This window comes from Brienomyrus brachyistius, chromosome 4 (assembly GCF_023856365.1).
Source record: "Brienomyrus brachyistius isolate T26 chromosome 4, BBRACH_0.4, whole genome shotgun sequence".
NCBI classification, from domain to species: Eukaryota; Metazoa; Chordata; class Actinopteri; order Osteoglossiformes; family Mormyridae; genus Brienomyrus; species Brienomyrus brachyistius.
This window is the reverse complement of record NC_064536.1, coordinates 28937010-29073426: the sequence shown is the minus strand read 5'-3', so window position 1 is coordinate 29073426 and position 136417 is coordinate 28937010. Positions and strand designations below refer to the sequence as shown.

Genomic DNA, 136417 nt, shown 5'->3' with positions numbered 1-136417 from the left:
GCTGCAGGTTTGCTTTGACTGATGTTTTAGGGAAGGTGGAAGGTGTGGATTTGTTAGTCTGGCTGGTAGAGATGCCTCAGCAAGATGCATCACATCTCTGGTCATAGTCCTCAAAGCTATACCTTTATTGATTTCGCCTAATGCAGTCGGCATCTCGTAACCTTCAGAGTGGACCAGACGCTCCAGGGACCCTAACAGTAGCCCTAGCCTTAGCCCTAACCCTAAACCTAAGCTTAATGTCAAACCTGACACCAACTCTAACCGTAATCCTAAGGGTAAATGGCGATGCATGCTTGATTTTTCCACGTATGCGTTCAGTCACACACAGGGGGATGTGAATTTTGGCATGCCTGGTTTGCCTCAAACGCCTGCAGATGGTGCACGTGTACTCCAGATTTTTTTGTTCACCAGAGTAACACGTGTCTGTGCATATGAAAGATAATTGCCTGGGTGTTTCCAGTAGGTGGCAGCACTGACTTTCAAAGAGCAAAGGGTCAACCAAGAAAGAGTAGAGGAAGTATAGTTGTTGTTGTAGTTATGGTGAGCGGCTGTATGCGGTGCAGAGGGACCTGCATATCTAGTCCTTCATACTGATCAGACATTAAACCATGGCATACAAAAGCAATGCTATTCTGGCATTTTTAAATCGTGGCAATAAAGTTTGCAGAGCTGCAGGACATTCCCAGCTCTTTTTGTCATGAGGATTTCAAAATACCGCAACGTGCCAAATTACCTTAATACCGCCCAAGTCAAAAGCACTTTAAAACTTTTCTTGGTGATCAGGAGATACTTTGCATCCCACTAAAGGGCCATAAGAAACTGCTGTACTCCTGTAACTAGACAATCTATGGCTTGGAATATTCACAGTCAAAGAAGATGTAAGGATGGGCTGCTCGCTAACATTTCACAGGGCCAGGCAGACCTCGCTCAGGAACCACAATTGTCACTTCGTCTCCCTGCCAGGCTTCCACAATGACATAACAAGCCCGGCGAGCATGTGAAGCGCGTCAAGCGGCCCAGACACTCCGAGAGCTTTTTCAGCGCCCTCCAGTTCCCCTCCGGCCATACAGGGGATCAGACCAGATTTTTCCAGAAGGTGCATTTCCTTGAAACCAAGGTGTGAGCAGTAGCTCATGATGCTTCTGACAGCTGCTCTCCAGCACCCCCTGCAGGTAACAGCGGGTAAAACGAAATACCGCAATTCCCTATAGACCCAATCCATGGCTTACATCGAAGGCGTTAAAGATGAGGGTTATATTAGGATGAAAACAATTAACATTTGTTTTCTTGGGCTCTGCCATTCTCTTGTGGTCTTCTGGTGGAATGGGTGCCACCTTAGAGGGGATTCAAAGTGAGGAGTCCATGAAGGAACTTTGACGTCATCACTTAAGTCAGTGCTTGTTTCGGCTACTCCTGTGTTCCTCTCCTATCTGCTCCCGGTTGACCTTTAGCCTGCGGGTCTGGAGCAAACCCAAAGGGGACGCAATCTGCACTTCTGTTACACTCCACTGAGGGTAGACAGGACATAATGAGTGTTTTTTTTTCTCTTTGTCTTTTGTTTATAAAGATAAACAAGCTATTCCAGCCAACAAGGGTATTAAGCACGCAGCATTAGCCTCAATGGTAGTGTGTTTGACGCCGGTCCAAATGTGCGTGGCACCATCTGGCCATTTGCTGGGGCCTCACTGGGAACATGGTACTGAGTGTATATCAGGGTCCTGCAGGTTGTACCTGTTCTCCTGGAGCGGAATTATTCAGTATATTGGCTCAGAACCCAATCAGGACATTGATACAATGAAAAAAACCTTTGAATGACAGCTCGACAGCCAATCAGGGGCTCTAAAACCATTGCCATGGCTACCATAGACAAAGACCACCTGCCTTTTGATATTTCTGGTCCCGGTCCGATTCCCGTATTTTTGTAACGATCAGACTTCTGCCAAACTGGAACACGTAGGACGCAGGCAGCTTTGTGCACCCTTGAGTGCCTTGAAAAGAAGACTTTTCTGCTTTTCTGTCATGTTAGCAAATGCTAAAGAGGCTGTATGCCTTTGATTAACAGCATGAAAAGGAACCTGTGCCCCTTTTCACAAACGTGTTGAATGAATCACATTCACAGTGAAGATGGGCTCCTCTCCCGCCGGGATAAAAAACAAACAAACATGCACCTGTTTACCTGTGTGATCGCTTTGTCTTTCTTTTCAAATACATCTTTCTTTTTTTCCTTCTCCCCCCCCATACCAGCAAATCTCAGCATTACCAAATTCCTGTCACATTTATGATTTATTTCCCTTCCAGGACCTGGCTTGACCCTCCCCAAGACCAGCCAGCCATTTCAGAACCACGGGTGCAATTCAGAGGTTAACCTGCAGATGTCACCGGAGGCCCCGCTGGGGACATAGACCAACCCCCCCACACACAGAGCCAGACCTCCCTCCATGTGTGAAGCGAACAGCTACCGGGGGCTGCCCACAAGAAGTCACACATCACACGGAGGGTTAATGGGTGAACAATTAGAGTGAAACTTCAACCTGGGGGGGGAAACGTGATCATTTCACCATGATTCACATACTTGCATCCTTTTACGCTTCATCACACATCTCCGGTAAAACATTTTAGGTGGATTTTAATGCCGTCTGAGGCATTAGGTCGCGCGGGGGGGGGCGCCGGGGAGTCATCTCAGGGGGCTCAGATGCAGCAGATCCTGTCTCCTGCCTATGCTCTGGTTCCAGTCTTCTGTCCCAAACAGCGGGTTCTGTCCTCCTTACTCTGCCCTGAAGCGAGAGCCTTGGCCTGGATTACAGACTGTGGGATGCAGGAAAAGGGCGGGGAGGACAAGCTTCAGCCCGTCGGCGTGCCTGAGAAGGCAGGGCCGCTCCACCCATTAAGGGACACAGGCGGTGCCTAGGGCGCCATCTGCTGGGGGTGAGGGGGAGGGCCGGGCACATAGCAAGCCGATTAGAAGGGATGGACGTCCTGCAACAGGGACAGGGCATTTAACACCTCACAGAGTGACGGGGTTTTGGGCGTCCCTCCTGCATACCACAGAAAACGGGACAGAGAGCGTCTGTTACAGCTGGTGGCATCAGTCCCAGACTGAAACAAATGAACTCAGACTGCCCGCCCCCATGTAAATTACAGGTCTGGTGCCTCACAGTGTTTGGCAAAGCACACAGCTGTGGGGCGTTATTTCTGACAATTAACAGCAAAATTATGATTATTCCCACCCTGGCAAGGCACTCTTAAGCTTAAGATGTCAGCTTGTTGTGCGGTTCAGAAGCATGTTCGCTGCATAGCAGTAAATGAGCATCACGTAAGGAAGTAATTTGCTTCACCGCATTAAGGGACAATATCAAGAACACACTCACTTCATGATGATAACAATTAACATCAGCACAATAATATTCTTCCCAACTCTACACCCATTATGTCCTATTGCACTGGACCTATGCAGTGAAATGGTACATCGTGTGTTACGGCCTTGGCAGCTTGGTGCCCTCTTGTGGCTGATTTGGGGAACTGCAAAAGCAGTCAGCCCTTGCTCAGGGACCGAAACGAGCAGCAAGGCTAATTGCACAGATCTACCGTCAGATCGATAGCGCAGTGCTGGCTCCCAGGTGTCACCTATTACCCTAGACCGAAAAAGGTGAGATTAGATTATCTTCATCATAATTAAAATATATTTACTATCATGTTAACGAGAGGCATCAAGGCACTTGACATTTAGAGCACTCTTGACATTTAAAGGTTTATCAGTCTGGACCGCTTATGTGCATAACACGCTCCTTTCGACATCCATGGATGTTGCCGTGACGACAGGCAGGCTGTCACCAACTGGCAATGATGTGGAAAGGGACAGAGTTTGCAGTTCTGTGCTCACGGTTCTCTGGTCTGGGAGACACTACAGAACTAATCTGAAATCCTTAGACTGCGATAACGGACCACAAAACGAGCCTCAAATAACTGACATTATTTTAATGCATGTGCCTAAAAAATACTTTTTATCCAACAGCAATAAAATGATTCAGAATTTCTTCCAATAATGTGACCCATGTTTTTCAATAGCAGAAACAGATTAAGACTAAACTAGGACAGGCTTAATCCCGGTTTTAGTCATGTAGTCAAAACAAGAAGTATGATTTCTGAATATGACCTTGACTCCAGGATAGGCTCTGAATCCACACAACCCTAAAGAGGACGAACGGGTATGGAATATGGATGGATGGACGGACCCTGCATGTTGATGTCTGTAAGAGTCATGCTACCAGCAGCAAAGGGATCTTGGACATAGTAATCAGCCCTGATGCTTAATATGCCTCATGCCCATCTGGGGGCGCTGTGGAGGGCAGATCTAGGACTGACAAGGAGGTGATCGTTTTAGCAGAAGGTATGGCTACAGTAAAGTTGGCAGAGGCCTGACAGCGAAGGATAAAAGCCAGTGGGACAAGCTAATGATATTTCAGTCTCTAGCAGGCAAGGGAACAGGAAGTGATGTCGGAGGCCACTTGACCTTGGAGTGGAACGGATTGCCCACTCATGTGAACAAACTGTTATTCTGGCAATATGGCGCAAGCGGAACTAATTATGTGCATCCCATCCCTGATCACTAAAGCAGCCAGCCGTCCAGTACCGTAAGTCATGATTTCACACCCGCAGACGCAGAGGCGTGTTAGCAGAGCAAATCAGGTCAGACGACTCGCCCCAGCATACAACGCAATTTAGCATCTGAGCCTGCAAGCATTATGTCGCTTGTTCACTTCACTTTACGCACTTCCTTCCTGCCCTCACCCAAAAAAAAATGGTGGGCATCTGTGGTGGGGGAGGGGGGGACCTCCATTAGCACCTGCGAGCGGTTACACGCCCCAGGGTACAGCGCAAATTAATCATTGTCAGGTTGCAACTAACAGATCAGCAAATAGTCCCTCTCGCCTGATTGGCTAGAAAGTTCCACCATAACTCCACCCACCCAAGCCCTTTTGTAAGCTGAAACCACCATGTCTAACCAGGTAATACTTCATTGACATCTTCCAGACTTTGAAGACAGGCAGCTTATTTAATATTCTAGCCTTACAGTGAACCCCTCCACCTCAGATCGGACATAAGGTCACATGCTGTAAGTCCAACTGAGCAGATCCTGAGCAGAGACTTAATGTTCTAATCTGAGCTGGCCAACTTCCGCTCAGCATGCTAACCAAAAATAATTCTCGCTTTTTTTTTGGCTTCTGCATCCTTCATTTATCATTTTTTGCAGTCACATAGTTAACACCTGTCATGCTGCGGGGATCCTATGTCAGCATGCAACTCTACAGCCCCCCCATCTGGGGACATCATACCCCTTGATCTGCAGCGTCACGACGCACAAAAGCCGCTTGTCGCCACACGGGCGCCTGTCATGGCCGCTCGACTCCAGGAACAGCGTGTCGTAAATTACCCGTCGTCCATGCGCCGCTGCTAACCCTGTCCGACACGGCATTACCTGACAAATGGAGACTTTTATGATATTATCATACTTTGAGGTGCTTTCATTGAGTTACGGTTGAGGAGGAAACAGATGTTCGTCCGAAGTGAGACAGGTACCACCTGGCGATCATCTTAGATGATCCCCTGCGGGATGGGTGAAGTGTAAATAAAAATTAATTTAACGATCATAAAGCACATTTCCAGCCAGAAGACGCAGAGATTCTGCAGTGTCGCTGGATCCTTTCAACCTTGACAAAGTCGGGGCGAGATCGTTACACATTCTGCATACTGCATACACTCACTCAGAGGTACTCTAAGCACCAAGGTTACAAAAAAGCTAAGAACTATAATTAAACTCTTTTCGTACACTGTTTAAACTAGGATACAAAAACTAAATGAAAATCTCCAATTAAAGGAAAAATTTGCTTCCGAAACTAAATGTAATTAATATGTTTTTAATTACCATTACAAATACCTGGAACATGTTTTACTCATTCTGAGAAGATTAATACATAATGTGCACTGTGCATTCACGCTAGACCCAAACCAGATCAGACATGTTTAACTTTCAGTCTATCCCTAGAAGGACAATTACTAAAGCTTAAATATATTTACATATAAATAAACCGGAATAACTTTTAAATAAAAACTACTAAAAACAAACATTTATAAAACTAATCTGGATTTCAAATAATGTAAAATTCAAAACTAAACACTGAGGAGCAATATCCTTGTGCTGATACTTGGTACAGGGTGCATGGGGAAGGAGAGGTGTGGAAATTCCATACCTGACTGGTAGGAGGCGCTCCATGTATGTTTGTGATGTTTACACTAATGGTCACTGCATCAGGAGGGTTTTACGAAACATTAAAATGTAGTGTATGCTAACAGTTAAACAAAAATCAGCTTCCAATTAAAAATCCTTCTACCAAGAAGTCCAATGTAAGTAATCAACACCTAAATCAATAAATAATCTGTAGATAATAATGGGATTAAATTCGCTTGTGGAGGGTGAGGATTTCAGCATGTGGCAGAACGGCAGGCTGGATTACAGGCACAGGGAGGATCTCCAGATCTTGCTTTCGGCATCGGAATTCCCTGAAGGCAAGATTATATTAATACTCCGTCCTGGACGGGACATGAAGTCCAGGCGTTTCCTTTAAAACCCGCCATTCTGATACATTATAATTTAGTTTGATCCAAGCTGCTAAGACGACCTAGACAGTGAAATCATAGGAAATACTAAGACATTTTCAGAATGTTAGATGTTACACAGATAGTCGTACTATAATGTTTATATAGGCAATGTCCTAGATGAAATGAAGTGCATCAAATTTAAAAAATATTTGTATATATTAAAGATATGTGTGCATATCGAATTACTATCAGACATTCAGATGAGTGCATTATTGCACTGGAGAGAGGATGACATCGAAACACTGACATTTCCCCAGGCTCTTAGCAAGTGCTGGATAAGATCAGTGTGAGATCGGCATTAGTAACATTTATCAGCAAATGCTCACTGTCACCCATTACTGTCCATGAAAGGCTTGGCTGTTCACGAACAGCACAGCTGATAAAGACAAGGGTTTTTTATGGCCGTCATTCTGTATAACGCACTACTGACCAGTAGGGGGCATAGTGGTTAAAGACACTTTCATTATTAGTTGGATGAGTAACTATATAGAAATGACCACAGAGCATTAAGGTTAGCCATTACCATGTACAAGCGAATTATAACAACCTGCAGCAGATTGTCAGTATTGTTCAAGGCCAAACCGCCACAAAATATATTACATATGAAGCCTACAATACCTTTCAAGCAAATGCCTGTTTTTCATGCTGGTGGTTGAAGGGCTCTCATTTGTGAGGGTGAACAGATAACACCTCTACAAAGGCTTGGGGAGCGAACTTCGGAATAACAAATGATGTCGATAGCACGGCTGTTGAAAGCCATCTCAGTAAAACCAGGGAAAGCTTTTCAAAGAGCGGGTAGTGCTTATTAACTTGACGAACTCCAGCAGAGAGAACATATAACCTTACAAACATTTAAAAAGGAAAAAACTTATTTTCTGACGTTTTGTAGTTGAGGAGGATGTCTCTAAATCTGAGTTGGAAAATCCCACCCAAACGCAACACAGCTGTACTAGGTCATTCATGTGATATTCAGAGAATAGGCACAGGTTTTGTGTTATGGTGGTGAAGGCTGACAGGATTTGTCCATGTTGAATACCGCAGGATAAGACTGAGGAGAGCAGCTATTCTCAAGTTGAGCCCCGTTCTCTGACCTTGGAGCCTATATATCTTCAGAGAGACGGAGGAAACCTTCGGGGAGAAGATACAGGACAGAGCAGAATCTCAGGCCGGGACAAACACTGTTGAAGCAGCTACTCAAAGAGCGGGGAGAGATGCATCAACTCAGCACACAACCCCGGGGGCCAGGAACGCGCGACGAGTCGCCACGCAAGAGAAAATAAGGGCTAAATCACTGAGTGGCCAGACCTGGTTAATTACCCATAAAACATGGACAAGCCAATTACTGATTCCTTAGGTAAGGTCACACTTTAATTTAGTGCCGTTTCCTAACTGGCGATGTTCCCTAAATTCATAACTTTACCCTCCCTCAGAGAATCCCCTCTCCACCAGCACCTGGGGCGGGGTGATAGGTAAGGCAGGGTCTTAGCACAGATGCCCCGATTCATCCATCCATCCATTTTCCAAACCGCTTATCCTACTGGGTCGCGGGGGGTCCGGAGCCTATCCCGGAAGCAATGGGCATGAGGCAGGGAACAACCCAGGATGGGGGGGCAGCCCATCGCAGGGCACACTCACACACCATCCACTCACACATGCACCCTACGGGGAATGAAGTAACTCCAATTAGCCTCAGCATGTTTTTGGACTGTGGGGGGAAACCGGAGTACCCGGAGGAAACTGACCCGATTGATTTCCATTCCAATTCAAAAGCTAACAATTTACACCGTTTACATTAACTTACTATACGGCACAACCCTTAGATAAAGCGGTAAACTGCAATCTAGAGATCACCAAATCTACATCGAAAATAGCTTGTTTACCTAATTTACAGAAAAAATAAAAAATGAGGACCCTAAGGAGAATAGAATGCTGCGCAGCTTTAACAGAAATTAGTGGGTGTGGCCTGAAATTGGAAGCCTGTCTTCTTCCTTATCTCCTCCTGCAGGAGATCAGAGGAGAAATGAACATGGTTGCCCTCTAGTGGCCGAGTAGACGTATAACAAGTGGCCTATATCCGTTCATGATTTCATCATCAGTGGCAGTTGGAGAACGCGTACTTATAAATATGCAACAAATGATACATCTTTGTGCAGATGTGAACACCACACTCGCCCCTCATGTGAATGAAAAGAGTTGCTAGCTGTGACTTAAATCTGCAAGAAGTCCAGTGCGACTCCAGGGAGACCAGAACTCTTGTGAAATAAAACGGATACGACCTCCATCATCAAGTTATTTTTGCCCTGAAAGTGACTTCACGCGTGGTCTAAGAAATCCGTCTCCTGCGATATTTCCAGGGCTTGTCGGTGTGTTCCCGATTCTTCCCGTGAAGCGTTTATTCATACAACTAGCAGTCTACAAACACCAGCCTGACCACGAGGGTCGATCTCCCAGTACACGCTTCTTAACCTTGAGCTGCTCCTTAGACCATAGATGAATATTATATTTCAGATCTGATATCAGATGATGTTTTTCAGGAGGGGATATGTTTGCAGATGAGACGGTAAAACTGCATTCGGTTTATTGTAGCGAGAGTTATAAGAGCACAAATAAAGCATGCTAACCTTTTGTAATATTTTGAATTTGCTGTTGACCCTGGGATTGGAGCTGGTGACCTTCTGATCACAGCTGCAGTGTCCTAACCCACCAAGCCACATATGCACCCCCATTCCACTGATGACGATTGTTATTATTCTTGCATCCAGCTTAGGACCACAGGAGGCTGGAGCCTATCCTTGCACACAAAGGCCACCAGGCTGGGGACACCCTGGATAGGATACAGTGACAGTTTTTGTTGGCCAGAAACAGTGTCCAGGGCACAAAATGACTTTTTGAGTAGGACTTCTGAAGCAGCTAACCCCATCTGATGGAATAGCAGTCACACATTCCGCACAACAGGGATTTCGTTTTGGACTGCCACATGGACAGCAGACACACAGGGAGGACATGCAAAATCCGGGGGTGGGATTTGAACCCACAACCTCCACTGGACAAGACATGGTGAAACCAGTGTGCAGAGTGGAAGATAAGTTCCAGTAGGGCTGGGGAGAGATGCATAGTGGGATTGTTTGATAAATGTCTTAGGCCTTTAGGCTAGCAGAATATTTATGTGTGTCTCTTGTGCTGACCCTAAAACCTAGTGGTGAAGCTGCCTGTTTGTGAAGATAATCGAACCTTCCTCTGCTGAACGAATGGGACATTTGATTCGGAAGATAACGGGAAAGCAGTCGGAAATACTGAATGGAGACAAACAGGCGTATGTTCTTCTGTGTGTGTGTGCGCTATATTCACCTATTTCAAGTATCATATGGCCTAATGAATGTGTTATAACGAAACAGATTAAAGGACTAAATATAAGATGAGATGTGGGTAGTTTGATTTTCACAGTATTGTTTAGCACAGGGACACGATGTAAGGGATTAGCAACGGTGGGGGGGCGACTGGTGGTGACTAGTTGACTGGCCATGAGCCTAAAGGAATGCAGAGGTGCATATGATCATCAGCTTTGAAGTCTCTGCAGTAGGACAAAAACCCTTTTCTTAATTGTCTCTCAGACAATTTCTTAACACAGAAGATCGCCTTTTAAGCGGAGTTGCGGAAATGTATAAACCCTGAGCATTTTCGTTTGTTTCAGGGTCACTTCTTTGAAATGGGGAGACCTTTCTTCTCTGCTGTCAGCTCCAGGGTGCCCTGCCTTGATAAAATTAATTTTAGGTTATTTACTTCCACTGCATTATTATTATTATTATTATTATTATTATTATTATTATTATTATTATTATTTGTATGGAGTGTTATTAGGCATATAGTGTCCTGTGCAATGTGTCGTTATTATAGCATTATTGTGGTTATGCATTAAATATTGCCGCAAATCGAGGGCCCTGATTTTCACCGTTATAGCATGGACGACATCAGCACCAATGTCGGAAAGACGGATGGCGCGTTGGACGCATTGCAAATGAGAGGGTTTACGCTTGCATTCTCCTCGCTGAAGGCCAAGACAAATCGATGCAATTTTGACACCGAGGGTGGTGGTTCGATTCATCAGCGTTTTGGAAATGGGAACAATATCCGGCCATCATTTTTGATAACGCCTCTGTACCAAGACAGTGTAAGAATATTACAAGAGAGTTTCTCAGGAAATCTACCTTGAAAATCTTATTGGGGATAATGTCCCTTGTTCAGATGTGACACTTACAGCCATCTTCGGACAATTCTAACGATCTACATATCAGGACTCAGACATTTAGGCAAAAAACCAGCAATGCATCATGGGAGTCAGAAGTGACACCACACTGGTGGCTTCGTGAGTGAATTAAAAATTGGGGCCTTCCTCTGCAATTTGTCTTTATTTAACATTATTTAATCCAAAGATTACTTGATGTATTGCAGGTGGCTGAGTGGGTGGGGGGTGACCTTATATTTGCATTAATTTTTTGGCATGGTTTTGAGCTGCTGGTGCAAGACCAAATGTAACAGATTAAGCAATTAGATCCTGCTATTTATTCATTATGAGACACACACACTCATACACACACATCCCAGAATGCCTTGCATTGTTGTACTTTTTGAATCAACTAAAGCAAAGTTAGGAGTTACTAATAAAATGTTATGAACTGAAATGACTGATACCGGGTAAGTGAGTTTGCAATGATTTTAATACAAAAAGCGCAAGGCTCCACTCTCACTATTCAGCCAATAATTGCACTAATTTTCAGAGTTGAGAAGTCTATAAAAATACTGGAGTGTTTAAAATAAAAGCCATAATGCAGAGAAGTGCAATCAAACAATCCGTGACTTCTGTGGAGTGCAGAAACAGAACAAGGGAAGATTTATGAAGTTGTTTCTTCCTCAGTCGCAAGGAATGAGCTCAACAGATGCAGACCGGGATGGGGGTCAGTAGCTATTTCTAGACATCAGATTGTATGGAAATCCAGCATTTAAGCTAATTTGGCTAATGGTGTTAACTAGCATGCTCTCATGCACGAGCTTTCATGCAAATAACTTCTAAAGAAATTACACAATCTTGATTCTCAAGTATACCATAAATGGGCACCTCCTAGGACTCAAACCTACAACCTCATCTTCATTCTCAAGGATACCACAGATGGGCCTCTTCTAGGACTCACACCTACAACCTCATCTTGATTCTCAAGGATACCATAGATGCGTCCCTTCTGGGACTCAAACCTGCAACATCCATCTTGATTCTCAAGGATAACAAGATGGGACCCTGGGGACTCGAACCCACAACCTCATGGTTAGGAGTTAACTCGTGTGAAGAGGCTGCGTACATTATTCTGCCAGTGCTGATGAAATAAAGAGGCAGGTAGCCATTGCAGTGCTGAAAAAACGTCTTTGAAAATGAGTGCATGATTCACGGTTCCCAACTGTGCAAAATACCATTATGAAAATATCTGTCAAATGTCTTATAAAAGGCAGTATGCAAGACGACTTCAAAGGACCCCCTTTGTAGAAGGGCCCCTGCCTCGTTTAATTTCATGAAATTAAAATCCCTTTAACTGTGATGCCGGCGGACTGCTAATAAGACGATTGAAACGCCCGAGAGATTTCAAGACAGGTTGATGCCTCAGTCACCGTGGTCTGGCTTCTCACATCCCACGTGCTGTCTAGCGAAAGCCGTCTGTGCCGGGTTGGAAGGGGGTCACAAGAAGGTACAATCACCCATCCATCCATCCATCCATCCATCCATCCATCCATCCATCCATCCATCCATCCATCATTCAGTCCTTCTATCTATCCATCTCTTCATCTTTTTGGACAGGATACCAGCACAGTCAATTCCATTTCTATTCTTTCTTTTCTATACTTCCCTTCTGGCATGTTTAATTAAAGCAATTATGGTGTCCTAAGACTAGACTAGTGGAACCATTTTTCCCTTTGCAATAATCCAGACATCCTCTTGGGCTTCGTTTCGATAAAAACAAACCAAAAAAGGAAAAACATCCCCAGCCTATAGCACTGATATTCAACGAGCTTGAATTTCACAGAAATTAACGAGTCCTGCTGAGAAATAACAGGAATTCAAAGCTGCTGTCCATCTCCCTGTGTGTTATAATCCTTCAAAGATCACATATCATGGGCTGTCCAGTCAGACAGCAGATACCCTGACGGGGTTCGCAGTGAAGCCGACGATCAGGCAGCTCTTTGCCAAATCATCTGGCTTTTGTTGGCAGAAGACTTCAAGCCTGGTCTGATAATTGGAGCACAGCTCCTGCTTTCGTACCTTCCCTTAATCCTCTTCGAGTTTGATAACCAGCCCATTTGTAAGCAAACGGGGAAAAAAAAAACCTGATATAACCATCCGGTAAATGTTTAGCCCTCAAAATGGCATGCAAATGCGGATTGGCACTAACTTCTGTGACTCAAAAATTATGTTTAATTGCCTTAAGGGGGGGAGACAGAGTTTTAATGCACTCAGTTAATTCGGCCCGGAGTATGACAGCGTGACATGAGCATGGGCCTTTCGAGCAAATCTGTGCTGACAGCTTAATTTACATGTTCGGCTGGATTTAAATCATATGTTTAGTGGGGAGGGGGGGAGGGGGGGGAGGGGGGGTGGGGGGGTGGGGTGACGAAACGCAAACAAGAGCAGCCAAAGGTGGGGGGAGTTGGAATCAGGATGTTGTGTATTTAGCGTTAATCTGCAGACGTGTGAGTACCGTGGAAATTAAATTCTTAATCACGTTCAGTTTACAATGAAGCAAACCTCTGTCTTACCGCAACTTCATTAGCGGCAGGTTAGCACTCGCATCCCACAAAGGCCCCCAAAAAGGGTGGGTGGGGGCCTCTTATTTACGTGTCTTAAAGTGATACGACTCAAGCAACAGGCATTGGGAGTAGGTCATACCATTATATACGTGGTCGTGACTCTCTCGACACCAGGCATTCTGAGAGACAAGCAATTACAATTAGAATTACAATTTATATATTCACAGTAGCAGATGCTTTATTCCAAAAAGAGGAGGTTACGGGCCTTGCTCAAGGACCCAACCTTGAAACCACTCTGCTGACCCTGGGATTTGAACCAATGACATTCTAATCACTGTGCCTGAATCCACTGAATCACACACCCGCATCACATTAAAAGCTTCACGATGGAAACATATTTGAATCCAACATAGAACAATAGCTAATCAAGTGTACCAGGTGACATTAAAAATGGCCTTGAACCCCTTCCTCCTTGTCTGAGCCCCAATCTGCAGTTGATTCCAGTACCAGGTTACCTTAACAACTTTCAGCTCCCATAGCTCCAGACACTAGCAGGATTCAGAGAGGTAAAGGTCCTGAAGGGGCCTCCAGAAAGTTTCGGTTCAGAAAATGGCAGATTCAGACATTAAACGGTGTGATTCCCATGTGCAGAGCCCAATGGCCAATCACCACAGATCATTTCAAGACATCAAGTCGGCGGGGATCCTCAAACATCAGCACTGACATCCAAGAAGCTAAGTAGGACCAGACATTGTGCTCAAAACTTAGTACAAATTATAAAACGTATAAAACTTTCAGTCTCACCTTATCAGTGTCCACAGCAATAAATATCCTCTAGATCTGATCTGAGATCATGAGGTTCTTAAGATGCCAAAATAATTGGTCAAGCTAAAAAATAAAATACAATAAATTTTAAAAGGATTAATCTGTTACTGAGCATTGCTTTATGGGTGACATGTGACCACAGTGTAATGGTTAGTTCTGAGAAGCCTACAAAGTTTACCGAGCCTGCTTGTTAACGCTACTTACCGCTTTCAAATAAAAAGCACTTCAGCTCAGGAAACAAGATTTTCCCAGTAGTGCGTTTGCAGCCATTATGCGATCATATAAACTCTGCAGATGGAAGGAGACGACAAGGTGCTCTGTGACATAAACCTTTCGCCAGTCAGGAGGAAGGCAGAGCTGAGCATTCCGACAAAATGATACGGTGGGTTTTTCAAGGCCCTCGAGGGGGTGTTATCAAACGTGGGCCATCCTGTCGGCCTTTCTGTTATTTTTAACCATTGTCGGCTCTGTGGAGAATGAAAGCTACACCAATCAGAATGTAGATAAATCTTTAACAAGATCCGATCGGCATCGTCAAGACCCCCGCGGCGCAGAGCTCCTCAGATCCACTCAAGACTTAATGAAGCTTAAACAAGCTTGTGAATCGAATCGATCCGTGACTGACTTTCTCACGTCTTTTAAAGGTGTCTTTTAAAGTCTTTTTTAAAGATTTCTGCAGGCATGATGGCAATGCCATCGATGTCAGGTACACATTTAATGAAATAACTCCCATCAATAATTAAAGTTAACTTTAGTCAAAAGGTAATCTGATCACTCATAAGCAAACTGGCAGAAGTGGTTCTCAAATAAATATTTAGAGACCCACACACAGCCAGCTCCGAATAACATACTTACTGTAACTGCCACCAATAGTAACATAATTATTCTAAATACATGAAATAGTTAAAAAGATAACCACACTAATCCCAAGTGAGCCACCCACACGGCCCCAACCACACAAGTAAACATCTCCAGTTCCGGTCCCTGAAAGTAACCGACCAACCATGGAATGATGCTCTTACGCTTTACGAATAATTGCATAACACATGCCGCAATTTAAGATGAGGTCCTATTTTCTTGGCTGCAGCGACTGAATTTCCGTAAAGTTTGCCGTTCTTTCCACTGTTCAGCAGCGGAATACATGTACTCATTCATTTGTATTCCAATGCAAATTATAGCTGTATTAATACATCCACGCTACAATACAGAGGAACATATATTTCAGAAGACAAGCGCCAAAATATTTCCAAGTGGTGTTTATTTAAGAAAACGGTGATGGATACATGACCTGAAACGCAATACTCCATGTGTAGCCCTAATTTTTTTTTTTAATTATTATTTTTTAACAACGAGTACAACCTTGTACAGCTGTTCGTCAGAACCGCCATGTCCGCTGCTGGATGGTACGTGAATAATTACAAAAAACCTCAAGTGTCTGTCAAGTTCACAAAAAAAGAATAATTCCTCATCTTCTCTTCACCTTTGAATGCATGAATCAGTAAGCAAGTAAACCTTTAAATAGTCAATAAATAAATAAATACATAAATAAATAAATAGTCAAATAAATTAACTGATAAACCTTAAAATATCTTTGGCCTATTTAGGGCCGCTGCGTCTTTGCCAGGTGCCTGTATTTAGCAGAGTTAATTAGCGATGGAACCGCTTGCTGCTAAGTTTCACGCCGTATTTCTGTCAACCCCAAATTCCAGCCTTTTTTACGGGCACTCGGAGTTACCAGCCAAAGGAGAACAAAAAAAAAAGAGTCTTTGTGGGGAAAATAAGGAAAATCGGTCTCTCGAGGCACTTTAAAATGAGTTTAAGGATCCTTGCATTCATTTCCAGCCACGAGCCTTACTGGCGCATTGGCCTACATTTACAGAAAATCGGACGACCGGAAAGCTGGCTCGTCACCCTCTCACTCTTTCTCCTCAGATTTCTCCAAGGCAGCATCTCAAGAGCGAGGAGAGTGATAATATCCCTTAAAGGAGAAGCCAGTATTAAATAAAGAGAAAACAAATCTGCCAAAAGAACGAAACGAAAAAAAACCCAGCAACAACGAAACGATAAAAATGGACGCAAAGGTGCCGATCACTGGTGTTAATGCTTGTTGTCCGTTAGCTCTGACTGGGAGTCCTGCTCTCCAAAAATCCCCGCCAGAGTCTTGAAGCGCGGTCCCCACTCTCGTAGGTAATCATAGTCCTCCTCAGGCTCCCCCGCCAGCGACTCGAGGGAGCTGAGGGACCCGGCGATGGAGCCGTTACCCTCGTAGGCGTATGTTGCCAGCGAGTCGTACGGCGGTGCCAATCCGTCGACATCGCTCTCCCGTAGTCGCCGGTGAATGAAGTCGCACATGTCAGCGCCGTCCTGAGAACCAGGGACTGGTCTCGGGAGGGGGGAGGACTCGGGCCTGACGTCCCGGCGGGAGGGGCCCTCTTTCACTGTCTTGGGGTTCCTCAGGGCACCCATGTCGAAGGCCTGTGTGTCCTCTTCACCGCCGCCCTCGTCGTCGTAGTGGATCACGTTGTCTCGGATATCCTCCTTGGAGGTCATGAGGGTCTCCATCTTCTTCTGCCTCCTCAGACCCACGTAGAGGACGACGATCACTGCGGAGGAGCACAGGATGGATGGGCATGGTCACACGCACGTTTCGGATACACATTCTTTAGCAGCACGACCCACCAACACTCAGACAAGACTTACAGTCACAGATGTTTCAGATCAAACTCTCCCTACGTGGCTGTCCCGATAAAAGTACCAAGCCTGAACTTGGGGAACTTCAATGGAAATATGAGATGTCAAACCGAGGGACCACACAACTCCATTTAAAATCCAAATGTCTTCGTTATGATTCAAATAAAGAACTTTATTGAATGAAATTTTGCAACAGTACACCTCGCTAGCTTTTAAATCACCCTCCACACAGCCGCGACGTTCACGTATGAGTTTGTTTTTGTCCTTGAGCACCATCTAGTGGTAACTGTCATACCATTTTATAAAATTAATATCATAACATGTTCAGCTATCTGTATGGTTGAGCTCAGATATGTGTGCCTCTCACAAATTAACACAGAAACAACATTTGCTATTTTTCAAAGGTCATTAATAATGCAACCATACGTGTCAATAAATGTGACTCTTGACCTAAATCAGCCAATTGTTTTCTAGCTGTGTTCCAACACTTAGCCCCAACAGATACCTGTAATTATAGGAAAGGGTCACCTGGAAAATGCAAGAGAACGATTCCCAGTGTGTGACACCTGCCTGCCCTCCCCCACCCCCTAACTCATCCCTGGACGCATCATCTCTGGATGTGCTTTCGATGGCTTGCTCCAGCAGCTGACGGGATAAAATTGCAAGCTGCTAATTAAACGGGCAAGGAGCACAAGGCAGCTCGCTGGTTCCTGTCATGAGGACGAAAAATAATGGCCTGGGAAATTTAATTCGGGCTTAATTTGACACCATTGCGCGGGCAGTCTCACATGAAGGCGAGCGGTTACATCAAACGGCTTTCTGTTCTCTCCACGATGCTTCATTCCTAAACTCACACTCGTCTATCCTGCAGTCCACTACAAATGGGATGTTCATTAGGGAGACGTTACAGTACCACACTGACTATCTGACCAGTGCCTGGGGGGGGGGGGGGGGGGTGGCTGTCATAAGGATACGCGTATTGCAGCCCATTAAGAAACCAGTCAGGTACGCACAGCTAGCTGTAAACTGTGTAATATTCAAGTGACGTTGCATTCCCACAGAGGGGTAAATATAGGTTTTTTAAGGTGGGGGTGGGGGCATAAGAGGGGCTATAATTCATACAGGGGGGGCGACATTATCATTAGCCAATAATATGTTTTGCAATGAGTGACAGGGGAGGGGACCAATCAACATTCAGCTGGAGCCTCTATATCTGTGGCCCCGCCCTTGTGTACTCCATTGATCCCACAGCTCTTGAATGATGATCAGTCTCTAGTCTCTGGACGCACCGATGCTGTGTTCTAAACCATAAAAATGAGTATGGACACAGCCAAGATGTCACACTGAGGTGTTTTCAGCCAGGACAAAGAGTGTCCTACGTGTATAAAGATCTGAAAGCAGTGGGTCAATGTAATGCAGCAACATGGTTCCTGAGAGTTGGGGCATAATGAAATCTACCCTCCCTCCCATCTGTTCTCCCTCTCTCCTTCCAGAGTTCCAGGGTCCTGGTTTTCAGCGCTGGGGGGGACAGGACTCTGGCTGGATTGGGGGTCGAATACCAGGCCGGTCACGTGACTTACGACCTCATTGCGGGAACCCAATAGGCCATGACACCCTATGAGTACCCGGCCCATTCCCACCAGTGACACCCCCCCCCCCTACCGACTGGCTGGGAAATCAGGTCATAAAGAGAAATTCACGGTACCCCCCCCCCCCACCCATTCCATGCAGATAAAATGGAATGGGGAGAGGGGGGGTCTCACAGCCCTGTCCTTGTTGGCTTGGAAACGGGGCAGAGACTGGGACAAAAGTGTCTTTGTGAGCCGGGGTAGATTGGTCGAGACGGAATGGTTAGCAACTCCTTTTAAGTGTTCACTGTGGTGGGGGTGGGGGCTTTTTTAGGATATTGCCTGGGCCCCCTCTTATCTCGCTTGTTCCATTTGCCTTGAGTATATGCACAATCCTGAGTGTATGAATTACGCCTTGCAGCCATTAGAACCTGCTACTTAAGAGTCCTTGCCGGCAGCCCACATCCCGGAAGCTACCCGTCAGTCGTCTAATCTTGCTGTTTTCATTCCGCATATTAGTCAAATCAGTAAAGTGAATGTTAACAAATTCCTGCTCCCCCTCCTCCCCTTCTCTCTGTTTCTCTCACTCTCCCCCCCCACTTTTTTCGGTTGTCATGGTGCTGGGTTGAGGGGGGACTCTGGATTAGGCTGGAAACTACACATTGCTCATGATTAAAACAAAAAAAAAACTGCATTTCTGCACACATCAAAGCGTCGAGCACTATGGGGGATTAGCCAGCGAAGGGTGACTGCATGAGCTTCTATCTCTTGTGTATATTTACGGCCTGTATATAAGACCTCTGCAAAGAAAACAAAATTATCTTAAAAGGCTGCAAATAGTCTTTAATGATCTATAATGATCTCTAATGACCTCGAAGGGTTTTAGTCAGTAAAGTTGAAACCGACAGCCTGGGGACCTTAAAAAGAGGCCGATGGCGGCCTCGGGCGATTTTGACATGTCCGTAAGACATCAGAAAGGAGAATAGCTAATCTACGCAATTTCAAAAGCAGTCCCCAGGGCTTTAGATCTGAGAGTTCGCACAGGACAGCGAGTCGCGCTGGTAGCAGGACGGCGAACGGAGGCCAGAGCTCACCGAGCAGAATGACGATGCAGAGGAGGATAGCGACGAGTGCGCCCGTGCTCAGCCCCACGGGCAGGAAGACGGCCTCCACGTTGCAGGAGAGCAGCGAGCCTTCGGCGTCGCAGCCGCACACGCGGATGCTGAGAGTGCCGGTGCTGCTCTGCACGGGGTAGCCGTTGTCCTCCATCACCACGGGCAGCTGGTACGACTCCTGGGCGCGACGACGGAAGCCTGCCCTGCGGGTCACGATGCCCGCCGTGTTGTCTGCAGGAAGAGGGGAAGCACCGGGGTGGGGGTATATACAGCACAGTCAGATATGATGCGCATATACCATAAAGTCATTTGTTAGCACTGACATTGATTTAACATGTTTATTTTGCTAATTAGTTTACATTCATTGCTCCATATGGTAAAAACGGCAGCAGCGATATTAACTACCACTGAAAACCATGCATTTCTGTGGGTGCTCTGAAGCTTGGCAGCCCCCTGTTGGCCATTAACGGGCACCGCACTGGGGGGTGTAGTGCCCGTTGGTGGTGAAGGTTGTTAACTGCAATAAAATGATCTTGCTTGCTAATCAGTGCACCTTCGTGGTCATGCGTGTCACATATGTGTTTCTGGTGCATTTAACTCCCATCACAGAGCGATTAATTCACCCTAAAACGACGGTAATGTACATCATTTGCTGGCTGCTTATTTCCTGTTGGGTGCAAGGAAATCATTTATAATCATTTATAATTCATGACATACTGTGTGTATATCAATACCTGAGTCATATATTATATTACATATATATTATATATTACACTAAGTCTAATTGCGCTGTCCTTAGTTTAATCACACCCAAACAGCTGATATGAATCATTTCGGACTGCCTTCAGTGCTAGGCTAACATGGATGCTACAGGCAATTAATGAAGACGACTTAGGGTGGCCAGGACTGACCAAAACAATGGGTGTCCCATTAACAATAAGCCCCATTCTGGTCCTGACGCTGCAAAACATCACCACGTGTCACCATGTCACATGGTACAAAAACCTCACAAGAACAAGACGACTTAAGACAGGTCACGCAGCACCTCTCAGCCGGCTGTACAAACTGGAACCGCCTCTCTGACGACACAACTTTGCCCTTTATTGACTGAATTTTTAGTCACACGCGTGACGTTTACATCCGATCCGTTATCTGCTATTTCTCCCGAAAAGCACATAAAGCACGTTCGACTTGGGCTTAGTTCTGTCTGCAGCTGACGTGACGTGGAGAGAGATCTGCTGGCGGCTGGAGGGCTGCAGCCAAGTCGGACAACTTCTACTCCTGGCAGTGTGAGACCTAACTGCAATGGCAGCACTGCCAGAAGGGTGTAGCTAAATCTATACAAATATCACCTGCATGCGCATTACTTCTTTTACAATAACCAACTCCTGATACAAACTGTTAGCAGTGAATAAAACTATCGTGTATAGTGGCCCTGTGTATAAAGATAGCTGTCAGGCAAAGATTGAATACATTTATTCCAAGGATTCAAAGTTCTTACTGTCATGTACAGAGTACAATGCAATTCTTACTTGAATTCCTTCTTCACAGACTGGACTATTAAACAAATAAAGCAGCGAAACATTACAGTAACTAACAATAAGTAAACCACTTACTTACATCTTAGAGCATTTATTTAATTTCTTTAAACTTTATTTTACTAGGTAAATTAACCGAAAACCAGTTTTTACTACTTTACGTGCTATTTGGGAGAAATGGCAGATAACAGATCGGAAACTTCTGGGATATAAACGTCACACATGTGACTAAAATCTTCAGCCAATAAAGGGCAAAGTTGTGTCGTCATGGAGGCGGTTCCAGTTTGTGCAGCCGGCTGAGAGGTGCTGCATGATCTGTCTTAAGTCGGCTTACTCTCGCGAGGTTTTTGTACCATGTGACATGGTGACGAGAGGTGACGTTTTGCAGCGCCAGCTGAAGTCGGACAAAAAAATCTAACCATGATACATTGCGTCAGGACCAGAATGCATTGCTTTAAGCACTGTAAGCAGCTGCATGAAGTCGAATCCACCCAATGCCTAGCAAATCGAATTATTTTCTGTTACCAGCGAATGTAGCACTATCCAATCCAGCTCTTTCCTGTCACGTGACCAGTAAACGTAGCTCTAGCCAATCCAGCTCTTTCCTGTCATGTGACCAGTGAACGTAGTTCTAGCCAATCCAACTCTTTCCTTTCACGTGACCAGTGAACGTAACTCTAGCCAAATCCAGCTGGACTAGCCCACAGGATGACCACTTCACAGCTCAGTAGGTACAATATCCAGCACAAAATCAGTACCAGTGAAAGCTAGAGGTTTGTACCGTCACTGAGAAAGGTAACCTTAAGCAGACTGTCAGGATTTACCTGTTTGCAGGACCTGTCATGCTCAGCAGGCAGCTGCTGCCCCAAAAGGCAGGATGACTGCTGCTTTCGGCCATCTCACCTCTGCTGAAATTCTCGATATTACCCACTCACACGCTTCACCTGACCTGCACCTCCTACTGCGGGCATCTCAGACAGCCGACTCACTTCCGAAGTCCTGGATGGTGAAATTCTTATTCTTGATGTCCTCAGGGGGGGATCTGAAGGTGAACCTCTGGCCCGCGGGGGACAGGTCCTGGTCCCTGGCATTGATCACCTGGATCACCTGAGAAAAATGACATTTGACTGCAATTATTCTGGTCTTTCTTCCAGTTAAGGTCATTGTACAGCGGCTCCCTTCTCATGCACTGCATTCTGGGAATGTCCACGTTTACTCTGGAAAGACTTTGGCATAAAACTTGGGAGATAATTAAAATGTACAAACAAACACATGATTCATAAAAGGACAGCGTTCCCCGTTGGGAAGACAAACCAGGCTGCCCCCCTGACTGTGGGTTCAAGGCCCCTTGGTAAGGATGCACTTAACCTAAATTACTTCTGTGATAAATTCGGTTCTATAAATGGGTAAAATGGAAGCTGGGGACAGTAACCTCCTTTTACATTAAAAAAAAGAAAATTAATAATGTGCATCAGGATAATTGACCGCATTAATAAATGTCAATGGGCTGTACTTTTGTTAAATAATGTAATATGGCCTCTTCTGGACCTTTTTCAAAAAACTGTATTTATATAAAATAACAAAAAATAAATTCACAGGGATGTAAATGAGGACAGCTGGAAATCAGACAAGGCTTCTCTGTCCAGACAGTGTACATCAGTGAGCTGTAGGACAGCGTTAGGACAGGAATATTAATGGACACAAAATAGTAGTTTTACAAGGTCATTCTCCCATTTACGATGAGGATTATGGGTAAATGCACTCATATTTCAGTATTGTCTGCCACTTTGCATACTTTTAGAGAATATATATTGTTCATTGCTTTGGCACTGAATCTACTGCTCATTTTACTCATCTGACTCAAAGTTTGACTTTGTACACTTGGAACAGCTCACTCAGCCCGACTGCCTCTAACAATTTTCATCAAACCGCACTTATTTCAGGGAATACCCAAGCTTCAGATATTTAATTTCTGGAAAAAAAACTCCCAAATGTCTCAGTTTGGCCTTGAAATTAATTCACTGCCTGAAAACTGTAATTAAAACAAAATGAAAATGTAACTTTTTGCGTTGTTTACTTGGAAAGTTGTAATTGACACATTTTAACATCTAAAAAAAAAAGGATCCAGGAGTTTACTGTTCTGTAAAAACACACTGATTGCAATGAGATCTGATTTAGGACCAGATGACCCCCTGCCAGGTTAGCTAATCAATCCCCGCACAAGTTCATGTGAGTCACACTCATTGCCTGCCACGCCTGTGGAGCCCTGTGATTGGCAGGCCCTTGAAATATGACACCTGTGTTGACAACGCTGAGCGACTTCAAAATGGCACTGCAAAGCTCTCGCCCCGGGGTTCATGCCAACCGGCTAGACTTGCCAGATACTTCATCGCTCTCTCAAAAGCCAAAACTTCAAAGAAGAAGATATCGGGCCATTTTACTGACAAGGGAAGGACACCGACCCCGGGTGCTTTTTTAGACACTGCCGTGTTTCCAGAAGCTTCTGGCACCGGCATAGAGGCTGGCATGTGTGCCTGGCAGGAGTTCATTACGCTGCTTTTCAGGGGAATCCCTTTGCTTGAGTTCCCCAGTAACAGTTACCTGGGCAGATCTCATCGTGGCTCAGCTCTCCAGTTGTCCCTGATGCCCCCTACCACGGGAAATGACATCACAGGAGACAGCCTCGAATCGAAAGAGACAAGCTGCCCCCTCCCTCCAGCAGCCCCTGACTCCCACTGACGCCCCTTGTCTCCTCTTATTTAGCAAACGGGCACGTTTCAGGTACAGGGAATATTAAGCACCTAGTGTTCAGTTCCTATTCCATAAATAGCTTCCCTTAAAGCTGCCTGTGTATTTCTGTCCCCTAATGGACCCCAGATCCCTGCTTTCAGCCTCATCATTCCATCACTGCGCGTCTCCGCTGTTAAATAAATAAATAAATAACAAAGCACTTTGTGATTTGGGATTCACGGCTTGGGATCGAATCTGGCTACCAGACTGAAGCCTTCCCCCATTCTGAGATTATGAGATGTGTATCCTGGGTAGGACACACAAGCCCAAGATGGATGGGAGATATGGTGCTTTGTCTCCTATAATGCATGATGGGCAGTTTACATGTCATCAGTAGGTTGCTGGTTTAAATCCCAGGGTCAGCAGAGTGATTTTCACCATTGGCTTCCTGCGCAAGGCCCTTAACCCCCCAGCTGCTCCAGGAAATGGATGACCTTACTTTCTCAACAATAAACTTTGGTTAAAAGTGTCTGATAAATATACAAATGTTGCTCAGGACTTTCAAATTAACATGAAATGTTCTATCAAAGGTCTGTCTGTTCCACCTAAGAGAGGTGATTACGTTCCACACATCTAGGGCTACCTTGAACCTAAACACAGCAGCTTTATTACACTACAGATTCATTCCAAACGCGCTGTACCGCTTTTGAAAAGAAACGTCTCTTCTGCTGTGATTTCTGGCTCTTTCCGGCTTAGCCAAGCACTCATTCACCATGATTGACCCAGTCGCTCGCAGTTAGAATCTCATCAACTCTCCTCCCACTGGCAGCCTTTGGCCAGAACTAAAGAAAGGCAGAACTTCATGCTCTCCTTCGATGGTAAGAACAAGGAGCGCTCCCCATTTTTATTCAGTTACGAAGCGGAGGCGTGCTTTTTGGGAGCGTAGAACAAAGCACTGTGCAGTATCCTATGTGACTCATGTGATCTACATCCCAGGAACATCTTCACATTGGAGAGTTAAACTCAAAATATTATTGATCTGATTGTAGCTTCTAGTATATCTGAGTGTAGATTCCAGTATATCGAAGAGCAGATTCAAGTATATCTGAGTGTAGCTTCTAGTATCTGAGCATAGATTCCAATATATCTGATTGTAGCTTTTAGTATATCTGAGCATAGATTCCAATATATCTGATTGTAGCTTTTAGTATATCTGAGCATAGATTCCAGTATATCCAAGAGCAGATTCAAGTATATCTGAGTGTAGCTTCTAGTATATCTGAGCATATATTCCAATATATCTGATTGTAGCTTTTAGTATATCTGAGCATAGATTCCAGTTTAAATATCCAAGAGCAGATTCAAGTATATCTGAGTGTAGCTTCTAGTATATCTGAGCATATATTCCAATATATCTGATTGTAGCTTTTAGTGTATCTGAGCATAGATTCCAGTTTAAATATCCAAGAGCAGATTCAAGTATATCTGAGTGTAGCTTCTAGTATATCTGAGCATAGATTCCAATATATCTGATTGCAGCTTTTAGTATATCTGAGCATAGATTCCAATAAATCTGATTGTAGCTTTTAGTATATCTGAGCGTAGATTCCAGTATATCCAAGAGCAGATTCAAGTATATCTGAGTGTAGCTTCTAGTATATCTGAGCATATATTCCAATATATCTGATTGTAGCTTTTAGTATATCTGAGCGTAGATTCCAGTATATCCAAGAGCAGATTCAAGTATATCTGAGGGCTTTTTGGTTTCTCCTCATGCATGATAGAACTTAGTAGATGCTGCCAAAACATCTGCCTTTCTATGTAATAATTGTAATGAATTAGCATTTAAAGAACTAGTATTTCTTTAGAGTGTTTTCCAGATACCGATACCTTAGGACTGAAAGCAAAGAGCCAATGCAAAATTTCTAACAGCCACCCCCAGGGGGAGCTCTTCTACAGCACTCTTTGCATCATTCGGCTTAAAGAGGAGTTTTCTACTGATAGTCACACATGGTGAACTAACCGAAACCTACCGAAACACTATCATCTGGGCAGTAAAAGGGCATATTTGTATTTCAGCAAATGGAAATGTCCATTTTCTGTCCACCAAGATAAGAATAACCTCAATCCCATCAAAAAACTGGTGGCCTTCTCCACCAATCAGAGCAGACGTCCGTCTTGATGCATATCTCGGAACAGCCATTGGCTGACACCACAGCCAGGCGCGGCAGAGAACAAATTGATTGGCCGAGGACCTCTCCAGTGGCACTTGTTTAATATCAATCTCGGCAAACACGTGCTAGCAATATGTCTATATACACAAGGGTTCACAAAACAACCATCGCAGATAATTAAGTACCATGGCAGGTGCTTATCTAATGGCTGAAGTCATCCGGGGGGTGTAATTATCAAGATGTATTCCCATCTGTGGTCAGCGCTAAGCTGCACAATAGATACCATCACTGTGGTGGAATGTAATTATCTTTGTGGCGTAACTGATCTATTGTAGGTGCTGAGTTGTGTAATGAATCATCGAGGCTGTGTGATATATCAAGACACATGCACACAAGCGCATCTTCAGCACGTACGGAAATGTAATTTCCCCTTTTCCACGATGATTCCAGTTGTCTATAGCAACTTTCCATTATCGCTAGATCCCTGATTGCAAAGATGCTCGTCTTGCCTTTCTTCTCTAATTATTTCTAACAAAGGAGGATGAAAAGATAAGTGTCTGTCTGTGTTTGCGAAGCAGTACTGGATAAGGAATTTGAAGGTGGATGGATGAATAGATGTTGTCTTCAGAGGTCCCATGAAACAAACAGACACACACACACACACACACACACACACACACAGACATACACACACATTTCTGCTTTTATCTTTGTAGGGACTCTCCATTCATTTCTATGGACATACCCTAATTCCAACATGACGTCCTTAACCCCAACCCAGCCCTAACCTCAACCATAAATTACCAAATACAATTCAAGAATTTTTGTGTTTTTTTGACTGCAGTCACTATTTTTTATAAAAACCGTTACCAAAAAATGATCCACAGAATGTTAAAGTAATAGGTTTTAAACAGCCCCATAGTGTAATGTATCCACAAACACACACACACACACACACACACACACACACACACACACACACACACGCCGATCTACCTGGCCCGCCTTGGCGTTCTCGCAAACGAAGGTCTCATAGGGAACAGCCAGCTCTGGTGGAAACTCGTTGACATCCAGCACATGGACTGACACAGCGACCTTGCTGCTGAGGATTGGATTGTCTGAATGAATATTAAGAAAAACAAACGAAGAAAAAAGAATGCATCAATACATGTTCAATTTATAATAAAACCGCACACAAACAATAACTATTATTTTAATGGAGGATTTCAAAAATGGGGTAAAACAGACTATCAAGAAATGGTGTAACACTGCCCCCTTTTGTTCACACTCAGAACTGCAGCCCGGAAGAATGACCGCAACCCATCCATGGAAATCCCAGAGGAATTGTACCACATTTCCCGAAGGCGGACCTACGAGAATGGCTATTGTAACTCTTCGAGTACTTCCTGTGTCTTATGGGAGATAAATGCCAGGAAAAAAAAGAGTTTGAGTCAGGTCAAGTGAAACACTTAAATGGTTTAGAACCGGATGCCTTGAAGTTATCATGGGACCATCGAGAAGGGCATGAGCAGAGATGGAGGCCGACATGCTCTACAGCCAAAATAATAAGTACGCTATTTATAGTGACTGAAAGCTTGAATTCCTGTTAAGCCCACTCAGGCTGGTTACCCAGCCATCTGTCTGAATTGGCTATATGCTTAATCATCAATCTAATTCAATCTGAGCACTGGCAGTCTGTGTCCTATAGGGGGCGCCACGCCAATATCCAATTTTAAACATTATGTAACACCAAGTTTTGGTTCATTTGTCCAGCTCTCTGGCCTTGTCACCACCAGCGGGCACAGCACTGAAACGGTTGAAGACAGGGGCGGCTTAAGTATTGCGGTAACTGTACTCACTTCTGATTGGCTAAAACCAGACAGTGATTGACAGCACAGAAGTAAGCCCACCCACTGTCCATCTCATAGGCTCAGATGCCCTGGGGAGTAGAAATGTCCCAGCATTCAGCACCATGAGACTCCCCCCCCCTTAATAACTTTACACTGTATCATACTGTCATTCTTGTGATGCTTCATCGTTTCTGCTTTCTCCATCTTTTATCAGAACTGCCCCCCTCCCCCAGCCAGTGAAAGGAGCGCTCAGTATTCCTCCAGATGTCCGCAGTGGGGGAGTCAGCTATTTGACAGCATGGGGGTTCCTCATGCAATGATAAAGGTGGGAAGGGGTGGCTTTTTCACAATAGCGTAACACTAATATACTGCAGCTCACTCCGAAAGCTGTCAGGGTCTTAAAGGGCGCAGCCGTCCGGGAAGGACAGCGGGCTAAAAAAGTGCCTGATTTAAAAAAGGAAAAAAAAATCCCTGCACGACAGCGAGGGCCTTCTGTTGTACCCTGAAACCAGGTTTTTATATAAAGCCATCTCAAAAAGACAGATGCACAGGAATCTCTCTGGAAAGGACCAGGAAAAGCCAGAAAAGAGTTAATTATCACAGAAATTCATCATATAATCTCAGCGTAATCTAACAGATGACAGAACATACACAGTCAGCACTGAAGGGAACTTCCACGCCTCCTCCAGCAGAGGGCAGCAATATGCTCACAAAAAAAACCCTACCCAAGCATTGAACTCCTGCTGTACATGTCATGATAACTAGCAGCAAGAAAATAAAGAATAAATCACTTCACATTCTGCTCTATGGCTTTAGCACACGTTTTAAATGGCACTGAATATGAACAACTAATGCGCACTTATTTACTCCAACGCAGCTTTTAAAATTTTAGCCTTTGCAGGCTTTCGGTGTCACTCCACATGGGCGGCGTCGAGCGGAGCCGTGCCGAATCTTCTCGGCCACCAGGCCCCCTGGGGGATTCTCCCAGTATATCCTTCAGAAAGGAACTTCATTAACAGCGTGAGACATCCGTCTGTATTAAGCGGGCGGAGTGAAGTTCACCCTTTATGAGTCTGTCGGCAGAAGGTCAGCAGCAGTGGGGATTAATCACGTCGACGTGCCGGGCTGCCGATTGCCAGTAGGGGGCGCGGGAGCTGCACTGAAAGCATTTCCTGTCTGGGTAAGAAGTGTCTGGTTTTCCTAGGGGTGGGAAGCCACCTGCAATCAGACCCCCGCATACACCCAGGGGCAGTGATTAGTACCACTCAAACTACACATTTGCATAAGGTCCCTGGTGGGTCCCCTGTTGACCACAAATAATCTCTACACTAAATAACAAACAGATTTTCTTTTTAAATCAGGAGATGCTGAAGCAGCCTGTACTGCTAACCAGTTAGCCAGCTATGATCTTCTGACTCTACTCACTAGCTATTTATTTAGTTAGTGTCTAGTCAACATCTGGGAGGTCCAGAGGTGGCATTCTGAGAGAAGCTCCAGAAACAACCATCCTGCACGTATCTTGAATCTAGATACCAGAAAGAGACACACCGCAGGAGTTAGTCACCGAGTGCAGAAAAACCACGCAGTGCCAAAATACCTATGCCAATCTCGGATAACCAGGCAAACCTCACATACAGAGGCCTGGTCTGTCATTCGTGGAGGGGGGGGGGACCTTCCCCCACCTCGATGAGAGCACCTGTGTGTTTCAAATGCATTTGCTGCCACTGCGTTATCTGCTACGTTAATTTATCTCCCGTCTGCGTGATTTTGGCCGAGCATGGTGCTGTGGCGGGATTCCGACTTACGCAGACCCAGAGAGGGGCGCGATTATCAGTCATAAACCAGCGCTGTTACTTCAGCATAGGAATCAGCGCGTCTGGGTGTCCTTCCTGAGAGCTCCGTCTCTTCATCGCACCACTTGGAGGAGCTCGTACGGGCTTTATACACTAATCTTACACACACGGCCAAATCCCTCTGCAAACACACACATATCCGTGAATCTGGCGGCAGAAATTCACAGACACAGCAACTGCGTAGCTCCGCCGTAGCCAGGGGCCACTCAAATCAAGCATGTCTGTAGGACCTGTGTGTGTGTGTGTGTGTGTGTGTGTGTGTGTGTGGACAGGTCTAAGCACCTTCGACTGAGAAGGGGTGTCTACGCCAGCTCTATACTACAGTAAATAACAAGGCAGATCTTCTCCAGCACCATCACCTCTCCTCCTTCATCCTTTCGCTTCTTCACCAATTCATTTTCCACATCTACCGACCCCTCCATCATGACGCTCTTTCACCGATCACTCTGTCCTTCCATCCCCTCACTGCTCTACGCACGTTCCTGCCATTTATTTTAGCCGCCAATGCCTTCCAGGAGCTGTCTGTACCCCCTCATACTTACTAACTTTCGTTGCCACCACGGAGATAGTGTGCTGAGCCATAGTCTCCCTGTCCAGCAGGTGGTTGGTGGAGATCGTGCCCTCCACCGGGTCGATGGCGAAGTAGCTGTCCAGGTCATTCTTCCAGTCGATGGAGTACCTGATTAACGGAGAGAGGAAAGGGTTATACTCTGCTTATGACGAGCAACGGGTCTATTCAGGAGATAAATTCAAAGTGTCTTTCAATTTCTTTCAAATAATCAATAAATCAATCGACCTATCAATCCATCCATTCATTCAGCCATCCAGATAGATGTGTCTACCAGTCATTCGTACGGTGTTTGACCACCCAAAGGTGTAGCACCACCCAAAGATACAAAAGCACAAGGGTGCCCTGAACCAGGAACCCTGAGCTCATATGCAGGCTCTCTGGCGCCACCTACTTGTTGTTAAAGGTTTATTACGAACCTTGTAATGATTTTTAGTCAAGGTGCTGATTTAGATAAACAATGTATCAGGTATGTGCCAGATGATCTCATTAGCTATTCCTGTGTCAGACGGAAGCTTAACCCACATGCACCAAATTAAAAAAAAAAAGCACGTAAGTCTGGGAACCACAAAGTTCTGGGTTCGAGTTCCTGGTCAGCCACTGGTGCCAGCCAGCCAGCATAGCTAAGTTCTCTACACTACAATAAACGCTGTGAAAGGCTAAATGAATCGCCATTCAGGCTGTAAACACTTCCTCTTCCCACGTGGGACTTTAAGGGCAGCTTTTAAGCGGAGCTGCTCTCGTCAGCAGAAGGAATCTCACTCAGACCTCTTTAATCCCACATTAACCCCTCCAGCAAACACGTGCCTTTGTTTTCATTCTGAAGCTCCCGGTGCCCTGGAGCCCTTTAGTTGCCACCGCTATGGCTGCCGAGCTTCTCGCTGAACCGCATTTAGCTAAATCATCCGAGGCTTTCAAAGCACCCGCTTCATAGGTGCCCCCTAGAGGCAAAGCCTTTAGCTATTTCAAGCATTCCTATTCCCTGGATACTTATTTTTCATTAGAGAATATCAAACGCATCCTGACTTGTTACAGTTTCTAGACTCATAATTTAATGGACCCCACACCATTTAGCACACATCTCTCCTTTTATGTGATCTTCGGTTAATTTAGAAAAGCCTTTGTTGCACAAATAAGCCAAGCTCCCGATTTGCTTGCTATTTACATAAAATCAGACTTAAAATACAAACAGCTTTCACAATGCAGTAACTTGTAACTGAATTTAATTATGTATTGATTACGTAGCCAAAATTCCCAGGTGTCCCAGAATGCATTTTGGCGGGAAATGTGCACACCCCACCCTCCCACCCCCACCGCGCCTGTGTGCAGAGGGTTACATCATCTCAAACGACTCTGATTCACGAGACTGTGACCCCCAGAGACACCTACTGAGTGCCGGGGCCCCCACGCAATTCCAGACTGCATAGACTATGGCTGTGATATGCTCCCCATTTTACACTTAACATTTTGATCCGTTTAGCCGACACTTTTATCTAGAACAGCATGCATTTCTGAGGAAGCAGGGTCCAATGGTGACATCATTCTTTTGGTCATAGGATTTGAACCTCCCACCTTCTGATTATTGGCACAGCCATAACGTTTTTCCATCTTAAATCTCACAGTTTTTCTCAGAGCTGTTTCATTCTGAGGGAATATGGTAAAACTACCCCAGGACAGTAAAACTTCAGTTGCAGTCATCCTTAATTCCCTCTCTTCCTTTAGCCTGTATGGATCCATGTAAGCTCCAAATTTTTCTACAAAGTTATACAAGAGCATCATATAAATGTATATGATTTTAAGAGAAATTACTATATTCACCCTAAAGACTCAGCCAGAAAATTAAGTGAAACAGATGCATGTATCTAGATGATTATTGCAGCGATTAATCCCAGAGCTAAATTCCTCCCCCCATGGTACAACTACACTCACATCTGGGTATGTGAAGATGCAAACTTTTGTGTAGATTCCGGATCGGTGACCCAACCCAAACTAGTGCTTCCTAAAGGATTACAACAGGTCATGTGACCTTTGCCTGTAAGGTTACGGTTCGCAATTCTCCGGTGTCCGACAATGCGTGGCTTCAGGAATAATTACCCCCAAGTTCACACACCACATGGTGTGATCCAATTTACACACCTCCCGCCTTTAATGTCTAGAGACACTGTTCTGTAGGAAACCCAAATACCAACCAGAACAAGGCTCCATAATCTTCAGCACAAAGCTGGGATGGGGGATTTTCCTTTTGAGGTTTTGGGAAGGTGTGATCCACCTTCCCAAGCCAGACATCTTACCAGCACTCCCTGAGCTACTCCCACAAGGCCACAGGGAAACCGGTGTGCTGGAATTCAAACTGGCATTAATGAGGACGCCACTGGGGCCTAAACCAAGGACCCCAATAAAGCATCTGCTCTTTACAAGTAACAGATTCTGCAGAGCGGGGAAGCAGGCTATGCAAATAGCATGGCGTCATTAGGGAAATAAGATCTGTTACAATGTATGATGAAGTCGGATTCAGACAGGCTAACATTCGATTTTGCCCCTGAATAAGGCCCTCATCGCGTATGCCGATGTCAGAACCGGAATTGTGGCAAATATTGCTTGTGGCTAGAATAAATCTGCTTTTAGAAATATCTTCAAATATCCGAGAACCTGTAGAAAAAGTTCTCAGGCTGAAATATTCTGACATATTAAAACGGGTGCTGGAGCTACTGTGGCACACGGAGTAGCCTCGTCAGGCGATACATGAGACCGGCTCATGACACGACATTTACATAGGTGCATATAAACAGCACGGGAAATGTCAGCATCCGAAGGGGCGGTGGAAGCTATCGAGGTCCCGGAATCCAGGTCCTGTCGTATTTGCCACTGAGTGTCAGAGTAAGCGAAAGGGGTTCATCAAAAATCATCAGGTTGAAAAGTTTAATGCCATTATTTCCATTTGTGTTGCAGGCTCACGCCGAAACTTCTGGCTTGAAGTAGCCTACTTTAAGAAAGAAAAGTCCCATTCTTCTGTATGAAATGAATAAATAAACACGGAGGAGAGGAAATGTCCGTCGTCTGGGGAGCGTGCCTTTGGAAAGAACAGTAATAAGAGAATAAAAATAGAAGCTGTTGGGTGACATTGGTGGTCAGAGTACTTTAAGGCGCAGCGAGCTTCCAAAACGAACCTGGGGAAAAAACAATACCCATTAGAGTGTCCTGAAAAATTTAACAACCAAGAGAAGGGGGGGGGGGGGGGATGTAGCAGACAAAAGCATCTTTAAGGGCCATAAATCTCAGGGTTGCTTTAAGCCATAAAAAATTTACAATAAAACAAATATACTGCAAGAAGCATCAAACTTTTCTCTTTCGTTCATTACTTTTTTTTGTCTGCTCTTATATTTAAGTTTTTTATAGAGCTGAATTCGTGTTGCTTTTTAAAAAATCAGTATATGGGGTTCCTGCTGCTCTCCTTGGGGGGGGGTGTTATTCTGGAGTGCGGGGGGCGGGTGTTGTTGACATATTTATAGATTATTCTTTGTCCCCCTGCTCCATCGCCAAGGCAGGAGATGGTGCGTTTGCAGATGTTTCGGCGGCCCCAGAATCAGCGGGACATCGGGAAGGGCCATGCGCCGATGGCAGGCCTCACGCAGGGACACATCTGCAGTCTAGCGGGTTCTAGGGCTGAAGCCCATCCATCCTCTTGGAAATTATGAATGGCAGAGCACTGAATTAAATACAGATTCGTATGCAAATTCAGGCGGCTGTCAGAATAGCAGACAACATGTCAGTCAAGCATTAGATATTGCAATTAAAAAATAAATAAATAAAAACTTCCGGCATAATTCCGGGGGTTATTTGAGTCGAACATGTGGATATCCCATACCGAGAGCTGGCACAAGCTCTGCTCCTAACCCTGAGAACTTTCTACCTGCAAGGCCCAGCAGTGCTTAAGAGAAAGAAGGGATGGGGGTTAGGGGTCCTGCTCAGGAGCCGAACTGTGAAATCGCTTAGCCTACCCTGGGATTTGAACCGGCAAAATTCTGAATACAAGCAGCGCTCCCGAATTACCAGAATTATCCGAAGCTGGAGCGCCACCTACAGGCCAGAGAGAGCCCGGTGCAGCCGCCCGAGGCTGACGCACTGATTACGGACCTGAGGTGGCATCCAGGGAAGTGTATGTGAAACACTGGTTTCGGGACAGCCCTCTGTGGAGCTACAGACAGTCCTGCAGAAGAGCAGGGCAGTACGTCATGCTGTACATCACGTGATGATCCATACGAGCCTGCCTCTGAGGTTATTTAGATGATAATAATCACGTTTGGGGGAAGAGGAGGAGATAAGAGAGTGTGCCCATCGCATGCCAGATTAGTAATGATGATGATGATGATGATGATGATGATGATGATGATGATACACAATGTGCCCTGTGATGGACTGACATCCCACCCAGGATGTACTCCTCTCTTGTACCCTATACTACATTGGATAGGCTTCAATGATGGATGGATGGATGGATGGATGGAACAATGACAAACCTTGTGAGCACGAGTGTATATGTCAGGATGTAACATCATGTTTCTTCATCCTGCAAGACGTTTCCAAGACAGTGCACACTGACAGACATGGGAGGGGTCTGTAGACCCCCCCCCCATTCGTTACCTCACGGCGCTGCCCCCTATGTCCAGGTCCTGGGCGGTGACAGCCCCGATGATGATGCCCACCGGCGTGTCCTCGTACACGTCCATGCCGTAAGCTGGCTTGCTGAACACCGGCGGCTCGTCCACGTCCAGCACGATGATCTTCACCGTCGCCGTGTCCTTGAAGGGCCCTGCGCTGTGGAAGCGTGGATCCAGATGCGGGTTCGAGGCCTCGACTTTGAAGGTATACGCCTTCTTTGTTTCGTAGTCCAGAGGCTGAAAGAGACGAGAGGTACACGTTTGATCTGCGGAGATGGGATAGCGGACCAAAAAATGTGACTCACGGATAGGGGCAGACAGACATTGGGTGAAGTTTGGTTACTGAGCTCAAGCCAAAGGAGAGCTGATCCGAATCAAATCCAGGTGGTAAAGCCCAGTAAACAATTCACGATGAAACCCCGATCGAGAAATGAGTCTCGTACGAAACTGGCGGGTCACACTCCCTGTTAGTGGCAAATGCTTTTGGTGAATACACGCATGCACCATTGAACGTGAACAGCTTCTACGCTTTTGTTGATGGAGGCCACTAGCTTAAGACGTCGATCAGTTACATCTCAAGTGAGGGGAGAAAAACAATCGGAATCTATAAAGATCTGCCGCAGTACCGACGCCCCACTGCTGAGGGCGTGAATCTGCGATGTTCGGACCCCCAGGAACAATATAAAATCAGCAGATTATTTTTAATTGTTAACTGTTATTAAATTCTCGGAAATGATCCAATTTCATTACAATCATGGAGGGGAAAAAAAATCCTTTTTTATTACAATCACTGCAAGACAAGTAGAAAGGAGACATTCCTACAATTAAATCTTTAATCCCCCCCCCCCCACCCCCCCACCCCCCAAGGGACTGTAATTGCAGGGTAAGAATAATGTGTTTCCTCATGGGTTGCCAGACTGTGCACTTTATTTAAAGCCAACCTAAGGCACTTCTCTGCAAAAGCGCAGAAGCCCATTTTATTTAAATTGAACACCTGTCCCATGGGGACCCTCCAGAAGCTATTTTACGGTTACTCGGCAGAATAAAGACTTTTAATTTTAAAGGTCACTCTGTCAGAATTGATCTCACCGGCTGTCTTTTTTGCAGTTCCCTGATGTGGGTAATGTTCAGCCGCACTCATTTTTGCACAATAAATAAGTGCTGGTCAGTTAATTATCCATCTGATTTGCTGAGCCTTAATCTAGAATTGGCCACGCCTACAGACCCACACACACACACACACACACACACACACACACTGATTTGGTATCTGTATCTTCAGCTTAATCCCTACCCAGCCCTACCATTAACCATTAGTACCCAAACAAATTGCAAGCCTTTCGGAATTTTCAGTTATTTCATTGCAGTTACAGATTTTAATAAAACTGAGTTTCCCCTAGTGGACCGGAAAAAGAACTTCTCCACAAGGTCAAAATAACAGGTTTTTATTAAATTTTGGGAACATCTGGTCCCGACAATGTAAAATATACATGACAACACACACACACGCTCACACACACACGTGTAGGGTATACCTATCCTTATGGGGCCCGCTCATTCACTTCTATGGGAAAAATGCTAACGCTAACTATGACAACCTTAACCCCCACCCTGCCCTAACCATAACCATAAGTAACCAAGCAAAATACAAGAGTTTTTAGTTTTTTTCATAGCAGTCATTGATTTTTATAAAATAGAGTTTTCCCTTATGGGGACCAGGAAACCGGTCCCCATAAGGGAAAAAAAAACGGATATTTATCACATTATGGGGAAATTGGGTCCCCATAAGGATAGGTATACCCGCTCACACACACACATGCACACAGATCATTCCCCTGTTTTAGGAGATATCTCACAGAAACACACACAATGGTCACATTTAAGTATGAGGACACAGACTGAGGCAGGGAGAAAATCACACAAAACACATGCAGTCACACATACCCAGATACACACACACACACACACACACACACACACACACACACACACACACACACACACACGTGCAGGCAGTGTCCCGTACAGCCCGCTAGTCCTGTACTCCAGCCTGTACCCGCTTGGCAGCCCCGGGGGGAGTCCATTAACAACCCCAGAACATCTGTACCCTGAGGCCCAAACTCGTACGCTTCATTACCCTGAGCAGGACACATCCCGGTGCAAGCACGGGGGGGGGGAACCTGGAGCTGGTAGGACAAAGGGAGGCGAGACAGTGACTCTCAGAAACTGTAAAATCGCCTGGGAGCAAATTCGACCCGGCGTTACTGAAGAGAAACACAGAAGACATCAAGCGCCAGGCATAAACACAAAGTTGGCAGGTGCGGAACAAAGGTTGTGTGAAAGAGAGGGATCTACTAACTTCATGCTTACACCGGGTTTGACACAGCTAGGAACATGTGAGCCCCATACCGGGACCTCCCTGTGAACAGGGGTCAAATGAATAAGGAAGAACATTTAAAAAAAGAATGACTCAATTTGCAGTGTGAGGAGAACGTGAAACTCTGGAGGAATTTCTTGTTATGCTGCTGTTGGTCTTATGAAAGCTGTGAAGAAACCCAGGAGAGAATCGTAGGAAGCAGACGGTGTGGTGATTCAGGTGCTGAAAGTCCGCAGAACATCACAGCAGAGGCAGCAGTGGTGTTCAGTACCACATGTGTGGGGCCCCCTATTGGTAACAAACTGTGATTACAATAAATACTAAAACAAACATTACATTTATTTATATAATTACATTGCAATTTCTTTATTTTTTCTTTATTTAGCTACTTGCTTGCTATTTATTTATTTGGTTTTTGAAACATCAGGGGGGTATTTGTGAAACACCAAATTTGCCCCTGTGCCTATGTAACAGAATACAAAGGATGCCCCCTGCTGGAGAGTCATGGCTCTGTTGGAAATGTCTCTGAGAATTAGGTTATACAGACAAACTCGGTTATAAGGTAATCACTACACGTTTGCTTTGTCTGACTTTTCGTTTTCCAGTTGTAAGCAAGCTCTCGCCGCACGTTGTCAGACTATGTCTTGGGGAGAACCAGCTCTTAGTGAACCCGTTTCTCTAGAGTTTCGGGGGGGGGGGGGGGGGGCAAATCCACTTTTGTGTTACCTTGTCACTTTGCCGACGGCGGCAGTGGCGGCAGAGATGACAGAACTGAAAGATGACTGAACGGATCGCTCACTCCGTCTGACACCGAAACACATCCCCCTCCTCCCCACCCATGAGGAACGGGGGATGCTTGACATCTTGTTTTGTCCACTTCCTGGAACATCCGTCCATCGCGATTGTGATAAACTGTTCTGATGCAGCTGAGAGGGGATTACCTCAAAAACAGCAGCCTGTCAGAGCTGCAGATGTATACTTGGTGTGGGGGGGGGGGGGGTATTTTAGACAATTATATAGCAAGAACAGTGGAAGAACACTATAGCCCACAAATTTTTGCAAAGAGAACAACAGAGGATGCCACCTTTTCCAGCACTATTTGTCAGAGGTGGTAGCCCCACAACACGGTACAAGGCCTTGCCACGAAACAGCTCATGACTTCCTATAACTCGCAGACTTCCCAAAGAGTTGGCGAAGGCGCTCCTCAAAGGTCGTGTACTTGAGCTCCTAGGCAGCGGGTTGCAGGAGACTGCTGGCGGAGTGAATTATAGTGTTTGCGAGCTCGGCCGAAAAAAAAACTGGAAAGGAGGCAACTATCATGGACTTGCAGCTCTTCACTGGTCCTGAATATAAATCGCCTGCGGTTGGGTAGAGGTGAGTTCGAGGAGATAAACAGCAACCCCAACAGCTTCCCTGCCGTGCGCTGCCATTGATTGGTCACTAATGCCAAAACAGACCAATGCATCACTGGGGGAGACAAGCGTTAGTTAATCGGGGGCGGCGTACAAGCGGCCAGGCGAATCGGCTGTGGACTGCGATATGGCCCGCATGCAGACACCGAAATCTGCAAAGCAAAACCTGAAGGCGATAATGCCAGAAGAAGGAGTGAGCAAGGTGAATAATGTCTTAGCTTGAGTAATACCTGAATAGATAGCAAGCAAGGTGGCTAACGTATTAGCAGGAGTAATACCTGAAGAGATAGCGAGCAACGTGACTAATGTCTTAGCTTGAGTAATGCCTGAATATATAGCAAGCAAGGTGGCTAATGTATTAGCAAGAGTAATACCTGAAGAGATAGTGAGCAAGTTGGCTAACATATTAGCATGAGTAATACCTGAAGAGATACCAAGCAAGGTGGCTAACGTATTAGCAAGAGTAATACCTGAAGAGATAGCAAGCAACGTGACTAATGTCTTAGCAAGAGTAATGCCTGAATATATAGGAACCTAGATAGCTAATGCATTAGCATGAGTAATACTTGAGGAGATAGAAACCATGGTGACTAATGCATTAGCATGAGAATTACCTGAAGAGATAGTAATCAAGGTGGCTAATATATTAGCATGACCATAGTGATCCCTTCACTTTCACGAGGGATAGGGGGGGACCATCCCTGCAAATCTGAAAATTCGTGAATAATATTTGGACCCCTTATTTAAAATGCAAAAATTATCAGCATTGCAACGTGTACACAGATTATTTATTTATTTGTTTTTACTGAAATTAACTTTTAATATAAAATAAATAAAACAAATATAGAACAACGCCAACAGTGATATACTATATTATTTTAAGAGATCCAAATAACTTTCAGTATTGTTTATATATGTTTGCCGTACACGTTGTCTACATTTTTCTGTGATCTTTTGGCAAGCTCCAAAAATTTTCCAAATTAATTATTCATAGCTCAGTTGTGAATATCTGTAAGCATGAATGTCAAATTTGTAAATCTGGAGAGGCAATTGTAATACCTTATGGGCAAGAGATAAATGTGGCTAAGATGTCCACCCATCCATCTTCTGAAAACGCTTGTCCTCTTCAGGGTTGCAGGGGTCAAGATAACAATACCTTAATACATAGCAACCAATGTGGCTAAATCATTAGCATGAGCTGGGGTAAATCAAATAGAGATTAGGGGAAGGTGATTGGTTGGAAGCAGCCAATTATGGACTTGAGCATTATCAGAATATCCTATTCAGGATGATTTGGGTACAAATCTAAAGGCAGAGGATAAATACACTTTGGTGAATATACAGCTGCGGAAAAAATTAAGAGACCACTCAATATTTTTAAGGAAATCCCTATTTTTAAATCTTCATTTAATCATGGTTCTGCTGGCAGAAGGCTACGCTGAGAAGCAGGTTGCTTTCAGGTTAAAAATTTCTAAGACAGCAGTACACAAGAACAAGGTGAAGCAGGAGACTCTGGGAAAAAAAACAGAAACCAGCCAGGTAAAGGGCAGAAGCAACGTTTTAATGCCAGAGATGACAATCAACTTATTCGACAGTTTCTCATGAATCTGTTCCCATGACATCAAGTCACCGTCAACGGGTAACATTAAGTGCAGGTGTGAGGCACACTGCTAGGACAGTTCATATCAGGCTCCTAGAAGAAGGACAGAAGACCCATAAAGCAAGGAAGAAGCCCTTTATTAATGAGAAACAGAGAACAGCCAGGCTACAGTTTCCAAAAAAAAAAAGGATTATTCTCAGATACAGACCCATAAATTGAGAAATGAGTGAAACAAAAAAGTACGCTATGGTCTCGATTTTTTTTCACAGCTAACTCAGTAAGAAAACTTCTAAAAAGTCCCCTATGCAAAAATCTAAGAAAGGGAACATTTGAATATGGGTCTTGTTTCTGAGATGATGCAATGGCAGTTTTTACTCCTCGACTACTACGCCATCTGCTGGCATTAGCAATTTGGAAAGTTAACAGATGAATAAATTGATTTCTTTAAAATTGCAAAATTAGCTTTATAAAATACGGCATGCACTTCACAGGATCGGCGGGCTGGCAGATCGGGGTATGTGTCCACGTCCGCCTTCCCCTGGCAGCAGCCCCGGATCCGATCGGCCGGAAAAATCCGCGAGCTGAGAGCGGACGCTTTGATGTGTAAATTCACAGCCCATCCCACAAGGGTCCGGGGCTCGCGGTTGGAGTCGGGGCATCGGCGCCACGGGGTGCCTCGGTAAGTAATCGTGTTAGTGGCCTCACCGGAGCGGGGCCCCTTAGCCCACCCCCCCCTCCAGGAAAATCAGACGACTGAAATTACAGATCAGAACCACTGCGATGAGCCACTTGTCCTTTGACGGTGACATCGTAAAAGAGAACGGACGACAATTGTTCAAAGAAGAAAAATAAATAAAATGAAATTATGACTATGGTGTTCTCCATTGAAGTGGTAAATACAAAGTCATTTACAAATGTACTTCACAAATACATGCTGAACACTTCATTTGGTATTTAACTAACACTTATGTTTTAATTGCCTGTAATTAGGGATCGAGTGATTAAGAGGAGAACTGGAATGACGATAAACAAACCCTGCAAATCTATAGGAAGGGGCTTGTTAACTCCACGTTAGAGGAGAGTGTTTCGGCAGCACCTCTTTTGACACTACAGTGCTGCAGTTACTGTTCAATCGGGTGATTAAGACCCAATGAGAGTCTTTTCTATCCAAATAATTACTTCAACCGATGAGGAGGTGAGCCAGACTAAATTCATGGACGGGACGTCAGTCTTCAGGAATGTTCCTTGTGAAACAGCGGAAAACTGCAGAACAGTTTACAGGACAGATATCAATCTGACACGCGAAACACAATCTGAGCTGATAGGTTGTGCAGATAATTCAACTGGATTGAGATAAGGTCAAGCGGAATAGGGGAGTACGTAACCGCGAGTGACAGGGGTCAGCCAATCGGGCGGTCAGGTGTCAGTCATGTGACGCGATCCCAAGAGCCTGTTTGTCACTGTGGACCTTGGAATCGGGAGAAGGGTGCGGGCAGCCCATGTCAGCAGATGACACCGACTGCTGAGCAAGCAAAGGTCTCCCCAGGTACCGTCCCCTCCACCCCCCCCTCATGCTAAATGAATTCAATTTAATGCAGCCAAGGCAGGCTTCAGGCCCAAGGACTACCTGAGGCCACTGCACATCGCTGAACAGCAGGGGGAATGTTCCGGCAAAGGAGGCCGCGACATGGGGACAAGGCAGAGTGTGGGGGTGAGACTGGGGGGGGGGGAGGGGGGGGGGTGGTGGTTCTGGAAAGATCTGCAGACACCCCGGGCCATAAATCATACTCTGCATAGCAAAATTCCATAATAACCCACTACACAAATGAAACACACAGCTAATGCTAAAGCAATGCAAGGAGATTCATACCCTATTAACCCATTATACAAATAATACTCACAGCTAATGCTACAGCAATGCAAGGAGATTCATATCCCATTAACCCATTATACAAATAATACACACAGCTAATGCTACAGCAATGCAAGGAGATTCATATCCCATTAACCCATTATACAAATAATACACACAGCTAATGCTAAAGCAATGCAAGGAGATTCATACCCTATTAACCCATTATACAAATAATACACACAGCTAATGCTACAGCAATGCAAGGAGATTCATACCCTATTAACCCATTATACAAATAATACACACAGCTAATGCTACAGCAATGCAAGGAGATTCATACCCTATTAACCCATTATACAAATAATACACACAGCTAATGCTACAGCAATGCAAGGAGATTCATACCCTATTAACCCATTATACAAATAATACACACAGCTAATACTAAAGCAATGCAAGGAGATTCATACCCTATTAACCCATTATACAAATAATACACACAGCTAATGCTACAGCAATGCAAGGAGATTCATACCCTATTAACCCATTATACAAATAATACACACAGCTAATGCTACAGCAATGCAAGGAGATTCATACCCTATTAACCCATTATACAAATAATACACACAGCTAATGCTACAGCAATGCAAGGAGATTCATACCCTATTAACCCATTATACAAATAATACACAGAGCTAATGCTACAGTAATGCAAGGAGATATTTGCTCAGATATAATTAATAATTCACATTATTTCTCTTAATTCCCATATTACTCATATGGACCAATCCCCCAGGAACCGCTCTTCGCATCTATAAACCACAATGATCATTACTTTATCATTATCACCATGTTCCAGGAACCACGATTACAAAATCATTTGAGGCGGTTCCTCTGAATTCCAGGACACGTGCTGACATTTCAGCATTTGAATGTCAAACTTTATTCGTCCGTCAGGTGTGCACCACTCCTCCTCACCCTGAACTTTATACCACCCGCTTAAAACTGCTTTCACGGGCACTGCAGATGCCGCTTATGGATTCTGATGTCCGTATAGCTGGCAGCTTTGGTTAAAGCACTCACATCAAGCCAGTCAGTCAAGCAGGGCTCTCCCCCGGACTTCAAATCAATGTCTGCTCCAATTAATCGGCATGCTGCTTCCGTGAGGTTCCGCACAGGCCGGCCCGGAGATTCGGGACCCGCGGGGTGTCATGTGACCGTCTGCCTGCGGGTGGGGTGGTGATTAAGGCAGCAGGAGGAGGCTGCGGAGTGTTAATGAGCTCTGCACTCGCTTCGCAGGCTTGCTGGCTTCAGGTTTCATGGGCTTAACTTCATTTCGGCTCACGGAGGGTCCTTGTTAACATCAAACCAGGCGAGTTAGAAGGGCAGGCCATGCCAGAGGGAATAGTCCCAGGTAAACGGTGCCACATTCAGCCAAGCTGGGTCCCGCCTGCCCGGCGTTGGGAGACCCTGGCCATCCCATGTTATGGGGGCTACGTTAACTGAACGCTGAGCCTGCACTGGACACCATCAAGGGAACGTGGAAGGTTCATGATAGGGGGTGAATCGGATAGAAATGAGGGCCGTGATCACGGAAGGTTCCGGAAAGGCCACCATGGGGGACTCTCTGCCCCTCCCACTCTGTTCCTGTATTCTGAATGCACACATGCACACACTCACACTCACAGGTTTGTAATTATATCTTTGTGGAGACTCTCCGTGCATTTTTTTCAGGAAAAATCTAACTCCAACGTGCCGACCTCAACCCCTACCCAGCCCTAACCTTAACCATAAGGGATCTAACAAAATATGAGACTTTGGGCAATTTTAGTTTTTTTGATTGCATTCACATATTTTTGTGAGGACCTGAAAAATGGCCCCCACAATGTCAAAATAACAGGTCCCCACGATGTAATATAAATCGAATCCACACACACAAAACACACATACGGCAGTGGCTAAAATGACCACAGGGCCCATGTTTAAAACAGATTAGAGTTTTACATTGTGATATTATAATTGTGCGTGTGATATGACGTTAGCGTTATTCATGGTGCTACCAGTGTACAGCATGACCAATAGGTGGTGCTGTGCGCCGATTCGCAGTCTGCCCGGGGACTGCAGTGTTTAACGGTCCTTGCCTCGGAACCATTGGGGACTGATAAGTTGGCCAACTTTGTCATGTATTTGGTTACTTATTTAACAGACAGTAATCCGGCTCACTCTCGCTCTCCACACATGGCAGCACTCGTTTACTGTGGGCAGGTCCGGGAAGACCCCTGGGTTCCCGAGGAGGCCCAGAAGCGGAGGCTCTATCTCACCAACACCCCCCCCGTCTTTTATCATGTGGGCCAAGGTACGCTGGCCGTCACAGACATGGGGAACAGTGAACGCCGCTGTCCTCTGGACTTTCTCAAACACCATGTCACAGGGTGGCTACTGCGGGGTGGGCTGGAAAAACAGCAATAGATCCAGCCCCCTTCAAGGTAGGACGCCGCTCACCGCCAGGTGCTCCCCTGTGCTCTTCCTCTTCACACTCAGCGATCACGGCTTAGGTTGGCTCGGAAACGTACAGAGGTCCATTTAGGGCAAACAAAGGAGAGGTATGCACATCAAAGGACTCAATCAGGGGTGAATAGCACCCCCTGCAGACTGGGGCTTTTCAATCAAGCTGCCAGAGTCTGTTTATTGGCAGCTTAAGTGGAAAAAACAAATAAAATCAACCAAACATGGCTAATCTGACAGGAAGACTTGGGCGAAAAGGGACGTGAGACGTGCCACTGTCCCAAATGCGTTACTCTGTCCTGTTTCACACCAAGGCCTCATTCTTTCCTGTTATCAATTATCCCCGCAAAGGGACTGTCTAAAATAACCCCCCCCCCGTATCAGAAAAAAGTAAGGGAAAAAATAGATTATTATTGAAACTATTACTCTGGCTGATCCTCTTATCGCATACCAAATGTAGCAGAGGCCTGGCTAGTGCCATTTCAACCCCCCCAAGTATCAAAGGCACCGCCACCCACTGACTACCTTCCGGACAATGGGCTATATTCCCCTCCAGAGTGTGGAGGGCTGAGTTTACATTGTAACCAGGGCCAGCTTCACGCCCTAATTCCGTTACTCGTGTTATTTACAGTCTAGTGTGTTTGTACTGCGATTTATACTGCAGAGCTTCTGGATTTTTTACAACGGGTGTCAACACAAGCAGAAAGGAACGCTAAATATCGAACAGGAATCTAGGCCGACCCGGAAAGCGCGCTGCTATTTTGGCATATTCCGGAATATTCCGACGCATGCCACTATGTCCGGAAACTCCTTTGCAGAACCTGCGTGAATCTCGTTGCGGGGCATGGTTGAAAAAAGAAAAGGCAGGAGGTACAGAGTGAGGGAGGTTTAGCACCCGTGTCGGCACTGAAGCACATGCGACGGTTCGAAAAGCTCTGATTTATGTGTCTTGCTGTTCCCTTCGGAAAATGCCCCGTCCGAGTCATTCCCAAAGCTTGGCACGTACGTTACAGTGGTTCCAGGCAGATATCCTGCTGTGCTGCAGATCCCTGTATCTTTGGACTGAATTTCCATTATGCGGCTTTTGACTAAGACTGTCTTTTACTAAAATTGCCATGTTTGGTTCTGGCTTGTAGTGTGAGAGAGAGATGCAGAGCTGAGCGTGTGTGTGTATTAGGTCTAAACTGCATTGTGTGGATCAAATATCCCCCACAATGAAATTCAAACCTGATATTTTGATGGGGACCATTCTGAAATACCCCCAAAGATATGACTGCAATCAAAAAAACTATACATGGCAAAACTCTCTTATTTAGTTTGGTTACTTATGGTTAAGGTTTGGGCTGGGTGTGGGTTAAGGTTGTCATGTTTCGGGTTTTTCCCATAGAAATTAATAGAGTCCCCAGAAAGATATAATTACAAAGCTGTGTTTGTGTGTGTCTAAGTGTGATTGGGCAGCTGCGGGGAATAAGCCTGTTATCATGTGACCTAAATCAGCCAATTGCAAGCATGCACAGTAATGTATTAAATTCCCCAGTGTGGGCACTTAATAATTTGTCCATTTTTCTGTAAAGGTGTCCATGTCTACCAGGGGACTCACGGTTCGAGCTCGTACTGTCTTCTGTAGGTGGGAGGTACGTTAAATGATAAAAAAAGAGCTGAAATGACATGCACTGGTTCCTTTGAGGAAAGAATTATCTTTATTTATGGCCGTCTAGCTGGGAAACGTATGGAGCGCAGACTACAGTTCAGCCGAGGGCTGCTTCCAAATTTGCAGTCAGACGGAATCCTGGTGCGGATTAATCTCACGTCAAGCGAGAGGGAAACGCACGTGGGCCTGACGATCGCTTATGGGGGCTCCCCTGCTGGGAGGGAGCGCGTTGCTTTGATGGGATGGGCTTGCTTAGTGTGGGGGGGGTTACAAAGGCCACCTGCCGGTCATGAGTCATTTGGTTGCCACCAGTGCCTCCCAGTGGAGGATATGCAGGCCAAAAAAAAAAAATTTAAGTGGCTGATGTCTGTTACTACTACGTAGTGTGTGTGTTTGGTTACTTGAGGGGGGGAGGGTACCTTTCACAAGCGAGGAGGCAGTGTCACACACTGGGCTCATTACTCACTCTGCCCCTCACCACCAATACTTTACTTGACTATTTCTGCTAACCACCTGAAACTCAGGCTGCATAAGCTCAGAATGCTAATGCTGACCTAGCACATTTAAAATGATTTTAAAGATGACGACGACCAGATTGACACCTCAGAAGGCGAATGAGCTCTCGAGAAGAGACGGAGCGTACCTTCTTCAGGACTATGATGCCCTCCTGGTTGTGCTCGTTAGTAGTGATGTCAAACGTGGCCCCCCCGTCTCCAGGGACGATGGTATAGTCCACCTCCGCGTTCTTCCCGATGTCCAGATCATGTGCCTTGATCCTGCCCACGGCGGACCCCACTGGGGAGGACTCGGGGACCCGTAGGTGGAAAATGCCTTTGGTGAGCGGATGGAGAGTGAGTAAGAGAGAGGAATGATGGCTTTCTGTTTGGGCTCCCCCATGTTTTATGTCAATCTGTTTAATAATACCCAGTCGACTTCTATTCTTATCAGGGAGTCATGTGATAGACTTAAAAAATAACAAGATAATATGCTAATACACACAAGGGGGCGTCGTATAAGGGTCAAACATACAGTATGTGAATTATACTGAAAAAAATCACCTTTCTACAGGTAAGATGGACAGAAACATATGATCTTAGTATGGACTCCTACATGACGTAAGTTATATGTCGGACAGAATTCTGAAAAACTGCGTAAATTAAAAGGTAATTGTGCTTCATTATATAATCACACAAATATATGTATTGCCAAGAAATCATGGGTACAGTGATGGCTCTGAAGCTAGGGATCTGTGTTGGCAATCAGAAGGTTGCTGGTTTGAATCCTGTGAATGCCAGGAGCGATTCTGCTCCATTGGGCCCTTGAGCAAGGCCCTTAACCTGCAAGTGCTTTGTCCAGGGTATGATGTTAATCTACATCCAGCTCTGCCAGCAGGGCCAATTTACAGGGAAAATTTGGAGGTTGGTAGCAGGATTAATACTCCAGCCGCCAGAAAAAAACTCACACTGTTCCATTCCAGTTGGACTAGTGAGGTGCTGAGGTACACCTGCTGTATTCAGGTTCTCATCCCTGAGGTGGTTTGTCGTGCGGCAACGTGCTGAAATCAGCGCATGCTCCTTGCCGCCTCCTCCAACAAACCTCCGGTTGTCTAAATATTGTTGAAGGTTGTCTTCTCTCAAACTGTAATGCATTACAGGCTTCATCTGCGAGTATGATAGAAAAAGGCCACGTGATTTATTTAAATTACTGGATGAGATTAGACCCTAACTGAGGAGAAAATGAGAAAGACTGCTTACTGCTGTTTGCAGGCACAGCAGGACGGACAGTCGTGCAACGGCCAAATTCAATACTAGCTGGTGCTTTTAGCCCCATTTGATAAAGAGTTTTCCTATTACAAATTGTGTTGTGTTTGCAAGCGTATACATGCATAGTCATGCATGTCTGAAGGTTCAACGGGACATACGGCAGCGTGATACAGGCCAGACGGTGGCATGATGCAGGATAGATTGCAGTTGATGCAGGGCAGACAGCTGTGTGATGTAGGACAGATGGTGGTGTGATGCAGCACAGACGGTAGCGTTATACAGGACATAAGGCGACGTGATGCAGGACAGACGGTGGCATGATTCAGGACAGATGGCTGTGTGATGCAGGACAGACAGCAGTTGATGCAGGACAGACAGCAGTGTGATACAGGACAGACGGCGACGTGATGCAGGACAGATGGCTGTGTGATGCAGGACAGACAGCAGTTGATGCAGGACAGACAGCAGTGTGATACAGGACAGACGGTGGCGTGATGCAGGACAGACAGCTGGGTGATGCAGGACTGACAGCAGTTGATGCAGGACAGACGGCAGTGTGATACAGGACAGACGGTGGCGTGATGCAGGACAGACAGCTGGGTGATGCAGGACTGACAGCAGTTGATGCAGGACAGACGGCAGTGTGATACAGGACAGACGGCGGCGTGATGCAGGACAGACAGCTGGGTGATGCAGGACAGACAGCTGGGTGATGCAGGACAGACGGTGGCATGATGCAGGACAGACGGCAGTGTGATAAAGGACAGACGGCGGCATGATGCAGGACAGACAGCAGTTGATGCAGGACATATGGCAGTGTGGTACAGGACAGACAGCAGTTGATGCAGGACAGACGGCGACGTGATACAGGACAGACGGCGGTGTGATACGGAACAAGAAAAGATAAGAACAAGTAGACAATAAATAAGCTAAAAATTGGTGATGTTTTTGGGATGTGAAAATAACCACAAATGTATGAAATACTAATAAAGTGCAGATGTGGAATGTTAACTACATTGTTCATGAACCCCATATTGACAGTGTGTGGCAAATATTTTGCAGTAAACTGTGTTATACAGTATAATAGGAATAATTATGCTGCAAGAAAAAAGATTTTTTTATTCTTTCGGTGACAGTTTATATTGATTTGATGAATGATTTAGTGTCTCTGTTTCCATGTTAATATTTCACCCATTTCTGGTTTAATTAGCACAAACGGTGAAGGCTCTAGCACTCCCTGGTGGCTACAGGAGAAAGAGAGGTTCTTACTTTTGGAGAACCGTGGGGGGTTGTCGTTGACGTCACTGAGCGTGATGTTAACGGTGGTGGTGCCGGCCAGCCCCCCCAGCTGGCCCCCCATGTCCTTGGCCTGGATCAGGACTTGGTAGAGTTCCTTCACCTCCCTGTCCATGTTTGGCAAGGCCGTCCTTATCACACCTATGGTGGAGCGGGGGGGGTGGACAATGCACAAGAAAAACTGAAGATCCACCCCATTAAAAAAAGCCATGCAGCTCAAATTGAAGCTGGACGTATAAATTGTCTCCAGGATGGATGTCGCTTTGGAGAAGATCATTGATCTGAAGGAGCAAGGGAGACAAATGTCCGCAAAAAAATGGAGGGGGTGACAGTCCTTAATGAGAAGATCAGTCTTAATATCGCTCCTATCAATGGAGAGAAACTTTTCTGATCAGGGCCAACACGGCCAGTGTCAGGTCAGTTTTGCCACATTTGGTGATCAGGAGACCTTATGAGCTTCCTGTAGAACCTCCTTACCTGTTTACCACCACTGTAACTATGTATCTTTTTTTTTTGGGGGGGGGGGCATGGGCCCCCTGTTGGCCACAGACAGTCACTACACTAAATATATAAAAAAATAGATTCTCTGTTTAGGAGATGCTAAAGCAGCATGTTCTGCTAACCAGCTAGCCAGCTATCTCTTTCTGTCTATCTTCTGACTCTACTTGATAGCTACTTGTAATGAAGGATCACAGATTTTGTGTTGGCTCAGGTCTCCCTGACCACCCCATACCTCCCACAGTCCTTCAAACCAAGATCTTTTCACCGAAAGCATCTGTAGCGGGAGAGACGCCAGCTCAGCGGGACCTGCAGTGCTTGATGAAGTCGAATAGATTTTCTCTCATGTCTTTTTTTGCTGCTGTCAGTAATGAAAATTGACAGCTGTTCAGTGCTGGGCTTTTTTCTTCCTTGCGGTGATATAAAATTCTACAATTTCCCTCTTGGATCAATAACGTTAATTGAAATTCTAATTTTGAATGGATGGTGATGCTTCATCCCTCCATTCTACTGCCCGTTTAACAGAACATGCAGAGAACATGCCCGTGTGTGACAGGCTATATGTGTGACAGTGCTGCTTTTGCCCCCAGTGGTCACTGTTCCAGAACACTCCCCTCTCTTGGACTTCCCTCCAAAATGATTCCCCTGAAGATTACTCAGAATTCCCATGGCTAGTCTCTCTCAAACGTCATTTAGCATTTCCTGCTTGTAACCTCTCTCCTCTAATCGACTGCAAACCGCAAAGGAAACACGGGACATTTCATATTGGGTCCCTGTCTCTCACACTGCTCCATAACTGTCTCATGCAGCCCGATTGCTATCGGCTGGCTCGGATCAGGGTCCCAAAATCTCACTAACGAACCGTCCACTGATGCTGCAGTGGCCACTAATCTGGTGCCACATTAAGTACCACCCATGTAAATCTCGCCACTGTGCCCCCAGACCCGCACTGTCCTACTAATTCGCGTAATGCGGTCAATAAATGTGTAATTAGGCAGGAAATTAAATAGGCTCTCCCGTCCAGAGGTTTCCGGAAATCGGCCACCGAGGGACGGAGCCCCTTCGGCGTGGTGTGGGGGGGTCTCTCAGCCGTTCATCTGGACATCTTAATCCCTTCCAGGGTGGTACGTAAGTCTCTGGTATTGAGAAGGCCTTCCACATATGATGGTATGTCATTGCACCACTACCACCCAGTTGGGCAAACAGAAGGATGAATGAATGAATAGATGGATGAATTATTTGTTGTAGGATGACTGATGCAGGATTCTGGACCTGGGGAGGACTTCAGTGACCGCCCCCACCAATCAAAACAGAGAACAGGTCTAGAAACACCCACAATGTGAACCTATCACTGAAAAAGAATCTGCATGAATATTCATATCCATAGAAATAACCCAGATCAAAGTATGTAACTTCTTAAGTGTTAATCCAACAGAGGGCTGCAGTGAACCTGGGGCCTGTTCCAGCAAGCACAGGGTACGAGGCAGGCATGCCTGTTAAGCACACTTTGGAGTCAGTTTACAGATGTCAGTTCAGCTAAACGCTTGTAGGGGGCGCCACTGAGCACTCATGCGATATAAGGCAGAACTGAACTGCACTCTCACAAAAGATCCAGCCGGACCTGCTTAGACACGAGAGTCAAAAATGAGCCCATTTTCGCTTGTTTTTGTTTTTTATCTCGTTTGCTGCTTCTTTTAAAGCCAACCACTGTTTTTATTCTGTTCTCTCAGAACCTTCAAACCAAACCACATCAATCGCAGACATTAAATGATGTTTGTGAAGTAAAAAAAATAATAATCCCCCCCCCCCCCCCCCCACCCATCGCTTCTGAGAAAATCTCAGGGGTATTATTGAACCACTGAACTCCAGAAGAGCTCATTTCGAACATGTCAGACGGGCAAGGCTTACATTTTTCTCAGCCCCTGGGTGCTGCCGTACGTAGCCAAGAGGTCTGATACGGATCGTTTGTGGTTCTTATTCACGCCTTGGCCCCTCTCTCTTTAAATAAATCGATGCGATGTTTTATTCTATCACCCTGAATCTGGCCTCGGATTAAACTCGATCTGTTTCCGGGTGGCGCCCGCATCTGTAAATCTACAGTAAACATAAGGTAGTGCAATAAGCCTCCTCGGTAATGGCGTGTGAATTACAGGCAAGTCCCCGGGGAGGTAATTCACCCTGAGTTACGGGCAGGTGCCCATGTTCATACCGGCACTTCCTCCACCTCCAGCCCGCTGCCCTGTTCCCATGCAAGCTGCTCACCGATACATTTTAATAAACTGTTTTATCATAACAGAGATTCATCAAGCATCTTCATGAACCACATGAAGCATGGAGAACTCGAAAGATTAAGGAGAGAAGATAGCAAAGGTGCTAGATCAACTAGAGCATCCGGCAGTGTTCAAATTTGTATACTTACATTATTTGACAACTGTAAATGATCATGTGCAAATGTCATGTGGTCCTCTGAAACCTTACAGGGATAGGGTTAACTGATGTCATGTGACCTTCTGAAACCTTACAGGGATAGGGTTAACTGATGTCATGTGACCTTCTGAAACCTTACAGGGATAGGGTTAACTGATGTCATGTGACCTTCTGAAACCTTACAGGGATAGGGCTTACTGATGTCATGTGACCTTCTGAAACCTTACAGGGATAGGGTTAACTGATGTCATGTGACCATCTGAAAGCTTAAGGGGTTAGGGTTAACTGATGTCATGTGACCTTCTGAAATCTTACAGGGATAGGGTTAACTGATGTCATGTGACCTTCTGAAACCTTAGAGGGATAGGGCTAACTGATGTCATGTGACCTTCTGAAACCTTACAGGGTTAGGGTTAACTGATATCCTGGGATCACAAGGGTGGGCAATCATTTCCAGAAAGGACTGCTATGTATGCAGGACTGATTGGCTGAAGAATCTTCACACCTGGGTTTGAAGAGCTGACATAAAGGTTAAACCAAAAACCTGCATACATTCCGGCCCTTTATGGATAAGATTGGACACCCCTGGTTTAAAAGATGTTAACGCTGCAGGGATGATTGTGTTATGCAAGCTCAAGTTTGGTGGCCTACCTGTTTTGGCATCCACAGAGAAGTAGGGCTGGCCATGCAGGATGCTGTAGACCACCCGGGCACTGTTCCCGTAGGTGGGGTCGTCTGCGTCCGTAGCTGTCACCTGTGTCACGTAGGTACCTGGGGTAAGGGGAGGGGGGCACAACGCAAAGTGTGAATTTAACCGCTGAAAGGGGTAACAGGTGACACAGGAAGTGGAACACTAAAATCTTCCTTGAAGCAATGGATGATCGGTCAATGCATTAATCACTCAGTTCATGCATTCAGAATGTAATAACATTTTTGTACAGCAGGTGGTGCAGTGGTTGTGGAAGCAGTTGATATACCGAAAGGCAGGTTTAACATCGAGCTGTTTTTGATGTAGTAATGGGTAAGTGGGCACTGCTACACGACAGATCAATGGGGCCCCCAGACATGAATCAGAGAGATTTCATATCTCAGATCAATCGGCATGGAGGTGTCTCTTCTGAGCAGGAGAGGAGTGCCACACATGCAGGATGTTCAGCGCAGTGATCCCAGAATGATCTTCCTACTCAGATGGACTCGGATCCTCGGATTCTGATTGGCTGAAACGTGGGTAGGTGGTGGCAGGCACCAATAGTATATGATTAGTAGTCATAGAAAATCCTTGTACAAGACGGATCTGCCAATTAAGCTTACTGGGCACATCTGACAGATGGCGCCTGCTGGAGCTGCAATGTTACAATGACTGCTCTCTGCTTCAATACCTCACCTTTTATTATATTTCTTTTTATTTATCTGACACTTTTACCCAAAATGACATACATTTTTAAGAAATCATGGTCAGACTGTGCCAGAACAATTAGGTGTTAAGGACCTTGAGGAAGGGCATAGTAGTGACATCACCCTGCTGACCCTGGGATTTGAACCGACGACCTTGCGACCACAGGTACTATCCCACGTGGAACTCATGTAACATCTGGGGATAATTACCGTCATTTGAGAGATGCCTCAGAGGTAAGACTGACCTCGGCTGAAAATGTCAGTCCTGAGACAATGGCTGATAAGAGCCACCCCCCCCACCTCAGGTAAAAGCTGACGGGTCAATGCAGTACATCCATCTCCCTTGGTATAAAAGCCACCCTTGCAGTACCAGCAACGCGAACTCCGTCGAATGAACTGAACGCATAAGGACTGTGGAATGATATTTTACCACAGGAAACCGCAGTAACGGCAGAGTGAATATTAACTGAATTTCTGCAGACCCAGAATCACCAAAGATGGATAATTAAGTCAGTTGCATGGAGCGTGATGTAAACGCCACACGCATGCCGGCTAACCTACGCATAACGCTTCCCCAACCTTCTGTGCATTTCCTTAAACATTATTGATCTCAATATACAATCATTTTCAGCAAATTACCCCACAGGTGGTGTAATTTATCTAAGGACTTTTCTCCTATTATTGCCTATTTATCCCCATGCAGCTGCCTGTAGTAGATTGTGACAGGGTGGGGGAAGTATAGAAAAACACACGTGCAAGCGAGGCGTGAAAACGGGCACAAGAAAAGCTAAACACATGCAGCCCCCGCCTCAGACCTTCGGTGAACATGGCAGACATCGCAGGTTACGAACATGGTAACAATCATGACAACCCCTCCCTCCCAGCACCTCCCCTTCGTTCAGGGTCTTGTTTTCTAGACCTCATGAGACTGCTCGGTTGTTCATCATAAGATGACAGGTCCCTCAGAAATTAACAACGGGGAAAGCTGCTGTAAGGCTTTCTCAGGCACTGCCATGGACGCCCGTTGGAGAGGGAGGACCCAGGAAGTGTGCTTTCCTTACAGGCTTCATGTGAGAATGGAAGATCCCTCCCAAGTATGTTGAAGTTGATTAAATTAAAACACACAAGATCAGGAATTGAGTTTATGCTTATGGTACCAATTTGATACTAACCAAAGTCCAGAAATACAGAACCAAACAGCATCCAGGAGTTCAAACCCATATGGTTGTCTTCTGTAAAGCAGTGCATCATGGGAAACTCACACCAAATGAGCGTCGAGTGGTACAAATGCACGGGACATGGGTGGATTTGTGCTTTTGGAAGTAACAGCTGCAGCCAAAGTGATTTATTAAAACTTCACCTTCACTGGAGTTAAATCCTTTTCCTGAAATTATCAGTCAAATTCACCTGGCCCCGTATTAACTGTAGTATAGCCTCACCATGTTTTTCATCAGAATCAATGTATGCCTGTTTCTCTGACCAGCAGCATGGATTGTAATTCAGGATGAAAAGTGGTTGAGGGGGAGGGCAGGCGGACTTCAGCAGAAAAGCTGAATTACCAATAAAGTATCGGAATAATAACTAAAAAAAAAAAAACCTAAAAATACCTGCAAGTAACTATATACCTTTGTACAGCTGAACAATACAGTGTACTGACTATACTGTAGCTGCAACTATTATGTGTTTATGTTTGCTGCCCTGAAGCACTTACTGAGCTGCGAGTTAAATAATTTATTTAAAGACACTAAGGCAGGAGTTCTGGAGATTTTGCCAGAATTAGGATCGTTCCCACCTACATGCTTGCTGTTTAAGTTACGGCAGGGTCCATTGGGGTCTTTATGCACGTTTTCTGTCACACAGAGCACGTGGCTTGCAGGAACTTGCCTTTCCTCTGGGCATTCATTATTTCCTGCGTATCCTGGAAGTGTCTTCGAGGTCAGTGTTTACGGGGATGAGTGCATCTCCCCCTCACGCGCTGAGCGCTAGTCTGTCCCAGAACAGGAGTTTCCAGCGCTGCTGCTCGGAGTATTGAGTTTTGAGGGGTTCGGAAAGTGTGGAGATGAACGTGCAGGGGTAGCTTTTCGGAGGGAGAGCAGGGAAAAGCCTCCCGTTTCCTGAATGAGCTCCTGGTGGACACTGCACCGCACTGTTATAAAATAATGTCAGTCCGCATTAACCGAGTTGTTGTTATATACTCTGTTTTACAAGCAGCCAAAAAAAGCGATAGACAAACATGGACACCCCTCCACAAGAATTTGTCCCGGGGAGGGGGGGGGGGGCTTTTAAATCCACAGCCCCAAAGCTTGTATGACTCATCCTTGACTCGTCTGTGACTCGTCTGTGTCTGCCAAACACAACTCTCAAAGCACACCTTTCCTTTCCTGATGTTATTGTGACCAGCCCTACCACCTCACCTGGAGCACATTATTCTGCTTATTTACAGCTTATAATTAGTTTAATTAGCATTATGTAATGTTAAATGTTTACATTTCATGTCATTTTAGTTGCTTGTTACGTGACTATATTTAAACGTATGGATATCTTGAGAGTGCCTTATGCGTTATTACTGTTACTATTCTTATTGCTGTTTTTTTTTATCTCATTGTTATCATTTCGGTCACGTCCACTTTTCACCGGCCTCAGTATCTTTGAAAAATCACCGGTCAAGAAAACAGCGACGGATGGCTCAGGCCGGCATATGATCGTTGGCCACGAGTGATCCCTCACCTCCCCGCCCGCTCCCTGACCCCTCGCACGCGTAATCGACTCTCCGGCTGAAACGGACGCCTGGATAACCAGAGACAGAGGCCCGGACTTCTGCCGACCGCAGCCCGCCTGACTGATACACAATTCAGCAGGTCGATGCTCCACAGAAACAGCAAAGCGACAGCCAGCCAGTAAGATGCCGTTAGCAATCGGGCTATTACAGGAGGTGGCTTTGACTCCAGGATGCTGCTTTGGGGCTCAGGGCACGGGGAGCAGGGCCTGTGGGTACCTGTGATGGTCAGGAAGGACTGAGACCGCAGCATCCTGACTCAGGGTAATGCTAAGGGCATCAGCAATGGGCTATATCTCATTCATCATAACACTGTAACCAGAATGTATTACAGCACATCCCTGTCTGTTTAGTTTAATTGCCCATTTGTACAGCTTTATTTTTTTAACCTATATATTAAACTATATATCCCAGTCTGTGCCTTATGTCCATGTTTCATGTTTCGGTCGTAAGTGTACCTCTGTCTGTGACACATAGATGACAATAAAAATCTGAGTTATTAATGGTCTTTTCAGGTTATGTAGATTAGTTAAGCCCTGCAATGGGCTGGTCTCCCATCCTGGGTTGTTCCCTGCCTCGTGCCCATTGCTTTCGAGATAGGCTCCGGACCCCCCGCGACCCAGTAGGATAAGCGGTTTGGAAAATGGATGAATGGATGGATGGATAGATTAGTTAAAGGTACTCCATGACTAAGAGCAGGAGAAGTTGAGTGAAGATGGATGGATGGATGGATAAATGAGTGGATGGAGTACAGTGCAATGGTATGCACTGCTCCAGTATGACCTGCCCTGAGATTTACAGCTGCAATCTTTGCCTGTGTGTTTTTAAGAACATGTTTGGGCCGCAGGTAACCTCCAGCAGATGGGATGGGATGTGTAAGTAGCCCCCCAGACACAAATACACTCCTGATTGGAATGGAAAAATGCACAGCTAATCTGATTGGCCGTGACCCGAGAAGGAAGGGGTAGTGCGGAGCTGTTCTAATGAACAGGGTTTCTGTAGTGCCGCATAATGACCACTAGGTGGCATGGTGGTTACGATGCAAAAAGTTTTGCTAAATAGCCATCTGCCTGCGTTAAGGGGCCAGTCATGTACAGAGTAGGTGCTGGATGAGAATGTAAATGATTAAACTAGAAAAAAATTAAACACACCCCAGTGCCAATTTACCATGGTGGGAGTGTGGGCATGTGTGCATTCGGCCACTTTGATGGCGGAAATCGCAGATTCGCCAGCACTCTTTGCAGGGGTCAATAGTACGGGAGCTGGCACATTCGGGGAGGAAAGACCATCGCAGGGGTTATCATCACGATCTGTCGCTCACAGCCGGGGGTGTGGGGGTGGTGCAAGAAAAAAAACAATAAAAAATCCATTGCTTCACACAAGGGGGTGACGTTCTTCCCGAATTGCACAAATCGTGTTTTCCCTGCAGGCAAATGATAGCTTCATCTCCAACGGTGTACACAGGCAACGCTGAGATAAGCGAGAGAGCAATGTCTCTGCCCGTCTTTTTTTACAAGCCACCCGTAACTTTTCAATTCCCTTTGTTTCAATTTTCCACCCCCGGGTCGTTCCGTGCGAGTGGGGAGACATGCACTAAAGTCAGATTACGACCTCGTGAGCAGACGGCCGCGTCTGGGCTGAGAATGGCGATCAAATAAGAGCTCAGAAGACTCCGCTGAAAAGAAATACATTTCTTACCGATATTTCATGTTAGACATTTATGGGAAAGGGAATTCTTCTTCAAAATGCTAACATCAACCTATCATCCATCAGTTATCTTGGTCAGGGTCACGTGGGGGCCTGGAGCCAATCAGAGCCAGCATAGGAGACCAGCCCGGGTTACACAATAGATGGGAAGCCAGTGCAAAGCAGGGTACATATTTGGACACACATGTACATTACTGATTGAACAAAGAAACTCAGTACTAACCATACTGGCTCTGGTTGTGTGACAAGCAGCCTATAGCTTGAGAGGGGAAGACCACAACCAACCAGTAGCTGAGCAGTGCAGCTCTGTTCCAGTTGGACAGGTTTTTTTTCCGCAGTGCCGCATAATGACCAGTAAGTGGCGTGGCGGTTTACGATACCATCGGACATTCAAAATCAGTGTAAATTGCTATGCTAAATAGCCATCTGCCGACAGCTACACAACAAGTAGGTGTCGGATGAGTGAGTAAACGATTAAACAGGAAAAAAACGAATGCATCGCTGTCCCAATTTACCTTTAATGTGTGTACTTAGATCTCAGCCAAACGTATCTCGGAGTGGGGAACCGGTTCAATTTCGATCGGGCTGCCCAACCTCGACTGGAAGGCAGCATCGATATACCGGCTGCAAATTTAATCCATTTTATTCTTCCGTTGCCGAGATGAGATTTGGTTGCTGCAGCGATCTTAAATTTGTGTAATTCCGAATCGATTTCTCACCCTTGCTAAAAGCATGGCGGTGTCATACACGGACCCGGGGCATAAATACGTGAAGGCATGCAACATTTCTGCCATTAATGTCCCTCTGACAGACTCCGTACTGGGTCCAGTTCTCGTCACACCCATCGGACTCTGGATGAAGGATCTGACTGTCCCTCCCCTCATGCGTACCTGCTCATGCCATTCTTCCTGCCATTCCTGATCTCTGAAAATTATTTTATTTTCTTAAGTCACCTCCCCCCAGCTGCATTTACCACCACTCAAACCACACATCTGTTGCGCGCAGTCGCTACACTAAATATTAAATAAACATGTTCCTTATCCAGGAGATGCTGAAGCAGCGTGTTCTGCTAACCAGCTGCCTAGCTACAACCTTCTGCTTGTGTCGGCTAGCTATTTATCTACATTCCCCTTTAGGCCACAATCACTGCACTAAATATTTAATGAACACATTTCCATATGCAAGCCGGCTAACTAGCTACAATCTTATGACTCTACACGCTGGTTGTTTAGTTTTTGATACATCTGAGGGGGTGCTGTTGGTGACAGACAGTCACTATGTTAAACAAATGTTGCCTTCCTTATTTAGGAGATTCAGAAACAGCATGTTCTGCTTACCAGCTATGAAGCTGGTACAACCCCCCATTCTCTCCCCTATAAAGTGGGAAACCCCCAAAAAAAAAACTGCAGGGAGGTTCTATGTGGTTCCGTGTGGTTCTCTGTGGTTCTGGGTTCCGGATACAGAGCCACTAAACACTGAAATTAGAAAGGCTTATGTAAACAGCGCTAGGAACAACGGTTACACATGACATTCGAGTTAATGAGGTAACTCTGAGGCGAGCCGACACCCCCCCTTCCTGGGCCGACAGGAGCGGTTGCTCGCTGATTAAATGCCCCGTTTATGGGACGGGCGTGGCGAGGCCCCGTTAATTGCAGATAATTTAATCACGGAACATCTGTCTGGTTGACATCCGGTTTACAGCCCTGTCAATGTTAACGGGAGAGCGGCACGCCGATCAGCTGCTGCCCGTACACGCAGGCAGGGGGCGCTGTGATTTTATTATGGTGAAATCCAATTAGTGGCTCCACTTTGCATGAAATGCTAAATCATCCGCCAGCTTTTCTCCTTTCTTTTTTCCTGTAAATCGTCTACATAATCAGTGCATGTTCTGCCATGGGCCCTTGTCCAGATGTGTCCAGCTGTAAAAGCGTTTTCATGCATATGTAGATCCAGCCCCCGGGTGCAATTATCCTGCTAATTCTCCCAGGCAGCAGGACCCCTGAGCCAGCGGCACGTCCGGTTCTGTCTGATAATTCCCAGCGCCCTCTTCAGGCTGGCCTTTAGGCTTCGACGAGAAGGGCTCCCGTAAAACTCCTTCCTCCAAATCATTCCTCTCCTGTCCCTTAGCTAACAAAATTTTTAAAGAAGGGGTCCTGTCTGCCTTAATTAAATTTTCCGGGCGAGGATGGTAATCTGCCCGGGGTGGGGGTGGGTACCACCGCCCCCCAAATATACGTGATGATATTCTGGAGAGCTAGCTTGAGATGCTGAATGAGGCGGAGGGGATTTAGAACATTCATTGCAGAGATGGTACACAAGGAGATTCTGACAGTAATTGGGGTGAGGGGGGGGGGGGCTGCACGGTGGGCGCTGAGGACTGGCGGGTGTGCATGACGGACCACGGGGGACGTGCCATCACACACGTGCCATGCAGTTAATGCAGACACCCATCACTGCACGTGTGCCCCCTACCCACTGTATAAGCACAGGCGGGTTTGATACAGTAGAAGCGCCTTATCGGGTTACTTCTGTAACTTACTCTCATATTTGCTCTGTCACAGGTCCCCCTTTAAGGTCTTTCTAAGTCAGTGTCAGTGTCAACAAGATGATCAGATTTCACGTCCCGCACTGTATTTGCCATATACACAAACACACAGTGTCCATCTGTGTAGCGACGTGCTTTTCCACATGCCTCCAGGACTGTGTTTGATGGGGAATAAGTACAAAGGAAAACAAGACAAGATAAAACAAAAATAAGAGAGAAATATACAGGTGTGTACTTAGGTACAGACGTGTGACCAAATGTGCAGTGGAAGCGCAGGGTGGTTCTATGGCTTTGCAGCTGTCTGCTTCTTGTGCATTAACTCTTGCTTAGTTAGATTTAAAGATTATAGATTAAAGATTATAATCATGCACTGACTTGCTACTGTGATTCGTCTGGCTGGCACTGCAAGTGGGGATATAGAAAATTAGCCCTTCAGACCAATCAGATTTAGGAATTCAACGGTGCTGTGGAATAAATAAGATGCAAATTACACTAAAAATAAACTGAATGTAAAACATCCATCCATCCATCCATTTTCCAAACTGTTTACACTACTGGGTCGCGGGGGGTCCGGAGCCTATCCCGGAAGCAATGGGCACGAGTCAACAAGACAACGAAAATAGAGAGTGACAATATTAAGAGTTGTAAAATGGAAATGTGCAATTACAGTGTGGGCTGGTGGAAGGTGTGTACTGTAAAGTGCCTAAAGTTCAATGACGATGATGATGCTGATGATGGTGAAGATGACAATGATGACTAATGATGACAGCCCCATCACAGATGATGAAGGCGGCACTGTCCCCTTACCCACGGGTGACATCTCGGGGACGCTGGCCACATAGGGCCCCTCCTGGAACTTGGGCTCATTGTCGTTGATGTCCTGCACCTTGATGATGAACTCGGACTCGGGTTCGAGTGGCCGACCCGTCTCCACGTCTACGGCCTGGGCGCGGAGCGTGTAGAAGGCCTTCTCCTCGCGGTCGAGGCTGCGCAAGGCGTGAATGTCACCTGTGGTCTGGTCGATGGTGAAGATGGAGCCGGCCCCCTCCCCGGACAGGGTGTACCTCACGCCGCTGTCGCCCTTGTCCAGGTCCGTGTGGAGCTGGGAGGAGGAAGTCAACAAAGCAGATGGTCAGGACAAGTGTCCTTCGAACCCGGTACGGCACCCCAAACCCGCCCAATCTCCTCACTGACCTACCACAGTGGCGTTTCCATGGACACCGAACGATACAAAGGGCAACCTTTTGAGCAATGCTGCTCGGGTTGATATTGGGCAACATTTGATTGGCAGTGGGCAAATTTTCATGATCATCCAGATCCAGATGAATTGCGCTTTGTCTCATCAGGTTGGCAGTTGCCAGGCAACATTGCTGTTCTGCCAATCATCACCTTAAGATATCGAAAAAGACCTTCAGATATCAACAAATAACATGTTCACTTGAGGTGGCTTTTGTGGAGGGAAACATAACAGAATTTGGGAATTAGCAGATATGCAGGACACCATGATAAGGTCTTCTGGGGCTACTGACTCGTGGAAAGGGCAATCCACGCTGAAGGATGAGAAGCAGATGGTAACCCCATGTTTCTCAAGGCATACAGTAGCAGAGCCTTACTGTGCATTAAGGGTGACTCCTAAAGAAGCTCAATAAGAAAAAAATAGGCATCTTGGGGGAGGTTATCATAAAAATGGCCATCTTACAAGAGTCAGAAGCACTCCTCCCCCAGGTCAATAAAATTACAATTACCATCCCCACTCCCCCATTTGAAGTATTACTGTGACCATGGCCACCCAAGCAACAACTTTTACCATCACTCACCCCCCCCCCCACGCACCCATTACACGTGGACTGGTCACCAGCCCCCCCCCCCCACTCTGCACTGACCTGCTTCCATGCTGAGTCTTATCGGGCAGTTTCTCTCTACCTGCATACACTTCTTCTTATTTGTCCCTCGTTGTTTACATATGTCAAGCGTTCTTTCATTCTTTCTATTCATCCGCCTACCCAACTATAACCTGATTCGCAGTTTCGTCACACCCGTGAAACGACATCTAGAAAGGCTCGGCTCTTAAATGGTCCCTCACTGCGAATGTGACCCTCCGCTAGCCCACGAATAAATGGCCGCCCTTGGGGATGAGCGCGAATGTGCTGTGCTGGCACGCCTGCGGGCTGCGCTAAACAGGAAGCTGGCTTTTTCGCTCTGGCGTGTTGAAGGAATCTCTAATTGTAGGATGCCGGAGGTAGACTTTCACATCGTCTAATTTACGTACAAGGTCAGTGCTTACAGTACACAAGAGAGGGATAATTGTTTGGGAGGGGGGATCGAGTTCCTAGGAGCCACTCAAACACACACATGCACACACACACACACACACACAGCATAAGCCTCACCGACATACTTAGCAGATACAATTTCACACCTTGTCCTTTTACTGGCTACTTTTTCAGACTTTATAACCACAAACCCACTGGCGCCTTGCAATCCCGATTATAAAATTGATTTATTATTGATTTGCAGGCATATTTACGGCCCATCAAAAGCAGATCCGCATTGCTTGTCCTGCGGTACCCATTGCAGCGAGACAGAGAGAGCACGCCACATATCATAATCCGCACTTCCTCTATTATACTGTCCATCAGGCTTCTGTGTATCGCATGTGAATGTACTCTGCGCCCTTTCCTCAAATCTCTGCAGAATATTTTAGGTTCCCTTTAACCTCTCTGTCAAACGTGTTATTAATAAAGTGTCACCCTCTCGTGATTATTTGGTTCGACCTTTACCTGTTATCTCATACTTACAAACATTGTGTGTCCCCCCTCCCCACCCCCCTGCTGATAATCAATTAAACATTTCCAGCAATTGCATCGTCAAGAGGTTTAATTGGGTCACAGCTTACACCTGTCCTTACGCCTCTTTATTCCATTCCGTAATTAGTTTGATGCTCAGTGCCTCTGAGACTTTACTGAAAAGAAAGTATTTTTAGTGACGAGAGGAAAAAAACATGGAACAACAAAGGAAGTGAAAGGAAGATTTTTACCTGACTACCTAAAAGGTTTAGTTCACTTAGAATCACATCTAAGACATCCTGAGTAATTCTGAAGTGATCATTTCAACGGTACCCTATAAATCAGATGGTGTTTATACGTCACGTTAATTAAATGCATGCCGAACCTCCTGAATCATTCAGGGAGGGGGCCAGGATGTCCCCTGGATACTCTGATGCAACCCCCTCTCAGCTGACAGAGTGAAATAATAATCCTTAACTGGATTGCAGTAAGATAACAGCAGAAATGGCAGTAAAGTGGCAGGATGCGATTCCCCCATGTTTAAGTGTCAGAAAACCAAGTATAGAGTGATGTCAGTAACGATAATTAGGCGAGAATTCATGCCCCCCGTGGCGTTTGTGCAGTAACAAAAGTGTCTCACTGCGAGATCACTCCCTTTCTCGGTATCCAAGAAGGTGTTGGTGGGGTAGGGTGAGGTGCCGTTAAAAAACAAAAGCTTGAGGTGGGCTTAGAAAGAGTCCCAGGAATCACCAGTTAAGTAAAACATGGCAAACTGACAGTGGGGTCAGTTCTGGGGACTTCCATCAGAGGCACAGCAGCGCCGCCCTACAGGAGATTAACGTGTCACATGAAGTGTCTTGCAATTTCGCTGCAGACCGTTGGTTTTAAAAGCAGGCAAATTATTCTGCGCGTAACCGGACTAAAGAAATAAATAATGGAACAAATCAGTTAATAAGTTCAATAAAACGATAAAGGGAAGGAGCAGATTAGCTTCATCAAAAATTCCATTAGGAAATTGTTAGCAATAGCAATCAGTCATACAGGGCGATTCGGCACTAAAATAGATCCATGCAAGAGCTTTTTATAACCTCCCGGTGCAGAGTGAGTCTTGGGTCTTACGGCCCCATCACGCCCTGCCAACATTAATGCCTATTTCACGAACGGCAGCCTGAAATCTGTGAGGATCCGATATTTCATGTCGTTTTGAGGTTACCGCAGGCAACAGAGGAGGGGCCCTTGATGCGGAAAGGGCCAGAAGAAGGGACAGTGAGTGATGAAAAGGTTTGGCGTGCTAGCTTTGCCAATGGCACTGATTTGCAGGCCGGTCATCAAGGGCGGGAACGTGCTGGGGTAATATTTAAACAGACATTGAGAACCCATGCATCCATCCATCCATCCATTTTCCAAACCGCTTATCCTTCTGGGTCATGGGGGGTCCGGAGCCTATCGCCGAAGCTACGAGCACAAGGCGGGAAACAACCCAGGACGGGGGGCCAGCCCATCGCAGGGCGCACTCACGCACCAGTCACTCACACATGCACTCACATTGAGAACCAAATCCTGGTAAATAAATGATGGTAAGTATGAAGCCTCAGAGTAGAAGCTCACTTAGGTATCAGAGTGGCTTTGTTTGGAATGTGTCCCAGCTCTTGTCACACAGAGAATCATGGAGACAGGCAACTCGCCCACAGAATGGAGTCAGACTCTCTCAAGTTGAGAGAAACATTCAAATTTATGGCATTTCTTTAGTATTTGGAGCGGCCCTGAATTTGAAACAAAGTCACCTCCCTCACCTTCTCTCTCTCTCTCTCTCGCTCTCCCGGGGACCTCTATTTGGTTTGCTTATCGCAGGAAATCAGACGGGTGTTTTGGCGCCCCTCTAAACACCCTTTCTTCACAGTGGATGCAATTATCAACCTTCTCCCACACTTCCAGTGAAAAACATGTGGCAAAACCAAGGGACTTTAATTTCTTTTTTTTCCTAAGCGCCAGGTTTGTAGCTATTAACGAACGATGACAGTAGAACCAAGATGGCGGAAGTGCCACCATCCAGATGGAGAAGCTCATAGCTGGGAGAGCATCCCGGGGCTAGTGGGAAACATGGAAAAAGAGCCAAGATGGTGGGAGGGACACATCAGCCGTAATACCCAGATGGAGAGGCTTGGGTAGGGAGTGTGTTCGTATTGACTGGAGCCAAAGCTGGTGGGAAGAGGTCATCTGCAGTACCCAAAATGAGGCATCCAACCCTCTCACATCCTCTTGGCTTTCGGGATGGGAACTTAGAGTGAGAGGCATAAAATTGTCCGTTATATCGAGAACGCAAGTCAAAACAGTGTGTTTCTGGAATCTGTATCAGACTACTTTCACTGTCACCTTAAATCGAGCTTTAAATCAAAAAGTTTTACTATGAACTTCAAGGATAAATCCCAGGGAGTTTTGATTTCCTCTGTTACCTCTGCCTGTTTTCTCCCCAGTTTAACCCCCCCACTGGGTGACACTGTCCACCCCTTTCATGCTTTGCTATCGATATCTCCTTCATTTTAACCCAAGAAGTTGCAGAATCACCCAGTAAATTTACACCCAGCCAGAAGATTAGGGGCCCTCAGTGTTGCGATCGCATCTGTAACTTTCCAGCAGCCCCCCCCCCCCACCCCCAGCAGCCTTTAATGGGACAGGGAGCGAGGCCATGTGGGGAAAGTGTCATTCCAAAACCAGCATTATCCCCTTCACCACAGTAGGGAACTGCGATTCGATTTGCTTTTCCAGGTCTTCTGTGGGCCGTCGTGAAAGGATTTTACGGTCCCGCCACTCGGGTTTTTGGTACTGTGACTAGCTGATTCACTTGACCACCCACGTAGTTTGGCAGGCAGGTGGGAAAACCTTGTGTGTGTGTGTGTGTGTGAGTGAGTGTGAGTGAGTGTAAGAGAGTGGGTATACTTTACCTTATGGGAACACAATGTCCCCACAACGTGATCAGTGTTTCCCCTAGGTTTACAGCTTTGGAGGGGGGGGCAGACAGACAACGACAGGATTCATGGTGTTTATGTGATTCTTTTAATGGCAGCAGTCAGTATAACAGCTGAACTAAACATCAGAATATTTCTTTTTATGACAATTATCCACAAAGTGTGCCGCTTTTGCCGCAGGTATTGTTGTCTGCTTTTCAGGTGGTTGACGTGCGCTCTCTGTCCGCTGGTTGGAGTCTGCTCACCTGTGTGTGCGCATGTGTCTGTGCACGAGCATGTGTCTGTGCGCACGCATCGGGGCAGAACTCCGCCATGCGCGATACAGAGAGCAGAGGGGAATTGTAAACGGGCGACCGTGTAGAGAGAAAAATGACAAGCTGTTGTGTAAATAAGATAAATATCATAAGGCTATTTAGTTTATTTAATAAATGGACAATGTATAGACCTGTTCTATAGGAAAGGTAACCTTAAATGACTTCTGTTGTGATATGGCGCTAAATAGAAAATAAAATTAAATTAACTTGACCTTCAAAGGGGGGCGGGAGGTGCCATTGGGGGGGGGGGCTAATATAATGATAGGGGCAACACTGGTGATGAATACTCGTTTTAATAATCTGTGACTGCACTGAAAAAAACTAAAAATACAAAACTCTTGTATTTTGCTTGGTTACTTGTGGTTATGGTTAGGGCTGGGTAGGGGTTAAGGTTTTCATAATTAGCGTTAGCATTTTTCTCATAGAAATGAATGAGCGGACCCCGAAAGACATGTTTATCCAACATGTGTGTGAGTGTGTGGTGAACCCCCTACTGACGGGCTGGGAGACACCCCCAAAATCGGCTTCTCCATGTCTCAGACTGGAATATCGATTCCTGTCGGCAATTAAAGTAGGAAGTGTAACGAGGCACCACTGGGAAATGCGGAACTATAATTGGATCAGTGGGACTGTGTAGGGGGGCGCGGGGGGGGATTCGGGCTACATTTGCACGGAGGTTGGACTCGCAGTACGGTTTCTGTCCGTCGGTGGAATTACAGCAACCCCTTAGGAAGCCAGCCAGCTGAGCATCTACACACAATGGGGGAGGGGGGGGGCGCTCTTTACTTTTAGTGTTTCGCCTCGTTTAATGCAAGGGCAGAAAGTGGTGGGGGGGGGGGGGAGAATGGGTCTGTCGAAATGGTGAAAACAAAACAATTTCCTAAGACAAATGGAAAGACTCCATTTCAGGGAGGACGAGAAAATAAGAATTGGGGGAGAGAAAATTGACAAGAAACTATGAGATCCCCTTACTCAGCCTCCTGAGACTAAGCATGCTCCCCCTGCCCCCCCCTCCGGAACTTTCTCAAGAAACTAAAGTTCAGCAGTTCAGGTGTACTGTTACTGTTCATTAGGCCATGCTGTGTTTGTGTTCCTTTCTGCGAAGATCAATCAACAAGGATTTGTTACATTTGCATGTAAAAAAGATCTTTGCCAGTCAGTCAGCTTGACGATTTCATTCCATTTATATGTTTTCTTCCACAGGGACAGGGAGCAAAAGGGCAGAGGTCACTGGCGGACCTTACCTTACGGATACGCAAATGCTGTACAGCAGGGGTGGATATGAGGGTGGGGCCGTAGAGGCATCAGCCTGAGCTGAAAGCTGATTGGCCCCCTCCCCTGTCACTCACCAATTCAGAACATAATGCCAATATAATGATAATGTAGGCCTCTCCATTTGAATTATGGCCCCTATCAGGTCTCCGCCCCACCTTTAAAAATCCAAGAATCGAGTGCATTAGCCAGGCTAATGAAAACTACCGTGACTGTCAGCAGCTCACGCAAACCCCATTCCGTTTTGAATTCTGCCGTCATGCTTGGGATACCCTTACCGAAAAACTGCCCAACGCCGGCTCCATTGCGAAATGTATAAATAAATAAACGACAGGCCAGGCTTTCAGGGAAGTATAATAAACGGGCCGGTTTCATGTAAGCCAGGTCCGCAGTTCCACTGAGGGTGACGGAGTGGCTCGGAGCGCTATTTCCCACAATGCAAAGGAGGCACCAGGGGTGTCTATTCAGCAGGCCCACCTGCAGAGGCCTAGATCTTTCTGGCTCTTTCACACAATGGCCCAAGAATACGGAGTGCGAGCCACCATCGACCTCTCTCTTTGTCTCCTGGGGGGGGAGGGGGTTGCTCTCCCCCGGCGTTTCAGGGTGCAGGAGGGGGGTACTGGGAGGTCTCTTCAGGGTAGAACCTCACTGTGTGTTTCCATTATCTTATAAAAGGGCTTTTTATACTACTGCAAGACAAAGGTTTTCCCTTTGAATCCAGACAGGACACCCGTCCCATGTGATTGATGAGTTGTCTCCCTCTCTCTGTCTCTCTCATCCTCTCTATCTCTCTGTCTCCCTCTTTCTCTCTCCGTCTGCCTCCCTCTTTCTTTCTATCCCTTTCTCTATGACTCTCTCTCTCTCTCTCTCTCTCTCTCTGCCTGTCTCTTTCTCCTTTTTCTCTCTGTGTGTCTCCTTCTCTCTCCCTCTTTTCTCTCTGCCGGTCACCATCTCTTACCATTTTTCTCTGTCTCCCTCTCTCCTTCTTTTTCTTTCTCCCTGCCTGTCTCCCTCTCTCCTTCTTTTTCTCTCTACCTACCTGTCTCCCTCTCTCCCACTTTCTCTCTCCCTGGCTGTCTCCCTCTCTCCTTCTTTTTCTCTCTACCTACCTGTCTCCCTCTCTCCCACTTTCTCTCTCCCTGTCTCCTTCTTTTTCTCTCTCCCTGCCTGTCTCCCTCTCTCCCACTTTCTCTCTCCCTACCTGTCTCCCTCTCTCCTTCTTTTTCTCTCTCCCTGCCTGCCTCCCTCTCTCCCACTTTCTCTCTCCCTGCCTGTCTCCCTCTCTCCCACTTTCTCTCTCCCTACCTGTCTCCCTCTCTCCCACTTTCTCTCTCCCTGCCTGTCTCCCTCTCTCCCACTTTCTCTCTCCCTACCTGTCTCCCTCTCTCCTTATTTTTCTCTCTTCCTGCCTCCCTCTCTCCTTCTTTTTCTCTCTCCCTGCCTGTCTCCCTCTCTCCCACTTTCTCTCTCCCTGCCTGTCTCCCTCTCTCCCACTTTCTCTCTCCCTGCCTGTCTCCCTCTCTCCCACTTTCTCTCTCCCTACCTGTCTCCCTCTCTCCCACTTTCTCTCTCCCTGCCTGTCTCCCTCTCTCCCACTTTCTCTCTCCCTGCCTGTCTCCCTCTCTCCCACTTTCTCTCTCCCTGCCTGTCTCCCTCTCTCTCACTTTCTCTCTCCCTGCCTGTCTCCCTCTCTCCTTATTTTTCTCTCTACCTACCTGTCTCCCTCTCTCTCACTTTCTCTCTCCCTGCCTGTCTCCCTCTCTCTCCCTCTTATCTCTCTGTCTCTCCCTCTCTCACCTTTCTTTCTCCGCGTGCCTTTCTCCCGCTTTTTCTCTCTTACTGCCCGTCTCTCTCTCGCCCTCACTTTTCTCTCTGCCTGGCAGCAGGAAGACCCAGAGCTACCAAAACATGATGCAATCAGAAATAAGAAATAAAAATGGCTGAACATGAAAGATAAAAACATCAGGCGGGGTGAGGAGAGAGGAATGGGGGCAGCCCACCCAGCCCTCCTTTCTCCACCTCCTGCTCGCTCCCCATTTCCATAACACCCATTCTCAGCACACCAGAGTCATGTGAATGCCAAAAGAAGCTAACGGTCATGTCCACACTGTGGATGAACTCAAAAGCTCTCGCCTTTCTCAGAAGCTACTGTAAGAACCATGTGACTGAGTTGTCGGACTCATTTCGTATCCTACTCTCACATCAAAGCCACGTGCGTGACCCTTAGCCGTTAGCATTAGCGATGCGGGAAAGCTGAACATCTCGTTTCTTTTTCGTTTTTTTTCCCCATCCCTGCAGCGTACGGTAAACGGCGTCACCCATTTACCTCAGCCTGCAGCACTGAGTAGGGTTAAGACATCAATTTCGTGGAGAGAAATCCCATTTTTTGAGCTGGGCCACATTGGGAACAGTGCCAACGTGATTCCCAGTGGTCCCTAGGAAAGGTGCTGGCAGGAGTTAGCATTGTAGTTAGAGTTAGCATTGTAGCTGGAGCAAGCCCCGAGAAACGTCAAGCTTAATTACACTACAGTGGCCTCTTAAGTGATTGCGGAGATCTGACAGGGCGAAATGACTTATGTATTACAAATAAAGAAGTTTTTAAAAAGGAGAGGGAAGGGTCTTTGTTCATCGCTAATTTATAGCGCTCCGTACTCCACATCAGAAGCATCAAAATGAAATTACTACTCAACGGGACATATTTCAAAAGTTCAAGAGTGGCACGCAACTCGATCTGTGAAAGTGCAATACGGAGAATGACGTGACCCGTGTGTGATGCTCTGGGTTTCAGGATAGCGGCGCCCAGCCTTGACGTCCTTCTGAGTCTGTCTCCCCCCCCCCCCCCCCCCCGAACCTGGCTGCACTGCCCAGTGGCTCTCTAATCTCCAATTACACTGCCAGCCCTCTTCCGATGAGGAACATGGGGGCAGATCTGATGGGGAGGACTGATGCAGAAGAGAGGACGGCCACAGTTACCATAGCATACCGTACCATGCAAGGCGATACATTAGCATAGCATAGCATACCGTACCATGCAAGGCGATACATTAGCATAGCATAGCATAGCATAACGTACCATGCAAGGCGATACATTAGCATAGCATAGCATAGCATACCGTACCATGCAAGGCGATACATTAGCATAGCATAGCATAGCATAACGTACCATGCAAGGCGATACATTAGCATAGCATAGCATAGCATACCGTACCATGCAAGGCGATACATTAGCATAGCATAGCATAGCATAACGTACCATGCAAGGCGATACATTAGCATAGCATAGCATACCGTACCATGCAAGGCGATACATTAGCATAGCATAGCATAGCATACCGTACCATGCAAGGCGATACATTAGCATAGCATAGCATAGCATACCGTACCATGCAAGGCGATACATTAGCATAGCATAGCATACCGTACCATGCAAGGCGATACATTAGCATACCGTAGCATACCGTACTATGCAAGGCGATACATTAGCATAGCATAGCATAGCATACCGTACCATGTATGGCGATACATTAACATAGCATAGCATAGCATACCGTAACATACCATATATTTCTAGAAATTTTTTTGAAACAGAATGTCATCGTAAAAATCTTTGTAGACGTTGGTCTCAGTGTTCCTCCTGGGAACCACCAACTAGCGACTGATATTGGATCAGAAATAAGCACAATATTGGATCAGAAATAAGCACCATTAGCGCATATTAGCTCCCCCTTATTGGTGCCAGACACGAGTGTGCACACGCCTAATAACCATCATACGGTCAACAAAACATCAACAAAATAAAAACTAAACTTTGTTTATAAATCCAAGGCTCAGTATCCTCTGTTCATTATCGGTTTAAAGGCCGCTACCCATCACAGTTCGAAAGCAGAGATTTTTATTTCTTTCTCATCCATTATATGTCACTAATCAGAAGCGGCTAAAACCGGGGATTGAAACGTCACTGCCCAAGGCAGACCGGTTCGTAACGTAATCCATCAGCATCCACACACCCCAACGGAACACCACCGCTCCAGTCCGGTAAGCGATCCGGATCAGAATGCTAACATTACAGAAGATATGCAACCGAAAGTAATCTGACCGTAAATCCCATTAAATAAAATGGAGAAAAACTATGGGAATGTTCGACATCGGCAGCGCAGATGAATGGCGTCGTTAACGGTTAACTCAAGCCGCGCTCTTGGTCGCGACTTGCCAGCCTGCATCAGCGATGCTGGCGCTCACTGTCACCGGAGCGAATTATCCTGGGATTGCGAGTCGTTGGTAAAGCCGGCACATGGCATCGCAGGCGGTAATCCTTCCCAATTAACCCCATCAGCGCAATCGGAGCGAAGGACGGAATGATCCGCGCCTTGATTACGCGCGGCTGATTGTCTTATTGCGACGTCGTTCTTCAAATCAAAACGGGCCCCTGACTTCTGGAATTTAAACAATGTTCTGAATGGGATATCACAGCAATGTTTCCTAATAGAGATTCATGTGCGCATAAATATCAATAATGAACACAGACGTGCTGCTTTGAAATGGAAAGAGGTTCATTGTTAAAAGACACATGGCCACTTTGTGAGGGGGGGGGGGGTGACTCTGTTGGCCCAACCCATTAGGTGATACAGGCAGCCGTCCATGCAGTGCCAGAGCTGGAACAAATCTGACGGCTGCGCTCAAGATTTCGGGCGTGGAAACTGATCATGCAGGATGATCCCATATTATGATCCCCCTCGTGATGCCAATCCTACAGCAACTTAGCAAGCTGATTTTCACTTTGTCTAAGACAGGAGGCGCTGGTGGGGAAGTTTGCCTAGGAAGCTATTTGGGCTTCAACCGGTACTGGAGGGGAGGGCGCTGTCTGTATACATATGCAGCAAGTCAGGTGATTATAAGGGCTTGCATTCCTTATCCCCCCCCCCGCCAGTAAACGTGCCAAATCTCTGATGGCCTTCCCAGCCTACACGGACACCGTGTGTGTGGACAGTCAGGGACTAAATAGTCCACATCAGTCTGCTTTCTGTCATTTTATGCCAAACAGCTCTCAGCACGTGATTAATTTATTCTAATTACCAAAGTGGATATTATCAATGGAGCAATGCTTGTCTGAATGGGAAGGGTACAAAAGAATGGCCCATCCTGCTCTCCTCTATATACATCACACCTACACCCATTCTATACATCACACCTACACCCATTCTCACTCTACATTGGCATCCATTCATCTGCACTATGCATATGGTCATTCCGCTTTGTCCTGCACTATGTCCTATTTATGTTCCTTTGCTGCATGTAACTGAGTTTCCCCCTGGGATGTTAGAGAATTTCCACACCTGGCACTTCCCTCTCCTAGATTACGGAAGGCTGTAGTTGTGACCAAATTATACTGAATAATGATGACTGATGGATGGATGGATGCAGTCTCACTGCACCGACCAATCGGGTCAAAGTGAGATGCTCAGGTTTTTTTTTTTTTTTGCATTTTTATATCTCATTTGTCTCTGTTTTTGAATTTGGCAACGCATTTGCCAAAGACCCTTGAAGTGGAAAATGAGCCTTACAGGTTACTGTAGCCAGGGGGTGCACAGCAGGTCACTGAGCTCGAACTTCATCAACGAGCAAGAGGCGTCGCTCAGCTACTGTCAACATACAATGTTAGGGGGTGACTGTTTGCTAAGTTACAGTTTTTGAAAGTAAAGACTGTGTACCGTCAGTCAACGCAATAACAAGCAGGGGTGCTTTTATTCTTTTCTTTTTATCAGCAGCAACGCATCCTGAAGGCTAGCATGAAAGAAGCGGCCACATTGAAACAGAAAGAAGATGGCTGCCTGTCAAGGGGCATCTAGCAAGAAATCGCAGAGAAAACAGCTGCCCTTTCAGCTGGAAGGTACTGACTTTTATTCAAACGAGTGACCTTTCATTTTCCAGCTATTTTTGTAATTTAAAAGAAATCAAAAACAGAAGATGGAATGTGAGAGTCTTGGACCACCAAATGGTGATCCATTGTCAACAACTAGAGTAAGAATTCTGAATATATTAGTACTAGGTACTGAAGCAATATTATGAGTGACGTATGAGGCATAAGACCACTGGATCTTGCTTTTTTCATGTTCCTGCTATCCAGCAAATTCATTCCACGGCTTCCTTCCTCCTTGAACGTTCCTTTAGCCATTTGCTGAAGCACTGAGCATACAAAGCAGGTCCAGACAGCATAAGCTCTTAGGCAATATGGTACAAGCCAAGCTCTTAATCCTGAAATCCCAAATGGGATTTTCCCAATGACTTTCAAACTTTTTTTTTGAACATTGAACATAACATGTTACCTTGATGATGACCTCAAATGGCAACAGGATGCAATTAAATAAAATCCAGATTTAATAAGTGGTCCCTGGCAAGCTGTAAGATGCCTGATAGACTGGCACACCCAAGGTACACACAGCAGAGAGGACCGGGACCCCAGACTGATGTGTGCGTAACCAAGGGGGACCGAGGATGCCCTGAGTTGTCATGGATACCAAGCCCAATGGACTACCAAGGCAAAGTAAGACAAAGTAAAACAGAGTAAGGGGGCAGCCCATCGCAGGGCACACTCACACACCATTCACTCACACATGCACTCCTATGGGCAATTTAGCAAGTACAATTAGCCTCAGCATGTTTTTGGACTGTGGGGGGAAACCGGAGTACCTGGAGGAAACCCCACGACGACATGGGGATAACATGCAAACTCCACACACACGTGACCCAGGCAGGGATGGATTACGGACCGGGCCAGCGGGGCCGCTGCCCAGGGGCCCTTGGGGTGCAGGGGGCCCATGGAGCCCCTAGCCCAAAACAATTTGCAACGCTTATCAACAATGTATTTTTGTTTGTCTATTTTAGAGGGCCTACATTCTTTGATCCTCTGCCTACAAGGACCCCTGACCCTATAGGGAGGGCGTTTGGCTGCCAAGGGCTCTTGAATTGTGGTGGTGGTGGTGGTGGTGGTGGTGGTGGTGGGGGGGCCCTCGCGAACGTTTTGCCCAGGGGCCCACACAACCCATAATCCGTCCCTGGACCCAGGCGGAGACTCAAACCCATGTCCCACAGGTGTGAGGCAACAGTGCTAACCACTGCACCACCATGCCGTCCCGAAAATGAATATGACACAAAAAGCATGATCAGCCAGTCTCTGAAACAATTATGAGTAAAGGCCTTCCTCAGGAGCCCAATGGTAAAATCACCCCTTTACTTTTCAATCACAGGTTCAGGATTCTAACCTGCTGAACCCCACACTAGAAGCTACAAATCCAGACCAAGATTTAGTTTTTACCAACTAGGTGAGTGACTGTGACTCTTAATACTGACATAGTTAGTAGAAACAAAATTTTGGTCTGGATTTGTAGCTTTTGGACCTGAAATGTCCATCAGTTGGATGTGGGGGCGGTGTGGCGTTCAGCAGGTTAGAATCCTGGACTTGTGACCTAGCCAAATAATTTTAGATATGCATTTGTCCAGCTTTGAATGACACGTGTCCGAAGAGGTCACATGACCTCTCGAGGGGTCACATGATCTCTTAAAGGTGCACAGACAGACTGTCTCAGAAAATACCCCCCTCCCCCCCTTCCTTCAACCCTCCAAGCCATTAGACCATAGGCACAGATCCCACTGAGTCGGTGCCAACTTTAGTGCCAGTGGATATAAGACAACAAATAAACTGCATAAAGAACAGCTGGGGGCAGTTCATTCTGCTTGCTCTGCATTGTGCTGGGCCCCACTGCGCCAGCGCCCTTCAGTCGGGCTTCAACATCTCTGTTCTAACAGGGAACGTCATCAGCAGAGCCGCTAATGAGCAAATGCGCAGCGGCTCCCATTGGAACTCAATGCCAGTGGGTTTTCGAAATCAACAGGAACTCTGCAGGACGTGAGTTTCTGAAATAGTCTTTGTTTCCATAACTATATATTTGATATTTCATATCTCGCGTGGCCAGTACCCAGTGGAGGCTCACTGCAACCACATGGATGTATGGATGGTACGGATGGTCTTAGACACCATGCAGTCTTAATTAAACATGTAGTTGAGCTTGCTAGGGCAAATCCCACTACACCTGGCTGTCAGGTCAAATTGAGATGCTCAGTTTATTTTGACAGTTTGCATATTTAAAATGAGCTTTTGTCCTTTTTTGTATTTGGAGATTTGGGCAACATTAAGTACCCTTGAAGGGACAGTGCCCTTCCAAAGGTCACATCCCCGCGAGTTCTAATCCAGTGAAGTGTTGCATTACTCTAAGTCAGATGTTTGGCATCAGCATCACTGCAGAGAGAAACCTATGTTCACAGACATCATCTTATCGCCTTAGCCTACAAGGCATTCTGGTGAAAACCTCAGATTCCCGGCCTCGCAAACCTTTCTGCCACCTGCTATCCTGTCATGGCGTGCCGCGCTTTTGCGGAAAGCGGTCGATACGGCACACACAGAGTCCTGGCACTCCTCAACCCACTCGGCGGGAGACTCGCGCAGTGCACCAGGGACTCGGCTAATGCGAGTCGATGTCGCGTAATCGCTTATTTAAGAAGAACAGCGCCTGTCGATCAGAGCTGGCTAGGCCATAAAGCGCCAGGATGCGGATCGATGGAGCCAGCCAGTGCTGCGGGTTCTGAGAAAAGCCGAACTTCGACATCCCGGCGGTCAGCAAATTCATCCCAGGCAGACTGAAAGGTGGCTACACTGGGTTCTGGGGATAACAGTACAGGGTTCTGCCGGCTATGGAAAATCACAGCTTGATGGAGCAATGTGTAAATATTCCTCTGGGAGTAATGCGTAAATATTCCTTTGGGGGGATGTGTAAATATTCCTCTGGTATTCATGTGTGAATATCCCTCTGGGGGATGTGCAAATAATCCTATGGGGGATGTGTAAATAATCCTCTGGGAGTATTGTCTAAATTCTACTAGGAATAATGTGTAAATATGACTCTGGGAATAATGTGTAAACACTACTCTGTGACCCTTCACTTGTACAGCATAGCACAGAGTGTAAATTAGAGAGAAACTAAAGACCTTTCCTTGTTTGTGGTTACAATAACATGTGCAAAAAGTATGAGGAATAAGCTTTGGTGCAGGGGGTGGCAAAGTGTACACAATTTAAACATACTCTCAAAACAAAAAAACACAAGACAATAAACATAATAAAAATATTAAAATGATAAAAGAAACAATAAATTGTTTTTAACTGACAAACATGTAGATGTATAATTCTATCCATCCATCCATCCATCCATTCAGTTACAGTCGTTCTGATTGTTTTATACTAATGCACTTGCTGAATACACCATATCTAAATAAAAGTTTCAGATTATTCCAAAGGTTTTGACCTTTCTGCAGGAAACATTTTTTATCCCAGTGAGAATCAAAGGAGTTGCTGGAGCTTATTGCAGGTAACATGGAGTACAAGGAAGTGGAACAGCCTGGACGCAGTGCTCTGTGAAAATGCTCAGGCTAATCTCAATCGTAATCGAAATACAAAATAAGAGAGACAACCTGTCAGTTCACCCTCTACATTTGACGCAACCAATTGACACGCTTTCAAAATTAGCTGGATGCAGGCGAAAATTTCCGCACCTCATGTCAAGTCATTCACACTCATATATCCAAGTCATACATCATGAAACAACAAAATATATATCCTGGCCCGTTTTGATGAGAAATTTGCATGTGTGTGTTGTGCGTGTGTTTTCTCTTCTACTTTCTCGAAATCTCCTGTTTTGCAATCCTAACGGAACAGAAGCCAAGTCTTCCTTGGCATTTTACGGACATCACCTTGACATGCTGGAATCACATTCTGGCCTAATGGGACGATGCGAGCGATTCAGCCTTTGCCTCGTTCTGCAAGGCGTCTTATTGAACAGTGTTGCCCTGCAGAGAGCTCATTTGTACATCACGCCAGTCACGGTCAAAATAAGCAAGACCGCTGCTAAACGGGCTCATTCATACAAATCAGGTGAATAAGGAAATGATTTACCTCACCTTTAATGCAGAAAGTGAGGAGTGCAGTGTTTATGAAGGGGAGGGGGTGATGTAACTCATCAGTTGCCATGGTAAGTCAGAGTGCACAGCATAACCCATGAGATGCACAAAACACCGCAAGAACTGCCTTACACTGCAGCTTACTGTATACACCCACGGGTGCAGTAGGGGAATTGCAAACCTTGTAGATTCAGGGGGGGGGAAGCACTATACAGGGGCCCTTGAAACAGGTAAAATTATAACTAGAATATCACGGCTAAATTACTAACACAAATTGCAGGGATTTGGCAGGTTTGAGTAGACGCTTAAGGTCTCCCGTTTTTCAGATTGCAAGGGACAAGGTGAAATTCTGTCGGGGGGCAGAATTCCTAGCTCCACCTATCCATACACCCTCCATTCTTCCTGAGTGGTGCAGTGGGCTAAACCTGTGAGCCTGTGATCAAAAGGTTGTTGGTTTGAACCCCAGCTTTGGCTGAATAGTCCCAAGTCTGTGGGTAAGAACTACTGTAAGCTATTAACATGTCCATTTCTAAACTGAGAGAATGCTCCGTCACTCTCACTGCGCATCACGAGCCACACCAATGTTTTACATTTCTATATATTTATGCATTCATTATTGTGTCTAACTTCTCATATTCTATGTAAAAAATCCCATTTTTCCCATAGCTACATATGAGGTTGTCAGGATGTGCGATTGTGTGTTCGTCCAAACTCTTCTCAGACATTTTCTAAAAAGAAAAATCAGTGGGAAGTGTGTGATCATCGGAAGGTCGTTGGTTCAAATCCCAGAGTCGGCAGGGTGGTATCACAGTTGGGCCCCTGAGTAAGGCCCTTAACCTTAGCTGCTTCGGAGACTGTCTGACTCTGCTTTCTCAATTGTTCATCACTTTGTATAGAAGCGCCTGATGATTTACGAACATAAATATAGAAAAAAACAATAAGGTTCCATAGCACTACGTGCTTTGGACCCTTAATAATTCATGCTAATTTGTCATCTGAATAGTCACAGTCACATTAATCGTATTACCGTGTGGATTAAAATGAATGGGAGACATAGATATAGGGGATGTAAGAATACATAAAGAAAATACGCAAAACACAACAAGGTCCTCTGCACTATTTAGCCCCCGATGAACAGTCTTGACCTTGCAGATGATCTGGAATTCACTCATCCCAGTAAGGTCAGTGCTCTGCATTCAAACTCCATTCTTAACACTTCTGGCAGTGGAGCCAGAAGTCCGTTGTCTTTGATGGTGTTGAAAAAAAAAACCTCCTTGGGGTCTTGGTTTTGGGCAAATAGAGAATCGATGTTTTACAAGCCGCAGGGCTGAAGGTATTCTTGTTAGACCACAAGTTAGTATCAGCAAGAGGTCTCGTCTCGAGCAGGACTCACAGGCTGGTTTTACACCGCCTAGGAATTCCAGTTTTGTTTGGTAAAAGTCACTAGTCCATTTACAAACTCTGCTTTCTGGTCAATGGATCCCGGGGGTCCTGTTAAATATAGAGCCTCTAATAGATTTTCAGACAGATACGGTATTGATTTTGCCCTGTGAAAAAATACTACAGCACCGAGATAAAAAAATATAACGTTCTGTAAAACAGCACATATAAAAACAAAATGTAGGAATTACTGGACAGGGCTCCCCCAATGCAAGATGGATCTTGTTGTTTAAAAAGTAATAAAAAACAAATGGATAGGACCAAATTTCTCACAATAGTATCTGCACCATCTCAGGTGGGGTAGCGATCCAAGATAATAGTCCTCCGATAGCTACATGTGTCATGTATGTTGACTTAAGCCAAGCAAAAAGAATGCGCTCAGCTTTTCTCCCCCCCCCTCCCCCAGCCAACTGACTCCTCCTCATTCAAGACTTCCACTGCATCTGGTATGTATGACCTAAAATTTGACAAGCAAGCATCCTCCCAGTAGGCCACAGAAGGCATGACATAAAAAACTTCAACCAACCAACTGAAACCAAGTGTCCAGTCTTATGCACAAAACTGTCAACCCTAACCATAGAATTAAGTTAAATTACTAAAGATATTGGCAACCCTAACCATAGCCTGGACCATAATGCCAACCCTAACCCTAATATCACCACAAATTCCAATGCTCTCCCTAATACAAGTGTGACTGATCTCAATTTAGGGAAGCTGATGCTATCCCTAATCCCATGGCCTAAACCTGAAGCTGACCCAATCCCTAAGCCCCCGGCCTAAACCCAAAGCCGACCCAATCCCTAAGGTCCCGCCCTAAACCCAAAGCCGACCCAATCCCTAAGGTCCCGGCCTAAACCCAAAGCCGACCAAATCCCTAAGGTCCCAGCCTAAACCCAAAGCTGACCAAATCCCTAAGCTCCATGCCTAAACCCAAACCCGACCCAATCCCTAAGCCCACGGCCTAAACCCAAAGCCGACCCAATCCCTAAACCCACGGCCTAAACCGGAAGCTTACCCTATCCCTAAGGTCCCGGCCTAAACCCAAACCCGACCCAATCCCTAAGCCCACGGCCTAAACCCAAAGCCGACCCAATCCCTAAACCCACGGCCTAAACCGGAAGCTTACCCTATCCCTAAGGTCCCGGCCTAAACCCAAAGCCGACCCAATCCCTAAGCACACAGCCTAAAGCCTAAGCCAACCCAATCCCTAAGTCCTTGGCCAAACGCTTCCTCTCTTCATCCTCTTGTTAAATCTTGAAGCTATCCAACAGAGCCCTTACTCAACCATTCTGCTCCAAACCAGAAGACCCATTTCAACAAACCCCAACCTTCAAGATGTCACATTTCACTTCATCTATTTTCCACCCAAATGATGCTGCTTTCTCTCCACCAGGGGATGCTGCCCACATCGCCCGTTCCTCATTTACAGAAGTCAAGGTTTAATGAAGCATCCCGCATCGCTCCAACTGGCTGCACCCTGGCTACACCGGGACCTGAATCTGCACATTCTTATTACTTCATCCATCAATTTCACCTCCCCCCCGTGCCCAATCTCAAAAGTTGGCGCAATTTCAGATTGTTCTTGTACTTCCACAAGGACCTAGATGTGCTTCACAAAGATCACAAAGTCATCTTACCTTGCCAACGTACTGTGGGTCAGAACCCATGTACTCCTCTAGGACAAAGAACTGGTTCCACACCCAGCCCCGTTTGACCCGCTGGAATCCGGGTCCGCCATTCCTCCTCAGTCCTCCCGGGCCGCGGGGCCGTTCCTTTCCCAGCCTGCCTTGGGAGGGCGGACGGAGGGGTGACAGGAGACCTTCGTTGACAAGAAACCAGAGCAGCAGGAACAGACAGTTCCTTGTAAGCATTGGCGATCTCGGAACGAGAAGGTCCAGGGTGAACTCAAAAAGGTTCCAGCTGCTCCAAAAGTGGTCCGGCGTGGGCTTGGGGACGAGGCGGTTGGTTGGTGATGAACAGCTTCCAAAGGGCAGAGCTGGATGGACAGATAGATCTTGTCTGCTCTGGTCTCCTCTGTGTCTCATGCAGATTGCCACCAGACTGAAAACACATTAAAAACTAATTAATAAATAATGACAAAATAGAAATCTTCATTACATGCTACACGGCTTATGAGAAAGTTCAGTAGAATAATGAAACAACAATACATAATTCAATTCAATTATATAATATAGTGATATAGTGCCTTTCACAACATAGGCACTGTACACGAGTGTGCTGTGATACATTACTACATCATATAAACAGATTAATACAAATACAGGGTTAAAGAAAGAAAGAAAGAAAGAAAGAAAGAAAGAAAGAAAGAAAGAAAGAAAGAAGAGAATAGGGAGCAGAATGAAAAACTCCCAAGTAGGGAGAGAAAAAAAAACCGAGGTCAACTGGCTGCCCACCCCCCGGGCATGCTATCATTACTGAAAAACAAAGAGCGGACTTGCTTATTAAAAGCAAAGTGTAAACTGTGGTTGGGGTCAAAGCCAAACTCTGTCATTGACTTGGTTCTGCAAGTTGGCCTATGTAACACTCAGAGTTACTGAATGTAGTTTATAAACTTCAGTCAACACGCAGAAGCTGAAGTGAGATCATTCAGGGTTTTGACCTAACACTGTGCTGGTGGTCTTACCCAGAAGCGTATCCGCAATCCAGATAGTGTTAACAGATAATTTCCAGCAGTTAACACTTTTAAAATTCAACACTATTTACCATCTAGTACACATTCAAACAATTATGCAAAATATCCATCTCTTCATTACTAATTTGTTTCACCCTTATTGATGCTGCTGTGTTATACGGAAAAGGGAGAATCCAAGACAGTTCAAAGTAATACCTGAGAGAATACTAATTCAACATAAGCACAGAGAAACTAGTTCCACCTGAATTAAGACTTTCTGTTATCTTGTTATATTTTCAAATGCAAAATCTGAGTCATTTTGTGTCAAACTCAACAAAAGTTCAAACACAATCGTTTTGCAGTCTTACTCTACAAAAAAGCATCTATTAAAAGGGGAACTCCACCAGTACATGTTTTAAGTATGCCTATTGGTAATTACTTATATGAAAACAACTTGTGTACATTTTACTTATTTCAGGGGTGACCAATCTTATCCGCAAAGGGCCGGTGTGTGCAGGTTTTTGGGATAACCTGTAGGTCAGCTGTTCAAACCCAGGTGTGAGGACTCTTCAGCCAATCAGTCCTCTAATCAGTGATCTAATTAGAGAGCTGTAGGAAAAACCGGCATACACACTGGCCCTTTGTGGATAAGATTAACCACCTCTGACTTATTTTCTACATATGTGACCCGTCGCCACGAAATGACTCTTATGGGTGCGACTTAAGATTCATTTCGTGGTGATGGGTGACATATATACACTATATGAATACACTACTGTACGCGAACTGTCTTTGCACTTTGTCTTGTTTGTGACCATATGTTTGTCGGTCTGCGCTCTTTATGCACCATGCCATTGTATGCAAGAGAATTAAGACAAGAATGGACTCTTCTGAAAAGCTCCCATAATGCAATGCTAACATGTGACCACCATGGATGCGTGCCCGGTTCACCACATCACACTGCAGATACTCTGCTATTTTTGGCCCCAGGACATTAATAATTGATGACCTCCTTGTCATTTAACACCTTCACAGAAAATTAAGGGGAGTGATCCAGTAATCGATAGTGACACATTTCAGAGGCTGGTCCTGACAGATAGGACACCTCGCACTTGGCGTAACGCTGCACCTGTACAGATTGCAGCCCATCGATCTGTTATGCTTCTCTTTTTCCTGCAATTATAAAATTAGCATTGTGTTATATATGTGTGTGTGTGTGCGTGTGTGTATACAACTGGAAAAAAATAAGAGATCACACTATATTTTTAAGCAAATCTGTTTTTTTGCCATGATTCTACTGGCAGAAGGCTACGCTGAGCAGCAGATTGCTTCCAGGTTCAAAAATTCGAAGACAGCAGTATTCAAGAACAAGGTTAAGCCAGAGAGACTGGGAATGACCAGAAACCAGCCAGGTAGAAGGTAGAAGCAACACTCTAATGTCAGAGATGACCGTCAACTTATCCGACAGTTTCTCTTGAATCGGAGAATGACATCAAGTGACCTTCAAAGTGAATGGGAAACATTAAGTGCAGGTGTGAAGTGCACTGCTAGGACAGTTCGTATCAGGGTCCTAGAAGCAGGACTGAAGACCCATAAAGCAGGGAAGAAGCACTTCATTAATGAGAAACAGGGAGGAACGAGGCTGCAGTTTGCAAAAAAATATATACGTTATTCACAGACACACACTGAGAAAATTCATAAATTGAGAAATGGTCTCTTAATTTTTTCCAAGCTTAATTTTTGTGTGTGTGTATGTGTGTGTGTGTGTGTGTGTGTGTGTGTGTGTGTGTGTGTGTGTGTGTGTATTTGTAGATAACCAGTTCTTTCATGAAAGAATATTTGCAAATGTACAATATTATTTGTATTTATTAATGGACAAAAGAAGTGAATACATCAACAGGAACATAATGTGTTCTCATTGCTGTATTGAAAATGAGCTGTAAATTTCCCTTAGACATACAAAGGATGAACCACTTCAGGGTTGTAAAACGCTCGTATTACAATAAGTGTTTGCCTTGAGTAGACATTAATTAAAAATGCTCTCATAGAGAATCACGCCGTGGAAAGGTTATGATCAGATAAGTTAACAATGTTAAGTTAGCAAAAGTATGACACAATGTAATACAGCTGATATTTTTTACATTTTAAACAAGAAACTAAGGATTAACAAACACGATCATAATATGTTCTAATCATAATGACTGTAATTTCTCAAAATTGATTACTTGATGGGGAAAAGTTCAGTGCAAAAAAAAAAACAGGTTCATAATATAATGCCATTGGTGCAAGCCAGGTCAGGTGTCACGCCGTCAACCAATAAAAATTCTCCAGCGGGTAGGAGCTGTAGTAATGAGATGGCTTTGAAATCTAGGCCGGGTAGGATTACGTATGCTGTCAATCACTTATTTTGGCGCAGGGGGAGCCATCAAAACACCAAACGAGAAGTGGGATAAAGCAGCTGGTGATTGATGGCACCAACTGAAACCACCCACAGTGTTTTTTGATTAATTGGAAAAAAATATACATATTTTACACAAATATGAAGAGTCATAACTGTCTCTATGTATATGGCGCTTCTAATGTGTATATATATAGACAAATGCAAACACATGGGCACAGATGCAAACACACACACACACCCAATTGTAGCTCTCCATCCATGCAGGGCCCAGGTAGAATATTTAATTTCAATGATGACATGAGTGCTGGTGGCTCTTGACCTTTCACCCTCCAATGTAACAGAAAAGAAGGTCGGATCACCAGAGGAGAGATGGATTTCTGTGATTGCATTATAATGGGTGGGGCGGGGGGGGTAGCTAAATGACATGCTGAGTCTGTAATGATTGAAATTTCCTCAGCAGCTCCCCCCATTAACATGTGAGGTGCTGAAAAAAGCAATTTTCCACCCAAAACACCGATAGAAACAACAGGATGTTTAGGAGAAATTAAAACAAACATCACAAAGGGGCGCTGTGGAGCATTGTAACCTCTCACCTCCCTGCTCCTTTTGGGCACTTCTCCCGTTCTTCTTGTCTATTCAGCTCTCCTATGACCTCTCTGCTTCCCTCCCACGTCCAAAAGCTCATGGTATAAGTGGATTTTTTTGGATTAAATCACCCTTGAGCATCTGCGCCTAGTGGTAGTCCTGCATTCCATGCAGGGCGTCCCCTGTCTCGTACCTTGGGCTTCCTGCGATAGGCTCCGGGTTCATGCCGACCCTGTACAGCAAACGCAGCTCCATGGATGGACCGCAAAACACTGCAACCACACAGCAGAATGCCTGCGTTCTCCAGCTCCGCCACTGGGCTCTCTCTCTGATTGCCCCAAACGATTAATACCGGGCTGGAAAGCAGATTTAATAACCCTAAACTCAATTTGCTCCAAATTAGATTTCATAACTTGTTATTTCAGAAACGAGATATCTCAGCCAAATCGCTCGTAACTCAGCTATTAGGTGGAACGTAAAATAAAATTAAGGGAATGTATTTGGTGAAACAACAGGAAAGTATTTCTTGCAATTAAGCCTTTATATGAAAAGAGCAGGAAAGCCTCTTATGAGCACAGAGGGTGTGGTAAGGGGGTAAAATTATATAGTGCTATAAAATATGAAACAAGAGTTGCATTTTTCTCTGTGGTGTTGGAGAAACAGAGTTGAGTTGCTGCATAATATACTTCATATCTGTTTGTTTGCTTCAGGATTATTTTTCTGGATGACTGCTGCAGTGTAGGGCGAGAAACTATGTGAAATATGAGCCGGTTTGCTATGGTGACCCGGCGTAGCGCCTGTTCATAGAAGGTTTAAGCGAGATGAAGGGAGGCTGGAGAAAGCAAGAAGTGGAACAGAAATTCAGGAATGCAAGAGGAGCAGGTCAAGAGTGTGGCAGCTTCTCCACATGTGACCCCGGGCAGCCAATCAGGCTCCAGCTCACCTCTTGCTGCTCTGCAGCTTTTAAGCGTTTCTCCACATGGACTGAGCTTTTCTGTAATCGGTCGGGTTTTCTATAACCCAAGTCCTCACAGCCGGCACTGCGTTTGGTGTGCGAATAATGACACTGAAGTGGTATCGTTTCACTTTGCAGATGCTAAACGACTCTTAAATGAACAGTTAAGCTGGAACTGAACACCGTTCTTAAAGAAGAAATCCCTCTTAATATCTCTGCATGTCTGCCGAGGAGGTGTTGAGAAATTACCATCTTTCGGAAAGTGCTGTTAGACAGTGATTCAGGGCCAAGACTCACTGACTTTGCAGTGCTATTAAAAAAAAATTGGGAATGGTACCTCTGGATCTTCAAGGTGTTCCTTAAAGACACTCAGGTTTAATGAACTAAAAGGACTTTTTAAGAGATGGCTGCAGGTGCAAAACCCTGTAGGGAAACCACCTGCAAGTTAAAGCAAATACTTTACCTGAATGTCTTCATTTTGTACCCAGGGGCATTATGGGTAAAGTATGGTCCTAGTACACAAATAATTCCGCAGTCAACAACAGATTAATAAATTTTGCTTGATCTTCTCACCACTTTTAGAGAAGGAAGAAAAACTAGCTAGATTGCTCACCATAAACTCATAAAAGCAGGTCATAGGGTCAGCTTTATGTCTACTAACCATGACAGGGATGATACACTAAAAATAAAGCCCCATACTATCTCCCATCATCTTTCTCAGATGAGATTTGCTCCAGTGAAGAATTATGCACCATTTCAGGTAGTAACACTAACTGAACATTAGATGCATCCAGTTGATTTAAAACATGCTGGCGATCACATGACAGCAGTCAGCTGACCCACCTTTCTGATGATAATCTGAGTATTGCCATTTCCTCATAATGCTTTAATAACTATGTCATTCCATTGAATAAATGTAATTACGGGACACGGTGATGACTTTGTCATCCTTGATTTTCTTTTATCCACAAAATGGCTTATGTTAGCTGCGGCAGTGAAATTTAATGGAATTGAAAATCTATATCAAGCCATATTGTTACATAGCTTATGCAGCGATCGGACATGAATCTGTGCGCTGCTGTAGCAGAATTTCCCGTTGATTATCAGTCTGTAAATAAAACTGTCTCCCCGGTGTGAGTTATTGGTCCGTCACGTTCTGACAGGCTTGCGAAAATGACAAAAACTGAAAGAGATAAATTAAATAAAACATCTTGCTGTAGAACTCTCACTTTGATGAAGAATCATGCATCATCACATCTAATAAATAACCTGACGGAGAATAAGTGGCACTCCATTGATTTATATCTGGTAAGAAGCTTTGCGATGGAAGACTAGATTTAAAAAAAAAACATTAAAAGCTTGACATGCTCTGCAGAAAGTCCGGCCTGTGTCCATGAACCAGCCAAGCATTAGGCATAGAACTAGGATCTACCTAGAGACTTTCTTTCTCATAACCTTGGCCAGACTCTGTGTGTCTTATGCAAGATATTACAGCGAACTGACTGTGATAGGCTGATATCTGGTCTTGGGTGGTCTTTGTACCCCATGAGATATGCTCCTGTACTGCATAGAAGAATGGAAAGTTAACTCGAACTATCGATCATCTCCTTATCGTATGACCATGTATAGTGATCATGTGGGGTGTGGTTTATCCATAGCTGAAGTGATTGGTGAGGCATGCATGGGGTGGATCTTTTGGCGAGGACGGCCATCTAGGCTGCCCAAACAATCATCCATGTGTGAAAGTTGATGCAGATTCCACAGCATGGGAAATTCTGGGTAGTGCGGAGCATACGGGGGGCCATGATTCATAAAGGGGCTGGCCTTATCATTAGCCAATGATACATTTGAATCGATGTGTTACAGGGATGGAGAACTCCAGGGACCAATCAGCTGTCAGCTGGTGCCAGTGCCCCTGTGACACCACCCCTGTATATGCCCCGACACCAGAACCTTGTCACTGGAGTCACACGGAGGCAGTGTGGAACGGCAGGCATAATACAAATCGCTTGTGAGACCTGTCAGATACACAGACTACAAGCAGACATCGAGGATCCGGCAGGACACTGTAGAAACAAAAAATAAAATCGAAACAAAAGCCCAGCTGTTTATCTCCGTCAAATCCGCACACGAACACCCATCCCGTCACCCTCTCCTGACTTTTCTCCAGCGGCTTGTCGCCCATAAGACTCATCACTCCGACCCAAAAGGATGAGAGGCGATAACAGCGTGAAATATCGCTCAAGTCCACGCCGTCGAATAGCCCGATGCTGCAAGCCGGCAATCTCAAAGGCGACGTTAGTATCTAAATGACGCAGGGACCAGATCAAACCAGAAACACATCCTGTTAAGTCATTATGGGACAGAACTTAACAAAAGCCAGTGAAACGTCACCGGGGGTCCGGATACTTGATTATATGGTCATTGATTTCTTGGACCATGTCAACAAGGAGAATATGCTATGGGTCCCCCAACCCAGAGCAAGCTAAAGATGTTCCTAATTCTATAGGGTCTAACTTTTCCCTTTTCATAGCATCCTTTGTTCAACAAGTTGGGGGGAAAGTCCTATGACCCCTTAGGGGTGTTACCCAGGAGTGATGAGTCAGAGGGGTGAGCACTTGGACACTCAATATCTCACAGTGATTTACAGGATTTTACATTTGCTATCAGGTCTGTTGGGATTTGTCCTTCTGGGCTCAGATAGTTGGGCGGGGGGGGGGGGCTGGGTGGAATACAAGATTTTGCGATTTTCCCTGCAGATGGCCGATGTTGCCGTTTATGACCCCCCCATCCGCCCCCACTGAAGCTTGAAGACGAGCATGAGTCAGCAGGAAAGATAAACTGGATAAGAGAAGCACCCGCCATGGGAATCTGCCAGGCGTGTGCTGCGAAACAGGCGCGTAAGCAGGGGGGCCGGGAGATCCGTCACCGGGGAGCGTCGCTGAGGAGGCGGCTGTTTTCACTCCACACAAGACAAACTCGCATCTTACGCCTTCGTGACTGTCTGCTTATCCCAGCGTACTCGGCAATTCCCATTGGAGGGAGGAGCCGTGTTTCAGGAGCGACCTGCTACTCCCTCAGAGACCACTAGGGGGAGAGGAACTGGATGATCCACCCTATCCTTCGGGATCAGAAAGCCTTGAGGAAAGTTTGGAACATTTCAGGGATCATCATACCCATACGGCTCCAGGAGTGCAAAATGATTAGAAATGGGCAGATAATTATCCTGCTTTGTTCTTTTAATAAAACTTTACCATCCATCCGAACTGCTTATTTGGTACGAAATCGTGAGGTCATAAGGTCACATGATTTTTACCATATAGCTGTTGCTTTGGATTATGGGAAATTTCCTCTACCTGTGGCAAGAAATGTCTTTCCTCTTTAGAGATTAGGCTTAAACTATTTCCTTTCTCTGCTTCATGTTCCTGAACCAGCGCTGACTATACAAGAGCATTCAGGGGTCACCCTTGCCACACTGCCTCCTTGGTGCTCTCTGCTGGAGGGGTGAAGAGATTTATGAGCTGCAGGACAGGGTAGGGCAGACGGCTGATGTGTCTTTATACGGTTCCTTTAACTCCTCTGCCGAGCGTTTCATCCAGAACAATCCGTGGGGTTGCTCACCAAATCCCTACAGTTTGAGAGTATGTTCCAGAATTTGCCGTTGCTTGCCTTTATTTGGTGTTAACCCTTTACTAGCAACCGCTAAACCCCTTCTGGCTGGTGGGAAGAGGAGCGTTTTGCTTTAATCCGCAGCGTTCCTGCACGCATCAGCAATCCCGAGGCATGATGTTAACTTACCGAAATGGGTACATACATCATGTTCCTCTTAATCACCCAGAGTGTAGCAGAAAGAGGGAGCCTCTCTCGCTAGAACTGAACACACGGAAGGTACTCCACGCTACAAGCAACCCAAGACCCCGCGAGGGAGAATAATAGAGCGAAAACAAAAAGAGCTCAGCAATGCAAAGTCAGGATAAATGACACCCACGCTTGGCCTGCTTTTCCTATGCGCTACGGACATTAGCGGGCTAAATTGTTCTCTCTTGCCAGCTGTCACCAATAAAACATGTTATTTAAAGTGAGAATTTTAATAGAATTAAATATTTTCCTTTAAATCTCGGAAGCAATTAAATGTAATTTTGTGTTTGCGGTTGATTCTGTAATTACCGAGGTCAGACGCAGAGAACTCCATAGATCCGCACTTACAATTTGTTTGGCTACCGAAGGACACTGTGCCTCAAGGGAACTGGAAGGAAAACATGAAAGAAAACAGAGAGTTCCCTCTCTGTGAGGTCAGATGAAAAGCAGGGCAAGGCTAAAAAAAAAAAAAGACAAAAAAGAACGATTTCTATGAATGTATACATTCACTGCTCTGTGCGACGAGGCGTAACGGAACAAACCACTTCAGCGCAGGGGTTTGCGTTTCCCACCGCATTCTGGAGATATTTTCAGAGAGCCCAAACCCACTTTAGCATCAGCGATGGACTCATCCTGTCCAAACAGCACCCTGACCACCTAACCCTACAGCCTCCCTGGAAAATCTTCTGAATCCCTCATTTTACCTATTTTACTTCAATGGAAATGCTCCAGACAACAGGTGGATTAAAGGACGGACCACGGAAATGGCAGGGAGGCATAAAGGATGCGGTGATGAAAAATCACGTAAAAATCACCTACAAATAATCTAATCAAACCGATAATACTTTATTAGTAACAGCCTGAATTATACTTATTCATTTTATTTTATAATTTTTTTTAACAAAAATATGACAATGGTTATGTCTGAGTTTTTCAAAAGAAAAGAAAAATATATGAGGACATGACTTATTGCCCCCCCCCCATGCAGATGCATTCCATGGTCCCTGGATGAAAGCTTTTTCCCTTGTTTTCTTGTTATTACACCCAAAAACACACATAATGTTGCTTTTACAGCCATTTATAATCACATCACAGACTGATGCAGCTGCACACAGCAATACAGATGTAATTCCATTACACAAGGCCCGACTGTCTTCCCCCCGACTCAGAAGTCAGAAGTAATCATCAAAGTTACTCCAGGAACCATCTCGGAGACGTGAAGTTGCCTGTCTCTTGGCCATTTGCTCACAACAGGAAGTGACAGCTTCTGTAATTCCCAAAAACCACGACGCATTCTCGCTGTAAGCGCCCCCCCCCCCCCCCCCCCAAAGCTGCGCCCTACGTCACACCCCGAGATCTCTACCTCCGCGTCAAACGAACTCGCAGGAAAAGGTCCCAAGCCGCCTCGCAGCTCTCATTGCCTGCGATAATCAAAGAGTGCGCTCCATTCCGCCAGCCGAGATTAAAAACCGTTAGAGTCCCACAGAAAGTTATTAGATGTCAGCGCGCCGGATGAAACACAAACTGATGGTTCGACACCATTAACTCGGGCAGGCATGTATGTCGATGAGTAACATTTCCCAAATCGTCTTGGAACAGCAGAGAATTTCCTTTCTGCTGCAATAAAAGCTAAAGGAATTTAGGTTGGCGATAGTCATGCTGTTAAATTTTAAAATAATAAATGAATAAAAAATAAAAACAAATTATAATAAAAGAAAAGTTTTTTTTTATCAGTTTGAGGGAATCTACAAATTTGTAATCCTGCTCTCCAGGAAAGGATTTCAGAGAGAGACCCTTGAAGAGAGGTTGGAAACAGACTGGTAGCTCTTAGAAAAACGAGTAAATTAGCTAGTACCTAAAATAAATGGCTCGTTATTTTTTTTTACAGTCCCAATCAAGGGTTCAATGATTTATACATTAACACGACGAGCGCTGCAGTTGCACTGATACACGGAGAGCCACTTCCAATCAATCTAATTGTCCCTTTTTCCGTGATTGTGAACGGATTGCGGGACTCCTTCCACGCGGATGCTGAAATCAAGGGAGTCTCACTGCTCGAACAGTGGAGGGGACTTTCGAGGTTACGGTTTGAGTTTGACCGGCGGGGAGGGAGATTAAGCAGTCTGAGGAGCTGGATAAATTTTCACCGAGACTACATTTGCATGACTGGAAAAAAAAAGAAAAAAAAAACTAGATAATATCCCCTTGGTTAAAACCCCCAAACAACCATGGAAGGAGAGAGCGGCTATGGGTCCTTGGCCTAATCCAGAATCAATACCGTGAATTTTCATTCCGTCACCGTTTTCACCTCTCGACTCTTTTTTTTTTTTTATGACTCTCTTAGACAGGGATCATCAGGTGGCTCATGCACGTGAGACGTCTGTTTACCATCCGGCGGATATCCATAAGCTAGCGAAAGGAGGATGATGTGAAAATGGACGAGACAGAAATAGGTATGAATCAGTTGATTATATATTTCATGCTCATTGGTTCTCTGCAGGCCTTGGTTAAATCCTCTCTCTAGGACCAGAAACTTGCATTACTCTCAAAAAGCCCCAGAATCACGTTCACTCACATCATTGTCTCTTAACCGCTTAAATGGGAATGCTCTCAGCATCCACGCCGACCCATATGACCACAGTCCTGGCAGTGCTTATAAGTCCTTATGAAAGTCACTAGGTGATTAAAAGCTTGCAGCAGGAACTTTGTAGTCTCACTACTAGCGGCTGGACTTTCCACGCTAATCAAATGACTCAGCTGTACTTCATGTATCCTTTTGTATATGTGCTAACAATCGGAGCGCTGATCCACGGCCTGTTAAAACAGGTCAGCTTCCTGTCAGCGGCTAACGGCTCGTTAAAACGGGGCAGCTTCATCGATCCGAGTCCGGCGCCGTGCCGAATGGACCGCTAATGCAACAGGGGGGCTCAAGATTTGTCACGTTCAGCATAACACTAAAGATCGCCTGGCCGGCGCTATAAAGAAACACCCGTAAGACCAGCAAAATATAATGTTATACCGAGCGGAACAGAATATGGAATAGTGATACTTTATTGATTCTCATGTGGAGACTGTCTCTTTGCCTATCCCATCATGCTCTTCTTCAAACACAGAGGCACATAAAGAGGTGAGAGCAAGCTTGGGGGGGATTCATAGCACACCTAGAGCAATTGGGGGTTAAGGGCCTTGCTCAGGTGCCCCATGGTGACATCACACCACTGACCATGGGATTTGAACCAACAACCTTCCAAGGACAGGCACAATGTCCTAACCTGCTGAGCGGCCCCAGAGAAAAATGTCACTCAGACAAACAAAATATGAAAATCAGAAAACGGGAAATAAAATATCAATGTTGAGTGAGTTCAGCTCAACGTGAAGACAGACAGAGCTGTTGGAAAGCAAGGCTCCCTCCCCCCCATCCAATCAGTCTTGGGAAGATGGGGGGTCAAGATCAGGAGGTGTTCATAAGAGAGATGCTGCTGTGTTTCAGTGGTAATTGCAGGTGCTACTGTGGCAGAAAGTGCCCACAACAGACATGGAGAGTCACCACTGGGTCAAGGGGGTTGTCACCTGATGCTAGATTCTCTGTTCACACCTGACTGGAGCAGGTGTCCATCGTAACATCATCCACAGCAGGGAGGTTCAAAGCCTTGAGCTCCAGAAGGTTCCCCAGCTTCTGCTTCCTGTTCCAAGGCCTGCCTTTTGTTTATCCAGTCACTTCTTATTTTTCTCAGAATCGGGGTAGCGGGGCTCATCCGTCAATAAAGATCTGGCATCCTCCTGGTATAATTCCCTAATCCCCCCTCCGCCTGTCTGTCTGTCTTTTGTTCCTCTCCCCACCCGGACCACATGCCAAATGACGGTCAATTGGGGGGAGGTACATGAGTGAGTAGTAGGTGCAGCAGGCCCTCAGGCTATGAGCAAACAAAGGAAAGTTTCAGCCGACGGTGGCAGTTAGCATACCGGAAGGTTACCGGATCACATCTCGAATGACTAGTGACTGTGGGGCTGTATCCGCATGAAATGACAAGAAATCAATTGCTGTTAATTAATAATTGATGGATTAATTGCATTAATATTGATGATACCATTACATGCAAATTAACTAAGCTGCTTATTCCTTATTGTTTTCCCCAGCATAACTGAGCGCTGGTGGCTGGCGGACAGCAACGGCAATCTGCCAGGGGCGGGGCCACAGGAGCACTAGTCCTAGCTGAAAGCTGATTGGCCTGCTGAGTCCCCTCTCCTCTGTCACTCACTGATTCAAAACGTATCATTGGCTAATGATAATGTTGACCATGGCCATGGAGCCCCTCCATGAGGAGGGCTAGCAGGTACAGTGTGTCACGGGGCAAAATCCCTCATCACGATTGTGGATAGCCAATAGGAAACAAACTCCGGATTCCCACAATAACTCATAAAACAAAACAGTAAATACACAGTAGATTAGGACACTTACAAAGAAACCTGTGTTTCAGGGATACAACGTGCATTTGAAGTATTGTTTATTGTTATTTTAAATTTTTTGTTACTGTTATTTAATGTCTATTTAATCTCATTTTCTGCTGTTTAAAAGTATGTGTTGTGCGATTTCCTTCAGGAGTAATAAAGTAAGCACATATGTACATGTGTATGTATGTTTCTATCTATCTATCTACACACGATGGGGCATGAATGGGAGCAATAGAGAAACCTTGTGCATTGATTGATACATTCAATTATGAAATTCATATCATGAACAATGATTCTTCATTATTCACTGTCTTGAAAGTGAATCGTAAGCAGCATTAAGCAGAAAAGAACAAAGCTGCCATTGATTTATGCCAGTGCAGTCAGCTGGACCTTTAGCGTATCTCGGCAATCTGTCGAGAGGGATTCCAAATCCAAACTTTCGTACCGGGGTTACATGACCACATGTCCAAGCCGTGACGTCGACTCTGATTAAGAGAGTCAACAGGCAGGTTGTTAACACTGAATTTCAATCAGCCGCCCCCCCCCCCTGCTGCGAACTCTACATGTGTAAGTGACCCATGCTAATTAAGCTTTGATTCTGAACTGAGAGGAACAGGGCAAATCCACCTCACTGCCATCCACAAAAAAGGGGTAATCGCAGCCTGAATATCCCCATAAAGGTGGGATGTTTTCCGAGACAGAGAGAGAATACAGTCAGAATAGAAACAGCATTCAGGGTCAGAATTATGCAAAGCACAATTTCATTTAACCAGCACTTCAGATTATTGGCATCACCGTCAGTGAAGTAAACGGGACAATTAACTAAACTAGAAATTATAATACAATACAATACATTTATTTTTTATATAGCGCCATTATCAACAAAGTTGTCCCCAAAGCGCTTTACAGGGTTGTGCTGTGATACATAAACCATAATTAGAGAGAGAGAGATACAGAACGGGAAAAAGGAAGGAAAGAAAATGAATAAAGAAAGCCAGAAGACAAAAGAGGAGAGGAACTGAAAACTCCCAAGTAGGGAGACTCTGGGGATCCAAAGTCAACTGGCTGCCCAAACCCCTGGGCAATTAATTAAGTAATTAAGTTCACAAACTATGCAGTACTCGTTCTCACATCTTGTTCATTGAGAGTCCCCAGCCCCTCCCCCCTCCGGGAATTTCAGGAATTCATTCTGCTACCAAGAGGAGAACGGGGTAAAAACACGGTACATGAAAACATTGGCGAAAACACCAACCGGTCGAATTTAAAGAGATACAGTCGCAGAGTGCTCAACTGGATAGTTGAAAGTAAATCCTGGTTTGGTTTTTTGCTTTCTGGACCTGAAAGGTCTGCCTCTGCAGCACAGACACCAAGGAAGGGGAACAGGATTCAAGAAACCCACGTGACTCAGGTAGCGCAGTGCAGTGTGACTTACTCCGCAGAAAGCCGCGTACCGGGGTTCACGTGACAGTGTCCGAACTGTCACACTGACTTGATCAATAAAGCCGACAGGTGGTTGATTAAAATTTAGAGCCCTGTTTGATTAAACTTTGATTCTGAAGCGAGAGGAACAAGCCAAATCAATGTGGTACTCCTAATACAAGAAAATGGATCCACCCTGATCATGTGACTTAGCTGATCATGTGACTCAGCGAGGGCCACTCAGACTGACCTCATCTATCTTCCTGCTTTCCCCTCCTCTCACATACTGCGTTTAGTGTATGTGTTATTCCCACCTCGTGGGAGGTGTCCCAGCAGTCCCTCCCACGAGTTGCACTGTGATGCCTTCAGCAAGACCACCCGCAAAGACCCCTATGCAGCAATGTCCAGTAGGCCATTAATGTGAGGATGAACTTTCAGACACTGCCGGGCTTTCCCAAATGCAGCAAACATGGCTAAAGGCAACATGTGTAAAGTGTGCTAAGTCGGTTTGCACTGGGGGGTGGGGTGTCTGTGTTCAGGCGAGAGATTTTGATTAACGGGAACTCTTTCCCGCCACTCTGGAAAACTTCAAAGGTTCGAGTGATTTGTTCCAGGCTATTCTGTGTCCCAGGAAGATTCAGGCAGCAGGCTATTGCAGCCGGTTCAATCCAGATACCGGGCGCTCCCAATGCCGGACTGGAGGAGCACTAACTGGGCATATTCACCATCACAGTGCTTCGCGATCCTGCTGTTTGGACACCTGGGGCATTTATCCACCCTGCCGGCCCACCCTGCCCACCCAGTGGATTCCACAGCCATCCCTGTCTTTCACGGAGCTCTATTCTTCATCCTGGGATGAGTGATGAAAATTAATGAATGTCTGGTAGTGTGGGAATGGGCTGAGAATGGGGGGGGGGGACTCACTACAAATTAACGAACATATCGTGGCTCTCATGTCGACTGCTCAGCCTGCTGTGGTGTTGACATGAGACCACATCATCACCTCACCAAACCGTGAGCCATTCCGGATTCAGACGTCCATGGGATTGGCTGTTGGCCTCTGGAAGCCCCGCCCACAACAGCTATGACATCATCGTCATCTTTCCTCACACTGCTGCATCTCACCGGATCCCCTTATCTCCTAATAAGTGCGACAGCGATTGGTTATGTCTGTCTTGGGACCTGCGTGTCAGTTCTCCTGTAAAGGAGGAACAACAGTTCCAGAAGAATCCCGGACTATTCAGCGAGGACCCAATTTAAAATTTACACATTTTCTGCATCCGTCCTCAACTCGAAACACTTATTAGCGCAAATGAAATCAAGATCTGCCGCGCTAGCATAACTCAGTTAGTGACAGGCAGCACTTTCCCCTCATCAAATGGAAATGCATCATTAGCCAAAACTCCGTCTCCCACGAGCATTTGCAAACACAGCTCTGCGACACCATTGAGGCGGTCCGTTTAATCGAAAAGCTCCTAGCGGTCCTGCTTTTCTTGGTTTCTGGTGCCGTAGCGTTGAGTGTCTCTGTAGGACATTCAAATCTGGGCCTTTGTGTGGAGCAATGACGGGTGGGGGAGGGGAGACTAGTCTAAAACGAAAAGAAAACGTTTCAGAGGATTAAGAGTTTAAAACATCCCCCTAGCTAACGTTTCTGTGTTTCCTTTCCTTTTATTGTGTTATTTATTCATTGAAAGTGGCATACCCGTTCAATGAAGCATGTCTAAGAGGCACAGTTTGGCCGTAGGGGATACAGTGCGATTTAAAACGCAGCAGTGCAGAGAGAGACAATGAAGGTGACAGTTTGTGAGAGTCAGCTGACACCCTGGACCTACAGCCGACGTCCCCCCCCCCAAACCCCCCAGTGAGATACTGACTCAAAAAGCAGCTATATAATTCCCCCACCGTATAAAGTTAATGTCACTAGCTATAACACATTCTGCGTGCTGTTTATCACAGGGCTAAAAAAATAAGAATCAGCGGAGGGATTTAAAAAAATAAATGCACTCGAAAATCATTCGAGGGAGAAAATGTACTGGAAAATTATTCTGGGACCAGCTAAAATGGCGCGCGGTAAACATATACGACCGATATGAGTTTACATTTACACGCTGAATCCGCCTGACGGATCACACACGGCGGTTTGATGTTTTACAAAGGCCGCTGGCAGATCGTCGAGCCAATGGGAATAGCTAACTCAGGAAAGGCCAAATCACAATTTTTTGGGTCATTTCTGTCTATCTACTAAAATCACTCCAGTGCCAGAATGACGGTTTCGGTACACGCTTCCCGAAGTGACCTAAACTTACTTTGATATAGTTCTGATACCATTTTCTCAAAGGTACAACAGCCAAACATTTGCCTGGCTCTTTAAGCTTTGTGCATCTGGTCCCCAAGCTGTTCCCTGAAGCTCTTCCCCTCCACTGCAGCCAAACTGATTAATGGTGTCTGTAGCATAATAGAGGAAATCGATTGCCATATTTCCTCGGTCCATAATGCACGGGGGCCTTGATGCAGCTGATAATGTATGTGATAAGACTCGCTACAAATCGTGTCATTAGGGTGCGCGGGCCGCATGCCATCCCATAATTTCTGGGCGTGTGTCCTGCCATGCACTATCCAAGAACAATGCTACAGAGGAAAACGATGTTCCGTTTCAGACCAGTGGTCAATCATTTCATTTTACAATATGACATTCTGTGTTAACTCTTTTTATATGATGTTCAGCCACCATTCAAATCACACATTTGTGTGGGGGCCCACTGGGGGGGTGGGAGAGGGGCGGGGAGAGGCGCTGCTGGGAGTAGAATACAATGATGAAGGTTTCTGACAAAGCATCCAAACTCGCTTGAGGGCCCCCCCTGGTGACCACAGTACAATAGTTACTACAATATTAAATAAACAGGTTCCTTACTTAGGAAATGCTGAAACATTGTGTTCTGTCAACCAGCTAAAAAACTACACTCTCCTGACTCTACTTGTTAGCTATTTGTTTCATTTTTTGAAACATTTGAAGGGGGGCTATATGACTTGCTGGGTGGGGCACCAGGAACAGCAAACCCGACAACCACCCTTGTTATGACAGCCCTCTGCCTCCAACTGCTTCTGAAAGCTCTGCCTAGTATCAGCGTGAACTTCCTGTAATTACCTTGACCTATTAAGTTAACCAGCATCACATGACAAACGCTGGGTCTGTTTATCTCGCCTGCGCTTAATTAGACGCCACTAAACACGAGGGCCTTGAAGCTCGTGTGACCCCCGCATCCAAGTTTCACATTTACAGATGGTGGCCTCATGGCTGCTGACACGTCTCTACGTTATTGGTCCGTGCGTATCCAAAGGGGCTCGGCCTCTGTGCTGTTCCGGTCGTTTACCATTTACGCGTCGTTATGACGACAGCATCTCTCAAAAGCCAATCACGGGTCAGTGCAATTAACAGACACACACACACACATACACACACAGATCTGTACTCAAATCTTTGTGTGGACTGTCCATTGCTTTCTAAGACAATTGACAACATTAACCGCTACCCAGCCCTAACCTTAAGTATAAGTAACCAAACAAAAGACTTCTGGCATTTTTAGTTTTTTGATTTCTGTCACAGATTTGTATAAAATGGAATTTTACCTTATGGGGACTGAAAAAATGGTCCCCACAATGCCAAAATATCAGGTCCTCACAATGTAATATATACCTAGACTACACACACATACAAATTATTTATTTATTCATACTGCACCATAAATGTAGATTTTGTAGTTTTTCTAACTATTGATTTATCATACATGTATATGTTGTACAGCTTCTTCCGGAACTTTTGCACAGTTTTGCACTTTTGAATTAGATGCCAAACTGCATTTAGACGTCCAAGTATTTGGACTTTCTGGTATGACAATCTCTACACCAGGGAGATACCAAAATGTCACCCCGTAACACAAAGGCGTAAGAACACGGAATGAGACACGGCACATACCCACAGCTCGGAAGGCCCTCTTCTAGATCGCGCAGCCTCAAAACTCAGCGATTGGTGAATCTTGAAAAGCTGACGGTGGATTTCTCCTGCTGATGTCTGGGCACGTCACATGTCAAGTTGGTCGAAGCATTTCGGGAAGCGTTCTCCAGCAGGCCTGCGTTCTGCGCGGAAGAGAGACACGTAAGGATTTCTCCAAAGCCCTGAAGCCTCCATAGCACTGCTGAACGTTTCATTATTGTATTCTGTTTGTCTCATGTGTCAGAAGTGTGGATAGAGAGAGGCCATCACGGCCCATCCTGGTTGCATGGAGCAGGAGTAGGGCTTCCACGATGATGTCAGGTGAATAGCCTTGGGTGATTCCAGGAAGGTAGGGGGTGTAAGGGGGCCATAAATTATACAGAGGGGCCAACCTTCATTAGTCAATGGTTTTGAATCAGTGAGCGACAGGTGAGGGGCACTGCGATGGCCAATCAGCTTCCAACTAGGCCCAGTGCTCTTGTGGCCCCGCCCCTGTGAGTAGTCCTCTCATTCACTTCTTCATCCCCGGAACATGCATCCAGACCCCAATCAACACCCTTACCAGGATACCAGTTTCGTTTTCTTCAGCATTTCCCCTGGTGTTGATGGAAAACCAATTTTTCTTTTGCTTTTATTCCTCCAAAATAGACCCCAGCCACTGCCAGGAGCAGTAGATACCAAACAAAGAAACATCCTAGGAAAAAAAAAATCACAGGCCCTTCATCTCCCAAGGAGCAACCCTGTTTTTAGAAGTTCCAAAAACAACAAGGCGCTCACACAAGCGACCAGTTAGACGGGTAATTTTAGACGCGATTAACGACGTCATTCCGGGGATTTGCGAATCCTTGTAGCTCTCGCCTGGGAACGACCTGTCGGCCGGTCTTGGATAGGCGTTACTGCCGCTGGGATGAGCGCAGGACCCGTACGAGCAGGCAGGCATTTGCGTCGGCTCCATGCTGAGATCAGAGAGACAGGAGCCTCTAGATTTTTTAATAATTAATATAAAATGCATTTGCCCGTCGCGATGGGAGATAGACCGGCTTTCCAAGCGCCCAGCAGGTGGGAATATTCAGAGCTGTCAGTCCCCGCCCACCTCACTCCGGTTCACGATGGAAGGGACGCCGATTCCCATACGCCAGAGCAGCACGTGTTTTAACGCTCGCTAGCGGGGGGATGGGAGTTTCCCAGATCGCAAAGCGACGGACCCGTTGAGGTGCAGGTAGGTCTTTAACCACCTGCTGTGGTTTTAATCACGCCGTTTAACATACTTCCTGCATCATCTGTCAGCCTGATTCAGAGATCCCAAGCAACTTGGTTACACAAACTCCAATACTATGATCCACATGATCCTCCCGACTCTGTCAAGCCGTGAAATTCCAGATTGTCCGTTGATATTCCATGATGCTCTTCTTGTTAATTCATGGTTAGGCTTTTGGGAAAACTATGTGGGGAAGACCTCTATAACAACACTTACTTTTTGTAACCTATGCGAAAATGATGCACTTACGAGATACTATATTATCATGATTTATTAATTGATCCGATAATAAACAACAATTATCCTTCCTGCAATTACCTCAGGCATACATTAATTTCTGACGATACGCTGTCCATCCGTGTGGATTCTGCCCTTAGTACGTGTCGTTTATTTTATATTATATTAAGGAACACAAATAAATTCAGTGAGGAGGATGCCCGTCTTCATAGTACGCCCAGACAAAGTGTGTGCAGCCATTTACTGTATAATTACAGCAGCCGGCTTCATACTTAATTTGCGGTACAAATCTCGGTCCGCCTAATTACACCGGTTTTCTCTTATGTGCGCTGCCTACATCATGTCCTTAATTAGGGGTGAGGGGCGTTTTCATGTTGAGAATGAGAGCGTTTACCCCCTCCATCCCCCCTTCATAGAGTCAGCATTGTTGTAACAATCAGCCCAAAAATGTTTTAATGCTGATTCCCTCCAGGCGTCTAACTTGTATATTTCTCCTTCAGAAATGACGCCCACGTTGGTCTTTTTTTTCTGCTGAACCAGATTCACGGTCACACTTTTCTATTAAAATAGTAATCTAAATGCAAATTTCAGCTCCCTCTTTCTTTTTCCGATGTTTTGGGGCCAAGATCATATTCTTGCGAATAAGATGTTTTAATTTTTTTCCCTTTAGTTTCTACTAGAATTCAATAAAGATGGGCGTGTGCAGTTAATATGATATAACGAGACGCCCCCCCCCCCCAAAAAAAAGCCCGCGTTCAGACTGTGACCAGTAACACATCAGAAACGACAGATACACGATTAGACAGAGTAAGTATAAGCAAGTAGACTGAAAGGCTGTATATAAATATATAAACACATAATTGGTGTATGCACCTTAAAATAGAAGGGCTATAGATCGCCTACAGTTCTCTCTCTCTCTCTCTCTCTCTCTCTCTCTCTCTCTCTCTCTCTCTGTGTATATATAGTACATATATACTACAAGGTACAATTAGGCATAAATTATACTTTACACCATCCCACACATTCAGTACACATCTTTCTACTACTGAAACCCTTGCTATTTGTTGTCATATTTTACAGATGTTTTATTTCTATTGTCTTTTAAATTTTATTTATCCTGATATTTTTAGATTATCTTATTTTTCTTTGCGTTTTGTATTTCCTTTCAAGCACGATTTCAGATTCAGGCAGAAAAGCATATCGCTACGTTGATGTGCAGTCTATGTTTGTGTATGTGACAGACCTTGAAAGGTGAACTTAAAGGAGATGTAGACCTACTAGGCAAGGGATAACTTTCTGGATACTTCAGAATATCGCAAAACATTATATGTACAGATGGGTTTGAGTGCACGTCTGTGTGTGCTGTATGTTTGTTTGCATTCGAAACACACCGGCCCTTGGACATTAACACTGTAAACAGTGAGTGCCTTGACACTGAGACAGCTAACCCCGACAGAGTTTATGTGGTGACGAGGCTGTCAATCTGAGGCGTGACAGACACAGTCTCACGTAGCCGTCACCCCGGCAATGAGCTCGTCCCCGCATGACCGAGCCCTGCCAAGCCCGGATTTACTGCCACGATCGGCCGGCATCTTTGGCTGAGGACCATCAATCTCGCCACGCCGGTGATTCAGGCCCGACACCGCGTGTGCTCTCCGGGGAACGAAGTAAAAAGCTGACCAGTGCCCGGATTTCCAAATCAAGCCACAATTTATCTCGGGGTGCTTGGTATTTTATCCATTTCTGACAAACAAAGAAATCTGTATGAGATACCACGTGTACGATCGATAGTTTTGATTATTTAGGGTAACACTCAATTCAAATCAAATCACTTTATTTGCCACATCACTTGACACTTGCCAGAATAGCGATGAGTGGAAAACATATATAAGCTAATTCCCAAACAGCAGCGATGAAATAGTACCAATTTAACGAATAGTGCAATAGGAAGTAAATAGAAATTTAAAGGGTGCAATTCATAGACTGTGCCAAAATCAAATCATTGAAAAAAAGTAGTGTAATAACGCATTGATCGGCTCCAAGTTTATCAAGCAGCCTTACAAACAGACACTGTCAAGCATCAGCTGTTTAATAACGTGTGGGGGTGATGTCATGGGGAAAAAGAATGAGCTGTGACACCTGTCAGAATGTCATTCCGGAAGGATCACTTTACCCTGATCATTGAAAAATAATGAAAATATCTTATCAAGGCTATTGTGTGCATGAGACGTGAACCTGATGCTAAATTTATCACGTCTTTCTAGGTTATTTTTAAGCTTTAATCATTAACCACGGCCACTATTAAGCACACAGCCCTCTCCCACGGCCTAGTTAGTGCCACTCATTTACCGCGGGACCTGACTGTAGGGGCAAATTAAGCCTGAAATATCTGGATCCATATTAAACTTTAATATAATTTCTGTCACCATCTTCAGAAAAGAGGCGCCCGAACGAGAGCAATTACCATCGCGTCACGTCGCAGAGAGTTTGTCCTGCGGCGGGCTGCTACGCATCCATCACTTGCTCGGCCCTATCTCTGCGCTCGGCATAATCGTCCTTTTAATGAATGAGAGCGGATTAAGTGCGCGGTTCCATTCGGTGGGGTCCTGATTGCAAGCTGGCTCCTCCATTCTCCTGGGCACTTGTTTTCAAGAAGCTGCGCAGAGACAAAATCGACCCCTAAAACAGAGCGGCAGCGCTTCTCATCAATCCTTGCGGGTGACAGGGCTGGATCTAAGATTTTATTTAATGCACAATGGCACAATAGGGGCCATAATTCGTACAGAGGGACTAACTTCATCATTAGCCAATGATATGTTTTAAATTGCTAATTGACATAGGAGGGGGCAATCTGTTGACGAATAAGGTGTCAGCTGGGGCCGATGCCCATGTGGCCCCACCCCTTTGACTAGTGCAAAACCTGCATTACTGCTTTTTATAATTTTGGGTTTAGAGTTACTCATGCCGTGAAAGTCACCTGGATCCTGCAAACCCACTGCTTTGATGTTTGACAATGTCACTGTTAAATCATTAATAAAACGCTGCTGAAACCAAATAATTCAGCATCTCACGTAAAAGGAAAACCCGTTAAACACTTCAGGTGAAATGCTAATTTTAATGGTGTATTCATTCTGCCGGGCATTCACTCTGTTTTCCTTAATGGCCATTGGTAAATTAATTACATTTCGGACTCACGAGCCTGAGCAGTTTGAATTAGCGCAGAGGGTATTAGCTCTGGGCAAATAAAGCTTCATTATGGCTTACTGTCCACGCCCCAATACGAGCTCGGCTTGTTAGCCTGGATAACCACAGCTGTCCAGCCAGTGAATCAGCTGGGAAGGACCTAACATATCGACGTGGCTATAGCTGTGTGTGTGTGGCACGGGGGTGGGGGAGGGGGGTCAACGTCATCTATGTATCTGGGCCACCAGGTGGTCTGGTGGTTCAGGAAACCAGCCTCGTGACCGGATGGCTCACCCCCCCAAATCTCAGAGGGGACTGCTGGCACCCACTTCACGCAAAAGCACTTGACCCAAATTGCTTTCCGGACAAGGCTAAAATAAACAACTGGGGTTACAATCTCTGGGATGGAAGCATCTGCTAAGCAGATAAAGGGCTGAAATTAAGGCAGTAACGTCGATGGTGGGTCACCGGGGGGGCATACATGCAAGAAAGGATCTCCAGAATGAATGTGACAGGGAGGGGGGGGGGTTTCAGGGCCCAGCAGAGTACACCCTCGAAAGCGACCGTGACACACTTCCCGGAAGCACACGCCACCAGACGCTGTTGAAACCCAACACAGTCCCGTTTTCAGATTTCCCTGGAGCTGCTTGCATCTAATGGCATTCCTGAGCCGAAGTGGGGATCGGCAGATGCAGTCTGGCACCGAATCGGAGCAAGACAGAGAGACCGCAGTGTAGCAGCAAGGGTAACTCTCAGGGGATGCAGATGAAACGAAAATACCCCAGACGTGTTTCGCACTAATTATAATACAACAAAATTAAAGCAGACGGCCTCCTCCCCCACCCCCTTAAGAACAAGGCCAGGGTCCCTTTAAGGGACCTGAAATCTAAGTTTAAACTTTAAAGTAGTAAAACGGGCATTCCCACCCACCAACCCCCCAGAAGGCATTCTTCTGTTTGCGATCATGTCTCAGATTCACCAGGCCCGCTCAGCTAACGGCGCTGAGCCCTACCGACAACTCCAGCTCGATCAGGGACCACTGCGTTCTGATGCCTGTTGAGCCCACTGGATTGGGTCGCACCATCAAAGTGATTGGAGAAGGCCCAAATGCTTGTTCTACCCTCCAAGCAGGTCACATGATTAAGTCACATGACGGCCTGTCACCATTTTTAAAGGGCAAAGTCTCACCGTTCCCGTAACACCGCCCTTTATAGACGGGTGCGCAGCCGATGAGCCAGTGCGTCATTGTTACCCGTAACGCCACCCTTTGTAGATCGTGGTGTGTGACCAATGAGCCAGTGTATCACCGTTACCCATAATGCCACCTTTTATTGACTGTATCTTTATCACACCCAACAGTGTTAAAGGGGTAAAACTGTTTGCTGCATAAATTAAGATTTTTTGTTTATGAAACTGTAGCATACATAGCATTCATACACAAACTGAAAGTGCATTTTACTCCATCTCTGTGATTTGCTTGGCACTGCCTGCTTTAAATTTGCAGCTAAAATTGTAGTAAACATTTAATCTAAGGTCAATAGTACAGGGCTTGGAGTAAATTCACAAAAATCACTATAAAGTATTCAGTAAATAGCATGTAAAAAATACACATTTAAAGCAATAATGAAGAAAGCTGGCCAGTTACTTAAATTTTGACATAACTATATGTGGGAAATAACTAGGATGAGGAGAGTTTTAATGTTTTAATATTTAATTTTAAACAGTGTGGAGTGCGCGGTGCATTTTGACTATATTAGGTGTCTGTTAAGAAGCTACGACTGACACGGCAGATTGGACGAGGCCCCAAATGTGGTTGATCAGGCTGAGTGTACCAACTGTAGGTCCAAGAGCAGATCCCTTAGCACACCCTTGATTTGCTTTTGTTTTCTGAAAGAAAAGACATTCGCACGGAGTGAAAAACATAAGCTGAAATTCATTCGGGACTGCTAAGATTCTCAGGAGTCTGTCGGACTGTAACAGAACACACAGCTTCACGACATTTTACTTATTGTAATTCTGCCGGCTTATTCGCTGTAGCGCACGCACAGCGGTACCTGCCCCTCTCAGGCCCTTTATGGTTCGGTTGACACATGCGCGGAGAACTAAGAAACACGTTCTTTATCCGTGTCACGAGTTTTCGAAATGAAGTTAATCCGTTTCACACCTTTGGCAAAAAAACGTCCTACGTATACAGGCTATTTGTGCACGATCGATGTTTCATGATTGTCGATCTATTATAAATCTAAACGTTTAATGCGTTCATTTTACTGTTCATGCATAAAAATTCACCCAACAAAACACAAATAGCATTTGCATTGATATTGCAGTCATCTATGATTACTTGTCAAAGCCCTGCCTAGATATTTATTGATCACTTTTAAAATCTGAAGCATTCTGGGTATTAATTTAGTTATAAGATTACCGATGGTGTAATGATTTGGAAATATATAGTGTATTATTCATTCTGGATACATGAAATATATTTACATCAAGCTTGAAAGAGCACTGAAGCAATATCATTACATGATGATCATTTTATTCTTCAATTTTCTTTTCTTTTGCGCTTGCAGGGTCCTAAGAGTGGCGAATTGTTCTATGCAGGCGTGAACTGGAAGGGGCTTGAGATCGGTGGGGGCTGAGAAGTCTGGCTTCAGCGGGATACTTCTCATAGCACGCAACGTTCCCAGCTGTTTACATTTCCAGCGTTTTCCACTTACGGTGTTACAGCATGCCGCCACAGTGAGGGGATTAAGCCCGATTTCATTTCTCCAAAACCCCATTTCCCCCAAATGTCAATTTACCACTTAGCATTTTTATTAGCGGCCCGACTTTCTGAAAATGAGTAAAAAAAAAAAACACCCCAAAACAAAACACACACGCTCCGCTTTTCATGCCGAACTAAATCGACCATGCGTAAAAAAAACGTTCGCTGGACTACAGTACGCGTGGAGATTATTAAGGGGCTCTCCAAACTGTCTCATTTCCACCTCCGAGTCAAGGTGCGTTAGCAATAATGCGAGAAGGTCTTCAGATGGGCATCGCGGTTAATCTCATCATGTAATCAATGGCCTGTCTGTCCAATAACTTATTCCCACTAGGGCGCTGTCATAAACATTCAGGGTTACTTTGCAGACAGAATGCAGAACAGAGATCCAGAGGTCACTGGAGCGGCCTGCTTAAACCGCATAGAAGATTCGATTTTTAAAGCCGGCAGGGATGGCAAAACCATTTTATTGTTTTATAATATCTCCATTTTTAATTAAATTAGGTCCATTTTCTTTTATCATCATTCTGCCAGTTCACAAATTAGCCGTTACCACTGATTGTGACTGACATCAAGGCATTATATTTAACAGATGATAGGTTGCGGGTCGAGGAAATCGCGTAGCCACCCAAGGAAACCATACTCTTTTGATACTATTATAACTATGTAGGTACCGTAGTACAACAAAAAGTGTTGAGCAAGTGAACCAACCACTCATTAGTTATACTTGGGGCATTTCTATGTGAAGCTTTTTCCACGTTTTGTAATAAAAAATGGATTTAAATAATGAAATACTTCCCAGCACCTTGTTCTGATGTATTACCTTATTATGTAACCTCGCCATAGATTATTGTTATGTCAGTAAGCGATAATTATCGGGGCAGGTAGCTTATTCCTGTTAAATTTATTCATGAGAAAGAGGAAGCTAATCCGGGCAATGAGCGAGAGATCGTCTCGGCGGTTAGATTCTTAAACGTCTCCTTTCCGCATAAATAACAGTAATTATGCACCAGGCCACCTCGTAAATAAAGCACATGATCGTTCTTTATGTCCGCCAGGGGCAACCACAGACCCAAGCCCAATGAGAGCGGTCACTGGGGGGGGGGGCACCCCCCTGGGGCTCGTATGCTGAAATTTGCTGTGGGGGGTGAGGTATTACCCATGGTAAAGTGTACCTAAGTGGGACTTGGGGGCTATGAAATATATATATGTAAAAATGGGACACATCGCTCATTGATTTTAGAATATTTCTTTTTCATGGGGGCTGAATGTGGATGCCCCCCCAAAATAGGGCTTAGAACCACCTATGTTCCACACGGATCCCCAGGCCCTACTACCGAACCGTCTGTGTTAACGGCGTCATCGAGAGGCGTCATGGGGTCTGTGTCACCCCTCCATTCGCTCCCGTCACACGCCGTCATCCTTCACGCTCCCCTTCAAAAGCCGGGGGGGGCTCTGACCTGAGCCACGGCAGGCAGAAGCCAAAGTAAATTAAAAAGACCAGATCCGGGCTGATGCCCACATTCTCATTTCAGACATGTGATACATCGATCGGTGTCACATGGGAAAGGACACCTTTTGAAAATACCATCTCGGTAATTATGCCCTGGAAACAGCCCAAAGCTTTCAATTCAATGGGCACATCCACAGTATATTCCCAGTACACAAAGTTTCACCTTATAGCAGTGGTTACCAACCCAGTCCTCAGGGACTCCCGGCCGGTACACGTTTTTGCTCCCTCCCAGCTCCCTGCCAGGGTTGGGAAACACTGCCTTGTAGAATCACAGTGCTGTGAGGGTATCCAGAAGGTTGTTGGTGTGAGTTCCGCCTTCGCTCTGTGTGTGTGGAGATTTTGGATCTTCCCCTCCTATTGTGTGTCTTACCTATGGGTACACTGGATTCCCTGGCTATGCATCCACATACTGGATTCGGGTAAGAACAGGGATTCCTTCACTGAAATCCAGCTGCAAGCAATGTGAGCCACTTTGGACAAGAATATCTTGTTTTCTGTACTGTACCAAACAGATCCAGTTGAGTATAACTGGAATTGGGGGTCAAGGGTGATCCTCCTCATACCCCCTCCCCCCCCACAAAAAATGATTAGAAGGGTATTACAACGACAAGAGGAGAATCCTCATTAGATTCAATCTCAGGCTACACGTATCTGTATTTACTTATAATTAAATTACATAATTATATCATCCCATATGGAGATATAATCAATGCTCCATAAATTACATAACGGTAACATATTGGGGACACTGAGACATTAAACACTGTTACTTATGACTGCGTTTGTGATAAATAAAAAAAAAAGATGTGAATCTCTCATACTGTACAGGAATGAAAGCAAACAAAATAAAGGGAAAAAAAATAGAAAACCCTCGGTGTCAATTGTGGGCTGTTTGCAAACAGCATCTAATCTGGTGTCTATTAAAAAACACAGCTAATCAGCAAGGAAAATGGAGAGAGAGGCAGGCATGCTAACGAGCGCAGATACAGTGAGATGCCTCCGCAGCTTAAGGACGCCGAACGGCTCAATCGACGTGCCTGAAATTGATCCTCTGGCTCATAAACGTTCACTCGCACGCAAGCTTTTCACGTCGCTATTTTTTGTTACATTTCATAACAGTGAGGACAAGCCAGGCAGCACTTGGGTAACCAGTGAGCGGCCTGTTAAATACGGACCGTCAAATCTTTGCAGTGCCAAACGTGACTGTCATGAAGCGGTGCAGTGGCACATTTTAGCTTGGGGGGGGGGGTGCTGTGCCAACCAGGAGCCTTAGGGAGTTCGCTTTCGAGAGCAGGACTTTTTTTTCCCCCTGTCCAGACAAGATGACGATGCAGGTTAGGGGGCAGAGTCTGGAGTCATTTACAAAGAACATGACAAGGTCACAGACATCACAGGATGAGATCACAGACACCAGCCCTCAAGAACCAACACCTACACTTCCATATTTACTTTACAGTTGCTGTTATCACTTGGCATCCAGTTTTCTTTTTTATAATTTTGGGTCATTCCTGAGAGACAATTACATTTATTTATTTACCAGATGCTTTTATCCAAAAGTGATTTACAATTTTGAGAAAGCAGAGTCAGACAGTCCCTGGAACTATTGGGGGTTAAGGGCCTCGCTCAGGGACCCAGCAGTGACGTCACTCTGCAAACGCAGGTGACACTGAACCAGTGACCCGCTAACTATATTTTAATCTGCAGTCACACTCTGCCCCCAAAACATTGAGGAAAGTCTTCCAAAATATCCACCGGTCAGCCATAACATTAAGACCCCCTGCCTAATATTGCGTAGGTCCCCAAAACAGCTCTGACCCGTAGCATGGACTCCACAAGTTCCCTGAAGTCGTCCTGCAGTACCTGGAACCAATATGTTACCAGATCCTTTGACTGTTCACCTGCCTAATATATAATGGCAACCTTGACAGGTGCCATTGTAACGGGACAATCAATGTTATTCACTTTACCTGTCACTGGTTTTAATGTTATGGCTAATTGGTGTATAAGTGCAGCTGTTTGTAATTTATCCCCATTCTGGGGAGGCGGGTGTATCAGAGCTTAAATAAATTGTAAGCGTCGTGTAGCTCGTATCCAATCCTGACAGCGGCCTCATCCTCGCACGACTGTACCCATTTGTCCCTTTTATCATGTCGTTGTCATTCAGTTGTTTGTTATTCAGACGACACCGCCGCTAACTGCGGCTAGAAAGAATAAACGTCGTATCTGATCGTCCTCCGACGGCACCAGGGATGCCTTACATCTCAATAACTCTCTGCTCCTCATTTTTAAGCAAAGACGGCTGGAAACGCCACGTCTCCCGTCTTTCACTAGCAAAAGAAATAACAAAGATGGTCATTTTTCACTCCGTCCACCTTCTGTTGGTGCGGATGTGTTGGCACTGTACACATCGCCGGGTATTTTATGCTTCTTAGCAGTACCTAGAGTCGAATGATATATAGGCTGAACTTTGCATCGGTGGTGATTTATGATGGGCTCTTCTAACGGCTTGTTTTTTTGAGGCGTCGCCAACAGCGGACCTCAGCACTGCGATATTTCAAACAATCGCACCGAAAAAGTGAAAAGAGGAGAGATGGCGCGATAGATCATTCTAGAAGGCACTCACCGGCCAGAATCTCACACAGAGCCACCGCTTCCGGACAATAACCGTCGTGACGAGTTATGGCTTTCCGCTGATACATCACACTGTACGCTGAACGCCGTTCCACAGTTCATTCAGGAGCTGATGTGTTTAATTAGGAAATCCACCTTAAACGATGCCGATGGGTCATCTGCTGGCTGTGTGCTGCCTTAACGAGAAGCAGGAGGAGTCGAGCCCCACAGCTTGTACAGGTTTCACAGCTACCTGTCCGGTGTGATCATCCATGATGGTTCGTACGGTACTGGGTAGAAAATCAAACAGTATAACATCCTAACCCAGTGAGCTACACACAACCGGACAATCGAAAGCTGTCCCCTATGCAAGTGCTGCATTCACACTGCAGTGTACCATGGTACACACAGTTTTCTGCAGCTATTTTTCAGAACAGCACATGGACGAGCCCAAAATTTATAGCACAAAACCGCCGGATCCCATGTTTACATCTTCCACGCACTTTGTTTCATAATCGTATTAGTAAACATGACATATAATAAGCATAAATACTCCACAATCTCCCCACTGGACAAGCGGTTATGGAAAAGAGATGGATAAACGCAAATACATTAGAGTGTGACTGAAATTAATTTTCAAAATTGCCCAAGAAGACAGTCAACTTGACTATATCTTCGTCTGATTAGTCTGTGTTAAGTGTTTAATTCTTAATGCAATAAGCCCAGAGATCTGAGGGAAGCTAGTTAAATTGACCTAGTAAACCATGCAAAGATCTGTAAGTGCTTTGGTGAGAGATTCAGTAATATTCCACTGAAGCTGCTGTTCTCGTTACACTGTAATGCCTGTACACTGTAATGCCTGTACACTGTAATTCCTGTCACTTAGAGCAGCCCAGTTCCTGAGTGACAGATGCACTCGTTTGTATACATGCTGTATGTACAGATACTGACATGCTTTTCGTGTCTCAGCAAATCTGGACAAATTCGCCCTTTAATCTACTGACCCCAACGGACATTGACAGTTTGAAGCTGCATCTGCTCGTTCATCCGGGCCTATGCAGACTTTGATCTCTCCATGGAGGAATGAGCTGGCCCAGATTTTGCTTCTGCGATGGTTTCCTGCATCCTCCTGGAGATAAAGTGGTCGGTGGTGTGAAGGAGGTAGTGAAGATCTCTACCACTGGCCTAACACTACGGAAACTCTAGTGTTGTTATCATCAAGTGTTAAATGGCAAAACTAGACAATATTAACAAAAAAACGTTAACATTTTATTCAGTCATACAGTTCAACATAAATTATGGTCATTTATATGAAATAGCTTTTGAGTATTTAAGTACGACAACTACTAATTAGAGAAAATTAGCCTGCTCATGACTTTATAACCGCTCTGATCCTTACCACATTTTTACAGTCATCACACAGGCCGGCATGCCAAACAGGAAGTGACATGCCATTCAGGCACGGACAGTCGATAACAGATCCAGGTCCCATATATGATTAGCCATCAGGAAGGCGTTAGATTCACCAATAACTCAATAATAGATGCTTTTATTTCTGTTCACGAAAGCTTCAGTCCTCGATATATGAAAAAACCTAAATGAAGTCGACCCCACACAGAAAGACATTTTCATCACGTACGTCGCTTACAGAGGCCTGCTTGTTCAGGCTTCTTCACACGGGATAAAAAATGATTTCCTCTCGGAGAGGTGCTGAATAAAGATGTCTGTAGGCTTGCTCCTCCTCTGATCTTCACTCCAGCTCTGTACGTCTCTGAGCTCCTCTGTCTTTCTGCTGAACATGACACATTAACCCCCCCCCCCCCCACAAGTACACGGGGACGGGTTGGACTGGGTGGCTCATAAGCCACGCCCACATGGCCACTCCCCAGAGACAAAAGGCCTATCAGGGTGATTTTATATTCTCTTTTGCTTGGGAAATACAGCACGATCTCTCCTCAAGCGCCCTCCACCCCACTGCTTGTGACTTACAATGGCTGAACTAATAGTTACTCATTTTTATTCAAATCTGTGGGCTCTGGAACAAGAAGTGGCAGTGGCCATTCGCTTGGCTGACATTTAACCGGATGCCTTTCATGCAGATAAGGCTGGAGAGAAACTGGGGCATCATTGCTACGTCTCCTGTGCCCTTGTTCAGTGCCGGTCCTGCAGTCACTGGAACTGTGCCTGTTGTTCCTGGTGGCACCACCAGGGGGCGATGTAATAATACACCTCAATGGTGAGTACTGCTAACAGCTAACTAAAAATATTTATCTCATGACACCTTAAGGAACTTGACATAAATGCTCTAAGCGTTTACCGTCCCCATGTGAGTTTTCAAACTAATGGTGATGCTTGTGTTGGCGGTGGGCCAATGGTAGTAACACACACCCTGAAGACTTCATTTTTGTCCAAGAGTGACCTCAAATTCCTTCCTAACTATCCAGCTGGATGTCTTACTGAACCTGTTCAGGCTCATTCTCTTGCTTGAGGGCAGTGGTTCGAGGTCCCACCTGGGACCCAAGCAGGCGTGAGCTGGGTTATACATCGACCACCTTGAAAACTCTCCTCACACTAAAGGCCCTGTCCTTAACCTCTGCGATTCTTCATCTGTAATTATACCCAACAGATGGGGCTGTGGCCTGTAGCATGACAGAAAGGTCACAACTATGGCTGTATTACAATTCATCTACAGGTGGGTCTGTAATATGGGGGTATTTACCCATCCATCCAATAATTGCTTATCCCGGTGAGGGTTGTGGGTTGGAGATCTATATTTATCCATCTAGTACAGGCTCCAAAGCAACATACAGTTTTGGGAAAGCCGAGTTAGACAATCATAATTGTTGTTAAGGACCTTAATCATGAAATTAGTCTGCTTACCCTGGGATATGGACCAACAAGCACCTAACCACAGACGCAGCATCCTAACTCTTAATGCCTCACACCACCCTTGAAAGGAAAGGCAGCAGAGACAGCCCCCCACCCCTCAATTACTTATCTGGCTGGTTTTGAACCCAGCACCTCTGCATTCAAGTGCATTAAGCCAAACTATGGGATCTAACCCAGCTAGTATGCAATGTAAAGCTGGGGTTCACCCTGGACAGGATGTCAGTCCATCACAATCATACTCTATGAGCAATCTAGGCACGAAGATTAGCCTAAGCATATGCCCAAGGTACCTGAAGGTGACCCACTCATCAGGGAGTGAACATGCAAACTCCACACACACACGGGGTGGGGCTGCTTACTTGGCCATGCATGAATTTAATGAAGTAAAATGAACACGCAGGCTAATGTGTCTTTAGATCGGCACCCACATATCATGTGTTACAGGAACCTGCTGGAAATCACAGCGGTATTAAGAATCCTAATCTCGTGCCATAATAAGAACAGTTATAACAGCCCGATGGGGATCACTGCAATTCACAGCCTATTAAAAACTGCAATCTCTGATAGAGAATGAATTAATAAATTAGGTTTAGGACAGAAATCTGTTACCAAGTCTGTTTCTTGATAGCAATTACCATTGTGTCCGGTCACATGATGCCTTCAGCCAATCACTTGTGACCTGAACAGGAATCATACAGGGATATAGGGAAACATTGCTATCTGGCATCATAGAACACAGGTATTAATTAAACTTGTGTGTCTGGGAGTCACGGAATCAACTTCTCTTAGCGTAATAAATATCAAAACGAAACACCGATTCCATATTTGGATCTGGATATCAGCAATGCCTTTGGACAATCATTGGACAATTAGCATTTTCAAAAATCTATTCACGCCTGCTATCTCCCTTTTTAAAATTTTACTTGCAAATCTGATATTTCAAAAACTGACAGCGGTGGCCATCCACAAAAGGACGGGACAGAAATTCTTATCCAAGCCCCCCCCCCCCGCTTTTCCTTTTGGGAGAAACCCACTGGAGAGAACTTCCGCTTTCAATGGCCGTTCGTGCACTTCATCCATTTAGACACTTCTCCTCCCTCTCTCTCTCTCTTTCTCTGTCTCTCACACACAGACACACACGCACAAACACTCCGAGTGAGCGCCATTGATATTCATTACCACTCACTCATCCCCGGTCATTTCCCTCGATAGGAGGGCGGTTCTCAGCCTCAGAAGCACAACAGTGTCACGCAAATAAATATTAAGCAAAAAAGACATCTAATATTTAAAGAGCGTCCGCCTCGCAACACAAACAAAACTCAGCGCTTCAGGGACACCGGCATATTCGTCAGACGGTTCTCTGTCTCCATGAATGGAATATATGAATGTTATTAAACGGAGTGTAACGTAATGGATAATACATGATATAAAAATCTAATCGTAAAAGCCATTCAGGGGCTGGGAGAGAAAGCCCTCAATTTAATCAAACCACTATAAGAATGAAAACGGAGGCAATTCAAGCCATCTTGTTTGAGCGATTCGTGTGCTTTACACATTAAAGCAGCCTGTGTGTTATATAGCTTTTGCTCAAGATACAGAGTTAAATGAAGGACAGCGCTGAAGTCCATCTCAACCACTACTGCCCTTTGCGCGGGTAGAGCTTTTCTTTGTTTTAAATTAAACCGGTCAGCAGTTAGTTTTTTTTTTCCGAACATCGTTGGGAATCACAGCCAAGCTGCGCTGGCTGAGTGCGAATCCCCTCCTGGCATTTTGTTTACTTGGCTCTTGTGTTCCTGAGTGGCTTGTCCTTGTGTTGTAAAAGTGGGAATCATTCCTGTCATTCTGCAGCGAGTTTTCCCTGACATGGGAATTTTTCATGTAGCTAAACACCAAATTGTGATGGTTTCCCTCAATTGATGCCTTTTTCCAACATCAATTTTTAATCCTTAAACCCTTTTTTCTGGTTTTGATAGTGCTATGTGTAATAGATCTATATATGACAGCATCTATGCAAACATCTATAACCTTCTCAAAAGCTGTTATCGCTACCCCTTCGTTTTATAATCGCACGTTCCTGCTTCCTCACAAGCAAACGACGGCTGCCAGGAGTGTGACCTTTTCCTGCTGGCCGTTTAATTACCCGGCTGAAAATACTGAAAACAAGGTGAGGTGGCAAAGGGGCAGACTGTGTAGGATAAGAATACTAACCAAAGCCACAGGGCCACTTCAAACACTGTCGTGCAAGTTGCAAAGTTGCTTCCGCTGATTAGGGACAAAAAAACAAGGATCATGCTAATTTATACTTAGCTATAACTGCATTTTATGAGCCACTGACCAGATATTGTCCAGTTTCGCACTGTCTGTCTTGTTTCACACTGTATGGTTTTGCATTGTCTGTATTGTTTTGCACTGTATAGTTTTGCATTGACTGCATTGTTTTTCACTATCTGATTTGTTTTGCATTTCCTTTATTGTTTTTCACTGTTTTGTTTTACACTGTATTTTTTGCAGTGTCTGTATTGTTTTGAACTGTGTGATTTGTTTTGCATTGCTTGTATTGTTTTGAAATGTCTGATTTGTTTTGCATTGCTTGTATTGTTTTTCACTGTTTTGTTTTACACTGTATTTTTTGCAGTGTCTGTATTGTTTTGTACTGTCTGATTTGTTTTGAATTGCCTGTATTATTTTGTCCGGTTTTGTTTTACACTGTATTTTTTTGCAGTGTCTGTATTGTTTTGCACTCTCCATTGTGTTTTACAATGTATCTTTACTCTCTTTTGTAACTGAGAGATTGACAGACTAAGCATTCCAATGTATTCTCATTTTAAGATCTTGAATCTTGAAATAGGCCTGACTCCTTAGTGGTACAAAGTTCCACCCTGTAGTCTTCGAGTCGATAGGCCAGAGAAAGTGAGTGTGTGGTAAGAATTGGATGTTCTTGCCTTCAGCTGGGGGCCACCAGGCCAGCTTGCTTGACACAAAAGCAGACACTTTGTCCTACTGTGTTGTTGGGGAAAACATGACAGGGCTTTCAGTCGGCGCTCCATTAGTCAGCGGCAGGGCAGGAGGTGCCGCTCGCTCAGTCGAGCGTTGCCTTCCTCGAACTCTGCCTGCCCTGCTCCCCGACCCATCTGAGATGGTCTCTGCATCCATTCAGCCCGTGTGTTCACTGCGAGTGTGGGCCTACTCAGGCCAGTAGGCCACTTCCTGAAAATTATCCCGCTCACTGGATATACTTGCTTCAGTTTCTTTTTTTCCGGATGTTTCTTCCCCGCTTCTCTGTCCTTTATCTCAATCGACGTCCACCATACTTCATGTTTCATGCTGTTGATTTCATCTCTCAGAAAGGATGAAAAATATGGCGTTCTGAGACTGAATGAAAAACGAAATCATTGTTGTATTGTGTATAATAATGATATTTATTAGTTTAAAAAGCACTACACAAAGGCTGAGCAGCAGACTAAAGAGGCACACGAGAAATGTTAATAGTCCAACACGTCTTTGAATGCTGAGGCATTGAATGCTGAGTTGATGGATTCTGTTCATCATTCTTCGTGAAAACTGCACACTGGCTGCACACAGGGCGGGACGCCCAGGGTCCGGAGGTCATAAGGAGAATGATGGAGTATCCTCTCCGTACAGTTGAGGTCACTCACCAAGCTGCCTTCATCCATTAAACATATGTCTCTGCGCTTGAAAATTCATCTTGTGATAAAAGTCTGGGGATAGTTCCACCATGAACAGGGCCGGAGCACCATTGTGGAGGGGGCTTGATTTTGTTTTTCTTTTATTCTGCTCCCTGTCTTAACTGACCCTCCAGTTCATCTCCTCGCAACTGATGGAGAAGAGTGGTTGTGCTCATTGTTTTGCTTGCAGTGAATGATGGATAAACCACAACCCATTAATTGAGACCGACTTTGATTGTGAAGTAACGACACCAATGACTGGGTGTGAGCTTTTTAATAGCAGCTAAAACCATGCAGCACGAACGTAGGCAAGTCAAGGAACGTCTGGAGACACATGCTGAGAAACAAGATTCAGATCAGCCACGATTCACCATTGCAGTCTGTTCATTGGACACCAACTTCATTCTTTGTAAGACTCTCCATCGTCATCCCATCCCTCATTCTCTGGATCATAATTTTGCAAGCTAAAGTGGGTTTTTCCTCATTTGGCATCTTGACAAGCATCCCGCTCACTCTGCGAATGAAAGACTCCCCCATAACGCTACGCTGCCAGTCGTGGGTGCTGCTGCCCAGGCAATGAGTTCTCATGCATTTGTGCAAAAATTGATTTCAGGTCAAAAAAGGCCAGGATCACACAACCTGTTTCATCAGGGCGAGATTTGTCAAGCAACTAAATATCTCAGACATTGACATCTGTACATCTTTCAAGATCTTCTTTCAGCTTTTTGACGGCTTGAAGCTGCCCAGTTTGTGCTTGAATGGTGACCTGGTCTGAGAACATTCCGTAATCGGTCTTCTTTTCAAATTGTCGTTTTTTTACTTAGGTTAAATCGGTAAAAAAGTAAACTATGTCACCTTACTTTGTTTTACCTGCATCGGGGGCGTGTAGTGCCACCTTCACCTGAAAATCGCTATTCACATTCTAAATAGCCGCATTTCCGCGTATTCAAATCGCATTCGCATGGTAATTTGATGAACAACGCAGCAGTGAAATGCGATCCAGATACATCCCCATCAGCTCCATAAAAAGGGGGGGGGGGGGGGGGGGGATGTGGCCAGGTGTGAATGGCTCATGCATACACAGGAAAGTCACTACATATTCAATGAAAGGAGCCCAGAAATAGTGACATGAGTTGGTTTTTCTTATTGATTTATCCAACAGAATCTTGCAACTACACCATTTAGTCATCTTCATATAGCCAAGACTTTGGTGATCAGATATCTAGGATCAAAACAAACTGCCACCATTGCTTACTATGTACTTTTATAATGTTTCTGCAAGTGTTCCAAACTGCATTTTGCAATGTCTATACTTTGATGTCAAATTACAAACTTCTCATACATCTGACATATTTACAAAGTACACTATGATTAAGATGAGTTTAATGCCAAAACAAATATATAATAAATAATTTATTTTCCATGAATTAAGTTTATGATATTGACTGAAAATGTGTGACCATGCCCCAGTCAGTGAAAGTGTGTTCCCTACCCCTAGACCCCAGAGGGTTAAACACGTAACAATGCAATGTTTTCTGACCACAGCTGTTAATCATACCAAACTTTTCATCTGCGCCACATTTTTCCTGCTTTTTTTACCATCCTTCTCATTAACATTAGCATCCACAAACGCTGCTCCTCTCCTCAATGTTCCTGCTTGTTTTTTCTGTCAGGTCTTCTGCTTTATTTCTGTTCTACTTAGGTTCCAGTGGCTTTGTTGCTAAAATATTACTGTATCTATTTTTATTATTTTGCTTTAGCTACCCTTGTTGTGTAAACTCATCAATTTTTTTGGCAAAAAACGAGTGTGTGTTGCGTTATTTCCCTTATAAATCTAAAGTCAGACAGGGGAAACATACTAACTTAAGAATGTCAAAAATAAAATCATACAACACAACCAATACTATAAATATACATCTCTTTAATTAAATTTGCATTTATTTCAAAGTTTAGCTCAAATTAATTTTAAGTTTCATTACTTTGGGTGTAGCGGTTAGGTAGGGGGCGCGTACCTGAGAGGAGCTGCAAGCCTGAGCCAGAGGTCCCAGAGCTCAGCTTTGGAGCAAATTAAGCACTGGCTGTTGGAATTTTCATGCTAGTGTCTCAATGGATATTTAATTCCATTCCTACTAACATCGTCCAGGGTGTAGACTAGGTTCTTGGTAGCTTCCTGGCAAATTTTCAAGCCGACCGAGTCCAAGAAGATCCTGGAAGGCTCACAGTGTTTCGAAGGATATTTAACTCCTTACTTTCCAACTTCCTCTGAAGTTTTTCCAAGGCCTTTTCTTTTGTGCAGCTTCATGCTCATTTCTTTAAAACCTTGTCTGTGAATTCTAAGTCAAATAACACAGACACATTTAACCTAAATGCATTTCAGCCGGTGGTGCAGAGATTCACATTATATGAGCAGAGAAAAATAATTGTTTCAGCACTTACACAGCAGTGCGGCTGGCTGATTGTCAGCCTGAGCTTTCCGGTCTCTTGGGTTCATTTATTTACTCATTTATTTTCTCTCTCCTCCCCGTTTCCCTTCATTTATGAAGACCAGTGGGGAAAAAAGCCAATTCACCTGCACCAAAATGGTCGTAACACAGAATACAGAAAACATCAGAGGAAGATTTCCTATAGACACCGAGGTCTGTGCAAGCTGTGAACAGATGGTGTAACTTTTTCAAGACGGTATATGTGATACCATAGCGCTTTTCCTCCTGGGAATGGGGCTTTTTATGCTGAGTGCAGGCCCCCAGCCATCGCAATACAGAGAAGGGCAGAGAGGGCGTCGTTTAAGGGTGAGTGCTGGTTTTCCAAACCTCCGGGGCTATTTGTTCAAAATGCAGTCAAGTCTCCATACAGCCTCCTTGCCTTCAAGTGGATTTATTCACACAGGCTCCAGACATGCAATTATGGCAAGTTGATGCCTGCAGTCTGAAGCCTTACTCCTGGGGTCATTAACCTGCGCACAGCGCCCCCTAGGGGTCCACAGAGACATTTCATAAACGAATGTATTTGAAATCTGTTTGTCATGAGAAACAGTACTAGTGAAAAGTCTGGACTCACGTACAAAGGAGAGTGATATTGTTGCATCATATGACTTGACCATCACCGGACCTAAACACAGTAAAATGGTTTTGCAAGAGTTTGACCTGAGTGAAGGAAAAGCGGGCAGTGAATGCTCAGCATGTGGGACCTCCTTCAGGATGGATGGAAAAGCATCCCAGGTCTCCTCAAACTGGTGTAGAGGAGACAGTAGGGTCAGTCAGTACCTGGAGCAACTGGGGTTAAGGGCCTCACTCAAGGGCCCAATGATGGGATCACTTTCTCAACCCAAGCATTTGAACGAGCAACCTTCTGAGTCCCAACCCACAAAGCTGCACCCCGCCCCCCGCAACATTTTTTTTTATTTAATGCTTTTTCTGTCAGTGCATAATCTATATATGATATTTTATAGTTTAGATGTTCTTATAATTATTCTAAAATGTAGAAAATAGTATAAATAAGCATTTCTATGTGTGTCTGTGTTCAAACTTTTGACTGGTACTGTATGTTACTGAGATTTCCCACAAATGTGACTGAAAATATTTTAAGCCCCTCCTGCAAAGAAAGAAACATCCCTGGTCTTTAATGCTCGCATTTATGGTTGGAAGTCCCAACATCACATGCATTTTTAACTTCGGGGGGCCAAAGGTTTGAGAAATGTCAAGGGCCCTGGTCCATGGACCACTCCACCATACAATCAGCCGTAGGGATTGCTTGGATGTTTACCCCATTCCGGAGCTACTCCCCCTGCATCACGTTACCACGGATTTCACAAACATAATTCCATATTCATAATTCTGATTTATTGCTTTTCACTTTCTTGCCTTAACTTAAGCAGGAGCAGATCATTCACACGGAGTCGGGGTTCTCAGATGTGGAGCGGCAATTCTCTGGCTCTGCGTGTCCTGTCCCCTCCACAAGGGGGCGAGGCGTAAAACCCACATGGCTGGGGTGATTCGAACCACTTAAGACAGTATGCTTTAAACACTGATATGTCTCAGAAGTTCGGCTTGGGGAGGGGGATGTTGAATCGATTGAGCTCACGTGCTTCCGGAGAGCTCTGGTGATTTCCGGAAGCTCATTGGTCTATTCTTATCACATTGACCACGTTTGGCTGTGTGAGGGGGAGATGAGGGACCTTGGGAAGGTGTTAATGTTCTTTCGGCTGAGTGCCCGGGATCGCATAGCGCGCTAGCGCCACGTGTAACGGGAAATAAGCCAGTTAATAAATAAATAAACCTCAAGGATTTGTCTCTGGACTCCATTAGGACCTCTAGAAGCAGCAGGGTCAGTCGGCTAATAGTTATTCAGCGGGGTGACAGAAAATCTTTCCGGTGTTGCCAGAGGGGCGGTGGGGGATACCAGAAGGGGTCTGGCTGGAGTTTATGGGATTCTGCAAAAGACCAGCGATCTGCAATGGTCCTTTGCTGATCTTTGAGCAGGAAGCTCTTCCCCAGAGAAGGCAAAGAATGGGAGGATTTGCTCGGGTTTGCTTGTAATGGGAGGGGCTCATGCACTCACTCTCACAGCCCGTCTATACCTATTTTCAGTGGGTTCTTTTCATTCGAAAATGAGGAATACCTCGGGGCAATTCCTGCACCAAGGAAAGTTCCGAAACACAAACTAAGTAAAATCAGTGGCGTTCGAAACACAGCACGTGCGACAAAACTGAGGAGCGCTTTTCGGCAGATGCGAACATTCGATTATGGGAACACCGACTGATCAATGCCCGCCGAAAAGAAGGTCACGGGTGCAGAAGGGGCCTCCCACTGACAGCATCGGGCCTGTTTGAGGCTTCGTCGCGCTGTCACCAGCGCCCCCCTCTGGGAGAATTCTGAAAAGAAAGAGCAGACAGCACCTGTTGGATGCTTTGTGATTCACAAAATCTGCCACAGTGCCAAGATCAAAGAGCTTGGCGTTTTTTGAAATGTGAAAAAACGAAGAGTTGTGGGAGTTTGCTGGTGTTTATAACGCCGGGATTTTGCTTTGGGGGCGAGGCTTGAAGGGTACAGACACTAAAGGGGAATTCCCGGAAGCGGGGGAAGAGGTAATATCCCGCGGTAAGGAACAAGAGTAAAACAAGTCAACTGTAATTTGATGTTTATCTCCGATGATCTTGATGAGCACCACGTCTCCAGAAGCGCATCTTGCTGGTGATCTGTTTCCACTCCCGTTGCCCCGGCAACGGCTGTTGTCGTCTCGCAGGATGCTGGCAGGGTACGGGGTTGCATTCTATGGACGTGCGTCGTTGGAATCCGAGCGCGTCGGCGGCACCTGCGACGTGCTCGAACCACGGAGTACGAGAGAGTCGTCGTGTTCGTGCGTGCCAGGTCCATGTGTGTCTGCTCGCGACACTCCGAAACAGAAGATATCGCTTCAGGGACATTTAAGAAAAGTACTACGAATGGATTTATCGAAAAAAGCACAAAGGTATTGTGAGAGAAACCTAAATTAGACTGCACAGTTGGCATTGGAAGTATAAGTACATTTACCTTCGCATTTACATATTTAACAGACGTGTTTATCCAAAGTGACATACACACGCGACAAATAGCAGACTGCAAACATACATGATACCAAGGAGTCAGTTAGGCATGAGTGCAGCTAGGCTGAGCTTACAGTCAATACTCAGGTACAAGTGTGAGCACGAACATAATACGATTATTCAAAGACCAATAACCAATACCCCATAACCAATGTTCAGGGAACATAAAGAGGCTTCAGCCTAGTAGCGGACTGTACTGTTTGTACCAGAGTTGATGTATAATATTTCTATGGCTCTTAATATCTCACACGATCCGTGCATGCCGACACGTGTAAACCAAAGACATCGCTTCAGGGACACTTAAGCAAAGCACCATGAATGGATTTATCAAAAAAACAACAAAAGGCACTGTAGCACAAACGTAAATTAATGAGGTTGGAAAAATGAGTGCTATGGTAGGTGTGTATTCCCTGCCCGTTAATGACTCACAAAGTGGATTTCCTGTGTGCAGTTAAACGTGTGGCTGATGAAATACGTCAGTTGCACACTCACGCACGCACAGGCGCTAGTCAGGCAGTCCCACTGAGTGTGGAAAAAGTATCCATAGTCCATCTCGCTGGGACTGAGATTGAAGTGCTCAAGGTGACGAGTCGAGCCTCTCCAAAATAATCACCGTATTGATTTCATTCGCAGGTTAGAAGCCTCCTCCCCCATTCCCCCGGGATGGGCACCACCCCTTCCCTGCAGCCCTTCGTACTGAGAAAGAGGAGCTGCCACACTGTGTAAAAATTATTTGGACCGTAAAAAAATAAATAAATACCAAACCCAAGCACTTAAAGGGGCAGTTGACTTTATGTTAAAGGGATCAGATCACATGTCCATCTTCCCCTGCCTTGATTGGACACCATACTTGTCGGTATGACACGGCACCTGGAAAGGATCCCCTTTTGGATGCTGACGCTGTACTACATAGTAAATAAACAGATTCCTTGTTTAGGAGATGCTGAAGCAGCCTGTACTGCTAACCAGCTAGTTAGCTACGATCATCTGACTGTACCCACTAACTATTTATTTGCTTATTGAATCATCGGAGGAGGCCAGTGGGGGCCCCAAAGTGATTTTTTGAGTGGGGCACCAGGAAAACCAACCCCAATAAGGTCTCCATCCAGCCCACTGTCTCAGCCTGTTGCTTATGTCACAGGTACGAATTCTGAGGGTGATCCCCATGCCCTCGACCCTCATATGGGTGCTTTGAAAATAAGAATGTAACCCCGAAAGGTGTCTGCATCTGGAATGCTCTCTGGCCATCCTGGCAGTACTTCCACGCAAGGGGGGGGGGGTTGTTGTTTCAGCCAAATCTTTGGACCCATCCATTGTAGTTGCAGTTCATGGCCAAAAGGGGGCTTCCAAGCCCTTGGGGGCCCATGCAAATGCATGGTTTGAGTGGTGGTAAACACTTACTATATTCCATGGAATGCATATATATGTTAGCCATTAATTGGTACCAGATAATTAACCTAAAATAAATGGAATAATGTATTATAAGTAGGTTAATTATGTCCTCGTTGACTCATATTCTCCAGTGTAGCTGAAAGTTTGAGCTGCATCTCCCTCGGGTTTTGGGTCTCGGGTCCTGGCAGCCCAGCGTTCCCGCTCACAGTGCCGGCCGAGCTACATGATACGCACAGAGAGGCTTCTGCTCGCTCTCAGCTGGACTTAAGGAGAAAGAAAATCATACGAGCTTTTATGGGCTGAGGACGATACTGGGGAGAGCTCAGCTTTACTCAGAAACATTCGCATCTGTAGAAACCTGCTCGGCGTGACCGAACCCAATGCAGTGATCTTCCAGAAATAACCCAGAAGGAACATGCGGATCTCGCTGGCATTTAAAAAGGGAGCGACTCGGAACGATGGCGCTCTTATAATAATTTGCTAAAACAGCAATACGGGCAATGTTCTTCTCTCCCAAACTGCTCTGAATTTGCTGCTCGTTCAATAAATTAAATTAAATTCTGAGACTAAATGGAAATGGACTTTAGAATATGTCCTGCGCTGTACCTACCCCCCCCGAATCAAATAAGTGATGAAACAGGCTCTTTTGGGGCACCTCCTCCAGCCCATAATCATCCTGACAGCAAGCCTGGAGTCTTTCCCAGAAAGTGCATCACAGGAGGCAGGGAAGACCCAGGGATAGGGGCAGTTTGGACATGCTAGTCCACACGAAGGTCTCGGGAATGTGGGAGGAAATCCAAATGAATGTAGAGCCACTGTGAAAAATCTTTAGGGACAAGAAATGTCCCCACAAACTAGGAAGTGAGGGGACAGTGCCGATCTACACTGCTCTGTGTGCAAAATCTTCTTTCTTTCTTTCTTTCTTTCTTTCTTTCTTTCTTTCTTTCTCCCTGTTTTATGCACCATTTTCTACAAACCATGTAGCAATTGATCAGCAAACACTCTTGTCAAGTGCCTTGGGGCAATAGAACTACGAAAGGCGCTATATAAAATAAATCAAATACAATTGAATAAAGAACTCCATTATTGGGATAAAGTGTTATCCCAAACAGTCCCACGGGGAAGCATCATATGTTTCCTGTTTGTTCGACGCCCCTACGGAAGGTTGCCTCACTTGTCCACTTCGCAAACCGCTTCCACTAGAGTCAATTTGAAATTATCCGAAGCCAGACGCCTGACTGAATTTTAATGAGTGCAGACGAGTGGATGGGATATCCAGCTCGGAGCAGAATGAAAGCAGCCCGATGGAGGTGGAGTGTTTATTTTTTTTTCCTCTTTCTTATCTTTTATCGAGCGTCTGCACGTGTCTCGCTTGCTCGGCACAGCGTGTCAGATTAACACGGCAGCTGCCACCACCGAACTGACACGAACCCAGAGGAGACACGCACACGCACACGCGAAAGCATATGGACACGCTTCACCTCTGTGCGCCACAAGGATTTTCAAAAAAATATTTACTCCATCTACTGTCATTTATTTCTTAAATTCAGCCAGAAATGAATCTGATCATTAAAATTGTGATAAAAAATATTATATATGTTTTGCGAAGCTAAAAACTTCTCCAGAAATATTTTGAGGATGTTCATGGCAAATGCCAGAAATGGCAGGATATTTAAGTGGCAGGACCTGATGGGCGTTTAAGAGTGCCTGGGAGGGTGGTATCCTCTGAGCTGGGGCACCGGTGACCCCTCTTCGGGAAATCACAAGTCTGGCTTAATCTACCTGCAAACGGAACGTCTCAACGCACACGCAGAGCTAATATTGAACCACCAAATAGCGGTGATCCATTAGTCTGGGCTTTTACGGCCTATGGCGTCTATGTGGGCCCCCTGGCGTGCTATAATGCGCGCACTTATCGATTTGTTCGCTGTGATGAAGTAACTCGGATGCTGCCGTTCGGCCGAACGCCGTCGAGGATGCGCGGCACATTCGTAAATAAACACAACTAACTTCTGGCGGCTGGGGGCGTGGGGGGGGGGGGGGGGGGGGCGCATCTCTCACTGATGCCGTGACATGGTCACTGCTGCACCGGCACACCCCCCAGAGGGAGCCGTTTCCCTCTCTCCAAGTTGCTCTGAGTCTCCCCATTGGCAAACTGACACAGTCACAAATACTGGACCCCGACCGAGCTGACTGCTGAATCGCTCGACTCGCAGTCCGCTGACCCCTGCTGTCCGTCGCCTTACAAGACATCTCTAAGTGCTGACAGAGAAACAGCCCTGTCAGTCGCAGTTACTAATGTAGCTGTTTTTCTGAGTATTATATTATATACGCATAAATAACATACGTTGCTTTAATGAATGTAAATATTCACATATGATTTTCACAACTGTAAGTGCAGTACAGAGGAAATACATATTACGTGCATTTTTGTATGAACTCATAAACTCCTTCAAAGAAGCAGGTTCTTTCACGCAGCCTGAGTTACGTCTGCTTGCTCTTAGGAAACAAAAAGTCATCCTTATTATCACAGAGACACCCCCCCTCCCAAAAAAAAAGGACCAGTATTATTCCACTTCCAGAGCAGACTGAGATGGATTCCCTGAAGCCGTTAAGAAGGTGTACAGAGGGACCCTTTAGCCCACCGCAGTGGCCCGGGGGGGGCGACTGCATCCCAACTCTCTCTCGCTCAGTTTCCTACAATGCCCCCCCCGCATTCTGACAAACCAAAAGCATCAGCAAAAAAAAAAAACAAAAAAAAAAGAAAAGAAGCAGGAGAAAGTCCACCGCGGTGGCGGAGGAGAGGTGGCAGAGGAGAGCTGGCGGAGGAGCGCTTACCTTAACAGAAGGTCCCTCTCCGGCGGGCAGGCGGGCGAATGGAGTGAATGCCGCTTTAATCCCAGCGCGTTACAGAGCGCGAGCCATACGACTATCCTGCGAGCGAAGCTATAAGCGCAAGTGTGAGCAGACGCTCGCTCCGCTTTCTTCTCCTCCTCCCCTCTCTCTCTCTCTCTCTCTCCCTGTCTCTCTCTCCCTCGCTCTCTCTCTCTCTCTCTCTCAGGAATAGCTCATTCTTCTCCTCCTGCACCGGCGAGCGCTGCGGTCTGCTCCGGGGGAAGCGCAGATGCGAGCGGCCAACCCCAGGGGTTCGAGGGGGTGTCGACCCCCAACCCCCCTCCTCCTTGAAGAGTCAGATGAGCGGGTGGCAGGTGGAGGGGGGATGGAGGGCAGCAGGGGATAAGAAAGGGGCGGTAAGGTGCTGGTCCACTGGGTCTCTCACTCACTGGCATGTCTACACCCCCATTGGGGGGGGGGGGGGTTGAGGGTTATGGGGGCGGTTAGGCAAATGGCCTTGTGCCCCCAGTCCAAGGGAGTGGCTATGATCTTCATCTGTCAAATTAGCAGATAGGACCCCCCCACCAATCAAGAAGGTATCCCTTCTTGGTGAACCAGCTGATGTTCTTTGTGCTCATCTGGCCTGTTTGGGGGGGGCGTATTTTTAATCAGGAAAGGGACAGAGACTAGGGGGGTGCGGTACCTCGGCAGCGCCTAGGGGGGCGTTAATATATATATTATATAAGTCTTGGGACTTAAAGCATAATCAGAAGCTGGACCCCATCTGGCTTTGGCTAATGCACAAACTGTCTCCAGTGTTTTGAAAACACACACACACACACACACACACACATATATATGTATCTTTTTCATCTATTGTTTTGCAGTGGATGGGGCTCCAATTCTTTATTTGAGCAGGCGGCTCGGCGCGGTAAATATTTAAACCTGCCCACTGCCTTTGATGTCTCGAGCCCTCATTTTTTTGTGACCTATTTTTTCCGGAAGGCACACATTTCGGATCTCTCGCCGTCCTCACTAGATATTTAACTCCGCTTCAGCCCCCCGCCCCCCAACAACATTTGCTGTCCGCGACAACATGAAGGCACCCCCCCCCCACCCCGGCGTAACCTTAGAAACAAGGGGGTGGTGTGAGGGGCAGTGTGGTATGACGACCACAGATCTCAGGGTACCCAGGCAGACAACAGAGACGAGGTCTACCTTCCTGGAGATCTCTCACAGTGACAGTGGGCGGAGCCACTTTGGTGGTGGTGGGGAGGATCTCTCACAGTGACAGTGGGCGGAGCCACTTTGGTGGTGGTGGGGAGGACTTCTGCTTTACCACATACATTGATTAATTACAAAAACAGCATCTCTGATCATCTCTTAGTTATCTTTAGACCAGCTACATGGCCATCAATGAGCTTCCGAAGGCCGAATGGTTAGGGAAGTACACTTGTAATTAAAAGAATACTGGTTCGAATCCCTGACCAGCAAAGCCCCACTGAGGTAGCCTGAGTAAGGTGCTGCCCCCCAGGTGCTGAGTTAGCTGCCCCCTGCTATGTCACAATGTCACCTATGGGTTAAATGCAGACAACACATTTTGTCATTGTGTGCTGTAGTCTGTCACCACTGATCACCTAATTAATTAATTAAGTAAGTAAGTCAGTATGCAAAACTTCGCTGGGCTTAATCCTGATGGAACTACATGTGATAAACAGGTACACATCTAAGCAAATACACAGGAGTGGTAGCTTTGGTTGACATGCCGTCTAGAGTGTATTATCTCATCTAGAGATTCATCTAGTTTTTTTTTCACTAGATGATGTACAGTTTTTGAGTGACAGGTCCAGCTTTGGCTCAGGTACGGGGTTAGCGGTAGGAGGGGCAGTGGTTAATGACCCGGCTGAGTAAACGATGGAGCCCAGGAAAAAGGTCCCACTTCCCTGTCAAAATATAGAGGGCAAGTTGCGTGTTGGGGGGCGGCATGGTGGTGCAGTGGTTAGCACTGTTGCCTCACACCTCTGGGACCCAGGTTCGAGTCTCCACCTGGGTTACATGTGTGTGGGGTTTGCATGTTCTCCCCATGTCATCGTGGGGTTTCCTCCAGGTACTCCAGTTTCCCCCCACAGTCCAAAAACATGCTGAGGCAGATTGGACTTGCTAAACTGCCCGTAGGTGTGCATGTGTGAGTGAATGGTGTGTGTGAGTGAATGGTGTGTGAGTGTGCCCTGCGATGGGCTGGCCCCCCATCCTGGGTTGTTCCCTGCCTCGTGCCCATTGCTTCCGGGATAGGCTCCGGACCCCCCCCCCCCCCCGCGACCCAGTAGGATAAGAGGTTTGGAGGATGGATGGAAGGGCTGGGAAAACAGGATGGGAGCAATGTGGTGGACTTTTCTACACGGGGAATGAACATGACAGGCGCGTTGTTAAAAACAAATATCCTAAGCTTACCGTTGTTCAATAAAGCTCCAGTCGTGGGTAATTGCGCATCACCAGCCCTGCATCTGCACTAAAAAGAGCTTCACCCTGTTCTGTGACCCACACTATATACAGATATGTACAGAGTAATATGAAATCCCAGCTATTTCAGATATATTGCAGAGAAATGACTGCTTGACCAATAGCTCCCCCGCTGGTATGGAGCGCCAGACTCTCCGTCTCACTCCGCAGCGGGTGTTCCGTGATTTATTACTCCGATATGCGATGCCATGCACGTCTATACCTTTTTCCACCCAACACTGTCCATTTGTTTGTTTAAATGAATGCCTTTGGGATACCCACAGGTGGGTGCCTTGGAAAATCCTCAGAAAAAGTTTCCCCCTGCAGTGTGCCTGTGATCGGATGGTCATTGGTTCAAATCCCAAACTAGTCATATGTCCATGTAAATACGTGTATGCGTCTCAAAAAAGGATGATGCGAAATGAGCATGATGGGAAAGCAAAAAGACGCATCCAAATGTACCTGTTTTCATACAAATAGCAAATAAAACTTTATCTCATCAATTAGAGCAGGAATCGCCATGACAGCCAGTTACAGGAGTCACATCTCAGATTCATGATACAAGAGCCAAGAATGGCAGATGTATAGTATGGAAGGACTGGAAGTTTCTAAAAAGTCTGTGTTCGCACTTGGAGGTCTGAGGCCTCCAAGAAAGTCCCGGAGAAAAGAGATGGTGGGATGGTGTATAGGTTAAGCTGATGGAAGAGTATGAACCACTTATTGGGCTTCTAAAGGCTCATGGGAATTGAGCTTATTGTCAAGAACAACAGATATCTCATTGGCTGACGGCCACTTATCTGGATTTCCTGTTGCTCCTATCTCACGATGTCACCAAATAGGTGCTGATGTAAGTTCCATTGGTCCTTAGCGATTCCTTGAGTCTTTAACTAGCAGCATCTCAAAGACGGGGGGTGAGCACCGGTAAACTCTGTGGCTTATGCCATGAAGTGCATCCCACATTAGAGCCACTCAAGAAGAAGAGTACATTGCATATTTCAGTAGATATTGCAAAACCGTGGTTGTGTCATCTGAAAAGAGGGTTTACGACGATCATTATTGCTCTGCCATGGTTACGGAGGTGGAGAGAGTGAACTGTCACTTTCAGGTTGGCTGCGGCTTTGTTCCTGCTAGACAAAACTGATTGATGATGATCAAGTCCGCACCACACGTAGAGCTTCCCCGTTAACCGGGGGTGGACTTGTTTACAGTATGTGATTCAAAGGGGGCACCTTTTCATCCAATCAGGGTGCTTGTCTCTAAAGGGTCTGTGACACCTCCACACCGAGCTGACCCTTTATGTGGGATGTAGCCATTGGGTGTTTACTTACTCATATATTCTGCATTCACAACAGATTTGACTTACCAGACTTACACAACCGTTACTAAAATATTCATTTTTTTCCCATAATCTTTTCCAGTTTCTTGCTGGCAATATTTAAATGTCTAAAACCATTTTTTTCCTCCGCAACATCCACCTTTCATACCATGTGTACTATAAACAGTGACAGCTGTTCGCTCCAAGCATAAAATGCAAAAAGTATTTTATATAAAAAAACATAATGAATTATGCATCCCGTTCTTACACCCGAATCGGTAGTGAATGAGATAAATGATGAGTTTGTCTTTTTATTTAGACGAATCGGAGACGAGTGGCAGGTCGCTATGCCACGAGTCGCATTCGACAAATTCTACCGAGGTAGGAGGCTAATGCGTGGATCAGAGAGACGGAAAGTGCTAGAAACGCTAACACGCACCATCCCAGATGAGGCCCTTTTTCCCGGAAAGCTCTCTGCATGTACAGGGGCAGCAGGCCTGTCATCCTGATCAACCGCTGTCCAGATGGCTGGATTTAGCCTCAGGGGCACTAAGCTAATCCCTGCGGCATACATGCCACATGGAGTGCGTGTCTGTGTTTTGGGGGAAGGGTCCCAGTACAGACCTCCCAGCCCCGTGCCTGGGGGCCTGGAATAAGTGGGCTGTTGTCACTCATGAGGTGAGAGGCAGGTTGTGTCTGTTAATGTACGAATGCGAAAGTAAATGAGTGAAATGAGGGAGGATTGCACCAGGGATAAGAGCAGGAAAGGGTTTATGATAGGGTCGTGTTTATAGGAGGTGCTGGCACTGAGTTTGGGGTCAGTTTGGGGTCTCTTTCTTGTTCCTGCTGCAAATCCTGCATAACCAGCAAGGACAGTAGGGTACCAGGAGAGACAGGTTCAGTGTCTTAGTAGAGTTGCAGAATTGTCGGTGGTGGCACACAGTCACACCACACCAGTCAGCTCTGGTGTCGCCAAATGGAAACCTCGCCCATTCCTGAGCCGCGAGCACAAATTTACAGCCCTGAGGGTTCAAGGATGATTCTGAGCTTATTGTTCTGACCACCCACCCAATCAGCATCAGGCCACACCCAGTTAATTTGCATATCGTTTGAATATCCCTTCACCCTCTGCTCTGTTACACATCTTACTCAATACATCCTTACCATAACTACCTTATAATTGCATAGTACATTTTACTGGACAGAGAAACACTTTGCACAATGCACTGTGCTCTGGCATATTCCCTATTTCACCTACACTTTTCATTTATGTCATATTGATTTCATATATCTATAATTTATTAAACAATACATTCTGTTTCAGCCGTTCCTTTTATTTATTTTTTAATGATGTTATAAATACCTACCTCTGCAGTGCCTAACCATATGTCTACTTTGATGCATTTTTTTCTGAGCGCCATTGTTCTGTCAAGTCTACTTTGGTTAGGTGTTGCATGTTACTGACTGAATGGTGCGAGTAAGAATCCCTATTTACTGATGTACAGAATGCTGAATCTTGAACTACACGGTCGTACATTCTCCACACCGTTTGCTTAACGCGGAATTAAGCCCTTAATCCTTAGTCTAACATTATATTGCACCGGCCAGACATATGGAGCTGATTTTGGCAGTATGGCCCCACTTTTCCTGAGGTCCAACTGATTTATTTTCTTTCCTGTTTCTACTCTGGTCCCACCCTGGAGAAATCAGAGGGACTGAGAACTTAGGTGCCCCTTTCATTAGTCAGACTGCTAATGGGGGGTTGGGGGACCAGCAGAGGTGGGGGAGGGTATTTCTGCTTCCACTAGACTGAACAGCGGGGCTGCCTCATTACCAGAGAGGAGCTGGGAGGGGGACGCGCCTGTTTACATCAAAACACCATCACCTTCCGCTGAATTCCTGGAGAGAAAATGAAGAGCAAATGAGCTGTAAGTAAAGTCCAGCAGCTCGGCCTCTGAGAGAGGCATGTGACCCGGGGTGGGGGCTTGAAAGAGCTGAAGATGAGGGGGGTAGGGCCGGAGATGAAGCACTCAGTGCTCAGGTGCAGCCTAATTTTGGGGGGGGGGGGGGGGGGAATCCATCTCATCTGTTATCCCCTAGTTACTTAGGTTTTTCTTTGCCTACCCATAATGCTTTGCTGGGTACATTTATTTGACAGTGCAGACCACAAGGTGTTACAAGGCAAGAAAACATCCTCCCCATCGTACATTCTAGTAGCATGGGATAGCATGCAGATGTAGCCATTGGCGGAATATGTCTCCAAATCTACAATGGAGTCCCCCCCAACAAAAACACAATCGATATACAGCAACAAAGACAGATAAACCTCCAGCCAGAACAATCTCAGGCCCTACTCTGATCAAAGGACATCCACCAATGAAAGCGGGTGCTGCCGGACATGCAGAAGCTATGCCGGGGCCAGCCACACCCCCAATGACAGTTAACCCCAGGGTGCATGAGATGCTAATTAAGCAAAGCCTTGCAAAGCAGACGTGTGGGACAGACGGCGTAGGCTGACGCTGAATCGATAAACAGTTTGCTTCAGAGATACTAATCATGATAACAATAATGATGATGAAATAAGAGATCCTGATTTAGCAGAACTAAACCCGACCTACTCATTTTCTATGAGCAAGCCTACCCTCCAGATCAACTAATGTCACCGAGAGTGTCCATCAGCCATCGGCCTTAGATCTAAATCGGCGGTTTAATACACTCTGAGGCTCACTGGGCAGGACCCTTCCTACTGAGAGTCTGGGCTGTGCGGTTTTAATATCCAATCACGCAGAGAACATCAGGACACAACGTTCATAGGAGGAATCCTGCAAAGCCTCCAGCCAAGACGGCATTTCCACATTTACAAGAACGTGTCAGGCTGTGAGAAACTGAGTATATCTGGGAAGAAATTCCCTTCCCTAAACTGGACTTTCACCCCCTCTATGGATTTAATTGTCACGGGAATGCTCCGTCCAGAATTCTGAGCGAGTCCTTATAATCACAGAGCCAGGGCCTTAATCGCTTTCTCGCTCCCCTGTCCGTTAAATTAAGAAAAATCTCCCCGCCTCGCTGAGCCCCCGACTCCCCGACACCTTCCCCCCTCCCGCTCGGAAACACGCCTAAGCCGTCCGTTTTGATGGAAAGCCTCCAGCGCGATCCTTTCCTTTCTGTGGTGTCATTCCCCTCTGTATGGGTTTTATATTTTTTATGTGTTGCCCGTAGCAGATTCCTGCTTCAAGCCCTTGCTTTTGGCTCTATTTCCTTTATTTTACGCAGAGGGAAAGATTTATGGAGCTATACGCACACACACCACAGATGCCTCAACTGTTTGGACGGAACTGAGAACATATAGAGATCTGTACATTTTACTTGACCTTGTCAGGGGAATTTTGTGCAAATGTTAGTTTTGGCTCCCATGTTCATCGTAGCAGTTGTGTCCCGATTACACCTCACTCTGATGCCACATGAGGACAGACGGCCATCATCTCCGGAACACAGACGAAGATGGAACGGCTATCTGTTGATGGACATAATCACTTAGCAGGGGGTCGATGCCATCCCTTACAAATCCCTGCTTTCAGACCTGATTACTCAAGCTGTAATTAGTCAGGTGACTCATTCTCATGGCCTTTTTAGGGACTGAAGTGCTGCAGGGGGGTATTTTCGTAGAATATCAATATGTGGAACGGATTCTGTGTTTTTGGGGGGAGCGAAGCCTGCTGATGCAAGCGAGCCTCGTCCTGAAATTCCTTCTCCTTCCCACGTCGACATCATCACTCTCTGTCGTAATTATGCTTCATAGCTGCTAGGCTGAAGATGCATATATCAGTAACGGATGATACTGTGATGTGTTTACCAGGCTCGTAAAAGGAAATACACTTTTTGGGACAATTGGAGGCGAGATAAATGGTGTTACTGACGTCTCAAGTCATAAATGCATAGATATAAAATACACCATTAAGCAAAATGGCAGGCTGATGATTCAGCAGATATGAAAGCAGGGCACAGGCTCAGCATCATTCATTTTAATATTGCGGGAAACTTGCATGGGAAGTGCTGTGTCTTTTACAGTAATTAGCTCGCTTTTGTAGGTGGTTGCTCATTCGTCCCTTTTGATCTTACAGGCTGGTTAGTCCTTCACCAAATCAAACGATAAAAAAAAAAAAATCCAGACAGACACACTCTGGTGCTGCTTGATTAGTTTCATTTGAACAACTCCACTTTTGGAAAAAAGAGAAGCCGCCCGCGTTATTATGATGTCTGAAAATTACATTACTTGAAGGAGAATGAGTCAGCTTTCTCAGAAAGCCAAAGGGAACGACTCTTTCTAAGGAACTGTAGCATGTTTTCTTATTAATAGAGTAGACTATGTGTGAATAATGCTCATTGCACCCTGACTGTCTACTTATACGATGACATAATGACTCTCGGAATCTATTCCTGGTTGGAGGACAGCAATAGGTCCAGACAGAGATAGATACAGTGTATAGTCTCCTTTGAAATGCAATAGAATAGATCTCCTTATCCTCTGACACTACAGGAACACCGGTACCCAGGGAAGAATCACCATCTCAAGTTCAAGCTCACCGCTGGTCCACAGCCAAGTGTGGTCTTCACCTTCAAACCCAGTTAGTAACTTTGAGACAGAGAAGAGTGCCAACCAACAGATTTCCTGCTCATTTATCCAGTCCAATTGAATCTCTCCTGTTGCAGTTATTTTCCCTTCCAAAATGTTTCGGCCAATGAAAATCGTTTT

At 45.5% G+C, this 136417-nt stretch overlaps 1 protein-coding gene across 2 annotated transcripts; it reads right to left on the bottom strand.

Moving 5' to 3' along the window:
- Nucleotides 1-15532: 15532 nt before the first annotated feature.
- LOC125740810 (cadherin-12-like) lies at nucleotides 15533-127889 on the bottom strand. Of its 2 annotated transcripts, XM_049012465.1 has the most exons (14): nucleotides 112867-113220; nucleotides 112472-112596; nucleotides 99885-100045; nucleotides 81247-81670; nucleotides 61634-61928; nucleotides 53055-53174; nucleotides 49452-49619; nucleotides 47063-47250; nucleotides 35000-35253; nucleotides 30333-30469; nucleotides 27084-27205; nucleotides 22173-22290; nucleotides 19625-19876; nucleotides 15533-16874 (listed from the first exon to the last, which is right to left on the bottom strand). In XM_049012465.1, exons 4-14 carry the CDS (start codon nucleotides 81652-81654, stop codon nucleotides 16369-16371), a joined length of 2568 nt encoding a protein of 855 aa, XP_048868422.1. In that variant the 5' UTR covers nucleotides 81655-81670; nucleotides 99885-100045; nucleotides 112472-112596; nucleotides 112867-113220; the 3' UTR covers nucleotides 15533-16368. The 2 variants fall into 2 exon arrangements, with proteins under 2 accessions (XP_048868422.1, XP_048868423.1); XM_049012466.1 differs by lacking the exons at nucleotides 112472-112596; nucleotides 112867-113220 and adding an exon at nucleotides 127854-127889.
- Between the last annotated feature and the right edge of the window lie 8528 nt (nucleotides 127890-136417).

Coding starts and splice junctions, on each gene's coding strand:
- LOC125740810 (XM_049012466.1), bottom strand. CDS start 81,654: ATGAGACACAGAGGAGACCAGAGCAGACAAGATCTATCTGTCCATCCA. Junction 53,175..61,633: donor CCCCGAGATGTCACCCGTGG/GTAAGGGGACAG, acceptor CCCTTACCCCAG/GTACCTACGTGACACAGGTG. Junction 16,875..19,624: donor CTGCATCGTCATTCTGCTCG/GTGAGCTCTGGC, acceptor GCTCCTCCGCAG/TGATCGTCGTCCTCTACGTG.